This window comes from Athene noctua, chromosome 4, assembly GCF_965140245.1.
Source record: "Athene noctua chromosome 4, bAthNoc1.hap1.1, whole genome shotgun sequence".
In the NCBI taxonomy this organism is placed as follows: Eukaryota; Metazoa; Chordata; class Aves; order Strigiformes; family Strigidae; genus Athene; species Athene noctua.
The window spans coordinates 2,086,822-2,196,063 of record NC_134040.1 but is presented as its reverse complement, the minus strand read 5'-3'; the positions used below and the strand labels follow the sequence as shown (position 1 = coordinate 2,196,063).

The 109,242-nt window shown below is 54.6% G+C and overlaps 7 protein-coding genes across 9 annotated transcripts; 3 read left to right on the top strand and 4 right to left on the bottom strand.

Moving 5' to 3' along the window:
* Positions 1 to 20,500: 20,500 nt before the first annotated feature.
* Positions 20,501 to 22,306, top strand: EGR4 (early growth response 4). Its single transcript, XM_074903696.1, has 2 exons — positions 20,501 to 20,639; positions 20,979 to 22,306. Exons 1-2 carry the CDS (start codon positions 20,501 to 20,503, stop codon positions 22,304 to 22,306), a joined length of 1,467 nt encoding a protein of 488 aa, XP_074759797.1.
* A 3,753-nt stretch (positions 22,307 to 26,059) lies between these two features.
* FBXO41 (F-box protein 41) lies at positions 26,060 to 48,698 on the top strand. 3 transcript variants are annotated; one of them, XM_074904246.1, is made up of 13 exons: positions 26,060 to 26,530; positions 29,026 to 29,954; positions 33,819 to 34,047; positions 34,404 to 34,483; positions 34,601 to 34,911; positions 35,046 to 35,287; positions 35,686 to 35,801; positions 36,370 to 36,522; positions 38,880 to 38,975; positions 39,998 to 40,116; positions 40,344 to 40,502; positions 41,897 to 42,012; positions 44,370 to 48,698. In XM_074904246.1, exons 2-13 carry the CDS (start codon positions 29,233 to 29,235, stop codon positions 44,745 to 44,747), a joined length of 2,721 nt encoding a protein of 906 aa, XP_074760347.1. In that variant the 5' UTR covers positions 26,060 to 26,530; positions 29,026 to 29,232; the 3' UTR covers positions 44,748 to 48,698. The 3 variants fall into 3 exon arrangements, with proteins under 3 accessions (XP_074760347.1, XP_074760348.1, XP_074760349.1); XM_074904247.1 differs by having other exon boundaries at positions 43,651 to 44,475; XM_074904248.1 differs by lacking the exon at positions 44,370 to 48,698 and adding an exon at positions 43,703 to 43,881.
* A 917-nt stretch (positions 48,699 to 49,615) lies between these two features.
* Positions 49,616 to 63,235, bottom strand: CCT7 (chaperonin containing TCP1 subunit 7). The gene is made up of 12 exons (XM_074903694.1): positions 63,147 to 63,235; positions 61,897 to 62,050; positions 60,410 to 60,516; positions 59,870 to 59,995; positions 59,208 to 59,260; positions 58,088 to 58,259; positions 56,384 to 56,548; positions 55,170 to 55,358; positions 54,473 to 54,570; positions 53,189 to 53,321; positions 51,132 to 51,338; positions 49,616 to 50,247 (listed from the first exon to the last, which is right to left on the bottom strand). Exons 1-12 carry the CDS (start codon positions 63,150 to 63,152, stop codon positions 50,023 to 50,025), a joined length of 1,635 nt encoding a protein of 544 aa, XP_074759795.1. The 5' UTR covers positions 63,153 to 63,235; the 3' UTR covers positions 49,616 to 50,022.
* A 415-nt stretch (positions 63,236 to 63,650) lies between these two features.
* Positions 63,651 to 67,010, top strand: PRADC1 (protease associated domain containing 1). The gene is made up of 5 exons (XM_074904245.1): positions 63,651 to 63,736; positions 64,601 to 64,701; positions 65,036 to 65,145; positions 66,497 to 66,664; positions 66,872 to 67,010. The coding sequence occupies exons 1-5, from the start codon at positions 63,682 to 63,684 to the stop codon at positions 66,990 to 66,992; spliced, it is 555 nt and encodes a 184-aa protein (XP_074760346.1). The 5' UTR covers positions 63,651 to 63,681; the 3' UTR covers positions 66,993 to 67,010.
* A 2,129-nt stretch (positions 67,011 to 69,139) lies between these two features.
* SMYD5 (SMYD family member 5) lies at positions 69,140 to 77,838 on the bottom strand. Its single transcript, XM_074904244.1, has 13 exons — positions 77,649 to 77,838; positions 77,350 to 77,458; positions 76,554 to 76,693; positions 76,213 to 76,334; positions 75,431 to 75,500; positions 74,893 to 74,997; positions 74,364 to 74,426; positions 74,105 to 74,175; positions 73,286 to 73,392; positions 72,699 to 72,755; positions 71,750 to 71,844; positions 70,668 to 70,738; positions 69,140 to 69,285 (listed from the first exon to the last, which is right to left on the bottom strand). The coding sequence occupies exons 1-13, from the start codon at positions 77,748 to 77,750 to the stop codon at positions 69,147 to 69,149; spliced, it is 1,251 nt and encodes a 416-aa protein (XP_074760345.1). The 5' UTR covers positions 77,751 to 77,838; the 3' UTR covers positions 69,140 to 69,146.
* A 3,899-nt stretch (positions 77,839 to 81,737) lies between these two features.
* Positions 81,738 to 82,889, bottom strand: LOC141959544 (homeobox protein not2-like). Its single transcript, XM_074903693.1, has 2 exons — positions 82,758 to 82,889; positions 81,738 to 81,896 (listed from the first exon to the last, which is right to left on the bottom strand). The coding sequence occupies exons 1-2, from the start codon at positions 82,887 to 82,889 to the stop codon at positions 81,738 to 81,740; spliced, it is 291 nt and encodes a 96-aa protein (XP_074759794.1).
* Positions 82,890 to 97,100: 14,211 nt separating this feature from the next.
* On the bottom strand, positions 97,101 to 99,774 carry LOC141959543 (homeobox protein Nkx-6.1-like). The gene is made up of 3 exons (XM_074903692.1): positions 99,525 to 99,774; positions 97,876 to 98,060; positions 97,101 to 97,337 (listed from the first exon to the last, which is right to left on the bottom strand). Exons 1-3 carry the CDS (start codon positions 99,772 to 99,774, stop codon positions 97,101 to 97,103), a joined length of 672 nt encoding a protein of 223 aa, XP_074759793.1.
* Between the last annotated feature and the right edge of the window lie 9,468 nt (positions 99,775 to 109,242).

Sequence of the window (109,242 nt, the reverse complement as noted above, 5' to 3'; positions counted from 1 at the left end):
TGTCTGTTTCCATCTGTTATATCTTGCCTTATCCTTAGTCCGTAGCCTTTGCGAGACGGAGACTGTCCTTTTTATTTCTGTGCCTGTGCAGCGCGAGGTGCAGCGTGGCCCTTCTCTGTGAGTAGGGCTGAGACACTTGAATGATAAACGTTCGATTAAATAATAGTTTATCTTATTGAACCCACAGCAACGGGTGCCTAGCCTTTGACTCTCATGAGAAAGAAGAGAGGCCTTGAATTTGTACGAGACTTGCCCTCCTCAAATTCTCTTCAAGGGTAATAGGAGACTACCTTCGTTTTAACTGTCAGATCATCCTTAAATTACTTATGTTATAATTATGAACCTCCAAAGTAAGACTAATAACGTGCAACTGTAGTTCATTTTCAGACTTGGCTAAGAGAAGGCTGTAGCCAGACTGAGCAATTTTAATTTAAGTAAATTAAGGACTTAAATTTAGCACGGTAAGGAAAATCCTACAAATCATAAACCATCGCCCCATGTTAACTGCACGACCATCTTCTTCTCATAGTTTGATATGATAGAGCATCCTTATTTCTTGGTTTCTGACCAGTCGAAAATCATGGTTACAGTATTAGTCATGCAGTGAATGTCTGGGAACTTACAATGCTTAACATTTTGTTTCTTTCTTACTTCATGGAAGGTGGGTTTTTTTATTACTTTACTATTAAAGTACAGCACAGTACTATTTTTGGATAGAAACCTTTAAAATTAACTGGGTTTTTATACTTTGTAAAAATAAGAGACCTACATGCGAAATTGTCTATTTAAATGCTCATTCTTCAGTTTAATATTAAGTACCAGAAGCAGTAAAAGATTTTGCTCTTAATCATATTAATGAACTCAATTATTTTAGGAATACTCGCTGCCAAGCAGGTTATCTATTTTAGAACGTAATAGCATCATAAATTAAATGTAGCAATTAAAAGAAAACGTGTAGCAAATAAGACATCTATAAAAGTTTTCACAGGTGGGATGGTTGGCGGGGAGGAGAATAGTATGAAAGCAGAAGAGTCCCAAAGATGTGTTTTACAGGATCCAGTTGTCCCAGTTAGTCATTCCCAGTACAGTCACGAAAACAGGATTTCCTTGAACAGAAATGAGGATTGTGTTATTAGTAGCTGTTTTCTACGTGGGCGCCCTTTTTTTTTTTTTAAGTCTTGATGTATACCCCAGAAAATTTTCCGATTCTGGATACAGATTCACTCCAGGGAAATCTAATAATAAAAAGAAATATTTACGTCTTGTCGTTGTAAAAACCCCAGCCAGGAAAAAAAGTGCTAGGCAAGTGGAGGAAGGAGATTTTTGATATACAGAGTTGCCCACCAAAGACCGAGACAAGAAGTAATTACCAAAACTGCACCCCAGTGGGAACCGTCACCTCTCTGGGGGCTTTGGCTGTCGAAAAGTCCCGTGAAGCTTTGCTCCACCACCAACCTACTGGCAGCAGCTTCCCCTACACTTCCCATCGTGAGAACAGCTGTGCGCTCTTTCTCATCGTCCTCACAATTTCTGCCTGCAGCTCCTCTTTGCGACAGGTCACTCGTGCATTGGAGGTAACAGGTTTTCATGGAGGATGGGGCAGAGCACAAGGACTTGGAGCCTCAGCTGTGCTGCTTTCCGTTGTACATACGCCTGACTTGAAGTAGCAGGAAGGCGAGTTTATGTGATTCTGCCATTAACTTCCCAACATCTCAAGAAGATAAGAGAGGAAACCAGCCATCGCCATCACAGCAATTTGCCAGTTCTAATGAAGAACAATTACTGCTGGGGAATAGTAAATGTTTCCCATTGGCAGGTTTCCTTCTCGCAACCCACAGCTCCCCGTGAGGGTGGCAGCCACTTGCTTTGCCTAAGCTGAGAGCCAGCCTTGGTGAGGGAAATGATGATATTCAGGTCTCAGCTATCGTCGGTTCTAAATCATCTGTGCCCGTTTCAACCCACAGATGGATTCTGGTTATTTTACAACATGGTCTCTTTGCTGCCTGGGAAGAGCTCGCTTAGTCATCTCTGCCATTGAGAGCCATCCCTGATGCAACGCTGTCCGTTCAGACGGTCTCAGGACTGCCAGCCTAGAGCTGAAGGGTGCTGAAAGAAAGGTGAGATGAAATGAAATGAAAGATAATTGATAAAAGTATAATTCCACTGATAATTCCATCTGTTAGTCTAATAACTCACCCATAATGGGTTTTTTTAAATAATAATTACTTGCGCTTACATAACAGCTCCTATATGTGGCTTTTTTAAGCAGTTTGTAAGTATTATTTAAAGCCCAAAACAGCCGTGTGAGGCAGGTGGGAATTCACATCGAATATCGCTATCATCACTCCCTCATTCCACAGGCAGGGAAGTTGGCAGAGCTGGCTACAGGCTTCGCAGCGCTGCAGGCAAAATTCAGTTTGCTCGGAGCAAACTGGTTCCCCTCCACGGTACGCAGAGACACAGGTATGGAGCAAGGTCAGATGAGCAGGCAGGAGGGTTTGGGCCACCTCTTGCCAGCGCTGCTTCGTTCAGACTTCAGATCCAGCAGTCCCTGCGGGGAGCCGCTGCTGCCTTGAGCCAGCGTAAGCTGGGCAGAGCTGTGGTCGTTCAGAATCGTCTTTGTCTCGCTCAAAGCTCAGCTTCTGCTGATCTAGGTGCTGGGTAATAAATCTGTAATCAACCCAGAAAAGGAGTGGGGTGTGTTCACACACATCTCTGAGTTATAGGCAACCTTCCTCCCCGCTGCTGTCCTCCGGAGCAGACAAGAAAAATGCAGCTGGCCCTGAGGTGGGTGCTTGGACAATCAGTTCTCTGTGGCTGCCATGTGTCTGAAGCCAAGTCCTGTAAATTCTCAATTGCAGTCCCTGGACTCCCTGTGATAACTTAGAAATCATGGTATGTGGTGCTATCTGGATCAGTGTTTTGTTTTTTTTTTTTAATTATAATCATAGATATTATTTGGATCCTGGCTGTAGTCTGACAAAGAAATAGTTCCCCTTGGGCTTCAATCTGCAGGAACACAACTCCAGGTCATTCTAAGAAAACAAGCACACGAGGTGACCCCAGTTTACTTGTCTACACATGGGTGCCCGCTTGTACAACAGGCATCCAAGCTCCCACGTGGTCAGTGCAGGTCAGGCAGCGGAGCCTTGGGTGTCATTTTCAAGTCCTAAAACGGGTGCTTATACTTGCTGTGCTCTTCTTTATCCCATCTGAGCAGATCCGGTGTATGTGGGACCTCAGCCATAGAGCCTGTTTATACCAGCATAGAACTTTCTCTGCTTATTTTTAAAAAGCCCCAAAATTTGTAATTGCCCTCTGCAGATTCTGTTTGCTGAACCAAATTATCTACAGTGTGTACTTTCTTGGGGTTTAAGCTGCAATTTTTGTGTTGCAAAGGCAAAATGCAAGCCCACAATGCAGCCTTAGGAGGGGTTACACATCCACTTACGCTGCAGAGTGTCACCAGCTCCTCATTTATATCCCTGAAAACCCGGCACAGATTGAATGTATAGCTCATCCCCACCTATTGACCCTCACTTCTGTGGTGAATCACTTCGTCTATTCTACCTCAACCTTTTCATGTTCTCACCCGCTCCTTTCAATATAGAAACAAATCTAAAATGGTGATTGATTTTAAAAGTGCGTTTTGTTCCCTTTCATGCCTGTTCGGATGTTGCCAGGCTGGTATTTCACACACGCGCGCATTGTCAGAGCCTGTTACCAAGACAGCGTGATGTTGACTTTTGTCTGGCAGGTCACTCCTAGTGTGGGGGTTTATGAATCAACACTTGAGAGGTGTAAAATGTCCATCCTAATTCCTTGAGCTATCTCAGACATCTACAAGCCTGGCTTCCTTGGAAACAAGGCTTAGGTGACTAGGCATGCGTCTTTCTGTCCGTTCATCTTCCTAATTTTAAAAGAATAAAGTAATAACTGGCTGATAGCCATTGGGCAGCTTCAACCAAATGTTGTCGATGTCCCAGGCATGGAAGGATTTTTATAGAGTCTGTTAATTAGAGCCTTACAAGACAGCAGGGGACCCAATTAAGAGCTACAGCTCTGTAGGACATCAAGCTTCACTGGTTCTACTTACCGCTGCCCACCCTCTTCACTTACACGGCTCATCACACTTTGTGGGCAAAGCTCACCACGTGCGGGGGCCTCGCTTTCCCAGGATTATGCTCAAGTTGAACCTGAGTTAACTCGAATTACCTGACAGGCAAAGAAGACAGGCCGTCCTCTGTGCCCCACTGCAGCTCACTCCCCCATCTGCAGCCAGCACGTTTGTCTATGCTTAGTGTTAGGCACTGGACAAACCCCTCTCCAGAAAAAGAACAGCTCTGGGAAGGCCCGTGCCCCAGTTCATGCTCTCCAAGCAGACTATGAGGCCAAATAGCCAGCTGTCTCCTCAGCAGATAGCCCAAATGGGGCTCATCCTGAGCTGGAACAGGCATTCGGCCCAAGCTACAGCCCACAGTGAGAAGGAAGAGGTGGGAGACCTTGGCATGCCTAAGGCTAGCTTTGAGCCTGCTTCAGCAGCTGGTGCAGAGGGTTTGGTGACCTACAGTCGCCTGTCAGATCTAAGAGAGAAGTGCCAGCTCACGGATTTCGGTTCAGGACTGCTGGGCTGAGGACGCAGGGTAACCCATGCAAGGGCACTGTTGTGTTGAGCAAGACTTTGCCTTTGTGGGAGATACTCTTCCTCTGAGCTCAGACACAGGCTACCACCTTGTCCCATCCACGACCTGCCTGTACCAGCACTACTCTCATCTTCCAGAGTCTTCTTTATTTGAAAAGTTACCCTTTCCACCTCCATCTCCTTCTCAGCTTCTCTTCCATTACATTACCCTTTCCCTATTTGGTTTTCGTTTCTCCTTGACATGCCCACGATATGCCAACACTAACTTCTTGATCTTTCACAGTGACTAACGCTTCCGTTTTGCCAACCATTCTGAATCATTCTGGCTGGTTCAGCACATATCCACAGAACCGACACACATCATTATTCTTGGACGCAAAGTTATATGAAGGAATTGCGTCCCCTCAGGTTGCTTTTCTAGTTGCCATTTTTGGCTACAGGATCGCCCGGAATTTGCATGCAAAAAAAATATGGTAGCCTATGTGTTGTGGGTGTGTTACAGTTTTCAGTAATTTTATCAGCATGATTTTTGTATCTTTCCATCTGTGAAGCAAGATGCCCTTGGCTCATATATTTGTCATCCACTCTACCAAGATTTTAGAAGCTCCTTTGAAAATCTATGCAACCCAAGTTCAAGATTTTCTATTGTAAAACAAAGCCTGCCGTGGCTAACCACAGATCTCTAGAAGACCCTGGAATCTCACCTCAGAAAGAGAAGACACTTGCTTTTTGGGTTCATTCACTGCTGAAATGAAGTTCAGTCATAAAGGCCACAATATCCATGGTTTTGACCTTGGGGCAGGGCAATCATCAAGAAGCAAGAGGCCAGACTCCGCACAGTGAAGACAAGTAGTAAGCGCACTTGTGTTACAGTGTTTTGCCAAGGACAGTCTTGCCAGTACGGAAGCCAAATGTTTAAAATAAAGTTTCTTTCATGGATGCAAAGCTGAAGAAACTGTTGCCATATACAGCATATACAGTCCGTTGCTGGTTCCTCTTGCTCCAGCGACTCTGTTCATTAAAGGCAGCCCAGGTTTTCCCATTTCCAACACCTGCTTTCAGTTGCTCAGAACTTTTGCCAAACTGTAGTTGTTTGGACAAGAATTTTCTGGGACAAATGTCTCTCTCTCCAGCTGAGATTTTGTGTAAAGTTTCAGATAAAACAGTTCTGTGGTTTTCAGGAATGAGGGGAGGAGAAAAATATGTTGTTTTGCCAGATTAGAAAAAGTTTTGGAGTGTTATAAGATGGGTTATAAAATGATCAAGGAGATAGTTTTCCCAGGAAAATCCACCTGAACATGCTTAGGTAACCAGCTTTGAAAAATCTGGCTTTTTTAACTCGTGTTCAATGAGATTTATGGCAAATTTGCAGGCATGTTCTGTGACCATGGACGAGTCTATCTCAGTCCTAAATGTGAACAGCATGTGCTCTGCTGCCTCCTCCTACGGCACAGGGGACATATGTTAGGAGTAAAGGAGGTCAAGACAACTTTGGTGGCCGGTGCCAAGTATGATACGGGCAAGAGCTGACATGAATAGCAGGAGTCTGTCTGCCTCTTCCCAAGGAACCACGGAGGGGTGAGGCACATGTCTCTCATGTAGGAGGACCAAAGGGGTAGGGAGCTTGGAAGTAAGGAGAGAGAAAAGGAAGATGAGCGGGGCAGAAATGGAGTAGGTAACAGAAGAGTCTGAGGCAGGAATCGGGGGCTTAAACCTTGGCATTTGGTGTCACAACAGGGTGCCCTGCTTGAGCTCCACCTGCCATTCCAGGAGGGCACAGGTCTCCTGCAGAAGGGGGGACACCTCACATGACTCCGGATGATGACATTTGGGCAGCTCAGTCCTTCTCTAGGAGCAACCAGCTCAGGTGGGTGAGGTAGAAAGGAGGGACGCCTCACTGTAGCCTCGCCCATGACGTAGATCCTTTTGGAACCGGGCCCTTGAGACATGCTGTACCGGTTTTGACCGTAGTCTGGTGTCGTCCTGCAAAAGACCGCACAGGCAATCTTACTTCTGGCGTTCCCAGTTTGGGACAATCTGTTCTCCAAGGTCTGTGCTGTGCGTGCTGTAGGCAGATAGTGTTTGCATTGCCGGAGGACACAGCTCTGTGAATGGTGGGATAACAGGAGCGGAAGCACTTAACGTACATATATATTGCCTAATTTTCGTTCCAAATTATCCTGATATAACAAGTGCTGGGGGTAATAATGAAAAGCGAATACAGACGTTCTGGCAAAGAGCACGATAGGATTTTGAACATCGCTGGGGAGTTAAAGCCTCCAGCTTCCAGTCTTCTCTGGAAGAGTAATTCAACACCAGCCAATTTCATGAGTCAGCTCCTCGGTTAGTGTCATTTGGTTGGCTCCAGCGACTGGCTTGGCCCTGTGATTCAATGGAAATCAAAATGTAATGCCTGTTTTTCATGAACTTAAACATGACAAAAGGGAAGTGAAACCTGACAGTCAGAAACAAACATTCCAGGCTCAGTTCAGGCAAGAGCCTGACATTTGCAAAACAGTGCGGTATTTTATTTAACGCATTAGAAAAGTATCAAATATTATTAATCACCATGTTCCATGACTGCAGAGGAAGCTGGAGCAATGAGAGGTTATAATCACCAAAGAGAATGAGGAGAAAGTGCCGAACCACCATCTCTGATGTAATACGCCTTCAAAGCATTTCACCACGGGAAAGTCACAGCAGTGCCAACAAAATGTGGCCTCGTTTCATCTCCTGGAAACAACAGACATGTTTCTTCCTCTGAAACCTTTGAGCTTCCAGCACTTTGTGGGTTTTAGACCTTTTACTATAACTGTTTGAATCTGAGGTCTAAAAAGAAGGGAAAAAAAAAAAAAAAAGAAGAAAATGCCACGTGGAAGTTAAAATAGAAAATATTAGCATGTTCTGTACCAAAACTGGTTGCGTTTCAGAGCTCAGGTTAAGTACTTGTGATCATATTCAGACCCTGAGGACAGATGGATTGTGCCTAGGACAAATCAGATTACGGGTATTTCCTGAGAAATCAGCTTTATTTATTTCATTGGGAGAGGAGGAAAGGAGAATCCAGACCAAACAGTCATGAAACAAACAAAATTGTATATAGCGTCAAATGTCTCTGTGTGCGCAAAGTCCAAGGTAGGGCAAAAACCTACTGAAATGTTGGTACCCTTGAAGTCAAGAGCGGAATTCCCACCGGCAGGTTCCTACAGAAGCCAGGTCTCACTCCTCAGGTCCTTTTAGTTACAGGTGAGTGGTGGTGTGCATGACTGTGGGCAGAGGATTGTCACCTCATAGTCCCTTCTAAAACACTTCTCAGGCATTAATGAGTTAAATCATAGAACCATTGAATGGTTTGGGTTGGAAGGGACCTTAAAGCCCATCCAGTCCCACCCCCCTGCCATGAGGTCACCTTCCACCAGCCCAGGTTGCCCAAAGCCCCGTCCAACCTGGCCTTGAACCCTTCCAGGGAGGGGGCAGCCACAGCTTCTCTGGGCAGCCTGTGCCAGGGCCTCACCCCCCTCACAGGGAACAATTTCTGCCTCAGATCTGATCTAAATCTCCCCTCTGTCCGTTTAACCCCGTTCCCCCTCGTCCTATCCCTCCCCCCTGATGACGAGTCCCTCCCCCCGTTCCCGCAGCCCCTTTCAGCCCTGGGGGGCCGCTCTAAGGTCTCCCCGGAGCCTTCTCTTCTCCAGCTGAACCCCCCAACTCTCCCAGCCTGTCCTCACAGGGGGGCTCCAGCCCCCTGATCTCACAACGTTCCTCTCCATCAGGTCATTATTGTTATGATGGCAAAGCCACCCCCAGCCTTTGGGGCCACCTGGCAACCCCTTCATCCTCTCTACATTACAGCACAGTGACGTTTCCCAGCCTGGTCTCAAAGGGAGCAGCTCTGCTCCTTCCTCCTACTTGGTTTTATTAATACAGGAAACAGCAGTGAAATCAATTTTCCTGGTTCTGGCTCCTCTCTGAGTTAGCACAGGTTGGGAGCTGGGCCAGGGACTGTTCCCAAGAGGCAGCTTGCAGCAAGCCCCCCTGTTTTGAAGGGGAAAGGGTTTATTAACCAGCTGGCCCTGGTGCCCAAGGTCCCACGCATGTTTAATTCACTAGTGTGTGTCATGTGGGTTGTCTCTGGAGTCCTGAGCCTCAGGCAGTCCAACTGGGTAAACTCATGGCTGCGGAGCACCTACCTGCATTTCCTCTCTAGAGGTGACCAGAGCATGGAGGGGAGGGATGGAGAGATGATGTATAACCAGGTCTTTTCCCATCAGGGAGCTGAGGCGTGATCAAGGCACAAAATAAACCTAGTCTAATTAGCAGGGACGGAAAGGTTGCAGAGGGAGCGGGGTCCTGACCTGCTGGGAGAGGGATGCACTCCAGATAACTTTGGGTGATTAAATGTTTGACTGGGAGCTCTAATTTCACTATTCAGCTGGTAGAGGAAGCTGCTAATTCCAGGGGGCAATTCAAAGTGCCCAAATACGCAACTGAACTCACTGGATTTTTGTTTATCATGGGATCCTGATCCCCCTGAATATCTGGACTGGGTAGTCAGAGCTCACTGCAGCGCTGGTGTACCCAGGCTGAGGGGAGGATCGGGTCAGTGCATGCCCAGGATTCGCCTTGCTATGGAGCTGGGATGGACCCAGAGAGTGGGAGAAACCAGACTCGGGATTTCCAGAGGATTTCCCAGTTAAAATATAACCTCGGTTAGGTGTGTAGGTACTGTCTAACCTAGATTCTTGCAATCACAGCGGTCAGAGACAAGCGTGAGCGCTGCCTCGAGACCTGAAGGCAGAAAGCAAATTTTAAAAAAGAAGACATCAAAACCTTTTCTCTCTTTACAGATCTAGCAATCTGGGGAGTCACCTTTGTGTCCTCTGAACACTGTGGGTCCGCAGTTCTGACTGCATCCTCAAGTCTGGGTAGTTTTCCTGGCTGTAGGGAAGGGAATGTTTATTCTTCATGGGAACTCATTGATTTGGTGATTTTTCCTGGGCAGATGTTTAAAGGGCCAGCACTGAAGGAGGTGATCTACCTTTAGAAACGTCTCCATTCAGGAACGTCACTTTTTATTTTTATTTATCTATTGCATCGCAATTCCTTGAAGCCGACTCAGCTCCTTCTTCTGCTTATTTTTAGTTGTGAACTGGAGCAGTGAAGGAGAAATCAGTGCGAGCTGAGCATGCATTTGTCATCACTAGCTGTCACAACACCAGAGGCACCGTGTCCGTCCCTTGCCTTGCATCCAGCATCGTATCCACCGATTACATCCCACTTCCCTTTAAGAAAAAAAAAAAAAAAAAGAGAGCTCAAACGCGAAAGTTTACAACATCAGCAGGCCACAGCATTATTCCTGCCATCGTTAAATTAACATCAGGTTCTCTTGTCAGGAGTTTCTATGGAGACATTGCACTGTCCTGGCAGGCAGTTTATGCTTCATGCCAGTTATATTTATTTGTATTTGTCAACGAGTCAGACTGGGCCAAGCCCTGCTCCGTCCATTTGGAGTAATGTAGGATTCCCGTTGGCTCCGTCCAGCAGAGCTCTGGGCAGCAAGCAAGGAGACACACCGTTGGTTTCTACTTTCTTGGAGGGTTAATTTAATTCTTTGCAGCTCTTGGCCAAGTCTTCTGCAAAGAGAGGAGAGTCCTGGAAGAACATCTGGCTGCAAACCTGGCCCATAACGGAGTTACATTCGGTCTCGTGCTGGATGCTTTGGGGCCGTGGGACTTACGATGCCACCGAGCGTGCAGTGTTGGAGTTGTTCAGGATGGTTGGACACGTCCCATAGACTGCAAGTGGGATGTCCCAGCTCCAAGACAACCTGTGTGCTGTCTGAATGGCACACCCTGTTAGTGGCTGCCTGCAAACCACCGTGTTACATCCCAGTTTTAGAGCACTAGTAATTTCTCAACTCCTGCACTTATTTATAGCTGGGTGTAAACTACATAACTGATGCTAATGGCTGTAATCATTAACCGAAGTGGACTTCCTCACGAAAGCACTCATCAACTAGGCCCAGCTGGCATCACCAGCTTCAGGGGATGGTGGGAACAGGGCGAGCATCGGGGAAGGCTTGGGGGCCCAGAGAGAGCTGAAGGCTAAAGCAGAGAATTGAGACAAGAGGAGGTTCGTGGTCTGAACCTGCAGAGTAAGGAGTGTCCTGGGGCCACCACTCTGTTCCCAGCAGCTTTCTGACAGAGATTGCAGGAGTATTTACTGATGTAAATCTATGAGTGCACAGGACTGACAGCTACTGTCTTCTCCTGTCTGTCCATCTCCCCACCTCGCTGCTGACAAATGCAAAGCCAGGTGAGGGGAAAGAGTAAGGAATGGAGGCAGGGGTGGGTGCAAGCCGGAGTCAGGGGACATCTGTCAGGAGTACAACCAGTGGGCAAATAAAATATTCAGAGTCCAGGACGTGAGCCACCGTGCAGGAAGCTTTCCATGATGTCCTCATCCTGCAGACTCCTGCATCAAGGTGGAACACTGAGCGTAGCTCAAAGGCCTCTTCCACCAGAACCAAGGGAACAAAAAGACCCTTCTGTTAACTTCGGAGAGGAGCTGAAATCAAAGGCACGAACACCCTCGGAGGACCCCTGTGAAACCATCTTGAGATGCTTCCCATTTCAGATTCTCAGGCTACATGAGTAAATGCTCTCCCTGAAGTGTGGCATTGTGATGATTCATATGTTTCTAGGAAGGTTTCAACCCCTGTCCCGCTCTTCCCAGATCAGACGGATGCTCATATAGAGCTTCCTCACCATGTTATTTAAGGATTGGTTCCCAGCTCCAGCTGATCCTAGTAAAAAGGCAATGTGTGGCCCAGGAAACATGGGCCAGCCACTGGCATGGCGTTCTCCTCTGTGCTCTGCACCCATAAATTTCCAGGTTCCTCTAGAAGGAGCTGCTCTGGCTTGTCCCCTGTGCCCAAGGCTCTGCTCTGAGCCTGATCGAGTGGGGATGCATTGACTCTTTCCCATACTGGGCTCATGCAGAAAGGGTTGACCCAGCTGTGTGTTTGAGTGCAAATACAGCTAGATGCGAGACAGCCAGTTCATTCCCCTCAACACGCTCTGGTACACCTTGGCCACTCTAGTCCACATTGATCCCTGAAGGACAACCCTTGGATCGGAGAATTATCCTCTTCACAGGAACAAAGAGGACTCCGACACATCGCCAAGCTGGATGGTGCACCAAAGCCCAGGTGCTGCCGAGCGTGTGACCTCAGCAGGAGATGCTGGACTGTCACAAAACAACCCAGGGAAGCATCCTTCCTCCTGCACCATAGCGATGGGATGACGATGTTGGAGCAGGAACACAGGGTCAGTCACTCTAAGTCAAGCTGAAGACCAGTCTAACAGGGAATTCATCCCTTGACAGTGGTCACTGAGGGATGTCTAGAGGAAGGTACGAGGGGGCATCCATCTGTGCTCATACGCCCGTGGTGTGTCCCTCCAGGTTCTGGCAATCTGTAGCAATTGGCTGCAAAAGGCATCTTGAGACATTTTTAAGAGTAAGTAAAATGAACGTTCTCCCATGGTATTTTGGGGTAAAAAATACGCTCTGGCATATGTGTTTTAGAGGGACTATTTTCCCATTTATACCTGGGTTGGGCAGCCTGATTCCTGCAAATGAGACGGCCAATTCTGCTCCTCTCATAGCTGAACTATATAATAGATATAACTTGTACTAATTTACATACCATACTATATTTAATAGTTTTCCTAATTATATGCTGAGAGACCAGAGCACTTAATTTGAAGAGTTCCATGAATTTCCACGCACTTCCAACCTTTGACATGAAAATCATTAAGTTTTATTAACATAATTAATACTAATGGAAAAAAAAAAAAAAAGACTGCTATCACTTCACTCTTGTATTTTGGATATGAGTCGAGATCACGATACTGTAACCACAAGCAACAAATCAGAATTTGATAGATGAATTTGCCTTCGTTAGCAGCTGACGGTGACAGCCTTTAAATTTACTTGGGAGGAAGAATTGATGGCATAGAAAGCTGACTTTGGAGGCTGATGGTTTTATTTCATGGAGAGGAGAGTTAATAAATCTTCATGCTGCTCTGATTAATGATTCTGGAGAGCGTGTCTCTGGATTCTTGGAAACTTTCCTGAAAAGGCGCAGTGAGCTGGTCAAGGAAGCAAATAACACTCACAAATGAAAAGCTGTCGGATAAATTCATCTCCGAGCAGGCATCGGGCCAGGTGTGTGTGTCCCCCTCTTTGCAATCAGAGGCGTAAGTAATTGAGCATGGTTCACGGGCACGATTGGCAGTGGGTGGTTAGAAAAGTAACACAGGCTGCAGGGAGCGTGGATTTAGCTCCAATCTCTGCAACAGGCTCACTGCAACACCCTTGGCCAATTCACTTATCTTGCATTGGCACGTACAAAAACTGCCCTCTTAACTTTGAGTGCCTTAGGAAGTCCCCTGCCCATTCCCAGGGTTGATCCCTGTTCCCAGTAATCCCTGTGGGCACTGGGAAACTGGGTCTCGAAACCGGCCGGGGGCCTGAGGAGGGAGGGATGGGTGGAGGCGAAGCAACCTCGAAGCTTTCTTCCTTTCCCTGGGCAAGGAAACGCTCTCCTCCCTCTCCAGCCAGCTTAGCTTTTCTTCCCTCTCCTTCTCGAAGGGGATTTTATTCTAATGGTTTGTTAATGAACGCCTTTATCTGATCACAAGGCAGCTCTCTTTCGGGTTGACAACACCCGCTGGTAAAGAGGCCAACATTTGGTTACGTCTCGCTCAGGACAGGCGTCCCCGGCACACCTCCGCCATATCGCTTGCACAGGCGCAGCCCCGAGGCTGCCGGGTGCCGTGCGAGCCTCTGCTTGCCCTAACGAAACCTGCCCCAGCCGCAGAACACAAACAACCCGCTCGCTTTTCATCCGCGATGGGGCTCGAGAGCTCCTCCAGCCTAATGAGGATAGAGCCTAACGATGCTCAGGGCTCGTTTCGGAGCTTGAGCTCCTGTTCAAACCCTCCCAGAAACTCAAAAGTCCAAATGTTTTGCTTCAGGCTTTTTCTAAAGAAAACAGCCCAATAATTTGTTTTTAAAAATGCTTTATTTTAAAATATACACAGTTTTTTAGAGGTGGTTAAAACCATGGTGCAAGCAAGTGGAGAAAGACTTATTTGGGGCTCAATGAATCATTTCATTCAAACTGGAAGGCAAGCTTGCTTGGAAATGTTTGCAGCTTCCCAGTCAATACATCAAGGCAGACAGACTCTTAGGAAAAAAAAAAAAAACCAACGTGAATTTGGAAAGAAGTTGATAAAATTGTCCCCTCCTGCTTTATTACTTTATTAAAGCCAAATCATTTTGTTGTTGACAGCCTCGGCCTCAGCCCTGTGCTTGTTCTGAGCCCAATTAATCTTCCTGCCCCTGACCAACGCATGCAAAAGCGCATGCTAAAAATATTGTGATTAGGACGCGTGATGAGGGAGAGAATAGAAATATCACTTCTGCTCTCCGCCGGCTTCTCCGAGAGCTTACAGCGTTAGCACTTTAGTATTGGGTTTGATTTTATTATTCGGGGGGCTGGGGGGAGCAGGAGATGAGGTTATTTCTGACTATAGCCTATTTTTAGGAGGCGATGCGATCACAGGCGCTGCAGCGACCTCTCCACTTTGGCAAGCTGCTCTGCCGTCCCCGTATGCAGTCACTCCCAGGCTGTAATTCCCTTCGGCTAAACTGCAGATAGTAGCCAAATTGGAGGGATTTTACCCCAAAGCTCAGCTGCTTGTGATAAGAAAGCAAGGATGCAGGAGAAGCAATCCGTAAATTTTAAGGGCAGGAAGAGCTGTCATCGCTAGCTGAGCACCCGGAGAATATGGTGATGTGCAGCAACATAAAACCTGGAGCGAGATAGCCATCCGCCCCGACCTCCCACCGTGCCCAGGCTCTGAAATTCCAGCCAGCGATCCCTCCCTTGTGACTGGTAATTAAAAAAAAATTTTTTTAAAAATCCCCTTTTGGCAGGCATTTCGTAGAGCCTCACGTGCTGCTTAAATCCACTGAGGCTGCCTGGGGAAAGATGCTCTTCAGTAAAGATCCTCAGAGCATCCCTTTGCCGCCGCCCCAGGGCTGGTGGCCCGGCTGGAGGTGACAGTGATCCCCTTCTCAGCCTCTCCGGGTTGTCTCCTCTGTCACCCGAGCATCCTCTCTGCGGCGCCAGGAATAGGTACGCAGCGGAGACAGCACCGCTGGTCGCGTGCCAGTTGCCATGGAAATGCAGAGCGATGTATTCTAGAAGTTTTCCTGGAAGGGGAGATGGTTGGAGCGATCAAAGGGGGAGATGGAGGCACAGAGATGAGAGCCAGCGACTGGGCTGTGGCCCATCGATGTGCCATCGCCGGTGGCCATCCCAGGAGGAATCGCTGCCGAGCCGCATCGTGCCATCCGCCCCCCGGCAAAGCCCCTTGCCAGCTTCAAGATTTTGAGTTGCTGCTCCCTCCTCCATCTCAGAGGCCTGATGGAGGGAGGTTTTGGGTGGCTTATAAAAGAATCGGGGCTTTGCAGCTGGCTTGTGGTGTGGTTTTTTTGGTGGGGGTGGTTTAAAAGAGGCGCTCTGCATCCTGAAGATGGGAGCCACGGAACGTCACGCAGGGTTTTGTGTGAGCACGGGGTGGTACCGGCAGCTCCTGCGCACCCAAAGAGCAGCTCACGAGCTGTGGGTGCTGGCAGGGCAGCTGCCCCTTTGGGTGCCCACCTCTGTCCCTGCCCCTAACGCCACAAGGGGAAGCAGCAGCACTTCCCAGGGGAGATTCTTTCAAATACCCAGTTCCCTCTGCTGCTCAGCCCCATCTGCAGAGCAAACCTGAACCACAAGCGGAAAATCCAAGTGATGCTGTTGGCCTTGAGAGATGGAAATGCTGGGAAGAAAGGGGAGGCGGGGCAGTGCTGCAGGGTTGTTGTCTTTTCCCCAGCTTTCAGGGAAAAAAAACCCACTTCTGAATCACAGAAGCATCTTCTTGAATATTGAGAACCAGCGGCTCAGAGTCACTGGAGCCACTTTCTCATCTCGGAAGAGGCTGGCGTTCCCGGCAGGGAATTTCCCAGTTATACCCATCACCACAGAGAGGTTTTGATCACCAGGAGGAGGGAATTCGTCGCCCCTTGTGAGCAGCCGGCAGATTTATTGCACACACACCCTTTTTCTCCGAGGCTCTTCTGAAGCTGCAAGCGTGGAGGCGGTGGGCACTCTCCAAACAAACAGAAAGAGAGATTTCTTCACCTAAAACTTAAATCATCTCACAGCATAGGGGAAACTAAGGGTTCGTAAAGGAATCAACAGTGGAAAAATCCACTGAGGACTATTAAATATAGGGCTTTAGGTTGAATGCAGAAGGTACATGAGCCGTGAATACTTGGAGCTTGGAGAAGACACATGGAAATTATACTTTTCCCTACATATCTGTCAAGTTTGGGCACATGGGCCCAAGTTTGGCTGCCAGAGTAGTACTGCCACGAACCAATACTCAGCCCATCCTTTCGGAAGAATGAATTCCAGCCGCAGGTCAGTGCTGCCCATCTCTGCCCTTGCCAGCAGCTCCGGGGCTGCCTCCTCTTGCCCTGCCTGCATGATGCGGTGGGGAAAGTGCTCCCCAGATCTTCCCCCTGCTCCTTGCTGGCTCGTGTCAAGGCAAGACAGGAGGAAGAGGATGATTTGCCTCCTTTCCCCAGGAATTTGTCCCTTAAATAGGGCTGGGAGTCCCAAGAGCATCCAAAGCCCCTGCCAAAATCTCCCCAGACTATAAGACCCCAAACCAAGCCCCCAGAGCTAAAAACCAGGGGAGAAACAGGGGACAAAGCCAAGAATTAAGGCTTGATTTCCATGCTGTAACCCCAACTGGGAGCACAGACTGGGAAACTGGAGGGGAAGGAAGGCTGATGTGGCATTGAAAGGGGTTGCCTGTGGTGCGGTGGGGTAGTCAGCAGCAGGGTGGACCCCGACACCAAGCTGGCCCCTGGCTCGGCGGGGGAAACATCTGGGTGGATCAGCAGGAGCCAGTGAGGAGCTCGCCAAGCAAACGCTGGCCCTGGCTGGAGGAGGTGGGCAGGCACCCGGGGACGGTGGCTTGTGCCAGCCGGTTCCAGATGGCAGGTGACTGGGGGAGCCCCGGGCTGGCAGCCTGCGCGCTGCGGCACGCTCGGAGGGCTGCAGTCCTGGGCGAGCTTGGGGGCGAGCTTGGGGCTGAGCAACCTGTGCCCTGCCAGAAAGCTCAGAGATGCCTTGTGGGCTCCAACAACAGCGGAGCAAAATTGCCTCTTCCTCTGGGGTCGTTATTTGCCACCCCAAGGATGCTCCCACTGCACAGAGGGTGCACAGAGGGTGCAGGAGCCCGAAGCCCTTCTGCTTGGGTAAACCTTTGCTGTGAGATGTCCTGTGGACTCACACAGGGCTGCCACAGCGGCTTTCCAAACCGCTTCAGCTCTTAAAAACCTTAAGCAAAGCTTCCTGCAGCATCTCAAGAACCAGAGGAACAGAGAGGACCCAAAAACTGAGGCAGAGCCTGAGCTCTGGTACCTCCCCGGGGAGCCCATGTGCGGCGGGGGGGGGACCTGGCCACTGCAGGGATTTCCTCTCTGTGTTTTTATGACGACACATTTCACCCCAGGAAGGCAATCCCGCCTCCTCGCCAGCCAAGTGCCCCTTCTGGGAAGGGAAACGCTGTGCCAGCACCTGATCCCAGAGCCTGGCTTTAGTCGCAGTCACGTTTTCCCATTACCTCATGCGTGGTGTCACCTCCACGGTCGGAGCTAACACAGCCACACTCCTCCCGTGGAAACTGCCATCCAAGAGAGTTACTTGAGACTGTTTTTTTTAATATAAGTGGGTCTCTATTTATCTCACGCTTAAAAGAAAAAAAGCATTCATCAAGAGGAAGAGGGCACATTAGACAGTACCTATACAGCCACCCCTGTACAGTCAGCAGCGCTCTCCCAGGCAGTCGAGGCATATAGAAACCACGTGATAATTGTTTATTTTCTTATCTGGGGAACTGAAATGTCACCACTGTTTTAGGGTCATGTCTGAGGATGAAGAGAAGTTTATGAGAGCTGCCTCTGCCCCATGGCAGTAGCAGGGGACCTTCCCATGGCATCACATAAAAAATGTGACAGTTTATTCCATCTCCAGGAGAAAAGAAGAGCTGTTTGTCCTGGCAGCAGTTGACCCAGGGATGTGCATGGCAGCGAGAGCAAGGATCTGGACTCCAGCTTAGAGACCAGAGGCCCTACACACCCTAAAGCCCGACATCCCAGTTAAAATGTGGTACAGCCCAATAGAATAAGAGCAGCCAAGGTCCGATGGGTCCCTCTAACGCAGCCAAGGAGAGGTGAAGGAGAGAACAAGGACCCTGAGTTCCATTCCTTGGTTGTATCCCGCTGGCATCGAGCACATCCCCTAAGCAGCAGGTTGGGGTTGTGTTTAGTAGCCACAGATGGACTGTTCTGAATCTGTTTATCATCTTGGTCCCCGTGAAGTCCTGAAGCACCGAGTTCCAGTTTCATCGAGCACTCCAGGGCTAAGTCTTGCCTTTGGTTTGCCCGAAACCCTCTTTCTGGCCATTGCACTGGGCTCCCCGCAGCTCCTGTGAGATGAGAAACGGTGAATAACTGGATCCCACTCACCATTTCCACACTCTGATAGTTTTCCGGATCTCTCTCCATCCCCTCTTATATTTCCAACCTGAACCTTACAGCTCATTCCCTGACACTCCCTGAATCACCAGCCGGGCTTAATGCTTCTTTGAACCTCTTCGCCAGTGAGCTCGGTGCATGTTGCAGAGGCAACGATGAACAGCCTGTCCTCAACGTGGGGAATTGCTGCTTGACACATTTCGGAGCGATTTGCCCAAGGTAACGCAGTGAGTCACTGCTGGAGCCAGCAATAGCACTGGGGCAGGGCCCTGCTTCAGCCACTGCGCCCCGGCTCCAGCCTCACGTGGCCCCACGGACTCGGATGTGGGCACTGCTGCATGTCCCCAAAGGAGCTGGCCTTCCAGCAAGGGCGGTGAGCACACGGAGGCAGGGAAAACACACAGGTAGGGGGGCTGGGGAGAGGTCCCCTCCTCCTTTCTAGCTCCTCTGCACCCCATAGCTTTCTCCTGCAGACCCCGTGCGGAGGTAACCTCCTCATCGGCCGCCTTGTACTGTGAAACGGCGGGTTTGGACCTGTAAATACTTCTATAGGTGTGTCTTATCGTGGGGTCTGAACCCAACAGCCAGAGAAAACATTCCCCTCTCCATCCGAACCGCCTGTGCTGGATGCTGGTGGTGATGCGCTCGCCAAAGCATCGCCACGCATCCAGGATCCGCTTCCGAATGGATGTTGGAAATTTAGAAATCTCCAGACAGCGAAGCAGGGAAAGCAACAACCTCCAGCCTTGCTTCGTTGGAGGCTTCACCCCCCCGCAGCGGCTGGGGGGGTCGGGAGGATGCTCAGGGCGCTGCGGAGGGGGTGGAAGCACTTGCCAAGATCCTTCCGAATCACGGCTCGTGTTGAGTCCGCTCTTCAAACATCCCCCCGCGATGAGCCGGTGGGATTCGCAGGACGGATCTGCCCTCTCCCAGCCCAAATCCGTGCCTGTGGCACGCCGGCCTGGGTGGGAGCCATGAACTCGGATGACTGAAACGCGGCGAGGGATCTGGCCGCAGCGTTTGCCTTCTCTTTTTGGCCGCTTGCTCAATCGCAGGAGGAGCCGGGATCCACTTCACGGCTCCAAATCAAAGCAAACACGAAATGCCAGCAGAAAGTATTGCAAAATCAGGCACGGAAAGAAGGGGAGGGAAGGCGGCGGGGGGGGGGGAATAGCAAACCCAGCACCTTGCACGCTTCTAGAAAGAACAAGAGCAACAAAAGGCATTCAGAGGGGGAAAAAAAAAATAGCAGAAGGCGAATAAGAGCCTGGGGAGATGTAAATCTGGAAGAACAGCAGCCCACGTTGGGAGGGGAGCCAAAGCCCCAGTGCATTGCTGCGGCGCAAGGGCCGGATCCGGAGGGGTCCCCAGCGTCCCCCAAACCCCCCTTCAAACACCCCCCCCCCCCAGGCCAGCCGTGGGATCTGCAGGGACGAAGCTGAACCCCGCGTGTGTTTGCACACTCGTGTGTGCACGACGGGGTGTGTGTGTGTGTGTTGATGCGGAAAGTGGGATTTTGGGGGGGGGGTAGGGGGGTGGGATGGGCAGGATTGCGGGGTGGGGAGAGCATTGTGCAGACGCACACACCCAGAGAGCTGTTAAAAAAAAAAATAAATAAATATCGCGATTAATAGTTGCAAAAGAGAGAGATGGATGGAAAAATAATTTAAAAAAAAAAAAAAACAACACAGAAAAGGGGGAGGGGAAGGGAGGGGGAGGGGGAGGGAGGGGGCAGCGCGTCACGGGAGAGATTTCCTTATTGGGGCTCCCTAACCCACATCCTGAGTCCATATTCGGGCATTTACGTCACGGCGGCCTCGCTGGGGACTCCAGAAATGGCTGCGGCGGAAGGTCGGAGCAGCCCCGCTGCAGCTATAAAGGGGGCGGCGGGGAGGGAGAGCCGGCTGTCCGCACGGGCTGCCGCTGCTGCCTGCCCCCCCTCCTCCTCCTCCTCCCCACACCTCACCCCGTCTCCTCGGCATCTGCACCCCCCCCCCAAAAAAAAAAAAAAAAAAAAAAGCCCTGGGGGCACAGCATCCCCCCCCCCCCCAACCCCAGCATCCCACCGGATTGCCCCAAGCCCCCCAACAGCATCCCCCCGGCTCGCCCTGAGCATCCTCTAGCTCGCCCCCAGAACCTCCCCAGCACAGCACCCCCCCCGCCCCCCCTCCGGCCGTGCCTTCCAGGGAGATGCTCAACGTTATGGATTTCTCCTGCCCGGACCCGCTTTACTCCAAGTACGAGGAGAGCTGTGAGATGAAAACCGGGGAGCTGCAGGGCTTGGAGCAGCCTGAGCAGCAACTTCTGGCAGAGACGGATTTTCTCGGAGGTGAGGGCAGGGGGGAGCCGGCCGGGGGGGGAGGGACCCCTTTGGGAGTCACCTACAGCCGGGGATCGGGCATCTCCCCCTCCTCTGCCCCCCAGTCCCTGGCTGTGGGTTCAACACTCCCCCTCTAGCCCAGGCAGGGGGTCCTGGGGGTGCTGCCGGGGAAGTAAGGGGGGGGGGGGAATCCCAAAGCTCCCCTCATGGTCCCGGGGGCCCGGCTGGGACAGGGACCTGGCAGTGACGCAACATCGGCCTCCCGCTGCTCCCCCGTCTCCCGCTTCCCCCCCGCCCCATCCCCGCATCCCTCCGTCCCTCTAACCGTTGTCCCCTCTGCGTCCCCAGGTGAGCTGCTGGGCCCCCCGATGAGCGGCGGGGCGGTGGATTACTCCCTCCTGGGCAGCCAACCCTCCCCTTCGCTCAGCTACACCGGCAGCTTCTTCATCAAGGCGGTACCGGAGCATCCCCAGGACCAGGAATCCCTCTTCAACCTGATGTCGGGGATCCTGGGCATCTCCCCCTTCGCCTCCTCCGAGGGCCACCAAAGGCACCTGGATGCTCTTTACCCCTGTCCCGAGGTGGCTCAGAGCCAGCTGGACCTTTACGCCGCTTGCCAGCCCGAGCTGAACGGAGCCACTCAAACCCCCTTCCCGGAGCAGGGCTACGGCGGCTTCCCCGCGGCGGAGGGGGCTCAACCCCTCCAGCCCCAACCCACCTTAGGAAACACCTCGCAGTGCTTCTTCCAGCCCAAGCTCCTGGACAACAAGCAGGACATCAAGCTGCCCTCCGGTTCCCCACCCCTGGACAAGTTTAAAGCCTCCTGCGCCCAGTGGGAGCCCATCACCCAGCATCAGGCCTACTTGCCCACTGGCTACCATTCTCCCGAAGCTTTCCCGGCTGGGGAGGGTGGCCAGGGGCTGTTCCACCCGCTGGGCTCCAAGATGGAGAGCGTCTTGTCCGTCAGCTGCCAGTCAGAGCTCGGCAGCCTGGCAGAGGATGCTGCCTGCTTCGGCACCCATCTGGGCTTCGGCTGCGAGCCAGAAAACTTCCCGGCCCGCGGGGACTTTGCCGACGCCAAGATCCACAACCTCCCTCCTCCGTTGATCCCGGAGTTTGACGCCTCCTTGGCCCAGCCCGAAGTCCTGCCGGCTCTGATGAGCTCTGCCGAGCTCCTCCATCCTCACCCCTCGCCCTCCGTCCCCCCCACGGACTTTTTGGGCCACCCTTCCTCTTCCTCCATCCCTTCCCTGCTGCCCGCCAACCCTCCTGCCTTGGCCGAGCCCAAGAAGAAGACCCGCCGGACCAAGTGCTCTTCCAAATGCTTCTGCCCGAAACCCCACGAGAAGGCTTTCGCCTGCCCGGTGGAGAACTGCATCCGGAGCTTCGCCCGCTCGGATGAGCTCAACAGGCACCTCCGCATCCACACGGGCCACAAACCCTTCCAGTGCCGCATCTGCCTGAGGAACTTCAGCCGCAGCGACCACCTCACCACCCACATCCGCACCCACACCGGCGAGAAACCCTTCTCCTGCGACACCTGCGGCCGCCGCTTCGCCAGGAGCGATGAGAAGAAACGTCACAGCAAGGTCCACCTGAAGCAAAAAGCCCGGACGGAGGAGAAGCTCAAAGGTTTGGGGTTCTTCTCCGTGGGACTCTCCTTCGGGACACTGTGAAACCCCGACCTAAATGCTGGGAGACGGCGTTTCCCGAGGTTCCCCCGAGCATCTCACAGGAGAGCCGGGGTGGGAATATCCTCCTGGGGTGGCCCCGGAGAAGCTGACGACGGCAGATCGGGCCGTGCCGGGGAGGAGAAGGGCCCGCGGGAGGCAGAGGCGATGCCGCGGCGCTGGACCACTGGCCGCAGAGGTGGGATGTGGCAGCTCCGGCCACCCGGAGCCATCTCCAAACTGCAGCAGCGACTGAATCATTTTTACAGCTCCTATCATTAGGGGAAAGAAAAAAAAAAAAAAAAACACCAAACGTGTACAGAAAGAAATCGCCACCGAGACGGGTTGTTTTTTTTTTTATCTACCCAAACCCATGGACATCCTGCGTTTGTAGCGACCTGACTGTGATTTCCCCTGCCAGCACTTTACACGACGCTCCCGACTGGTTTTATTTACCGGCCGGCGCAGTCGGGGGCTGCGGCTGCACTGGTCCTTTCTCCCGAAGGAGAGAGATGCCGCCGGGCTTCGGCAACCGGTGCGTCACGCTCCCTTTGGAAAGGTGATATTGTTATTATTACTATTATTTTCTTGTTTGTAAAAAGAATCTATCAGGAATATTAGAAAATGGTGTCTATTTTTCTAATTAAAGACTTGAGCTCATCTAAGCCCTTGCTGGGGTTGCTCTCTGCTTTTCAATCCCCGATAGCAGCGACGCCAGGGGTATTTCTGTCGGGGTTTTGACCTCTAGCTGTCACGTACCGGGGGGGGGGGGAAAGGCGCTTAAATAATTAGCAGCGAGAGAAAAATCAGTGCAGTGGGGGGCCTGGTGACCCTCCTCCCGAGCATCCCCATATCCCCAGGGTGGGCGCCTCATCCTGGGAGAAGGCTCTTGTCCCAGGATCCCCCTCCCCGCCGGTGGGTCCCTCTCTGAAAAGAGGGAACGTGGCTCCAGGTTTATTCCGATGGGGCTGAGCCCTGGAGGGATCTGCCCTACTTGGATCCAGAGCTGTGGGGTGCACTGGGAGGGACCCCAAAGCCCAGCCTAGCCCCCCAACACTGGGCTCCTGGTCCCCCCTGGGGTTCAGGTGACCCGCATGTGCCCTGGAAAGCTTCACCCGCAAGAAACAAGGTAAAATACAGCCCCGCTCCCCATCTTCAGCCTGGCACATCCCCAGGGCTGGAGAAGATCCAGGCACCATCAGGCAGGCAGGATGTGGCCCCCTGTGAAGCCGGGGAGGGGGGGGCTCTTTGCTCCCTCCTTTTCGGCCTTTTAGACAGCTGAGAGATGCCGTTTCCCTTCTCGTGGGACCAGCCAGCAGCCGGATGGCTCAGGACGAGATTTTTGCAGCCTGGAAGGTGCAGCTGATCGCAGAGCCTCCCTCCTCCAGCAGCTAAAAATCAGCCAAAACCGTATATCCCCAAAATCTCATCCTTCTACCAGGAGATGCTCACTCAGGGCGGGGTGGGGGGGAGACAGTTGGTTTTAATTAATCAGGAGGAGAAGGTGCCTGGGGGAACGGAGGGAGCTGGGCAGGGGGGACGGGGACAGGGAGGCACGTTCCTGGCTCCGGGCTCGGCGGTCGTCATCGCTGCTCAGGCATTTTGGGGATGATCAGCCTTTTCTTGCAGAGGGGGAAACTGAGGCAGGGAGGGGATGTTGAACACGGCTGCAAACCTACTCCCTGGACCAGATTTTCTCCCCTTCACCAGCCCCAGACAGGGGGGATCTGCCCCCTAGCTGCGTTAAGGAGGAGGCAGGTCCCCTCCCCAGGTCCCTCATGTCCCCCCAGCCCTTTGCTGACACGCGGGCTGGAGCATCCCGGGGTTAAACCCCAGTTATAGCGTTACCCCGGCAAAATCCACTGCCCCACACCCAGCTGCCCACCGGGTGGGAGGACCCTGTGGAGATGGGGTGGGAAGCTGGGCTGGGGATGTGGGGTCCCTGAGGGCTCGTTGGGGCGATGGGAGGTGGGAAAGGAGCCGGAAGGAAACCTGGTTGAGGGAGAAATCCTAAATGTCCCCTCGGACCTGTCCCTCACACCTCTGATGGCACCCAAAGGTGCTGGTGCCCCTCAGGTGGGCACCCATCAGCCCACAGCACCGCTGGCCCCACCAGCTGAAACATCCCATGTGCGTGGGACCCTGACCCCGAGTGAGGACCACGCCGGGGGATGCAGGTGGCCCCAAGCTCCAGAAAAAAACCTTTTTCTGGAGGGACACCCCAGATATTGTTAAGGAGGACCTCAGCACCGGCGTTTCCTTTGGGAAGAGGCATCTTTTGGGCACCTCTCGGTGGGATGTCAGCTCTGGCTGGGCAGCAAACAGCCCTGCTTTCCCCCGTGCCACTGGCCGTGCGTAATGCACGAGGATTTTATTAATCCCCCGCCAAAAGTGCATCTATTATTGATGCTGAGCCTGAAAACTCTGCGAAGGCACCTGGGCTCAAGCCTTCGTCCTCTGCTCCCCCGGCTGGTGCAGCTGAGGGAGGATGGAGGGCACCCACCACGGCAGCTGCTTCTGGGGTGCAATGGGAGTGAGCACACGTGCTTCTGTTTTTAGGAGAGGAGAAGGGATTGCACCCCAAAACCGAGGGTGACTCAGGGATGGGCACAACCAGGCCAGCAGCGTCCTCGTCCCAGCGCTGCCGTCTGCCCCCGTGTTCACATCGGAGACACGAGCACACATCAGTGCTGGATGCCTTCGGTGCTGGGGGCCAGGCTGAGGTGCTCAGGACCAAATCAGAGATTAAGCCAGGGTGATGAGGGACCAGATCAGGACCAAGCCAGGGACCAAGTCAGGATGCTCAGGGGATGAGTCAGGACCAAGCTGAGGACCAAGCCAGCATGCCTGGGGACTCAATCAGGTCCAAGACAGGGGTTAAGCTAATCAGGGACCAGATCAGGACCAAACCAGGGATTAAACCAGGTTGATCGGGGATTGGGTCAAAAGCAAACCAGGGATTAAACCAAGATGATCAAGGACCAGGGACCAAGTCAGGGTGCTCAGGGACTCAGTCGGGACCAAGCAAGGGATTAAGTCAAGCTGATCAGGGACTGGATCAGGCCAGGCTGGAGACCAAACCACAGTGCTCAGGGACTGGCTCAGGACCAAACCAGGGATTAAGTCAGGCTGATCAGGGACCAAGCCAGGGTGCTCAGGGACTCAATCACGACCAAGCTGGGGGTTGAGGGTGCTTGGGGACCAATTCAGGGTGCTCAGAGACCAGGGACCAAGTCAGGGTGCTCAGGCACTGGATCAGGACCAAGCCAGGGACCAAACCAGGGTGCTCAGGGGCCAGAACAGGACCAAGCCAGGATGCTCAGGGGCTGGACCAGGACCAAGCCAAGGTCCTTGCAGCCATGGGTCCAGCCCTTAATGGGGAAGGAGAAATCCCCCCCCTCCCACTTGGCTGCTCACCACGTCAGCTGCCCCCCCCCGGGCCCCGGGGGGATGCTCGGGGTGATCCCAACCAGGGACAGGGGCTTCACTGGTGGGGGCAAGGGTGGGACTGGGGGGCAGAGGAGATGCAGGATGAGGCCGGTGGGCTGCCGCATGGCAGCAAGGCCCGGCGGAGGGCCCGCGGTGTTCGTGGGGAGACAGGCAGAGGGAGCTGTGAAGGAGGAAAGCGGCAGAGAGAAACAGTCCGGGCTCAGGCTGCAAAGGAGGAGGAGGAGGCGGCTGCTAGCGCTCGCCCTCCCTCCTTCCCTCCATCCCTCCCTCCCTCGCCCCTGCCTTCGCCATGCACAGCCCCCCCTGAGCCCCGCAGCGCCCCGGGGACCCGCCGTCCCCAGGGTGCCCGGCAGCCCTCGCCCTCCCACAGCCTCGCCAGGGCCTTCGGCCTCTTGCTCCCTTCCTCCTCCTCCTCCTCCTCCTCCTCCTTCTCCTCCTCCTCCTCCTCCTCCTCCTCCCGCAGCCACCACCCTCCCTCCTTCCCCAGGGCCTGGCTGGCATGGAGGTGTTGGCCGCAGGGAGCTGGATGCTTCCCACGGCTCCTGCCTCCTCCCCAGGCTTCATCCCTCCTGCCCGGCATCCCTCCTCCCCGACAAAGCCCTGAGCCGCTCAGCAGCCACCTCCTTTGTGCACCCGAGCGGGTGTACGCGCCTCATCCCCCCCACCCACCCGGTAGCCCCCCGGCTCGCTCCGCTCGCACGGTGGTAGCCAGCGGGCAAGCGGGAGAGATGCTGCCCTGGCCGGAGGAGCCAAGCGCGGGAGGTCGGCGGCGAGAAGCAGGTATGGGGCGAAGCGGGGTGCTGGGCTGGGAGCTGGTGGCTTGTCCCCAAGCTGCTCCTCACCCAGGGGGAGGGGGGACGACGCAGCGGGGACAAAGCCACTGCCAGGAGGTGAGGAGGGACCCGCTGCTCCCTGCTTCAGGCGCTGGGAGGTGTGGGGGGGGTGTTAGATGCACCCCGGCTATTCATGCCCATCTCCCACAAACCCCCCTCATCCCCAGACACCCTCGCCCACCGCGGTGCCCCCCACACACACACCCCGCTGCCATCGCAGCCTCGGCCGGGGAAGGACGGGGACCAGCGGGCACACGGCAGCATCCGCCACCCCTCTTCTCCATCCCCCCCTTCCCTCTTCTACCAGGCAGTGGAGCTGCCTGCTGGTAATTTTTTTTTTTTTTTTTTTCCAAGGGGGGGGTGGCGGGCAGGAAAAATGTTAAACAATGCGAAGAAAGGATCCATGATGAAACGCAGGTAGCGGCACCGAAGCAGCCCAGGGATGGGTTTTGCTCTTTGCTGCAATCCCCCGACAGCCGGGAGCGTTTCCCGGCTCCGGATGCCTGTGGGCTTTAGTAATGACTCCACTAATAATTCTCTTAAAACCTGGTTGTTATCGAAGGGGGTGCGAGGGAGGAGAGGTTTTGTGGTCAGGATAGGACCTGCCCAGGACAGGGACCAGGCGATGTGGGCGTTCAGACCCGCCTGGGCCAGATCCTGCCTTGGCTTACGGCTGGGAAACACAGAGCCAGGCTGATCGGGTACCCCGGGAGACGCGGGCAGGGATCCAGGCCCGAGATATCGGTGGCACGATGCTGTGGCCCCGTCCCTACGGTGGAAAAGCGCTTTCTCATCCCATCAGCAGCGACCAAAGTTGCCGGTGGTGCTTTGTGTTCGCCGGGTTTCGGCCGGGCTGGCACCGGTGGTCACCCAGGAGGGGTTAACGTGCAAGGGTGCGTTTTGTAGCGACCCTAAAACACAGCCAGAAATCCTCCCAGCACATCTTATTTTTAGTTTTTGCATAGATTTCTTGCCTTTACTGATTTTTCCCTAAAAAAAAAAAATGGTTTCCTGAACCTCGTGGCTCGGTTGTGCCCTCGGAGGTGGGTGCTGAGCAGCAGGGAATGCCACCCTGGGGACAAACAGGGTTTGGTGGTGGCTTAGTGCTCGCCAAGGGTGGCAGTTATGGGGTGCGGAGGGGCTCAGAGGGGTTTTAGGGTGGTGGGAAGGGCCCTTTGTCAGATATTGCAGAGTGACCAGCAAGGGATGCTCCCACCCGTGGGTGCCCTCGGTGCTTTGGGGTGAAAACACCACAAAAAATGCTCCCCGGTGGGTGCTTGTGCCTCCCAGGCTGGAGGAGACCACGGTGAGCTCCTAGGCTGGATTTTTTCTGGCTTCACAAGGGCGGGGTTTTTCCCCCCACCCTGACGTCTTGGAGAGTTTTATAATTGGGGGATGAAGCAGGTCGCCACAGGGACTCTCACTTGCCCGGGCGTGGGAAGCCACCAGGTCCTCTGTGTCACTGGGACAACATAGCACAGGGGTCCCACAGCCCCAGAGGGGGCCCGGATGAGACCCACTGAGGGGCTGGAGAAGTAACTAATCCTGCTGTGAGGCTGCACGGGCTGGTTGGGCAGGACTGGGTCACCCTCTGCTTGGAGAAGGTGGCTCCCAGCCCCAGCATCATCCACAGGGATGCTTCTGGAGCCTGGAGACCCCTGGCACTTCAGGGGCTCACTGTGTGGTGGTTGGGCAGGGAAGCACATGGGTCACCCCTCTGTGGCAAGATCAGGGAGGATGGAGAGAGATTTCCCATGGGTTGTCCACTTTCCTGATGGCTGTACTCCTCCCAAATGGTTGTGAACCTTCCCAACGGTTGCGTACCTCCACAAGGTCGTGAGGGACCTTCCCAACAGTGATGGATCTTCCCAGAGGTTGCACAACTTTACAAGGGTTGCAGATCTTCTCAAGAGTTGTGGGTCTTCCCAAGGGTTGTGCTAAGGATTGTGGGTCTTCCCAAGGGTTGTGGGTCTTCCCAAGGGTTGTGGGTCTTCTCAAGGATTGTGGATCTTCCCAAGGGTTGCAGATCTTCCCAAGGATCATGGATCTTCCCAAGGGTTGTGCCAAGGATCGTGGGTCTTCCCAAGGGTTGTGGGTCTTCCCAAGGATTGTGGATTTTCCCAAGGGTTGTGGATCTTCCCAAGGGTTGCGGATCTTCCCAAAGGTTGCGGGTCTTCCCAAGGATTGTAGATCTTCTCAAGGATTGTGGATCTTCCCAAGAGTTGCAGCTCTTCCCAAGGGTTTCAGATCTTCCCAAGGGTTGTGCACATTCCCAAGGGTTGTGCACCTTCTTGAGCATTGTGCACCCTTCCAAGGGTTGTGCATGCGTGGGAGGAACACCGAGGGGAGGATGGAGGCAGAGAGGGGACCAAGAAGAAGGGCCAAGAAGGGACTTCTGGGGACCCGCCGTCCCTGTACCACTAACCCCCCTATCTCTTCTAGCGCCTGGCACCGGCCGATGCTGACATCCCCCCCAGACTCATCGGACCCTCCACTCCCACCCCAGGGCTCCCACCCCACCATGCCCCAGCAGCGCTGCAGTCCCCCTGCCCGGGGCTCCCCAACCCATCCCACGTGCCACCGATCCATCCATCCCGCGCCATGAGCGGGGCCGTGCGGTTCCCCTGCGTTGGGGCGCGGAGCTGAGGGATGGCCTCGCTGGATCTGCCTTACCGGTGTCCGCGGTGCGGGGAGCACAAGCGCTTCCGCAGCCTCTCCTCGCTGCGGGCGCACCTGGAGTACAACCACACCTATGAGACCCTCTACGTCCTCTCCAAGACCAACAGCATCTGCGATGCCGCCGTCTTCCCCCTGGCCGCCGACGGGGCCCTGCTGACTCCAGCTGCCCGGCGGGACTACTTTGAAAGCACCTCCTTCCAAGGCAAGGACCAGCGCTTCTCCTGCGACCTCGTCCCCGCCGAGGAGCTGGAGCCGGCCCCCTCCTCCTCCCCCTCACCCCGCTATGTCCACGAGATCGAGATCCCGCTAACGGAGATCTTCACGCGGGGCAAAGCCGTGGCGCCGGCCCCCACGCCGCCGGCTGCTATGGACGCTGCCTATGAAGAAGGCTTGGCCCGCCTGAAGATCCGCGCCTTTGAGAAGCTGGAGGTGGACAAGCGGCTGGAGAAGCTGACGGAGGAGGTGGAGCAGAAGATTGCCTCGCAGGTGGGCCGGCTGCAAGTGGAGCTGGACCGCAAGAGCTCGGAGCTGGAGAAGGCCAAGCAGGAGAGCCTGCGGCTCAGCCGGGAGAAGCAGGAGCTGGAGGACCGGGCATCCGAACTGTCCCGCCAGGTGGATGTCAGCGTGGAGATGTTGGCCTCACTCAAGCAGGACCTGGTGCAGAAGGAGCAGGAGCTCACCCGCAAGCAACAGTGAGTCCTTCACCCCCTCTCCTGGCCGCAGGGTGGGGTGGGGGGGAAACTGGTTGCTGATGGCGAGCCCCAAGAGCCCAACCAAACCCTCAGACCAAGTGCTAAGACGCAATCCCCCGTGGCAACGCCCACTGGCATCATCACTCATCAGGTTTGGCATCTTCTCCCATGCTGGCTGTGTCCACGTAGACCTGAGCCTCTCCATGTCCACGACCAAGCTGGGTCACATCATGTCACACCTTGTCCCAGCTCCCCCGGTGCCCCCAGGACACGGCCAGGCTGGGGATGCCCGTGGCCATCCTGCTGTCCTGCCAGGGAACGTGGTGGTGGCCGTGTTGCTGCAGCCCATCTCTAGTACCAAAGAGTGTCCCCCCAAAACCAGGGCTGGGTCATCCCCTCTGGCTCCACAGCTGAATCATCCGGCCCTGAACAACCTGAACAATCCCATCGACCTGTCCCATGGTGATAAAAATGAGAGGAGCCACCTTGGCCACGCCTAATCCAGGGGTTTTCTCCCAGAAGGAGGGTGGGATAGCCCAAGCAGCATGACCTCCATTTGCTGTGAGGACCGTGGCACTGTCATCCTCATCTTCATCCCATGTTCCTCACTCAGCACCCCTTTCCCACCCCAGTGCTTCTCCTGAGTTTCCCTCGAGTCAAGTGTTGGGTTATTTTGCCCATCGGTGTTGCTCAAGAAAATTAAACTTTGTCCCTCAGGAGTCTCTTAGAAAAGCTGGAGGCCACCATGGGGCCCAGAAAGTCAGCGAGGAGCAAGTTAATGGGGGACAGTCACGGTTGTGCTGGGCTGGAAGCACTGGTGGGATTCCTCGAGGACTTGTCTTGATCCCCACCATCATCAGCATGTTCATTAATGACTTTTGACTCCAAAATAATGACTGCAGCTCAGATACAAGGTTCACGGGTTTAGCTGGTGGTGGGGATTGTCCCGGGGTGAGGAGTGGGGTGATGCTGGGGCTGGATAAGGGCAACACCTCCTGGTTTGGCTGCATGTGTGTGGGACAGGCCATGGGGAGGTTTGGGGGCTGCCATCAGCTGCCTCGGGGGTGTCGTCCAGGGGCATCTTAGGGTGCGTGGGGGCAGGATGAAGGTCCCCAGAGTGGACAAGTCTAAAGCAGAGCCTAAAGACGTGTAAGACAGGGTGGACAGAAGGTGACTGATGAGTTAAACGCACCTTGTTTGGTCTTTGGTGGATCCTGAGCAATGTTACCACCTAAGAACCTGGTTTTACGCCCCAAAACTGCCTCCTGGACCTCCCTTTCCTTAGAGAAACTCTCCTGCCCCTTGACTGTTCACACCGGTCCCCAAACTCCTCCAGCCGGAGCAGTAAAATCACTTGCCAGGTTGCAGAGGGAGCATGGGAAGAGCTGATAAAAACAGATGGGTTTTTTTTCCTAGATGTGGGAAAAATCATCAGAAATAATTTTCATTGGCAAAACCAGTTTCACCCTTCCTCAAGAATAAAATTTTGCCTGGGACATTTCTCAGCCCTGCCAGCTCCGAAACACCATGAGGCCGTTGTCCCCACGGGATGCTTTTTGCTCCTGGGCTCCGTTTGCTTTGCCAGGGGTGTTTTTTCCACCCGGTCCATGGGAATGAGAGAGATGCAGGTGATAACCATCAGCATCACCTTACACCGCTGCGCCAGCGCCCCATCTGCCTTCCAAATCTCCTGGGGGCCCTCAGCAGGAGCCTTGCCAAATCATTACCAGGGAGCTCCCAGGGTCACCCCGCAAATGGCAGGTTGGGGGGCAATTAATTGCTAATTAAACGGCAATTAATAACCAGCAACAGGAATTATGTCGCTAAGGGCTGCCCCCTCCTTTTCCTTCACGCTTCTGTGCAGATCGGTGCAGCCCGGTGTGCACAGTCGGGTGTGCATGGTCAGGTGTGCACAGCTGGGTGTGCACAGTCGGGTGTACATCGTTGGGTGTGGATGGTTGGGGGTGTATGGTTGGGTGTGCACGGTTGGGTGTGCATGGTTGGGTGTATATGGTCAGGTGTGCACGGTTGGGTGTGCATGGCCGGGTGTGCACAGTCGGTTGTGCATGGTTGGGTGTGCACAGTTGGGTGTACATGGTTGGGTGTGTATGGTCAAGTGCATATGGTTGGGTGTGCATGGTTCAGTGTGCAGTTGGGTGTGCATGGTGGGGTGTATATGGTCAGGTGTGCAGTCGGGTGTGCACGGTCGGGTGTGCATGGTCGGGTGTGCACAGTCGGGTGTACATCGTTGGGTGTGTATGGCTGGGTGTGGATGGTGGAGTGTGGATGGTTGGGGGTGTATGGTTGGGTGTGCAGTCAGGTGTGCACGGTTGGGTGTACATGGTTGGGTGTGTATGGTCGGGTGTACATGGTTGGGTGTGTATGGTTCAGCATGCACAGTCGGGTGTGCATGGTTGGGTGTACATGGTCAGGTGTGCACGGTTCGGTGTGCATGGCCGGGTGTGCACAGTTGGGTGTAAATGGTTGGGTGTGTATGGTCAAGCGCATATGGTTGGGTGTGTATGGTTCAGTGTGCAGTCGGGTGTGCACGGTGGGGTGTATATGGTCAGGTGTGTAGTCGGGTGTGCACGGTGGGGTGTATATGGTCAGGTGTGCAGTCGGGTGTGCACGGTGGGGTGTATATGGTCAGGTGTGCAGTTGGGTGTGCACGGTCGGGTGTGTATGGTCAGGTGTGCATGGTCAGGTGTGCAGTCAGGTGTGCACAGTCGGGTGTGCACAAGACAGACGTGCAGAGCTGTGTTTATGCATCTGCAGACCTTCATGGATGCTGGGCGAAGGTGTGAGTGTGCTCGTGCACACGTACGTGTGTGCACCATTGACAGTGCAGGTGTGATCGGTGCTGGCTGTGCGTGCGACCGACTGAACATGTGTCTGGGGGTGCGTGTGCTGTGTGTGCTCATCCTGCTGCCTCTGCGTGTGCGCCAGTTGCGTCTGGCTGTGCGTGTGTGTCAGGGTGTGCGTCTGCCTTTGTGTTGTCGTGGTGCTGGTGCACGTAAGGGTGTTTCTTCGCGTGTGTGCGTTGCGCCTGGGGGCGTGCAACGGCGGCTGTGCGTGTGCGTGCGCCCAGGTGTACACGTGCGTTTGGCAGGGGTGCAGCAGCCACGCGGGGGGTTGTGACGTGTGACGGCTGCGTGTGCCTCTGTGTGCGTGTGCCCGTGGTTTTGGGAAGCGGATGAGGCCGGCGGGGTGTCCGTGTGCCTGGGCACACGCGTGTGCGGGGCGGGATGCGGCCACCTCGTCTCGCGGAGCTGCTGTCACGCTGCTCCCCAGCGCTGGCCGTGTTCTGGGGGGGACATCCCAGAGCCTCAGCAGGGCGAACCCTGCCCATGCGAGTGCCTGCTAATTAATGTGTTAACGAGGGAGACAGGGCCCTGCGACCCCTCGGCTTAACAGGGCATGGGGCTGAGCAGAGTTTAAGGATTTCAGGCTGTCCTTAAAGTCTTTCCTTTAAATCTGTGCCAAACGAGGCCGGGTACCGCTGCCATCCTCCTCCACCATCCCGCCACCCCATCCTCCTCCTCCTCCCTCTGCCCGGTTACACCCAGGGGCCTGACTCCAGTCCTGGGAGCGATGGATACCCAGCAAAGGTGCTGGAGATGTCATCCCACCCCTCCCAAAACAGGGTGGCCACATCCACCCTGCATGCCAGGAGCATCCCTTAGTCCCTGCTCGGCCCTGAGTCGTGCCCAGGAGCCGTCTGGGCTGGCACAGCCCCAAATGAGGCCGATGCTGGAATGATCCAGGTGCACACGAGTAATCTTGACACCCCCCACCCCACCCCAACTCGCAGCCAGGGAGGGGTGGGAGAGGATTGGGGTGTCACCCGCTGCTCCCTCCACGCAGGGAGGTGCTGCAGATCGACCAGTTCCTGAAGGAGACGGCTGCCCGCGAGGCCAACGCCAAGGTCCGTCTCCAGCACTTCATCGAGGAGCTGCTGGACCGGGCGGACCGGGCCGAGAAGCAGCTTCAGATCATCAGCAGCAGCTGCGGCACCACCCCGAACGGCAGCCTGGGACGCTGCGGCACGCCGGGGGCCAAGGCTGCCGGCCGACCGGTACCTCCGCGGGCACAGGTACGGGCATCCCGGCGGCGGCGGGCACCCCAGCGGCTTCGGGCACGGACCCACGTGGCTTCTCTGGTGGTTGCAAAGGGTTCAACGGGGAGGTGTAGGGACCCCCATCTTGTTCCCGTGGGGAAATGGATAAACCTGGGTGGGGTGATCCCCAAGAGAAGGTGCTTCTCGGTGGGTCTGCGTTTCCCTGGGAGTGTGGGGCGATGCTGGAGATGCTCTTCTGCATCCCACTTGGGTATGGCCTCACCCCAAAGCGCAGCTGGCACTGGGTGGGTTATCGGGGTCATCTCCCTTGGCTGCACCACCCATATTTTGGGTTTCACCATGTTGGTTCCTCTTGTCCCATCTCCCCACAGAGAGACCGGCACCTGGGGCCGGTGCTGGCCGTGCACGGTCCTTACGGCGTGTCCAACCAGCGCTCCTCCTCCAGCACCGGGTGAGTCCCCTGTCCCTGCTGCCCGTGTGGGGTTTGAATGGGACGCTCGGGTTTTTTTGACGGGCGAGGGGCTGATAGGAAGGGGATGCGCTGAGGTTGGTTATCCCTGTCCCCCAGGGCCTCAAGCCGGGCGAAAGCCGTGTCGCAGAGCTCAGGCTGCTACGACAGCGACAGCGCCGAGCCCTGCCCCACCGACGACACCGCCGACGGGCATCCCTACCCGGCGCGGGACGGCGCCCGCGGCTCGGGGTTACGCCGGCAGGCCATCCAAAACTGGCACCGCCGGCCCTACCGCAACAGCACCGAGGGCGAGGAGGGCGACGTCTCCGACGTGGGCTCCCGCACCACCGAGTCGGAAGCCGAGGGCTGGGAGCCGGAGGCACCCGGATCCGCCGCGTCCAGACCCGCCGGCAGCTGTCGGCTGACGGGTGAGACCGCGCCGGGATCTCCTGTGGGGTGGGAGGACGGGGAGGCTGGAAGGTGGGGGACGGGGATGGCCCCGTGGCTCTTCCTCGCTGCCATCCCCAGCTGCTGGTGGCAACTAACGGTGGGTGTCCCACAGCCAGGACCGAGGGGGCTGGGGGCAAGGCGGGCCGGCTGGAGAGGGGCAGCCCGGGCCACTCCAGCGAGGTGATCAGCCCCGAGATCCTCAAGATGCGGGCGGCTCTTTTCTGCATCTTCACCTACCTGGACACCAAGACCCTGCTGCGGGCGGCCGAGGTGTGCAAGGACTGGAAGTTCGTGGCCCGACACCCGGCTGTGTGGACACGGGTGCTGCTGGAGAACGCCCGGGTGTCCTCCAAGGTACCAGGGATGGGGATGGAGCTGCCCGGGGTGAGGGTTTTCCTCCAGAAAGGTGAAACAAGCACATCGCTTGTGTTGATTGTCATGCTGTTATGGTGATGGGAACATGGGTGCACACAGCTGTGTGCTTACATGGTCACACGTGCGTGTTTGTAGGCACGAGCTCACATGTGCACATGTTTTTAATGTGCTTTTGTGGTCAAATCCATGATTTTGTTGCACGCGCTCTCGTGTGACCTCACACACGCGTTTTCACATACTGATGGCGTGTGTGTGTGTGCATGGAGAAATGCCTGTGTGTGTGTGCGCAGACCTGCCCAAAGACAGGTGCTAAGGATGGGTGGCCTGGGGCACACTGAGGGTGCCCCCCTCAGTGATGGCCACCCCTGTCCTCCCAGTTCCTGGCCATGCTGTCTCAGTGGTGCACCCAGATGCACTCCCTCACCCTCCAAAACCTCAAGCCACGCCAGCGAGGGAAGAAGGAGAGCAAGGAGGACTACATGAAGAGCACGCGGTGAGTCCCCGCATGCCGGGCCCCTTCCTCCCACAGCCGGAGCTGCTGGTCCTCAGGGATGACGATGCTCCCTGAGCCCCAACGTCTCATCTCACTGATGGATGTTCACAGAATCATAGAGGTTGGAAAAGCCCTTGAAGGTCATCTAATCCAACCATGACCCTCCCCCTGACCGTTCCCAACTCCCCCAGATCCCTCAGCGCTGGCTCAGCCCGACTCTTCAACCCCTCCAGGGATCCCGGGGACTCCCCCCTGCCCTGGGCAGCCCATTCCAACGCCCAACAGCCCCTTCTGCACAGAAATCCTTCCTCAGAGCCAGCCTGACCCTGCCCTGGGCAGCTTGAGGCCATTCCCTCGGGGCCTGGCGCTGGCGCCTTGGCTCCAGAGACTCATCCCCCCTCTCTGCCCCCTCCTGGCAGGGAGTTGCAGAGGGTAGTTCATCACATACTGGCTCCTGCTGTGGGTGTCCTAGAGCCACCGATCCCCATGGGACATGTCACCCTCCTGGGTGGCCATGGGGAGTGCGAGCACAGGCTCCTGTGCCTGACCCTGCCTCCATCCCTGGCAGGGGCTGCCTGGAAGCCGGGCTGGAGTCCCTGCTGAAGGCGACGGGCAGCAACCTGCTCATCCTGCGCATCTCGCACTGCCCCAACGTTCTGACGGACCGCTCGCTCTGGCTGGCCAGCTGCTACTGCCGGGCCCTGCAGGCCGTCACGTACCGGTAAGGATGGCCACCGGCATCGCCCTGTGCCCACAGGGATCGTGTGGTTCCCTGGCTGGGAGAAGGCTGAGAACATCCATGGGATGTGCTGGGTCTCCTCTGGTGCCCATCCCCATTCCCTGTCAGAACACAGCCCATGGGTGAAGGACCCACCTTTCCATGTCCCTAGCACTTGCAGAATGTCCCCAAGCTGTCCTTGCAACTCTCATCCTCTCCTGGCATATTCCCATGCAGATATTTCCCCTCCAACTCCATTCCCACCATCCTGTTACCGATCTTACGCCAGCTGGAGGCGTGACCGGAGCCGTGGTATGGGGACACTGCTTTATGTTAGAGAAGGGTGACGAAGAGGTGCACCAATACTGGGTCCCAGTGAGGTCCCACCTGACTGTCACCCCCTGATGAAGGCTTCTAACAGGGAGAAGGGACTTTGGGATCTCTCTGTCCTGGGAGGGAGGAACAGCTCTGCCACGGGATTGCTAAAACCCAACTTGGAGACCTCACCCAGGTCCTGGAGGAGATCACTGACTGCATCTTGGTCTTGGCCACCTTCCGAAGAGGCTCTGCCTCCTGCAGAGACAGGATTTACCTTTCCAACACACCCAAGGAGGATGATCCTTGCTCCGCTGCACCCTGCAGACAACCACTTCAGCCTTGGTAACCATCTCACATGCAGACGACGGGTGTCCTCATCCAGCCCAAGATGGAGAGTCCTTCACATGGAAAAGCACACCCAAATGGCTCCTCTTTTGGACAAAGTGAGCTCAGACACAGCTCTGATCTGGGGTTCCCACACCATGAGGCAGCCCAGTGCTGCTGGGTTTAACCCAAAGACTCCTCCATGGGTGTTAGAGCCAGCCCAAGTGCTCCTGGCACATTGCTAACCTGTGACTCTGACTCATGCTCTAATTAACCCGCCACACTCGCAAGGGGCTCTTGGCAGGCTTCTTCACTGGAGACATGTGAAATGCTCAAGATAACACCCATCTCTTATTTTTAGGCTTGCCTGAAGTTTTGAAGTAGGTCAGAGTTAGGAAGTGCAGCCTCGGTCTTTGGGAGGCAGCCTGGTGTGGTGAAACGGCCAGGGGGCTCTGTTTGGGCTGGTGGCATCAGGATGATGCTCTCTGACATCTCTCCTCCATTGTCTTGGTGCTGGGAGCCAACGGCATCAGCAAAAGCTCCTCTGAGCCAGTGGCACAAACGCTGGGTGGGCAGGCAGCGTGGCTGCGCCTGATCAGTGCCATGACTCCTGATAAACCTGCACCTCCACCATGGTCCTGCATGAACCCAGCAGCATCCCACGAGGTCTGTTTTGATACCTCCAAAACCAGAATCACAGAAACATCCAGGTTGGAAAAGACCCTGAAGCTCCTCCAGCCCCACCACGACCCTCCCCTGACCGTTCCCAACTCCCCCAGATCCCTCAGCGCTGGCTCAGCCCGACTCTTCAACCCCTCCAGGGATCCCGGGGACTCCCCCCTGCCCTGGGCAGCCCATTCCAACGCCCAACAGCCCCTTCTGCACAGAAATCCTTCCTCAGAGCCAGCCTGACCCTGCCCTGGGCAGCTTGAGGCCATTCCCTCGGGACCTGGCGCTGGCTCCTTGGCTCCAGAGACTCATCCCCCCTCTCTGCCCCCTCCTGGCAGGGAGTTGCAGAGGGCCAGGAGGTCTCCCCTCAGCCTCCTCTGCTCCAGACTGAACCCCCCCAGTTCCCCCAGCCGCTCCCCAGCAGACCTGTGCTCCTCAGAGGAGCCCACAGCAAACCTCTGCAGCAACATCTGGCCAACAGCCACCTACAGATGTGATAGCGCAACCGCAGAGCTGGTACAGAGGCCGTGGAGCAGCCACTGCCCTTGGCTGGAAGTTACCACCCATCAGCTGAAACATCCTTACCACCTCCTGGCACCTCCCCCAGGCAGGCCGGGCAGGTGAAACCACCCCAATGGGATCTGCAGGGATGTTTAGATTTGCTCTGCAAGGATACACGGGACCGGCAGTCTCAGTTTAATCACTTGCCACCTTTGCATCTGGAAGACTTCTGCCTTCATCTTCAACCATCAACCTCACCTTCAACCTTCACCTTCAGCCTTACCTCATCTTCAGTCTCCCCTTCAGCCTCACCTTCTTTCATTTTCCTCAGCATTGCACATCCGTAGACACAAGTCCAGATAGAAATGCCGTGACCCTTCCTGCATGGGCTGACGTTGGGACTGTCTGGTTCATGAGCAGATCGTGGGTTATAAATAATGACCAGATTTGTACCTCCAGGCGCAAAGAGACGTAGCAGCATGGTGGCTGCAGACACAGCCCCCATCACTGTCGGTGGGGGCCACCACACGTGCTCTGTGTTGTTCCAGGAGCTCTACGGACCCCGTGGGTCATGAAGTCATCTGGGCCCTTGGAGCAGGTTGCAGGGACATCATCTCCCTCCAGGTTGCACCTCTGCATCCGTGGTAAGAATCATGTTAGGAGGAGCCGGCGTGGAGAGGCACCACTGGGCTGGAAAGAAATTGTGTACCAGATCCAAATTTGCTGGGGGGGTGGGGGGTGTCCCTCACGGGATGAGCAGCAACCCTGGAGGCCAGTCTGGGGGACCAGGCACTCGGTCCCATCCTGCCCTGTGAAGGCTGGGAGCTGTTGGGTGTAGGCACCTCCCTGCCGAGCCAGGAACATTTCCAGGGAGGCACCAGAGAGGAAAGGGGAGCCATGATGGGTCTGGTGGGTAACGCTGAACATCAAATGCTTGTCTGAGCTCCTCACTGCTCGTGTAACAGCAGCCCTGAAGGGCCCGGGTGTTCTTAAAAGGGAGTTGAGTCGATGCTTAGGGAAAGGATTGCAGTTGCTCTGGCTTTGGAAAAAAAAAACATTTTGGGGGTGTGAGAATGCTGGTGGAGCTCCACCCTGCTCAGGAGTTGATGGCTCACAGAGCAGGTCACTTGCTCCTCACCTCCATGCCATGGGGCTGCCTCCTGGGCATTTCTTCTTGTCCTGGAAGGTTTGTTGCACTGTCATGTCCCCTGTCAGCCTGGATCGAGGTGTACGGAGGGGGATGTCTCTTAGCAGGAGAAGCTGGATGGTCCCTGAATGGCTTATTTCTTCCTTGGGGGAAACACCACACAGCTTGTAGGCTTCTCCACCTGAGCTAGAGGCCCAGGCTCCTGCGACTGCTTTCATCACTGCAAGCAGCAGAGTTCAGGGCCTGATTCAGATCTCTAAAGGTGGAGGGAATGGGGCGGAGGGACCCCACTGAGTGCATGGACCTGCCCTGTCCCGGTTGCAGCACGGCCCAAGGGGTTGCTCAGGTGGAAACATCTGCTTTGGAGACACCCCCTCCCCGTGTGGAGACCCCCGGGCGGGTGGGGTGGGAGAGGTCCCAATCCCACACCACTTGCAGAGCGCTCGTGGAGGGGCGGGGAAGGGGGGACACAAGATTTTCTACCGGCCCTCCCCAGCTCTTTCTTCTTCATCTCCCCAGCCAGCAGCCGACGCGTTTCAGCAACCGCTGCCTTCAGATGATCGGCCGGTGCTGGCCGCACCTGCGGGCGCTGGGCATTGGAGGGGCAGGCTGTGGCGTCCAGGGACTGGCATCCTTAGGTAGGCAGCTCTCCCCTGATGGGACACGGAGAAGGGGACCTCGCTGGAGGCAGGGTATTCCCCTAGGAGATGCCCCACGGGGATCTCAGTGGAGAAGCCCACCCCAAAGACCATGGGTGCACCCTGTCCCTCCTCGCTGCCACCCATCCCTCCCACCCTGCTGCTCCTGTTGGCTGTCCTCCCCCCTTCCCCACGAGGTGCTGACGGAGGGTGCTCTGTCCTTCCAGCCCGAAACTGCATGCGGCTTCAGGTCCTGGAGCTGGACCACGTGGCGGAGATCAACCAGGAGGTTGCGGCGGAGGTGTGTCGGGAGGGGCTGAAGGGGCTGGAGATGCTAGTGCTGACCTCCACGCCCGTCACCCCCAAAGCCCTGCTGCACTTCAACAGTGAGTACCAATGCCGGGGGGGAGGGCATAGCATTGCCCACTGACTAAAAGGCCACCAGATATTGAAATCTGTCAGCCAGGCCCTGCCTTTCAGCCCCACACACTGGGAGGTGCTGGGAACTCTGTGGTGGGAGGTTTCTAAGAGGGGATCCAACAGCCCCCTGCCAAGGATGGGTTAAGGGGAGCCTTGGGCCTTAGGGAGGATGGAGACACTCCCTCCATGATCCCCTCTGTGTAATCGTGGCCTCGATGTCTGTGGCACACCTGAGGTTCACCCTGGCGTATCTGAGTTTGGAGCCATGCCATTTACTGAAGGCATTTGCCAGGACGGGAGCTCCGGGGGCAGAGGTCTGCAGTGGGCAGGAAGGTCTGTCTGAGGTGCCATTCCTGGTGCTCATGGCACGTGTGACTGTGGTTGGACTTGCTGGTGGAAGAGTAAGGGCGTCCCAGGGAAGCGGTAGGACTCCTGATTTGGGATGGGACAATCGGGGACTATCTCATAGACCACCCTCCTCCCTAGAGAGGTCTTGGTCACCAAAAGCGGGTCTTCTCCATAGAATCACAGAATCATCCAGGTTGGAAAAGCCCTTGCAGCTCCTCCAGCCCAACCATGAACCGCTCCCAACTCCCCCAGATCCCTCAGCGCTGGCTCAGCCCGACTCTTCAACCCCTCCAGGGATCCCGGGGACTCCCCCCTGCCCTGGGCAGCCCATTCCAAGGCCCAACAGCCCCTTCTGCACAGAAATCCTTCCTCAGAGCCAGCCTGACCCTGCCCTGGGCAGCTTGAGGCCATTCCCTCGGGGCCTGGCGCTGGGGCCTTGGCTCCAGAGACTCATCCCCCCTCTCTGCCCCCTCCTGGCAGGGAGTTGCAGAGGGCCAGGAGGTCTCCCCTCAGCCTCCTCTGCTCCAGACTGAACCCCCCCAGTTCCCCCAGCCGCTCCCCAGCAGACCTGTGCTCCAGACCCTGCCCCAGCTCCGTTGCCCTTCTCTGGCCACGCTCGAGTCATTCAATGGCCTTTTTGGGGTGAGGGGCCCAGAACTGAACCCCCTCAGCGAGGGGCGGCCTCCCCAGTGCCGAGCCCAGGGCTCAGATCCCTTCCCTGTCCCTGCTGGCCACGCCAGTGCTGACACAAGCCAGGATGCCATTGCCCTCCTTGGCCCCTGGGCACACTCTGGCTCATATCAATCCCCCCAGGTCCCTCTCTGACTGGCAGCTCTCCAGCCACTCCTCCCCAAAGTCACTTTCCAGTCCCTCCTCCTCCATCTTCAGGGTGAGGTTCCCCAAATGCACAAGGCCTTGAGGAGCACGGGGTGGGTCTTAGGGTCCCTCCTGGCTGCAGGGAGGGTATCTGCCCCCGAGGTATGGTGAGGCCAGGCGGTATCTCTGCCCCCAGGTGTGTGCCGGAACCTGAAGTCCATCGTCGTGCAGGTGGGCATTGTGGACTACTTCAAGGAGCCCCACAGCCCTGAAGCCAAGAAGATGTTTGAAGAAATGGTGAACAAACTCCAGGTAAAAGATGCCGTTCCCAGGTCACCCATGTGTCACCAGTCTCTTCTCCCCATGGGGTCTGAGGACAAATTCTTGCCAACCACTGATGTTCCTCAGCAGAGAACATTTTACATTTTTTAGGGATAACGTGAAGGCTCCCAATCCTTCAGACACACCCATCCCAAAGCCCGAAACAAGATCTAACACGCTGCGATTCCTTCCCACTGCTTTAACCAGGACTGCTTCTCTGTGGGTCTCTTCCCCGGGGACAGAAAAGGGCTGTTGTCTCCTTCACGGGGCCACTTACTGAACACTGTGAAGCGGTTTAAAATCCACCCGTGAGAGCAGAGATAGGGTTAATTTTAGTTAAGCTGAGTTGCAGGCCTTGCTTAGCTTGTGACGTTCAGCAGGGCTTGGGCTGTCCTTGATCTCTTCGGGGTCTCCAAGGCAGACTTCTCCATCCGTGTCCAAGGGAAAAAAATAGGTTCTTCCATTTCACTTCACCCTCTGGTTGGCTTCACCCTGCAGCGGGTTGGGCTCCCGTGGGGGCGTAAGGTGAAACTCCCGGGAGATGCAAAGCAGGACTTGGGGATGGAGGCTCCCGTGGTTCCTGCTCCACCGACAAGCCCTGGTGGGTGGTGAGACAGACCCACCTCCACCCCCAGGCTGGGGGTCACCTCCAGAGAAGAGCCATTTCCAAAGGACTTTCCTTGCGTGGCCGCCCACCGCTGTGCCTCACAAACCCCACCTGCCCCAAACGACGGCCGACCTCTGGAAATGGTGTTTTTAAGCAAGCAGAAAGCAAACCCAGAGCTAGCTTCAAGGGATGGGACTGAGAGGTGTCAAACCAGTCCTGCAAGGAAGCCAAATCCCTGTGGGATGTGGTGGTGTGGGGGGGGTGGGACCAGGGTGTGCCCCTTCCCATGGTGGGGATTTGAGATGTCCTCTCTCTTGCTCAACCTGTGGGGCAGTGTTGCATTGAAGGTGATGAAATCATGTGGTAAAAATAAATCCCCTTGCATCCTAGCCGGTGCTCGGAGACGAGAGGGGCTGGGGGTGGCTGGATTTATCTCTTAATAGCTGTGCTAATTAGGGCCCTAACTACAGGCCTGACACCAGATGCACAAACAGCCTGTACGCTGTAAATCTGGTTGCATTCAAGAGAAGCCTTCAGGTTCACGATTTATTCTTATGCAACACTCACAGATTCATTAAGATTGCCTTCAATAAATGCACAAACTGCAGTTGGCTCTATAGCACTCCACACAAAAACTATGGCAATCGCACACATTTAAATTCCTGGGTAATCACTCAGCGTAGCCGAGGGCTCAAAATTTACCAAAAGGTGTCCCTTCTGGGGAGAAAAACAAACCCTCCAATTTGGTGTCGGGTTATCATCCCTCTGAGTTAGACACAAGCTCGGGGTAGTATTTATCTCGGCGTGTATGTGTGAGTAGGTGGGACTGTGGTCAAGCCATTATCTCCTGAGTGAGGACACAGCACATTCCTTGGTGCGAGGGGTGAGCTGGTTTTTGTGGGAGAAGAGGGAGAGCGAGCGAGAAGGTGGCAGAGTAGTGCAAAACCATCCTTGAGAGAAGGGGAAGAGCAGGGGATAAATCTGTCCTGGAGATAAGTGAGGGAATCTCACATTTCCAACAGGCAGCAAGACTGCCAGGTCCTGCACCGACCGCGCTCTCTGCTCCTCTTCTAGGCCCTGAGGAAGAGACCCGGCTTCTCCAAGATTTTACACATCAAAGTGGAAGGAGGCTGTTAGACCTTCAGGGAAGCACAAAGCACATTCCCTCCTCGGCCCGGCGGAGCCAGAGGCCCCGCGAAACCAAACCCACCATCCGCCACTCATCCGCTGCCGGACCTGGAGCACGGAGACGCTGGCCCATGCACAAACAAAAACAAAACAAAACAAAAAAAACCAACCCAAACTCTTGCAGGCCTTAGTGACTGGCAGCCGGTGCTCGTCCCCGGGCCAGCTCGTGGACGAGAAGGTGCTACTTAAGGAAATTTTTCGGCTGCCCAAAGAGGCAGAGCTACGCTCTTTCCCGGAATGGAAGATGGCTTTGAACCCCCCATGGCTGCTCGTTGCCAAGGATCCTTGTTTGGGGAATATCTTTTTGTTTTCTTCAAACTCTCTGGGGGGTTTTTTGGCCGTTGGATGGTGTGGGAGATAAGGATGGCTCAGCCTGTCCCTGTGGGCTCTCTGCAGAGCGCTGGGCTCGGCGTCGCCGTGTCACGGCTGGACCGTCCCCATCCTCTCCGTGGGCTGGTGGAGGTAGGGTGGGAAGAGGCTGTTCCTCCAGAAGAAACAGTGCCCAGCCCTCCTGCAGGGTTTCCGCTCGTTTTCATTTCATTTGTTTTAACAGAGGGGCACCCAAGCCTGGGTAACTACCGCCCAGAAACCAGCAGCCACAACAGCACAAGCCCGGATGGCAGAGCTGCATCTCGGGGGGGCTGTAAGAGCCAGAGGTCACCAGGAGAGACAGTCGCTCTTCCAGAGGTTTCCAGCCTCACCTCCTCTCCACCCAAAACCTTCCTGCCAAGGCAATAAAGCATCTCCAAAATCCTCGTCCACCAGGAAACACGGGTCATGCTTCTGTCCCCACCACCATCCACCACCCGCTCAGGCTTCCTCCGGAGCGAGCTGTCCCACGCCGAGAGGGACTGGCATGGGACACCCACGTTTGCCATCTCATCGCCATCCTGAGCAGCCTGAGGGAGAAACCCTGGCCAAACTGTCCTGAAATCCAAAGCCGCTGGTGAAAGCACCAACCCAACTGCCCCGGTAGATCCCTTCTCTATGGCCATGGCTGCTTTTTTAATTCTGCTTTGTTTCTTCTGGCTGTCTTCTGCCTGCAAGGACATCATCCCCCCCTGCCCCCCAAAAAAACCCAACCCAACCTTCTTTTTTCCAAAGGAAAAGGCTTTTGAAAGGCATCCAACAGGGTCAAGCGTCTCCACCCTGGGGAGAAGGTGCCAGGAGGTGCCCACGCCATGGGGGACACCCATCACAGCACTGCCAGCAGCAGGGACACACCGGCCTTAACAGCAGCCCCCTGCTACCCCCAAGCCCCACCCAGGCGTGCTTGGACCCAGCAGGCTCAGCTGAGAGGAACCGACTGGGAAAAGCAGATTCTGGGGGTCTGGCCTCTTCCCTGGACCATCACTGGAAGGTTTGGGGGGCTGCTGGCCAGCGCAGCTGCAAGGAGACAGCCCTTCCCAGGGCATCTCCCCTTCCTCCGGCCCTCCCCGGGTGATGGGCTGCCACGGAGCATCCCCCCGGGAGGGAGGAGGCTGCAGCCCCGTCCTGGTACCCCCTTCCTCACCTACGGCGCGAGAGCTGCAGACCTCGGAGCTGTGGGCTCCCCACGTGCCGACAGCCCACGGGGGGACCCCGACAGAAAAATCGATTCCAAATCACTGAAGTTGGAGGCAGCTCCTGGGTCTCCAACCCCAGAAAGCACCTCAGGAGACCATTTCATCCACCCCTCGTCCTGTCTACACTGTCTCCTCTGAAACAGGGTAGGGTTTTTTGGCCATAACCCCCGTCTGAAGCACCTCTGTTCCTCTGTTGACTGCAGCTTTCCAGGAGAAGGCTGTTCCCTGTATGCACAAAATGGGGAAGCTCAAAAAAAAAAAAAAAAACAAAAAACGCCTGCAAGAAACCACCATGTCCCACCATAACCCCCACGGGCAACGGGGCCGAGCTCCCCGCTGTGCCCGCCACGGGTTTACCTCCACCCCGGGGAGGCTGGGACACGCGTAATCCAGGGGCAAGAGGAGCAAGGGATGCCCCGACCAGCAAAAAAACCCACCCAGCAAAGGTAAACCGCCCCCCCCGGGGACCACCCAGCTACCATCTGTGGTCCCAGTGGAGATGTCACCATCCGAAACGGCGCAGAGACTTGCGAAATTCCCTTAACAAAAAGAAAAACAAAGTAAGTATTTATTTCTATAAAGAAAAGAAGGAAAAAAAAAAAGATTTTAAAGGAAAATTATATACTCAGCATGTTTATACACTCTATGCTTAAAGACTATCGTGTTGGAGAGTCATGTCCGAAGACTGAAGGTGGCTGCTCCGAGTTTGCTGCGTGCTCGTGCCCGGCCCCTCTGGGCCATGGGGAGAGCGAAAATGGGGTGCTAGAAAGTGGGGGGAGATGTTGAGGACTCTTGGAGAAACCTCCTGCACTCGCCAGCGAGGCCGGAGCGGCCGCTGGTGGCCACGACGGCCTGGAGCGTGGGTGGGTGAGCGACGTCCCCGTCCCCCCGCTGCTGCGAGGGTTTAAGTCACGGCAGGACGAGCTCACCCGAATTTGTTGCTTCGGGGTGTCACCAAGACCAAACCATCTGCCTCCCCTTGGGGCGTTCCCAAAAAAAACCCCGACTTCTGGCTTAGCAAAGCCATGTTTTTACAAAAATCCCGCCATGACACGAGACCTTGAGAAGGTTCAAGGAGTGGAAGATGGAAAGTGGTTTTTTTTCCCCCCCCCTGTTTTGCTTGATGCCTGGGTTTGGATGGGTCCCTTCTTCCTCCTCCTCAGGTGGGGATGAAGGAGGCTGGCACAGCCTTGGTGATAACAAGAGCCCTGCATCTCCCTGGCCCTAATTGCTCAGGTTGTTAATGGCAACAAGCTCATTAACGGATTCATATTCCACTGAAATGTCAGATTGATGGTTTCCCTGCTGCTCTCCCCTCCCATCCTGCCGGTGCGTGGCCCCCGTTGGCTCCCCCACAAACCCCCATCGCACAACCCCCATCCCTACGGGGTGCTCGAGCCACGTTGCCTGTTGGCTGCAGGATTCCCTGCCAGCGGTCACAGGGGTTCCAACCCCATTTCCTCTGGAAACAAGAGACGCACAGAAATACCGAATTCCCCAGGAACACCCTGAAATCATGCAGCGTATGCGGGTGCTGGTAGGGAAGGGACAGCTGCAGTGGGAGCTCAACCCCATACGAGACCCTAGAGAAGCCCAGGTTAGCTCCATCCAAGGTTTTTAAACCTCTTTATCAAGCAAGTGGCAAGAAAAAAATATCCCACCTCTCACTGTGTGTCACAGTCCCAGCTCCCACCCAAGGCACAGCCACGGCTGGGTATTGGACAGTTTGTTTGGATCCTCAAAAAGGCTCCAAATTTGGTTAAAACAGACCAAAAAAAAAACCCATGAAAAGTGCTGATAAAGGCTCTTAAAGCAGTTGAACAACATTTTTCTCTCAGCTCTTAGAGGAGCCCACCCCAGGAGCTGGCGCATGGCTTCAGGCACTTATTTTGGGTTGAAAAGCTGCAGGTTGGGGTAGAGAAAAAGCATTTGGGAATCGGTGCCAAATGACAAAATGCTTTAAAAAAAAAAAAAAAAAAAAAAGAAAAAAAAAAACAACAGGGAACGGGGAGATTTTAGCAACTGGAGATGGTTTGTTGCGACCGAAGCATCGCGGGGTGTTGTTGCAAGGTGAGCAGTGGCGATGCACGACCTTCCCCGTCGGTGGGAGGCAAAATAATCCCCACAGGGGGGTGAAATGGTCCCTCCTGCGTGCAGCAGCGACCAGAGGGAAAAGCTGCCCAAAAGCAGGAAAAATGGGATTTTCTGATCCAGCCTCGGGCTTGAGCCCCATGGAAGGGGAGCGACGAGGCGGGCTGGGGCCGGGGACAAGCGGGTGCAATGGTGAGGGAGGGCAGGATGGCTTTTAGGAAGCGAGGGGGGAACGCACACTTGCTTAGAGATAATCAGAGGAGAATTAAAAATAATATATATATGTGTATACATATATAAAAAAAAAAAATATATATATATACACATATGTATAGGAATGGCAATCGTTTCCCTAAAGCACTTGGCAGGGGCGTGCAGCCCCGGCGAGCGATTTCCGAAGGCCCCTGTACAGCGACCTCCCCCCTCCCGGAAGGTAGCGAGTTTGCCTCCCAAGTTATTTTTTTAAATCTCTATAAATTTAGGTCTATTTTAGTCTTTCGCAGCGATGTGCCAGTGTCTGGAAAAACCAAACATTCCCTTTTTCCTCCCCGGCCCTGCAGTCGCTTGATGCTAAAGCAGGTCCTTGAGGCTAAATCTGCCCGAGGATGCTGCCCTGGAGAAGGGGTGGGGGGGTGGGGATGGGGGCGCAGTGGAAATTGGGGTGCAGAGGGAGGTGGGGGGGGGTCAGGGGGAGGCTTGGGTGGTTTTGGTGGCAGCGAGGTCCAACGGGGACCGGGGATACAGGGGGATACGGCGGCTGCTGCCCGTTGGAGACCGTGTTTTTAGCACTTTGGTTGGTACTATCACCTGTAGACGCACTTTGATGTTGTTGCTTTGAAACCTTGCCGAGTGTAAACAATGTGTATTTAAAGAATTACAACAACAAAACAAAAAAAAAAGTGTGCAAAGAGCTATTTCGTGATTAATTTTGCCTAAAGACTTGTTGAGGTGAGGCGTTTTGCTCTCCCAAGGGGCCACACTTAACCCAGGCCAGTGCTGGCTGACTCCAGCACCAAACCAGTAATACCAGTTGCTGTTTGGGGCTTACTGGAAGCATCCCTCCCCTCATCCCCCTGCAGGCCCAGGGTGGCTGTTGGTGCAGCTCCATGGGGCACAGGGTCAAAGTGGGGTACAGGGGTCCAGCCCCTGGGTCTTGGCTGGACAGGAGCGTGTGGTGGGACAAGATGGTGGCGGGGGGGGGGGGGGGGGGGGGGGGGACACAGCCCAAAGCCAGGCCTAAAGACACACAACACCTGTCCCCACATCCTTTGGGAACAGAGAAACTGATCTTAGGTCGTTAGAGAGTTGACACTGGAGGGGAAACACCCTCAGCCCCAAGGATTTTCCATACACGACACACAACCCAGCAGCTGCCAGCCTGGAGGGACACAGTCCCACCCCTCCCCAGTCCCACTTTTACCCCCCCCCCGGCTGCAGCGCTGCATTTTTTTGTGGGAACGTTTGATTTTTAAATGCCAGCACTGAAGACATGCCACGGGGGGTTTTAAGAGGGAAGCGTTTGCTTTTCAGTACGACCGCTCCCACACTGCCTAACGGGCTTCAGGCAAGATGAACAGCCACGAGGGTCACACTAAGGGGGCTGGTGCTGTTGCTCTGGAAACGGGGCAAAAGTAACACATTTTGGGGCATAACGCACCATTGATTTGCCTAATTCAATGCAATCTCAAAGGGTTGGCACCAGATCGACACAAAATTTCTTCCGCTGTTCTCCATTAACGCTTTCGTGACACCACATTCAACTCTCCCCAAGAGAATTTTCCTGCTGGAGACACCCCCAGGAATCCAAATCTACCCCTGAAGCACCACCAGCCCCACACAACCCCACCCACCCACCCAGAGCCCCTCGCCAGGGCTGCAGAGGTCTGAGGAGCAGAAGGTGAGATGGAAATGAAGCAAAAGCAAGTAGGAACATCACTATGCAGTACTGGAGAGCTCCAGGAGAAAACACACACCCAGATCTACCTGGGAAGCAAAACTGGCGTGTGCTAGGAATCCTGCTCCCCAGCACAGCACCTGCTTTGAAACGGAGCAAAAACCAGGCAGAAAAGTTAAAATCTTTTAACTTTTAACCATAAGCTACCACCCCGCGGAATGAAGCAAGCAGCAGAGAATGGAAGAATGCCCTGGTTTGCCACTGAAACAAAGTCATCTTTTTATTGTGTTTGAGCCTGGGGTCAAAACCCCCAGTTGGGAGGAAAAAAAAAAAAAAAAAAAAAGTATAAATAGGACTAAACCCTCACGCTCGCTGCACTACCAGCATTGAAGAGGGCTCCACTCTCCGCGGAAGGACGAGGCGAGCCTAAGGGGATCAGTGCTGTGTAGGAAATGTTGGGGCAGGGCATCTCTCAGGAGGTTGCCACTGCCCAGGCCAAGATTTGACTCTAATTAAACAAGGCCAGTGGTTGCCTGCAAGCCCTCAAAATGACCATCTGGTAAACGACCCGTTAATTAAACTAGAAATCGATTCTTTCTCACTTTGCACGTGGGAGGAGAGCGCCAGCCCCCTGAGCAAGGTGGCGGGGAGGAATCTCAGTGGTTGTGGGGTCTACCTCGGCCCCGGCCCCGGCCGCCGGGCGCAGCGTCCACGGTGGAACGAGGGTTCTTGATGGTTTCGTCCACGGAGACGATGAGGCAGGCGGCCTCGGAGGCCGCCGTCAGCGCGTTGATGCGCACGATGGCCGGCTCCCACACGCAGGCCTCGAAGTTGTCGGCGATGTCCTCGTTGTTGACGTCCACGCCGTACCACATCCCTCCCTGGGGGGGGGAGAGAAGAGGGATGAGGGTCTCATTATTGGGCTGGTTTGGACTTCGGGACCCTGGGAAACAAAGTGCACTGGGAGACAAAGACATGAAGATGTTAAGGGAGAGGCAGAGACTGGACCTTGCCGTATGAAGGAAGAGTATTTGCGGGAAACACACACAAAAAAAGAAAACACACCCAGAAAGCCTTTGTTGGCAGCAAACCGTGCCAGCAAAGCCTCACAAAACAGGCATGCTCCATTTCAGAGAGCAGCTGTAGAAGCCTTACAGGACTGGTGTCCACCCCACCCCTGTCTTACTGCCCCGGTTTTTGCAGCCCAAGATACAGCTGCTCCTTTTGGGGCGTTCCACTTCATTTCACAATCATCAGCAGGGTGTAATGTGGTGGGAGTGACCCCACAAAGCAGCAGCTGCTTCTGAGAGGAGCCAAGGGGAAACCTCCAAATGCCTGAATTCGGATGGGGTGTGCGCACAAGGTCTGAAAGGACCATGAGCAAATCAGGATCTGCGGGCCATAGCTCCCCTGAAAAACACAGAGCTCGGCCAACTTCTATACTCTGATTACTTTAATGTTTAATATAGAAGCCTCCCTCCTGACAAATGATGCATTTTTAAAAAGCAAATCAAAACTCGCCGCTCTAGAAGTCACCCGACAGCTGTGATCAAAGGGAAAACAGATCATTTCCTTTTATAGAAACTGCACCAAGCCTACACTTGATCTGAAAAGAAAACGCTGCCTTTAATCAAAGGGGACATGAGCCTAACATGGGCTTAGCTGAATTACACCAGATCCGGCAGGCTCAAAAATAAGGAAGAAAGAAAGCAAAATGATCACGTGCCCAGCTGGTTCTCCCTAAGAGCCCTCGGTGGGCACCCACCTGCGCGTGCTTGGCTCGGAGCTTGTTCAGTATGTTGGTGGCATCAAAGCCAGCATTGTCACAGAGCTGGCGGGGAATGATCTCGAGGGCTTTAGCGTAAGCACCTATCAGCAGCTGCTGCTTGCCTGGAATGGTCCTGGAATAGTCCCGGAGGTATTTGGAAAGTTCCATCTCTATCGCACCACCGCCGGCAACAACCGAGTCGTTCTGAAAGAAAAAAGGGGAAAACGCTCACTCTTGTTCCAGGAAAGAGGAGAGCAGGAAATCCTCCCTTCCTGCAAGGGCTGCACACACCAGCTTTGCTGGGAGCTTCAGACAGGCCACAAAGTCTCCAGCAGCAGCTCCCAGCTGTGCACAAGGTAAAGGGGTGGTTTGGGGATGCTGTACCGGGCAGGGGGTGATGGCACAGCACAGGCCCCTGCGTTGGGCACATTTCTCTCACTTCCGTAAAACATTCAAAATTAAACAGTATTTGCAGTAGCACTTCGCAGCCAAGTTCTGCTATTCCCCCCCACTTTGTTTCAGTAGGGAGATCAGGATGTTCTTCCTGAAAGCAAAAGTTCTGAAAATCCTGAAATGCTTCTTCCCATCCCCTCAGGGCAGTCAGCCTCAAAGCTGTTTTTAACCAGAAAACACCACATTAACACGTTATTATGCATAACCCAGAAACACCAGCAGTTAGGCAGCATCTATCACACGGGACCAGCAACTCCACCGGCAGAACCCACGCTCACACGTGCCTCAGATTTTGTTCAACGTTCCCAGCCTGCCTGCACAGCCAGGGGAAAGTTACCCCTCGGACTGGGCACCAAGAGAGGGAACAAGTGGCTTTAACAGGCATCGAGCCTTCTACTCAAATCTACTGAAGAGCTACTCAACTCTATGGGGTCTGCAGGGCAAGGTTTTGGTGGCAGGGGGGCACAGGGGTGGCTGCTGTGAGGAGCTGCTGAAGCTTCCCCCATGTCCGACAGAGCCAACGCCGGCCGGCTCCAGGATGGACCCAGCACTGGCCAAGGCTGAGCCCGTCAGCGAGGGTGGCAGCGCCTCCGGGAGAATGTATTTAAGGAAGATAAAGGGAAAACTGGAACAGTAACAGAGAGAGGAGTGCGAATGTGTGAGAGCAGCATCTCCGCAGCCCCGGTCAGTGCAGGAGGAGGGCAGGAGGTGCTCCAGGCCCGGAGCAGAGGTTCCCCTGCAGCCCGTGGGGCAGCCCATGGGGAGGCAGCTGTGCCCAGGGAGGCCACGGGGGAGCAGAGACCCACCTGCAGCCCGGGGGGACCCCACGCTGGGGCAGGGGAGGAGTGTGAGGAGTCCTCCCCTGAGGAGGAAGGGGCGGCAGAGACAAGGGGTGATGAACTGACCGCAACCCCCATCCCCTGCCATCCGTGCTGCTTGGGGAGAAAGTGAAGAAAATCAGGAGTAAAGTTAAGCCCAGGAAGAAGGGAGGGGTGGGAGGAAGGTGTTTTAAGATTTGATTTTATTTCTCATTATCCTACTCGGATTTGATTGGTAATAAATTAAACTAATTTCCTCAAGTCAAGTCTTTTGACCGTGACAGTAATTGGTGAGTGATCTCTCCCCGTCCTTAACTCAACCCACAAGGTTTTCATTATATTTTCTCTCCTTTGTCCAGCTGAGGAGGGGAGTGACAGAGCAGCTTTGGTGGGCGCCTGACACCTATCCAGGGTCAACCCACCACCCCGACACACCCAGAAGATGGTGTTCCCTTTAGGATGGAGGTGTTTACAGAACACACCACAACCCCGCAAGCACAAATTACAGCTGTACTGAAGAGAAGGCAAAAACCAGGCGTGCCTGAAAAGCAGTTGGCCAAGACAACACTGCTCCAGCCAAGGAACAGCACTCGAGTTCGATCAATCAGATGCTGCCTGTCTGCACGCTCCACTCCACCAGCTGAGAGCTCCCCAGTCTCTCCCAAGAGACCTCAGCCAAATGCTGGTGTGTGAGAAGGTTTCTAGGAAAAGTTACAGCTGTGCCAAGTCCACCCAACAAGCCCAGTGCCAATCCAGCAGGGAGGGATGTCCCCTGGTCCTTACCTTGATTGCCCTCCTGACTATCATGATGGCATCGTGCAGGGAGCGTTCTGTCTCTTCCATGAACTGCTCCGCACCCCCTCGCAGGATTATCGTGCAAGTTTTTGCCTTCGGGCAGCCAGTGAAGAAGTTATACCTGCCAACGGCACAACGCGGGGAGGGTTACAGCATCCCATGCTGCTGCTGAACAGGCTTCACACCGATACGACAGGCTGGCAACAGAGAATTTCTCCACAAGCCAGATGCATGGCTGAAGCCATTTCACCCTACATAGTGCCCCTACATCAGATCTTGAGCTGAGGAGAGGAGCCAGGCACTACACAAGTGCAATTCAAGCTGACCCAGGAAAATCCACTCTTTTCTTGTTGCCAGGGCTTTGCGCTCAACCACTGCTCTTATTTCCACTTGGCAGAAGCAGCGCAGGGGCTAGCAGATAGCCCCAAAGAGGATCTCGCCTCCATCGATGGGAAGAACCCCCCATTATACAGCACCCAGCTTCGTCTGCACTGAGTCAAGTGGCACTGTGGGCTATCAGACAAGTGCCACAATCAACCCCAAAAGGCCTTGCTTTTCAGTTAGGAATGAAAAAATAGCACTAAGCTTACTACAAGGCACTGAAGAATAAATACGTATTTTTAAAGCATGTAAGAGGTGCCGGAGCAAGTTCAGAGGAGGGCAATGAAGCGGGTGAAGGGCCTGGAGAATCAATCCCGTGAGGAGGCAGGGAAGGAGCTGGGAGTGTTCAGTGTGAGGAGGAGGAGGCTGAGGGGAGCCCTCATCCCTCTCTGCAGCTCCTGCCAGGACATTGCAGAGAGGCTGGGGCTGGGCTCTGCTCCCAGGGGATCAGGGACAGGACAAGAGGGAACGGCTGGAAACTGCCCCAGGGGAGGCTCAGGCTGGGCAGGAGGAGAAAATGTTTCCCAGCAAGAGTGGTCCGAGAGTGGAAGAGGCTGCCCAGGGAGGGGGCAGTCCCCATCCCTGGGGGGGTTTCAGGGCCGTTGGGATGAGCTGTGGGGGATGTGGGGTAGGGGAGAACTTTGCGGAGTCGGACTGAGGGTTGGACTCGGTGATCCTGAGGGGCTTTTCCCACCTGAATGATTCTGTGATTTAGATGAAAGTTTACTCCTGCCCTCTCCCTCAGCCTCATAAAAAGCAGCAATAACACCATCTTGTTTTCACACCATCACCTAGAGAGATGCTCAAACCTGCCAACACCTAAACCCTGACTTTTCAAACAAATACCAGAGCGCTTACACAGAACTACAAGTTCAGAGCTGGTGTATTTACCTCTCTCCTCCAATCTGAGTCTCCTCAAAGAGCTCACATCGGCCCAGGACATCATCTGACAGGGCATTGACACTAGTCTGGATGGAACCGCCACAGGCCTGCACAGGAAGGAGATAAAGCAGCTTTACCAACACCGACAAACACGACAAATTTGCCCAGCACACTCCCTCTCTTCAGACAGCCCAGCCTTTTAGCTGATGCAAAATCATCCTGCAGGCCAGATTCAGGAAAAAAACGTTTTACTTCCCCTCCCATCTCATGTGTCTATGCAGGCTACCAACATCAGAAATAATCCTCAACAGCAAAATAAGATTATGGTGCTTCTAAGTGCTGACTCACAGGCTCTAGAGTCCAGCAGCTACACAAAGAAAGCTTAGGAGAAAAAAAAATTAAAAAACCTACCATGGAACCAGCAAGAGCCAGGGAAAACAAATCTCTACCAATGTAATGCACAGACCCTAATATATAACATCAGAGAAACACAAAAAAGCAGCGTAGATTGTTCATTCCATCAGGAACAGCTTTGTCAGTATATGGCAACTTTACCTAATAACTACACTGGCAAAAGTGATGCTGTTTTAAATATTTGTAAGGAACGGCATGTTCAGTAATTGATTGCTGCCCTGTTTTGGGAATGACCAGCCTGGCATTGTTAAAACTAAATCAAAAGTCTTTATTCTGGAACAAGGTAGCTCACCATCATAGTTCGCTTGAGATCTTCTTCCGGAACACGGCCGGCACAAAACATGTCTCTATCTGCAAAGTACTGCGTAGCCACATCACCGATGGGAAGTTTGGAGAGGACAACTTTGGCTCCCGACTTGTGGATTTTGTCTAGTTTGTCATACAGGATGTTCCACTCAGCATCCACAATGGCCTGGTAATCCTAGGAGGGAGGAGAGAGAAAGGGACGAGCACTCAGGTTACAAGGGATGGCAAACACCGCCTGCGGCGCCTGTGAGGGGAGAGCTCTTCTAAAATAAAGGCAGCAGCGATGCTGCTCCGCGCAGTCCCAGCAGACAGCTGCTTTCTAGGACTCACAGGTGATTTTAGGTCACTTCTATTTTATGCCGAAGAGCCATGTCTGTTAAAATGCTTCCAGCAGCAAAACCAAGTCGATGAAGGGGCTGGATGAAGTGAGAGAGGCAGAGACAGCAGAGCACAGGGAGGAAGAAGGGATTATACTGGTGGCTGAGAGGTGTTTATAGAAGAGTGGGTGGATGTCAGGGTGGAGAGACTTCCAGTATCTCTCCCAGAGGAAAACCACAGCTCCTGAGAAACTTCACACTTTACAAGCCTGTCGTACTCTAGCTGTCAGGGAAATACAGCCACAGCAGCTGGGAAAGCTTACAAAAGCACACAGCAACACCACACAGGGCAGCCAACACCAGAATGGACCATCGTGTTCACCGCGGCAGAGAGGAAACAATTTATTGATCACAGTGGGGCCTAAGAGTCCAACAGCAAAGCTCCCGGAGATCTTTCGATACCACAGACACGCAGCAACCAAATGTATTAAACACTTTCCAAGGTGTCGGAGAACAACCATGTTTCATAAAGGTATTTTAACAAGGTGGGAAGAGAATCACTGTCCAAACAGCTACCTTGTTTGCAGAGGCTGTTTCAGCATGTAAAGCACTGCTGAATACGCTTTCCCTGGAAGGCCACTTGCTAGGCATGAAGAAGTCACCACACAGCTGACGATTTGTCACAGCTGAGGCACCATGACCACGCAGAAACGTGCCCTAACCCTGCTGTAGTTCAGCATCTGCCAAACCCTTCTTCCAAACGAGGCAGCATCACCCACCAGCTATTTTCAGAGGGGGAGGGAACGTGCAGAAGGCAATCCCATTTTATCCCACATCCTGCGGGTGTGAGGAAGCAGGACAGGGTCCCCTTTTTGAGTCTTACCTCCACCGTGTTCACTCGGACTTCGGCATTGTCCTTCTCGGCTTTGAGCTCCAGCTCCACGTTCAACAGGGCGATCTTGGGGGACTGATACTTCTTGGGCTGCATTTCAAACCCGGCGTAAGAGAACGTCTTCTTAAAGGCAACTCCGGCCACCAGCTGAGAGTCCTTGAAGAGAGGGATTTGCGTTAGGCTCAGCCTCTCAAGCTTTTCTCAACAGGGTTAATAACTCCCACAGGAGACACTCTGCTTTCAGAGCCCTCATTTACAAAGCACTCACCAACAGCTGTCTCCTTTGATTAACCCACTTCTAAAGGAAATAAGCAGCAAATATTTTCTTCTCTGTTCACAAAACCAGCTTCTATCACTTCCTTTTGCCCCTCAAGACACTGCAGCGAGATGCTATAGACAACCTGAAGATCAAGGGATGGAACAATCCGGTCTCTCTCTGATGTCTTTCCCATTTCCACCCTTTGAAGATGGGCACTTACCACCAGCCCTGTGCTTGGGTTTGTGGTTTTTTTTTTTTTCCCCCGGTTTGTTTTTTCCAGCTCCATCACCACCTCCGGGATTGTTTTACAGCAGGGCTGCCCTGTCAAACACTGCCCCCCTTAAATTAATTTCTTCACTGCATGGCTGGGAGAGAAATCAGCATCTACATCTCCTACTGCAGGAGTATCTGACCATGCACTGGAGACTTGGCTCTGATCCCTGTCTCTCCTAAGCTAGGACAAGCACACTTCCTCTGCTCCAGCTGACAGGCTGAGATGACCCAGGATCTCTCACAAACCAACCCTGAAAAGCAGTGTGCTAAATTATCTGCACCATCCTCGTACAGCTCTCCAAGGAGTCCGACAGCAGAATACAAGGACAAAACAATATGGAGCAGGGAGAGCCGCTTTAATGTGGAACAGGAGACACCCCCCTCCTCAAGGGACCAATTTCTACAAGCCTCAGAACACCAGCAGGCCCAGACACCACAAAAACAGATGCCGAAATGTTCCTAATTCACTAAATTAGTTGTCTGGGCAAGATAATGGCCTAATTATAACATCTCTTCTCAATGAAAATGCTCACGCAGAGTGTTTACAGACAGTAACAGCCACAGAATAACAATTCAGAGAGGCTGTGGCGGGCTTTACTTTTCAGCAGCAGGGTTCCAAGCGATGGGCCAAAGCTCCAAGAGGTACAGGCAGGAGAGAGCATGGACACACCAGCTGTCCCACACCCCAACGACAACTCTCTGCCACGCACCCGCGTGCAGTCCCACACGAGACATATATAAACCACTCAGCTCACCGCTAGAGCAGCACCCTCACAACATTTTCTTTGCATTTTTCCCAACCTGATATTCATGCAGACAAACAGGACTGTATGGCTTCTGGTTCCAGACAAAAGACTTCCCACCAAAAACCAAAAAGTTTCACTATTTGCAGAGATGAAAACGGAATTTGAATCAGTAACATTTGCTAGAGAGGGTGGCAAGATAAGAGTGTATTTGGCTAAAAAACCCAGACTTTCTACCTACAGTGAGGAAATCCAGCCCTACTCACTAAGATTTGTCCTCACATCAACAGCTTTGTTTTGCTTTGGTAACTCTTTAACAGACACTGTCAAGCCAGGCTGCATTTCTGCTGGAGTCAACCCATCAAAGGAGCGGTGATGAGTGTCTCCTACCCTTTCACGACAGGCTCCAACAGAACTTACTTCCAAAGCACCTCCCTGCACCTTCTTGATTCCAATCATTTTGAGTTGTAACAAGTCATCCAACATCATGACAGCATCTACGACCATCTTGGAGAAAAACTCCTTGCTCTGGGAGATCAGCTTGGAGCTCAGGGCTGTGGCTGCACACTTCTCCAGCAGGCTTCTCTGCTCACTGCCAGAAAAAGAAGAAACAAGGTTTTGTTCACTCACTAATTCTTTTCACAAGCTCAGAAAACACAAGTGGACGGCACGATTAATCCACTCAGAGTTAAAGATCAGCTCCCTTCCACCGACAGGGAAAGCAAGGCAGACATGGCAAAGCCCAGACTGTCAGAAGTACAATTCTCCCTTTTAAAGCCTGAGCATCAGACTAGCACCGACCAGGCGGGTTGGCTGTTAGACACCACAGGCCTGAGCAAAACAGCAGGGCTCAGCATCCTCTCCTCCATCCAAAGGCAGTAAGAAGTTTCTGAAACAGTGGCACATTCTCTAAAATATTAACTCAGGTAACTATGTTGCCCTAAGAGAGTGGATGATACAAAGGACACCAGGGAAACAGGGATCCAACTCCCAAGTTACTGCTGACCATGAGAACCACTGGATTTCACATCACAGTAGTGCAAAAAGGATACGACTCATTTGGTTTAAGAAATAAAAGGAAGAAAATTAATCTAATATTCTCACCTCAGTCGAAGGGATCATTTCCTTACTGCTATTAGCTATCTAACTTCACGTATTCATCAGCTAAAAAGTGGTCTGATTTTCAGAGAAATTTAACACTGCCACTGATTGCAGCAAAAGCAGCAAGTCTCCACCACCGCTGGAAAACAGAAATCAGGCCGCTTATTTTAGTACCAAGCTTCCTCCACGTGCACTGGAAGACACTGGCTGACATCCTTTACTGCAGCCCAAGTGAGAGCATGGCACCTCACCCAGAGGAGCAGGAAATTCAAAAAACAAATTAAAAAAAAAAAAAAACACCCAACCAAAATCGAGAATAACCCCAGTGTGGGGCCACAGGTGTTGAGCTCAACCTCGAGACATCAGCCAGAGCCACAGCAGAAGTCAGAAACGCCCTCACACCAGCTACACAACCAGATCATCTGGAAGGGAAACTTACTCTTTATCTTCCTTCTTCACTGCAACAGCAATGTCTCTGATCTTGTTTACAGCCTGTCAAAATACAAGCCAACAGCTGGATTAATGATTCACGCTCCTAAGCTGATCACATCTCCAACTTCTTTGTATTTTATGTTATTTTTTATTCCCTACTTCAGCATCGCTGAAGTTTCAAGCGTTTAAGCTATTCCACCCCTTCCAGCACAGTAACTCTAGGAAACACACCAACATAAGTTTAAGAGGATTGGGAAGAGGCCCAGAGGTGCTCCACTGCTTTCAGCAGAGAGCTGGGGAACCAAAGGGCTACCGAGGGAGTTAACCTCCAAAAAGATTCAGCTTAATGGCACTGATGGACTTCACCAGACATAAGGTTTACTAAGGAGCAGTAGAGATCAGGAGGATGGGAAATGAATTTTCCCATTTATTCATTCTTCCTTGGAAAAAAACAAAGGAAGCGATAGCACTCCAGAGGTACTAACTGGTAATAACAGCTCACTGGCAGCTGGTGTTTGCAATAAGACATCACGAGATCACTACTGTCACTCCCCCCGCCCATTCATTACTGAATTTTGCCTAAAAGTGTGTCATTTTCCCTCTTTGGCACAGAACTCCTCTCCCCAGACGCTGTGGTGGAGCCCAGAACACCCCTCAGCTCTGCCTTACCAGCTGCGTCGCTGTGCGGAAGGCACGGATGATGATTTGAGGATGGAGGCCTTCCTCCACGTAGGGCTTCACTTGTTTCAGGAACTCAGCAGCGAGCAGAGTGACAGACGTGGTACCATCACCAACCTGCACGGAGGAGAAACACTGTGTCATCCCCATGCTGCAGAGTCACTGTGAAAGCTCCCTCAAAACCATGCAAGGGCTTCCAGAAGAAGTCAAATTTCATAAATTTTCTCTGCTCACAGGTTTTCAGTTGGATTCTTTTGTGATTGAGAAAGGCTGGGTTCAGACTACATCCCATTTGAGGGTGAAGTCTCATCTCCCAGTCACCCACATTCAGGAAATGTGAACTTTAAGATCTTTCAAATTTCCAAATCACCCACCAGATGTGGCTGAAAACAGTGTAAAAGATTTGAAAGTTATCACAGAAGAGAAAGCATCAATAAAGGAACAGGAATAAACACCAGCACTCCATGAGCAATTCCCAACACAAAGCACACAGCGTGTTACGGGGCGGGTGCAGCCAGGCTACCCCCCTACCTCTGCATCTTGAGATTTGGCAATGTCCACCAACGTCTTCGCAGCCGGATGGACGACATCGAGGAGCTTCAGGATGGTGGCACCGTCGTTGGAGATAGTGGCTTTGCCTAGGAGTGATGTAGAAAAGGAAATCGAGCTCGACTGCTGCAAAGTAAAGCCCCTTGTCCCTGTGAAAGGGCACCCACCGCGCAAGGGAGCTTTTCAGACCTCAGAAAGATGTAAATTCAATGATCATTTCAGAGCAGCCAGTCTCACTGTGCTTCCCCATTTCGCTTTTCAGGTCAAACGTGGCCCCAACCCGTTATTACACCACAGCGTTCCCCACTCAAGCCCTGCACCACTGTGAATTTTGTTATGTCTAAACAACAATAGGCTCTCGTTCTAAATTTCCACTTAGAATCATTTTTCTTCTGCAAAGTGACTGGTATTTTTCCTCCTGTGTGATTTGAAATGTGATCACCACAATGTTTTAATCCACTCCTACAGATATCCAGCTATAAATGGGCAAAAGGGGTCACCCCCACGGAGAGGGGGAGCCCAGAACAGCTGTTTCACAGCAGGTGTCTCAGCAGGTACCTCCATTCCATATTAACAGCAGCTTTTTAGTCCATTTTTGGAGCAGATTAAGTGAAGCTCATTTGATTGCAGAACAACTCTCCACATCAATTAACAGAGGCTTTACATTCATTTCTCCCTTAGTTCTCAATAGCCGCCCCAGACAGACAAAAACAGATGTTCTAATCTGACACTCACACAAAGTGAGACTAGAAATCAATCATATTAGTTTTTAGGTAAATTTAAATGCAATTACCCTTTTTAATAGAGTTATTACAGTTCCTATTTGTATTTAAATAAGACCTTCCACTCCACCCTTCGGTAACAGCAATAAAAAGCCACAAACAATAAATTAGTTTGGTGACTTCATACAAGTCTTTTCCAAGGGAGACAAGTCTCATCCCTAAATCCCATTTTAAAAAATCAACCCAATAACACCCACTGACCTCACGCTCCGCCACAAGTGCTGAGTAACCCCACACGTATTATGAGCATCATTTAAAAAAATAAGTAGAGACGGTGAAGGATGCCTGAAGGTCAGGTTCAAGACACCGTTTCTCCTTTGTGGCATGGACTTTCTCATCTCTAGTCCCACCAAGCCTGGATCTACCTAATCCCACAGCGGAGACACAGCTGCCTTAACTCAGGCTAGTAAGCAGCAAACGGGTAGTTTCCCAGGTAGGTCTGATAATTTTCTTCTCAGCAGCCGTGGAGGTGAGAATCAAGGTGTTAAACCAAACACAGAGACAGAAACTGAACTAAACTCTCTCTACTGTGAGAGTTTAGCACAGGGTGAGGAAGTTGAAGCCTGCTTAGATGCAAATGCGGGTTTTCATGGATACAAAGATAGACCGCCAGCATGCAAACCACTTGGGGGTTCTTCCCAAGTCACTTTTCCACACAACTGCGAGAGGCCACAGCCCAGCGCTTACCCCGGTCATCCACAATGAGCTTGTCCATGCCCCGAGGTCCCAGGGTAGTGCGCACAGCCTCAGCGATAACCTGGCAGGCATTGATGTTGCTGACGAGCTGGGGGATGCCCTGCGAGGTGTCCGTCCCCTCCTTCAGCAGGATAACGGGTGTTGGCTGAAGAGAGAATCCACAGCAGAGCCGTTACTCCCATCCCAACGACCTGCGAGCTAACTCCTCACACAGCCCAGCAAGCTACCATCATGCAAAAAGGCCCAGAGCAAAACTTACAGCCCCCTCAAAACTCCTCTGCCTTCACACAGTCCAACTACTTTCCACCTCCCGCAGTGTAACTGGAATTCACCCGGCTGTCTCCAGTATACTCTCTGGGACGGTACTGGTGGCAACTGCTGAAAGATGCTTTCAGAGAGGATGGGGTAGACGAGCACAATTTAAGTGATTACACCTCCCCGACAATAAACTCTGCTGGAGGCAGCGCAGAGGGTATCCGAGGCCGCAGCAAGCAAGGGCTTCTCACTGCTCTGAGAGGGCACCAGCCCTTCCGAAAAAGCAAGCCAAACATGCCCTACAGGCGAAGCTCAGACACAGCCAAAGTCTGTGAGACACCCGCTTTTAAACAGCCACCTGCGGGCACAGAGTAAAATTATACTGCGCTGAAGAGCGACAAAGATGCGGCTGAGGGTCTGTGAGAGCAGAAGAGGGGCGTGAGGATCACAGTCAGGGCTCCCTAAAATCAGGGAAGATTTGGGGCAAGAAAACATGCCGAGTTTTTCCATACCCATCAGAGCTGGGATCTCGACGGTAGAGAAACCCTTGCACCCCCGAGAAAAGAAGGGGAGAGCGAGCCAGGCCGCCGCTGTGCCCCAGCCTGCCTGCTCCTGAGTAACGGGGCTGCGAGCTGGGGAGCGCCGGGGCCGAGGGGGACGCGCAGCCGAGGTTGGGGGGGGAGTAGCTGGGCCGTGCGGCTGAGGAGACGCTGCCATGGGGCCGGAGGACGCGGGTCGGGGCTCTGGGAGCTCCAACTCGCAGAACTCACCGCTCCCGCCGCGGGAACGGCGAGGCCGGACTCGTCCCCCTCACGCCACAAGGCCTCAGCGGCAGGGCGGCCTCCACCATCCACACACACACACATCCCCGCCGCCCCTGAAAGACGCACCGGCCCCGCCACAACCCCTCCACAAGGCGGCCCCCCGGAGGGTGGCGGAGGCCGTCCCCGGGCGGCGGGGCGCGGATGGCGGCGGATGACACTCACCATCATCCCGGCGGCGCTCCTCGCTGCGGCTCCCCCTCCTCAGACAGGCCCCACCCCACAATGCACCGCGCCCGCCCAGAAGCTTCCCCGGGGCGGGCAGGGAAACGCGCGTTGCTGGGGCGACCGCTTCCGGCCGCGCTCTCTGTGGTACGGGGAGGACAGAGCGGCCCCGGCGAAGCGCCCTTCCTCCCCGAACAACCATAGAGAGGCAGCGAGCGGGGTGAACCGGCGCGGGAGTGCGGCTCAGGATTTGTCAGGGGGAAAAAAATATGGGGCACGTGAGGCGAGCAGGGCTGGCGGATGGAGCTCTGTTTGGCGGGGACGCCGAGGCCCCGCCGCCGCAGGAGGGGACACCGCGGTGACAGGGACCCAGAGCGCAGCCGCGGCCCGGGGCCGGGTAGGCCTCTGCGCTTGCCCTCCTCGTCCCTCAGGAGATTGATGGCGGATTGAGCCAATAGGAAGGCGCAGCGCGGGGGCGCCGCCAATGGGCTGGGGGCGGGGGCGGGCGGGGCGGCTGGCGGCGCCGGGCGCAGCCATGCTCCGCCGGTCGCTCTGGCTCTGCCTCTGCCTCTGCTCCTGCCCGGCCCGCGGTGAGTGCGAGCGGCCCGCCCGGCCCCGGCACCTCGGACCGGCTGCCTTTCCCCTCGGGGCACCCCGCTCCGGGTGCATTTCCCCTCCTGCACCTTAATCCGGGTGCACTTCCCCTCAGTGCACCCCGGCCCCATTGCATTTCCCCTCCTGCACCCCAGTCCGGCTGCATTTCTCCTCAGCGCACCCCAGTCCCATTGCATTTCCCCTCCTGCACCCCATTCTGGGTGCATTTCCCCTCCGTGCACTCTGATCCGGGTGCATTTCCCCTCCATGCACCCCAGCTCCATTTCATTTCCCCTCCCGCACCCCAATCCCGCTGCATTTCCCATCACTGCACCCCAGCTCCAGTGCATTTCCCCTCCTGCACCCCAGTCCGGTTGCCTTTCTCCTTGGTGCATCACGATCCAGGCGCATTTCCCTCAACGCACCCGACCTAGTTGCATTTCTCCATCCAGTTCTTCATTCTGGGTGCGTTTCCCCTCCTGCACCCCAGTCTGGGTGCATTTCCCTTCCATGCACCCCAACCCCATTACATTTCCCCTCCTGCACCCCATCCCAGCTGCATTTCTTTTCAGGCTGCCTCAGTCCAAGCGCATTTCCCCTCCGTGCACTCCGATCTCAGTGCACGTCACCCCTTTTCCCCCGTGGTCCAGCTGCATTTTCCCCTTCCCCTCATGCACCCCGGGCGCAATCCAGCATTTTAGGTCCTCAGCCCCAGGGCCTGGCCAGGGACTGGCAGTGTCAAAGGGTAACATTCCCTTCAGCATGGCACAGTGCAAGAGCGGTAGCTGGGTATTTTCCCTTTTTTCAGGAATGTTCCTTTTTCTTTTCTCTGCCTCTCGCCTCTCTCCACGCACACCCAGGTTTACGCATCCATGAATACTTGTATTTCCAAGTGCTGAGCCCTGGAGACATCCGCTACATCTTCACTGCCACTCCGGCCAAGGATTTTGGTGGCGTGTTTGTAAGTATTAACTGAATTTATCAGTTTGGGTCACCCCATCCTACTATTTCTCCATTGTAGGGCCTCGTGATTTGAAGCTTTTTATAAAAATTGAGCTAATTATTCTTTCTGTGAGCCTGCCCTTAGGAAGGTGGCACACGCTGGTCCCTGCCTTTGGCCTCCGCGGGGGTTGGAATGAGGCAACCTGCACCTCCCGAGTCCTAAATCTCCCCAAAATCACCCCCAGCACAGGGGTGAGCAGGGCATGGGACAGTGGGGATGGCTGCGGTGGGGTGGGGGGCAAGAAGCAGCCCCAAACCCCCCTCGTTCACCCCTGCCTGTCTCCTTCTCGGAGAACACAAGGTACGAGCAGATCCACCTGGTCCCGGCGGATCCCCCCGAAGCCTGCGGAGAGCTCAATAATGGCGTCTTCATCCAGGACCAGATTGCCTTGGTGGAGAGGGGGTACGTCTGGCAGCACGGGAGCTGGGGGGGGGACCCCGGGGTGGGAGGGGAGCAGAGGGTGACAGTGCCATCGCTATGTACCATCACCTCCAGCTTCTTCCCCTGACTTACCCCAGGTGGGTATACAGGGAAAACGGGAGCGTGCTCCTACCCCAGAGCGTTTCATGATGCGTCTCTTAGAAAACAGCCTGTGCTAAGGTAGCAAAAGCTGGTTTTAGTTTACTTTATCTTTGTTGGCGACATGGACAGTGGGATCGAGGGCACCCTCCGCACGTTTGCCAACACCACCAAGCTGTGTGGTGTGGTCGATGCGCTGGAGGGAAGGGATCCATCCAGACAGGAGTAGACAGGCTGGAGAGGTGGGATGTGCAAACCTCATGGAGTTCAACAAGGCCAACTGCAAGGTCCTGCACATGGGCTGGGGCAATCCCAGGCACAAATCCAGGCTGGGCGAGGAGTGGATTGAGAGCAGCCCCAAGGAGAAGAACTTGGGGGTGTTGGTAGAGGGAAAACTGACTGTGAGCCAGCAATGGGCACTCACAGCCCAGAAAGCCAACGGTGTGCTGGGCTGCACCCCGAGCAGGGTGGGCACAGGGCGAGGGGGGGGATTCTCCCCCTCTGCTCCGCTCTGGGAGACCCCCCTGCAGGGCTGGGTCCAGCTCTGGGGCACCAACAGCAGAAGGACACGGACCTGCTGGAGCGGGGCCAGAGGAGGCCACGGAGATGCTCGGGGGGCTGGAGCCCCCCTGTGAGGACAGGCTGGGAGAGTTGGGGGGTTCAGCTGGAGAAGAGAAGGCTCCGGGGAGACCTTAGAGCGGCCCCCCAGGGCTGAAAGGGGCTGCGGGAACGGGGGGAGGGACTTGTCATCAGGGGGAGGGATAGGACGAGGGGGAACGGGGTTAAACTGACAGAGGGGAGATTTAGATCAGATCTGAGGCAGAAATTGTTCCCTGTGAGGGGGGTGAGGCCCTGGCACAGGCTGCCCAGAGAAGCTGTGGCTGCCCCCTCCCTGGAAGGGTTCAAGGCCAGGTTGGACGGGGCTTTGGGCAACCTGGGCTGGTGGAAGGTGGCCCTGCCCGGGGCATGGGGGTGGGACTGGATGATCTTTAAATCCCCTTCCAACCCAAACCACTCCATAATTTTATGATTTTTTTTCTTGGGAGAAAATGGCCGAGTGTGGGCAGCTTGTGCCTAAATCACAGACTCCCAAGAGGAGCAGGGTTTGAGGGAGGCGCAGGGCCAGGGATGGTCCTTGATTTGGGCATATCTAGGCGAGTTCTGACACTTGAAGATTTTGTACCTGCTAAGGATCCACCGGTGGCCACCAAAGATTTGTCTTTCTCTGCCCCAGGGGTTGCTCATTCCTGTCGAAGACGCGTGTGATCCAGGAGCACGGCGGACGGGCGGTGATCATCGCAGACAATGCCTACGATAACGACAGCTTCTACATCGAGATGATCCAGGACAGCACCAGGCGCACAGCCGACATCCCCGCGCTCTTCCTGCTGGGCAGGGACGGGTAGGTGCCTTGCTCAGGAGACATTTCATCTTCTCAAATACAGAACATCTCATGGGCTGATCTGATGAGCCAGATTTTCAGTGGATTTAGTCATAATTAATCCGCAGAGTTTCTGTTTGAGCCAGTTTGTGGTTTACGCTCACGTCTGGGATCCACAGTCCCACCTCAGGCAGCTCACGTGTGCCTGTCACTTCTTTATCCTTCCAGATACATGATCAGACGCTCCCTGGAGCAGCACGGGCTCCCCTGGGCCGTCATCTCCATCCCTGTCAATGTCACCAGCATCCCCACCTACGAAATGATGCAGCCCCCGTGGACCTTCTGGTAGCAGCAGGAGGCTGCAGCGGATCGAGGACTTCTCGGTGGATCCCAGAAGCTTGCCCCCGGGCCCCAGGTTTGAGGAAAAGATCCCACCACACTCCAGAGATTCCACTGCCCAGCCTCGCTGAATCCAGCAACCAGGAGACCTTTGTGCTGCCACCGGAGCGTGGCTGAAGGGCAACCACCAGCCCCCGTGGTGGCAACCTTGAACCTGGCACCCAGCACCCTTTGCAGTGACTTTGTGGGAGGGAGGAGATGGCCCAGAACAGGCCTGTACTTCCCCAAGTAACATTTTAACGATATGTAAGATGCCACCAGTAATTTGTGCTGCTGATGTAGAGGGATGCAGGGTTACAGCCAGAGAGGGATGGGAGGGAGAGAGATACAGGCTTGGTCTGTACTAGCAGGGCTCGCCCAGCATCTGTATATTTTTGTCTGAGCTAATGAAGTGTGAACAAGTTTTAGAGAAAGGGAAGTTCCTCTTTTTTTTTTTTCTTTTTTAATCGGCCAGGGGATGAAGTGACAAATCTCATCCCTTGGTGTTTTTCTTAGTAAACTTCCCAAGGTACCTCCTGCAGCTAGGACAGGGCTCACACTCACTGCCAGACCCCTGTGCAGCACGGGGCTGTCACACACCGGGGCAGCAATGGCCTTGGGGATCCAGCCCCAGGGCTGAACTGGCTGTAGATCCAGAGCCCAGATCTCAGCGGGTCTCTTGTCCCTCACCCCCAGCCCTCCGTGTCCCCACTGGGACCAGCCCCTGGGTCGCAGCCCTCATCTCTGTCCCTCACCCCCTGCCTCCACTTTATGGGTACAAATGATACGGCCGTGTCACCAGTCTTGGTTTATTACGAACACTGAAGGGGCTGTGGCCCTGGGACAGCTGGGGACAAGCAGCAGAGTGCAGGGCTGGAGGTGATGGTAGTGTCACAAGTGCCCATTTACAGCGTCACCCGCAGTCCCACAGTCCAGCTGTCACAGGCTCGAAGGACGCAGCGGCAGGAAAACACCTCCCCAAAATCCAAAAAGGGGAGGAAAATACCCAGGGCGCGTCCCCAACCTGCTGCCTGTCGGTCGCTTGGAGCCATCTTCTCCCTCCAGGCGCACGGTGAGCAGAGCGGGACAGCGCAGAGAGCAGTGGCTGCCGGCGTGGGACAGGTGACAACGCTCGGCTGCGGTGACATCTCAGTGCAGGGAAGCACCCAGCACCACGCTGCGTCCCTGGGCACAACCACGGCGGCTCCCACTCGGGCACATCCTCCTCCCGAAGCAGCTGGATGGGCCCGGCGGGACGACTCGCTCTCTGCAAAACCCAAAACAAATTTTTGGGTTTTGGATGGTGACTTCGCTTAACGCCGACGCCACAGGCCATGGGGGCTCTGGGCTAGCAGCAACCTCAGCTGTTTCCCTTCCCCCAGAAAAGCCTGGCAATTGCTGCGTGGGGCTTGGCATCGTGTAAAGGAGGGGGCCGAGGCGGGAGGGAGGCGCCTGCCAGGCTCGGCTCCACTTTTTGGGCATCTGAGCTACCCGTAAGGTGTCGCGGTCCCACCTGCAAAATCTTTTTGCCCCTTGCTGCTGGCCGAGCTAAGGCATGGAATGGAGAATATATACGGACCCCAGCTCCTTAGGGTGTGGATAGTGCTAATATAGACATTAAATAGTACCCCTCGTGCACAAACACACGGACACGCACACGGGTTCCCCTCGTCCCTGCGGGGTAGGGAAGGACGTGCTCCTCCGCACCCGCGGCCGGCACAGACGGCGCGGAGCAGCCTCGGGGGTGACAACGAGGTGACCCGTCGGCACATCCCAGGGGCTGGCTGGACCCTGCTCCCCTCCAGCCTCCCCTGCAAGCCCCAGCCAGCCCCGATGGGGACGGGGACGCAGCTGGAGGGGGGTCAGCGGTGCCCAGAGAGGACGGGGACAGCCTCACACACACACACACAATGCACAACAAGGCCAGGCAGGAGCAGGGCCTGCCTCCGGCTCCCCCGCTGCCCCTCTCCGCACCCGCCGCCGGCACGTGGCCTCCCACCCGACCCCCCAACACAACCCTGTTTTTAAGATTTAAAGCTGCTGCCTCTCGGAGGATTTCCCCTCCCCCCAAACCACCCGTCCTGTGTCCTGTGTCCCTTCCCTCTCCTCTCGCCCGGGGCCAGGATCAAACGTCAGTCATCTCGTCCTCCAGCTCAGCATCGTCAGTCTCCCCTTCGCCCTCCTCCTCTTCATCCGACGTCACGTCGGCATCGTCGGCTTGCGCTAGGCACTTGGGACACGAGCAGGTAAACAAGTAGTTCTCCCTGGAAGAAAGGAAGGAAGGAAGGAGAATAGTGATGGTGTTGACACAGGGACAACCCCAACACTGCTGTTGGGCAGGGGACGGGGACGGAGCAGCCAGGAAGGGGCTGAATACGTTAAATCCGGAGGAATTTGTGGGTTCGATCATGCTGGGGTGGGGGTAGTCTGGGTGGAGAGGGGGATTTCAGCCCTGATGGGGACAGTGACCTTCAGCAGGAGCCCCTGCTCTTGAAGGGCAGAGGAAATAAAAAGGTGGGTGAGGACAGCAAGGGCTGGCAGGAGCCAACTACAGAGCAGGGCGAGCCTGCAGAGAGAGGGGGAGCCCCAAATCCTCAGTCCCCGAGGCCACGACACGTAGGAAGGGACTGCGAGGAGCTCAAAGCACCCAGAGCACTGCTCGCTGCATGCATGCCTGTGACCATCTCTTGAAACCACAGTTAATGTCTCAACCATCCGGTAAAAAAACTTTGTCAAAGGAAACTGTTTCTGTGGCAAGGTCGGGCTGTGCAGGTAACGGCAGGGGGACACGGCGAGAGGAGGGGGTTCTACAGAGGTGGGACCACGCTTTTTGGAGGCTGAACTTCCCTATCTTGAGCGACTCTGCAAAGAGCCAACAGAGAAGCTGTTTTCATGGAAGGTCAGACAACGGTCACGCCTTCAGGGAGTGGGGAGTAACTCCCCAAGGACCCCCGTGCCCACCGACTCATTTCCAGAAGAATCTGAAGGTACAAACTGCACCACGTACCAACAGCAAGAATTCTAGAAGCATGAACTGCACGTGATGCCTAATTAGCCTAACGAGTCCAAGTGCCCATCCCGAGGAGGGGCAAGGAATTATAAAAGGACAGGAGTCAAAGCCCCGGGTGGCTGCACCCCACCAGAACTGGACCCCTGGGCTGGCTGGACCAACACTGGAACCAGGACTGGTGAAATCTTCCTTTTTGTCTTTCTCTCTCTTCTCCTCTTTCCCCTTTTCTCTCCCATTCTTATTCTACATGCCTGCATATAAGGCAAGGCTTGTTGGGGCACCTTTAAGAATTAGTGGGGTATTAGATCTGCCACTAGTTGGTGTAAGTTTAATGCCTGTTGCAGAAGATGCAAAGTTTACTGACAAAGTTTCATGCCAATGATCTGTCGTGAGTGAATAAAAATTGAAGTTGTGTGAACTGAAGAATCCGTGGTGTCGTTTCAACTTCATCCTGACCTGGAAATCGATGAATCTGAGTCATTGTCCCAAGAAATTGGGACGTGACAATACCCTGCCACAAAACACCAAGAGCACCACATGCACAGGGCCCCAAGGTGGGGACACAGCCCAGAGCGACCGGCCGGGGGTGCAAAGGGGTGTCCCCCCCCTCCCCAGGTTCCTCTAAGCAGCCCCTACCTGAGTATCTTGTTGCGGCTGTGTCTGCTCCGCTCCCTCTGACAGCAGTCTAAATAACTGATGCAGATTTCCTGCAAGCAAAAAGAAACAGGTCAGGCTGAGAATCGCTTCCCATGAACCCAAAGCAGCGTGATTTTGCACCAGGACCTCTCGGAGTCAGGCAGAAACTCGGGGTCTGGCAGCCCCAATGTGGGATGAGGTGTGAATTCCTCTGCCAGGACAACGCAAGAGACAGGAGGTATGGGGCAGGGGTCTGGGGGGGATGTGGGGGACACAGGGACCCTCTGCTGAAGGAAAGTTGCTACAAGTGTACTCGAAATTACAAGATCTCCTTACATTCCTAATGTACAGGGACCTGTAAAATAGAACATCTAGTTTTAAAGTTAACCATCACTTGTGTTTTCCTAGCTTTTATTTTTCCCGTATTTTACTGCAATGTATATAATTTCATTTATACTCTTTTCCTAACTCTCCTCTGTAGTCATTACCCACTTGTAAGATGTTTTGAAACCTGTAACTCCTCGCCTAGTGGAGATAAGACAGGCCTTAGACAGTCTGAAAAACTCCCTGAGTACATCCCTAATAGCAGGAACCTAAAAAACAAGTGTCTAAGAAAATGCCAGTGTCAAGATAAGCGCCTGGAAGCTGATCTAAACTAACCCCCTTGGAACAAACAGGAGCTGAAGGATGGATGAGGTAACGCTATGACCAGATGTGGACACAAGAAACCTAAAGTTCAACTAGCTGACAGTGTGAGGAAGACTATGTGGACCACTAAGGAGGGGAGTAGACCCTCACTCTATTTTTACTATGCATGCTCAGACTATGTAAATGAATCCTGAGAACCCATTAGCATAAGACGGCCTTTTCCAGGAAATCTGATGAATATGTATGGTTTTTCTGTGCATTAGTCAGAGTGTTTTGTTAGTAAGTGCAGCACTCGTGGTGGAGCGATCCCCAGCACTGCTAATAAAAAATACCTGCTTGACAGTTATACTCAATTCTGACCGCTGAGTGAACCTCCTGGTTTCACTGCCAAGGTGTGATGTCACCCCGGGATCGTGCGGGCCCCGCTGTCTCACCTCTCCTGCTTCGATGTCCTCCAGAGCCGTCAGGTGCAGGAGGAAGTTGTTTTCCGGGAAGGATGTCTCGGCGTTGGGGATGCAGCTGTGGTTACCTATGGGGAAGAGAGGACGCAGCCATGAGGGTGTCTCTGGAGGAGGGGGAACGCAGAGGCAGGGTCGAACACCCTACACACCCCGTGAGGGCTTGTGCCTGCCCATCTGCGCAGCCCAGGCACGTGGGGAACCAGTGTCACCAACTGGGAGGGCCACGGCCTGGCCAAAGATAAGGCAGCACAATGCTGTGGCCACCCCATCCACCTCAGGGCCACCAGCATGCCACTCTCGGCTCACACCGGGGATTAGGGGGTTCAGCAGAGCAGAGGGGCAGAGTCAGGGCTCTCTGCCAGACCCACAAAACCCACTTGGAGCGAGCGAGCTGCCCTGATCAACCCCAGGGGTGCACAGCACCATCCCTGCCTCCCAGTGCTGAAGGAAGGATGCGCAGGGCTGCACTTCTCCCTCGCTTCCCAGCCCTCCCAGCAGCCCAGCCCCAGGCCCTGCTCGAAAGGCGTGAAAGAAAACAGCTCTGGGTGCTGGGACATCCTCTCCTACATCCCCATGGTCCCGCCAAGGAAAGATCTGTCCTTCAAAGGTTTGTTCAGCTCCGTTTTGCTCAGACGAGGTTGGAGATGGGCTCTTGGCTAAACCACACAGGTGGCTCCCAGAGACTACATCACATCCAACCATTCAGGCCAGGACTGGCCACTTCATAGCAAGGCAAGATGCCAGGAGACCCCCGAGAGAGCAGCCAGGCCCCAGAGCAGCACCCACCCCACCCCATCCCCATCCTACAGATGGGAGGCACTAACCCCTTTCTCCAGAGGCTTTTAGGAAGAGGTGAGTCAGTCTAGCCCAGGACATCCCCCTCCTCACTACTAGTTTTCCTCCCAGTCTTTATGTTACTCACAGCAGCTCTGGAGCACGTAGAGACCCGATCCCTCGCAGTTAAGGAACTCTCCTGACTCTGCAGCAGAGAGAGGGGGTTAGAGCTTTGCATGAGCCATTCTGGCTCTCCCACATGAGCACAAAGGGCCAGCAATGCTGAACGCACCCAGCCAGCGCTGCTTTCTGGTGTTTCCAAAGCACCCTTCCCTCCCCACTGGGAGGGGATGGAGGACATGAAGATTTGCACCCCCAAAGCTCCCTGGTCTGTCCCTGTACTCACACAGCTGCATCAACGAAAAAAAGGCATTAACAGGTCTTTGAATGTTTAGTGTAAATGGGATTTTTCTGCACAGGATCCCTCCAGATCAGTTCTCCAGCCACCCTGACCTGCCACAGGTCGTGCTGCCCACAAATTTAGACTTGCCCTGGCCACGCAGTGAGCCAAGATCAGCAGGTGTGGCTCGTACGGCCCAGGGGAACATTTCCCAGTCCCCAGCGGGAACTTCTCCCAGTCCCTGAGTCCTGGGGAGAATCTGAAGCAGCAGAAACTCCACCAGGTCCTGCCTACAGCACTGCCTGAGGCTGCCCACGGCCACATCAGAGCCTCACCCTTCTCGATGTCCTTGTAGAGCTGGTCGATGAAGGCATCCAGCTCCTCCCGCTGCAGCATGGGGAGATCCAGCGCGTCGCAAGCGTGTACCCACTGGCTCAGAGAGCTGCCGGGAAGCAAAAGAAAAGTGTCACAGTCCCACAGGGCTGTCGGCACACAGTGGACCTCGTGAGGGGGGATCTAAAGGTTAAACTTGGGAGTTCTGAGTGGCCAAGCTCTGGCAGAGGGATGAGAAAGTGTTGGACGAGGCCAGGATGAAGGACTGCTTTTGAGTTTGCCTCTCCATTCCCCTCTTTTACAGAATCACACAGAATCATCAAGGTTGGAAAAGCCCTTGAATAATCTTGGTTGGAAAAGCCCTTGCAGCTCCTCCAGCCCAACCATGACCCTCCCCCTGACCGTTCCCAACTCCCCCAGATCCCTCAGCGCTGGCTCAGCCCGACTCTTCAACCCCTCCAGGGATCCCGGGGACTCCCCCCTGCCCTGGGCAGCCCATTCCAACGCCCAACAGCCCCTTCTGCACAGAAATCCTTCCTCAGAGCCAGCCTGACCCTGCCCTGGGCAGCTTGAGGCCATTCCCTCGGGGCCTGGCGCTGGCTCCTTGGCTCCAGAGACTCATCCCCCCTCTCTGTCCCCTCCTGGCAGGGAGTTGCAGAGGGCCAGGAGGTCTCCCCTCAGCCTCCTCTGCTCCAGACTGAACCCCCCCAGTTCCCTCACGTCTGAACCCAGCCACTACCCAGGCCAGCATGGATTTATGGACGGTATATCCCCTCTGTGCCACATCTCCACTGCCCAGAGCACCCAGAAAGCCCCATTACCTCGTTCCTATGCCTTGGCCATTGGTCCCAACGAGGGCAAAGAGGGATCGAAAGCCTTCTGGAGTGAACCACTGCAGAAGGGAGATGAGAAAGCAGCTGAGCCCAGGTCAGCCTGCGGCAGCACCCCACTCTGCCAGCACCTCAAATCCCACAGGGAGTTCTGGGGGGAGCAAGGAACAGACAGAGTCCCAGGGGAAGCCCTGGCCAAGTGAAGGGTCCTGCCACGCTCCTGAGCTATTTGGGAGGCAGCACAACTCACCCTGCTGAGATGTTCATCGTAAAGGGCTTCGGTGAAGAGCAACCGCAGCAGCTCCAGCTGGCCCTGGCAGGACATGGCAACACCGTCAGAGTGGGGAGATGCCACTGGGCATCAGACCCAGGCTGATGGGCCAGCACAGGCCAGAAGGCTCAGGAGTCAGGCTCCTTGCCCTTCCCTGCAAGGCTGGAGGCTGCTGCCCTCAGAGCAGCAACAGCCACTCATTTTAGCAGCAAAAACTACCCGCTCAGCATCTAAATATCACCCTGTCCTAAGCCACAGCAGAAGCATCTCCACCACAGGAATGTACAGCATGTCCCACTGAAGCACAAGCCCAAAGCCCTCTAAGCAACCAACTTCTTCTCTGACAGGTCAGCCAGCCCCTAATGGGGGGCTCTGGGCCCCCACTTTGAGCCTGGGATTTCCAGTGTCTCCCATCCCAGCTATAACAGGGCCTCTGCACCCACGGGCTCACAGACACAGAGGGACAGGCTCAGGGACTCCACACATCCAAGCGTTGCCAGGCTCTTACCTTAAATTTGTCCCCCAGCAGCTTGTGCACAACCTCCTCCTCTTCATTTGCTGTCTTACTGCAGAACTGGGAGAAGGCCTTGATCCACCACTCCTTGTCTTTAGCCTGACAAAGGAATCAAGCAAAGGCATTGCACCAACCCTGCTTTCCTCCTCAGCCAGGAGAGAGGGAGGAGAGGACAAGCCCTGATGAGCTCAGAGGTATCCAGCCCACTACCAAGAACCACCTGAAGCAGTTGCACGGTGGTAATTCATTGTCAGAATAAACACTGAGGAAGCCAGGCCAAAGAAAGAAAGCCAAAGGAAAAGTTCAGTTCTGAATAATTATTTTGGCATGGAAAGAAAGACCTGCTTGGCTCAGGACACAGGACCCTCCTTTGCTGCCTGCTGTCTCCATAACCAGGCACCACCAGAAGTTGAAATGTATTCAAGCAGGACCCTGCCAGTCACTGGAGAAGAGATCAGTCCTCAGGAATAACAGCCACAACGCGATGAGGAAAGCACACACTGGCAGCTGTGGCTCTGAACTGCAGACATACCTGTTTGACGGTGGCGACCATCCGGGCCATCAACATGATGCTGGAAGTCTCCGGTGGATAATGCATGTTTCTGGGGGATAAGAATGAAGAAAAAAAGATGAGCAGATCAGTGCTGGTATGGAAATATAAAGCTGAAGGGAAGCAGAGGCAGCTGCCATCTCTGTGGTTAGGCCTGTGCTCATCTGTCACACCAAAGCCACCAGTGCAGCATCGCTGCATGGGGATCCAGGGCGAGGAGAAGCCTGCACCCACCTGCCTGCTCTGAGCACACAAATAATCCCCTGCCATCCTGTTAAACTAGAGCCTGGGCCCCATACAAAACCCTGGACTGCAGCGAGAGCTGGGGTTTGTGAGAAGCTTTGGGTTAGGGATGCCACTTCTCGCCTCTGCACCCATTTTGTCATCTGCAAGCCGGGATGGCAATTTATGTCCCTGCAGGGGTGCTACGAGGAGGATCTCCCAAAGGCTGGAGATCTGCAGGAGCACTATAAAATTGCAAGAGTGAGGATTGCACAGCTCAGTGCCTTGTAGCTCTTTACTGGAGAAAAATAAGAACTGCTCAGCCGTGTGTCCAAACCTTTGTGCTGCCAACACCAAGTAACCAGCTGCCCAATGAGCAGGTACAGCTGGGCAGTGTCCCACAGCCACCACCACCCTCCAGCCACCCCATGCAGGGATGCAAAGCAAGGCCAGTCCTCAGCCCTGGTCCCAGCAGCATCACCCACCAGCCCAGGAGAGCCACCTCCTCTGCCCATGGAGCAACAGGCAGGTCGGTCGCCTACCTCCATGCCTCCTGCAGCTTGTTGAGGGGGTGCGTGGGGTCGTCACGGGACGGGCCAAGGCAGAGGACCTGGTGGTACTGCTCCAAAGCGGCCTGCCTGCATTCAGCGCTGCAGTACGTCACCTAGAGCGAGGGGCACAGCGCCCGGCATTGGCTATGGCAGCAGGAAAAGGGGGTCCTAGGCCCAGCTGTGCCCCCTCCCTGACCATCTGAGCTCTTTAGCCATCGCGATGCAAAAGGGAAAGGCAGGAGCCCATCTCGGGGCGATGCAAGTGCCTGGGCTAGATGCTGTAAAGGAGTCGGTGACCCCAAAATACTACGGTTCCTCCTAGCACCCCGTACCTGGCACCGGGGACACTGCTGGTGCAGGTCTTTCCGGATGCTGCACTGCTCCGGGTGAGGCAGCACCAGGGAGCTCTTCCCCAGCAGCCGCTGGGCGTTTTCCTCCGCCGTCTCCAAAGCCCGCAGACAATGATCACAGGCTGCGGGGAGACAAGACAGACGGACACCACAGTGAGAAAAGGGGCCGGGGCTCACAGCGAGACAGCGTGACTGGTACCAACACCATCTCCAAGCTGGAGGCACCAGCCTCTTACCGCTCCCTCCATAGAAAAGACCATTTCTGCTGCAATTTACCCCCCCTCAGCCCTCTGCTGCCCTGTAAGGCTGAGAAGTGTTTTAAGAGCCACACGATGACAAGCGTCCCCGTGTCACTGACCCGCAACAGAGCTCAGCAGACAGCAGGGTCTAGATAGGTCAAGAAAGTTGAAAAACCTGCTCTTTACAACCCTCGTTTTTTGTTCTGGCACCTTTGTGGGCTGTACTCTGCAGTTGTGTGACCGGGATTAGCACCCACACCACTAAAAAAATCGGGGTTCCCACGCAGATGGTGCCCGATGGCGGCACGTGGTGCTTTCCTCGGGCTGATGGAAGCCGCCATCCCTCAAACGACCCCAACGTTTTCAACCTGTCAACACTTCTTCTAGCGCAGAGGCAGAAATGGCAGCAGGGCCACCTTCCTGGCAGCGCTGAGGCAAACCCCAACCCTTTCGTTGAGAACCAGGCATCTCCTCGGGGACCCCGCGGTCCCCTCGCCGGGGCAGGTGACAGGGACGTGCCACCACCGCCGGCCACTCACCTCGGTAGTTGTACAGGGCGTTCCAGAGGAACTGGGATGACACCACCGGCCTCTCCACGAAGACGGTTTCCCCTTTGCGGATGTTCTTGGTGGCGAACAAGCCTTTCCCCTGCCGAGGGAGAAGCGTGGGTCAGGGGACGCCCCCGAAGCCGAAACCCACCCGTGGGCTGAGGGCACCCCCCTCCCTGCGCAGCCTGAGGGGAGCCTGCCGGGTTTGTACCCCCTTTTCTCCCCCCAAAACTGCCGCAGAGTGAAGGAAGGGAGGGACCCCCCGCGGGGGAGGGAACCGCCGGGCTCACCTTGGCGCTGCTGATGAACCGCGCCTCCGCCGCAGCCCCGACCCCGGCCCCGGCGCGGCCCCCCGCTACGGCGCCGCACACGTCCCCCGCCGCGGCGGCCATCTTCGGGCGGCGACTTCCCCGCTCTGACCCGCCGGGGGCGGGCAGCGCCTCTGCCTCTTCCTCTTCCTCTTCCTCCTCCTCCTCCTCCTCCTCCGCCCCTCTCACCCACCGCCCCGCACGAAGATGGCTGCCGGCCCTCCCCGCCCTCGGGGGTCCGCGCCCGCCATCACCCCCCTCAGCACGGGGCGGGCGGGGGCCGGCGGCCATCTTAGCCCTCCCCTCAGCCCACCGCCACCCCGCTCCAAAAACACCGCCGAAAAGCTCCGAAACGGGGCTGGGGCGCTTCCACAGCCACGCAAAAAACAGACAGGAGTGTTGCTGCCTTTCCCCTATTAATTATTATTTTTTAACCGTGCAGCCAGGCGGGGAATAGCCTTCATATCCCTGTCAAGCGAGAACGCAAGGTACCCCCTCACAGGGCGAGGAGACATCGCCAGCTGCCCCTGTGCACCCAAAACTCTCCCAGCTTTCCCAAAAAAACCCATTCAAAACACGCTAAAGTGGCCCCTGCGCCCTCGCTACCTCCTGCTAGGCTGCCTGCAAGCACCTAAAATCCACGATCACGCGTGTTTAGTTGTATTTACAAATTCACACTGGCGCTGCCAGCGCCTGTTCAGACTCAGCCCCGCTCTTCTTCAAGCAGGTGGTTGCGGTGGGTTTGGGAATATGGAGAGGATTTAATATTCGGGGCGTTTTGGGGTGTTTTGGAGTCACTAGATGTCACTGTCGGCTCGTGGCGGGGACACGACGCCTGGTGGAACCATGCGGCCAGCTGGATCCTGCCACCTCCATGCCCAGGCCAGTGGCCCATGCGGGAGCCTGGCCACAGAGCAGGACACCTCCCCAGCCACCCAGCCGGAGACAAGGGACAGACAAACTGCCAGGGACACTTTCCCCAGCCGTATTTTGGGGTCTGGCCTCGGTGAGCCCAGCAGCAGGTTGTGCGGGACACTGCTCCACCACGCAATGCCCAGCCCCGGGGACTACCAGGAGCTAGACACAGGTGGAGCAATGCTACCCTTGACGGTTAAACTTTTAGAACAGTGTAGCAATACTATGCTTGGGTCAAGAAAGATGTTCTTTGGATATGTTAAAGCCAAAGGCATCCATAATCAGAAGAACAAGTAGTAGCCACCTTTGAGCAAGGACATGCAAGAGCCATTAGGCTTTGAAGAGGGTACATTGCCAACTTGGCATGCAAACTCAAGGTCCATGTATCCTTTGCTGAGCTACCCTCATTATAATACTCAAAATCCCACCTATGGGTCAAGAAGACCCTTGCCCAGGTGAAGACTCTTCCCCTGAGCATGGGTAGTAGAAGTATTGCATCAGCAGTATTATAATTGCATGTAAATTACTAACCAATCGTCATAGAGAGGACGGACTTGTACTAACTCTGCATGTTTTGTGTATAAATATAGCGTGAAAAGTCGCGTGGGTTGGTGTGCTTGGTTTGTGGGAAACCACTGAGCCCCTAGGCTTGTGCAACTCTAAAATAAATAAGCAATGTCTCTCCCGAGTGTGTGATTATTGACTTATTGCACACTGGGTGACAAATCTCCTTTTCAGGCAGCACTACCATGACTCCAATTACATCCTACTAATAGTAGGAAAACTAGACATTATTGTAATAACAGCATTACGTGTCCTGTTTTTCTAAGGTTTTGGTGCTACGTGGTGGGACACTTCACCCATCCAGCACCAGCTTTGAGTTTGTGGCCCAGCCAGCAACACTTCAAAGTGTCTTTCACGTCTCTGAACAAGCCCTGGGGCCCACAATGTTAATTTGAAGTATTTGTCAAGCTGGGCCGGGATTGCTTCTGTGTTTGCAGAGCACAGGGACAGCCCAGCAAAGCAGGAGCTGCACAGGCTTGGCCACATCCACCTGCAGATGGAGAGGTCCTTGTTCTCCAGGAGCAGCCGCTCAAACCTGAGCACCCCATCGTAAACAGATGTTACATTTCTTATATGTAATATTTATATATTTCTATATATAAATATAGTTCTAACTTCACAGGAACTGGCCCAGAGATAGTAAGTCATTACCTACTCTCACCCATGATATAGAATCAACAATTTCAAAAAAACCAAATTTTTAGCATTCATTTTGTTCAAAACACCTTATTAAGAAAAAAAAAAAAAACCAAACTCAAACTTTTGGGAAAGATGAAAATACATTGCATTTCTTTTTGTTAATAATTTCAGTTGAAAATTAAAAAGATAGTAGTTGGAAATGTCTTTTCCTTCTGTTTTTTTGACACTTACAGGTTTTCAGTTGATCTGTTTAAAAGCTGTTCTTGCTCCATTCCAAATCTTCAAGCTTGAGACGAGTGCACAGGTTTACCAGCAAAACACAGAAGCGTGGGGAAAAAAAAAAACCTGCTTTCGTATTTGTATTGGCATGTCAGGAATGAAAACACGCAAGAAGAAATCACCCTTTCAAGACTTCTGCTGTTAGAAAGCAGTTTTTACTTTTTGACAACAGGGATCTTTTTAGGAGGAGAAGGTGAGTTTCTTCTGGTTTTTATTTTTTTTTTACTCCATTTCCTTAAAAACACAAGAGAAAACTGAATGCAGAAAAAAGGATGGGTAACCTATCCCTGGCAGCTGTGGGGTAAGAAGTCACTGAGACATCGCTGCCTGCTCAGAAACCAAGGAGCTGCCCAACCCTGCCTCCCCACAACCAGTCCCATCTCTGTTTTTAAAATACACTGATTTTCTATTAAGAAGCAAATAAATAAGTGACACTTATTAAGGAAAAAAAAAAAAAGTTATTTCTATAAATAACAATATAAGAGTAAAGTGATATACAGTGTTCAGGGTCAGAAAGAAACACAATAAATTACCCTGAGCTGTTGGGACGTGGTGCCTGGTACCCCGGGCAGACTTAGGAAGGCAAGGTGACAGCCTGAGCGCTGACAGCCTGGCCTAAGAGCACTTAGCTGCTAGCACACAGACGGGGAAGGTCGAGTGCTTGGTCCTGACCCCTCAAAGCCCTTCCACCCCCCAGAAATACAACTGCTAACTGCATCGGGTGGTTACAGATGTGCTCGCCCAACACTCCAGGTGCTGTTTCCCATGGCACCTGGGTGTATAATGAGGAGAGAACAGAGCAGCTGCCGTCTGGGCCAGAATCGGCACATCTGGATGAGGGGCAGGGGGTCGTCTGAAGCACCAGAGGTGTTGGAAAGCTGCTTTTTTATAACAGCTCCAGTCCCCGCACCTCGGCCAGCCTGAGCGCTTCATTCCCGGCTGCGGCAGCATATGCACACCTTGGCGAAGTTAAGGCAATGCTAGAAGACAGAGAGACCCACCGGGTTCTGCCCTCTGGGTTTGGGAAGCCACAACGAAGGCACAAATACACCAAGGCACAGAACAAGAGGAAGCACTTTTGTTCCAGGGGCAGGATCAGACCCTGTTCATCTTATTGCAGGAGTCACAATAGTCTGCGGGTGGGAGCAAAGGGCTTTCCAATTTCCTTTTTTTTGTTGTGATCTAAGCATCAAACGTGGGAGTCAAGTTGACCAGGAAAATCAATCAGGGTTGATTTTACTCCCAGCACAGGTCTCCCTCCTAGGAACACACAGCCACACACAACGCCCTTCGAATGCCCTTATGCTCACAGCCGTCAGAGACACCGTCCGATTGTCAGCCCAGCCTCTCTGCTGGAAACTCTTTGTGTGTCCTGGTGCTTCAAGAGCAAGCAGGAGATGACATGTCTTGCCACAGCTATGGCACCATCACCACCATCACCTGGCCTGGTGATGAAGCCCCAAGAATTACAGCACGTGGCTACCAAACAGCAGCCAAATATTTAGGGGGTTCCTCCCAGCCAGCTGCAGTTCAGTCCTGTAGCTCCGACTCTCGGATCGAGAGCGTAATGTCTCACTTGGACCAAAGGAGCACAGACGTGCCCGCATCCTCAGTGTCTCCATCAAGCAGACACGGCTGAAAAAACAACAGTGGCAGCTGATTCTCATCAGCTCTTCAAAGCTCAACGTCCACCATGTCCTCCTCATGGTCCTTGATGTCCGTCGAGTCCGCAGTGGTGGGCTGTATCACCCCAAACTGTGACAGCTTTGCTGCCTTCTGCTCCATACTCTGCTTCCTCCATTTGATCCTCCGGTTCTGGAACCAGACTTTCACCTAGCAGGAAAATGGCACAACAGCTTAATCCAAGGTCTCCAGGAGCCCCTTGCCACGTGCTTCTGGGGCAGATGATCCCCAAAAAGCAGAGTTCCTTAAAGAGGGGGACATGCCTCTTCTCTGCTGGGGGCACAGTGCTTGTGAGCAGGAGGAGGGGACACTGGAGGGCAGAGTGGTGCTGGAGGAAAGGACCAGGGGAAAGGAGGACACAATTGCAGGAGGCTCTGGCCAGGGGAGTGAAGGAAGCAGCTCTCTGAGCTCCCTGGGGCCACTGAACCCATCCCCAGGGCTACAGCTGGCAGAGGGCACGATGAGACACCCACCTACCCCCTGTCCCTGCTCCCCCTGACATTCTCACCCTCCCCATCCCCCCAAGAACCGCCCTTGCTTTGCTGTCCCTTTCCTCAGCTGAATTTGGATCCCACCACGGAGCATCACATGGCCCATCCTTTCCACAATAAATAAGCAGCTTTGCAGCAGGAAGGGCAGAAACTTACTGGGAAGAGCAGAAGAAAACTTAGAACCAGTGTCATAAAAGGACACTTAAAGCATAAACTGTCTTCAGAAGACCATAACAATTAGTCCAACCCAGCCTGAACTCTAAAGCAAACAGGTTTGTGCTCCTAAATACTTTTTGTTCCACCTGATGGATTAAAAAAAGGATGTTCTTATTCATAAACGACCTAACCCCACCTCGCATCCCTCCAGGCACGTGGCTTCAATGTCCTTTTGCAGCAGGGAGTCCCACGGGTCACTCTGCGTCGTGTCCTCCTCCCACTGCACTTCACGGCAGGGCAATCACCAACGGACCAAACCCAGCCCCAGATCTAAGCCGCCAGCTCCAGCTCCCCCATTTCTCACCTGAGTCTCTGTGAGATGCAGAGTTGCAGCCAGGTCTACGCGCTCCGTGCCCACCATGTACTGCTGCTTGAGGAACTCTTGCTCCAGCCGCTCCAGCTGCTCTGGTTTGAAGACGGTGCGGACCCTCTTCATCTTGCAGGGCCCCCCAGACCTCCAAGGCACAGCGGGGCCCAGCGAGTTGGCCCCTACACAGTGAGACAACTCCAGACCTGCAAGCAAGAAGCAGCGACTGAAGGGGTCTGCGTGTTTGAGGCCATTCCTCCAGCCCCACTGATGGGCCAAACCCAGCTTCCTTCATCTGTAGCCGAAATCCAGATGCAGCTGCTCTACGCACTAAAGGGAGAGAGCAGCATCAAAAAGAAAAGCAGGGTTGTCCCTACCCTGTCCCTACCTAGCTCATCTCATCTAGGCTCCCTTTCCCACAAAACCTTGGACCAGATGATCTTTTGAGGTCACTTCCAAGCTATTCTGTGACTCTACACATAGGTACAACCTAGGAGAGTCCTGGATGTGCAGCCAGACCCAAAAAAGTCAGCACCCAGTGAGGTGAACAGTGTTTGACGTCCATCTGTAGAGGATCTTTGTAACGGAATAATAAAGTCCATCAAGAGCTGCTGAATGTATACATCCCACCTCTGTCTCAAGAAGTCCCAAATGTTGGGAGAGTTTAGCCCGTGCATTTACCCTCCCCTGGCACCCACAGTCAGCCAGTGTCCAGGAGAAGATGCTGAAGTTGGCAGACTGGCTTGATGAAGACCCAAGAGCCCTTGTGCAGATCCTCATCCTGGACCTCAGTCGTCTGCTCTCAGTAGGTTCAAATGACCCATAAAGTTCCTCGTGTGCAGAGGCATTAGCAGGACTAACAAGTGGATCTGGTCTCAGTCTCCTATCTAGTTGTGGCCCGATGATAACCATAATTACGTAATTAACATACAATGCGCCAGCGCTGTCACAGGACCAGCCGGCACCGGTCTAAGAGCGGGGCTGTCTGGTTTCCAAAGCCCTCACCCTGCCAGCACAGACTTTGATTCACGCACATCTCAGTGTTCAAAAGGAGCTTGTGACGGCTTCCCTGAACCCCCCCCAGGAGCCCCAGGGCTCGTCCCGGCCAGCTCTGCTCTCCTGAAGGACCTTCACAAGAGCCAGATCTCACTGCCAGGACCATGGGGTGGAGAGATCACAGTCAAGGGTTGAGGGAAGGGACCTGCAGCCATCAAGGTTAAAAAAACCCTCTGCATCCATGATGCTGGTTCTGGAGTTACAACATGTATTTGCAAGTAGCCAGGGTTAATAGTTGTGCTCGTAACTACAGTTACCGAACATATGGGGACAGTTACGAGGTTTCTGAAGCTTGGTCGAGTGAGACTTTGAATCATGGTCAAGATGACCTTGATTAGCGATAAGAATTCCATAAAGGATAAACTTTGATCTCTAGAAAATAAGCAGAACACCCTGGGCCATGAAGAGAGTGTCTGAGTGTTGAGGAAGACAACCTGGCAAAGGGACTAATCAATTAATTAACCTGGCAATGAAACTAACTTTTGAGTGTCCTGAAAGTGAATTACTTTCATTATAATACTAAAAAATGCACAGACAGGTCAAGAAGACCCCTGCCCAGGTTAAGACTTTTCCTCTGAGCATACATAGGAGTAGAAGCATTATTATAAATAGAAGCTGTATCATAATTGTATGTTAACCACTAACCAATCGGTATCTAATAGGCATGTTTGGAAAAGAACTAACCTCTGATTTTTGTGTATAAAACAAGCAGAAAAATGTGCCGTTGCGGTGCTTGATTTGTGGAAAAGCCCACCAAGCACCCAGGCCTGAAAAATACAGTATCTCGTCTGAGTGTGTTAAGATTGGGTTATTGCATGCCAGGCACGAAGCCGCTGTTTGGGTAACATGCACAGAAACACGAGGGTAGACTTCACACATCCGACGTGAAGCGTTGGCGGGACAGTTGAGCCCATCTTGTCCATGGGGCAAGTTCTGGACTGGGGACTTGGCTCCTCTTTGGAGCCTCAGGAAGATGCCAGACACCTCCAGATGAGACTGGAGTGTGCCCCAGGAACCCCTCCAGGTACCAAAGTGCAGCCGTGGAGGTATCTGGAACCAGATGAGCCCAGCACTAAGCTCTGTCTGATGGTACCACAGCTTCTGTCCTGCCAACACCCAGCCACATGCTTAACTTTTAAGAAAGAGAACCCACTAGTAGAGCCAACGGGACTTTTCTGGGTGGGAAGCAAAGCATGCGGTATGTGTCTGCAGGATCAGGCCACGACTGCTCCCCAGCATTGCTGTTCTGAAATCCCAGCAGATCCGGCTTGGAGATCAGCTCTGCTTTGAGCAGAGGTCAGGTTCAGAGGTCCCCCGCAGCCGGAGCCATCGCACCCTGTCACCAGGGTACAGCAACAGCAGCCACGAGGGACGCAGGACTGGTGCGAAACATCTATATCGTGGCAAGCCACGTTTCTTTAACTTTTATAAAGATACTGTACGTAATGATGCCAGTTCACACCCGCTACTTATCTCTCCTTCAGAGACATGTTCTCCAGGCACAAATGGGCACCTTGACCTACTTCGTTTCATTAATTGGGCGTAAATTCTGCGCGTGTTTAAGGATTTGTGGGATGAAGCCCTGACAGCTTAACAGCTGTAATTGCACTTAAAACTATTTTCATCATTAAAATAATTTCACCTGTCACTTTTTTTTTTTTTTCCCTATTTTAATACTGGGATCATCTCAAGCGTAATTTCAAACATTAAATACTTTGTGGAGATAGCTTTGCAAATTGTTTAACTATATTTTCATACCTGTATGTTTGATATAACCCATGGATTAACACACAACTATGCAGATGCTGTCTCACAGAAGAAATGACAGATTAAATAGTTATGCTAAGCAGTTTTTTTAAAAAAAAAAAAAAGAACAAGAGTGGCAAATACTTCTGGTATCTGGATATTGTAGCTATCGAGATCAAATCAAGTAAAATATGTGCTCGGGTGCAGGTTTTGCCTGGGCAACAACGAGATCAGGCTCTAGATGCTAAAAAGATACTAGAATTTCAAGGAAAGTAAGGTGAGTGGAGGCGCTTTGTTAAAACAAATGAGTAATTTTGTCTATCGAAAGTTACAATGCTCCTCGGTGAAAATCCAGAGAGCCTGATGGATTAGCCAGCATCATCCAACACCTCGGTGTAAATTTTACCTACAGATCAACAACAAAAACCCGTCTCCTTGGGTGCAGTAAAAACCACGAAGTTTTGGAGGCCGGGTGCTGTGAAATCCTCAGCATTGACATTTCTGCGAGCCGTCCCAGGGAGAGCAAAATTACAGACAGACAGAAGGGGGGGCAACCCCACACAACAGCAGAGGGGAGCTGGCATGGTGGAAAAATTTTACTTGCAGGGCTGAGGCTTTGGGAAATCACGGCAGTTTTTCGGAGGCACGATGAAAACAGAGGCATTGCGGTGCAACGGAAAGAGAAATAAATGCCAGGGTGTGTGCAGAGCCACCCTCAAAATGCAGGTGGGGGCACACATAGACACGGGGGGGAACGATCTCTGACGTGAAACCTTTGGGTTTAAGTCAAGCCTGAAGGATGTAAATCGTGTCCTCTGGGTCTCGCTTCACCCATTTCGTGTTGGGGGTAAATAGCTAATATTAATTATCGATCACTGCAGGAGGGGAAAAAAAAATATTAGGGAACTCTTCCCTCTCCCTCCTTCATTTCCCACGGCTCTAAGCCAACTGTTCACCTTGGGGCTGGTCGAGAGGCCGCAGGAAAGGAAACTACAGCCGTAGGGAAACGGGGGGGGGGAAAAAAAAAAAAAAAAAAAAAAAAAGGAAATTTTTGGTGATTCAAACCCCGTTATTCCGCAGTGCGGGTGATGCCAGCGAAGCGCCCGGCTGGAAGGTCCCCCCACACACCCCCCCTTGTCCCCAACACCCCCGTGCTCACGCTCCACCTCACCCAGCCCCCCCAAAGCCCCCCAGCTCACCTGCACCGCCCCAGCCCCAGCCCCAGCCCCAGCCGCCCGGCAGCGGCCGCAGCCCCGGTGCCGGTGCCGGTGCCGCCGCGGGGCAGCGCGGGGGCTGCGGGGCGGGGGGGCCGCGGCGCGGCGGATCCCGGGCGAGGAGAGCTTCGATGTGGAAGGGGGTCTTGGGGGGAGCCGGCGGCGGGCCGGGCCGCGGAGAGCTGCGCAGCATGGCCGGGGTGTTGTGGGCGCCGCCGGCCCCGCCGGCTTATATGGAGGGAGCAGGGAGGGGGGGGGCTGGGATGAGCCGCGCTCCCTATGCAAAGCGGCGGCGGGGAGGGAGGGGGGGGTCCTGCAGCGGCATCCCCACGGACACCCCTTCTTCCCCACCAACCCACCCCCCGGCATCTCCACTGACACCCACCCCGGCACCCGAATCTTCCCCCACAGGCACCTGCGCTCCATCCCCACCGGCCCCCACGCTGACACCCGCTTCTTCCTCACAGACACCCGAACCAACACCCACACTCCTTCCCCACGGACCCCCACACCCACCCCTGCTCCTTCCTTAGAGACACCCGAACCAACACCCACACTCCTTCCCCGCGAACCCCTGCACCCACACCTGTTTCTTCCCCACAGACACCCACGCTGACACCAGTTCCTTCCCCACAGCCCCCCCAACCAACACCCTCTCCTTCCCTGGGGACACCCACACCAACACCCCCATGGACACTTGCTCCTTCCTCCACAGACACCTCCTCCCTTCCTCATGGCCAACTACACCTTCTCCCCGCCCCAACCTTGCTGGCACCCTCACCTTCCACCACAGACACCCCCATGGACACCTACAGCTCCCCACCCTGACCCCGCTCACCCCCATACGGACACCCAACCCCTCCCCAACACCCCCATCTCCCCCCCAGGCCTCACAAGCGCACTCATCCTGCTGCCGTGCCAAAGGACTGTGTCTGAGTGTACCTGCCCGCCTGTGTCAGGGGGTGTACGTATAGCTGGGAAATGGGAAAAACACATCAGAAATCCTGGAGTCTCCAGGTTAATAAACACGGAGCAAAACCCCCCCGCGGGTTTGATAACCCAGCATTAAACATCTCCGTGTGCGTGGGCTAGCTGTCCCCATCCAGTAAATCCCGCCAGAAATCAGGGGATTTGTGCCGTTGAAAGTTTCTTTTCCCTGCCCAATCTGTAGAAATAAACCTTATTCTAAATGAGCATCGCTATATTTTTGAGCGTTTCAAAGCAAATGGAAATTATGGGAACGCATGAGCAGGATTATGGAAGCACCCTGGAGATGGCTACGGGGACCTCAGGGAAGAGGATGCCGGAAGGAAACAAAAGAGTCCCTCAAGTTTGCTTTTAAAACACTTTTTTTTTTTTTTTTTTTTTTTTCCCCTGCCGTTTAGCATCCTGTCTTCCACAGCGGCTTCAAAATAAGTGAATAAATACAGCTGGTGCTTTATTGCCCCTTATCCAAACAGCCAGCCCCAATCCTGCCGCCGTGTAACTATGTGCTTAATTGAAATCACACGTTCAAAGTTGGGCAAGTGTCGAAGTCAAACCCCCCCCACACCAAAAAAAAAAATTTTAAAATATTTTAAAAAGCCGCCACCGAGAAAAAAAAAAAAAAATCCGCAGAGATTCACAGCTTCTGGCTTTGCCTGCACAGAGGTTGTGCGGATTGAAGGACGGGTGTCATTACGCAAGTTGTTGATTTGTGTTATGAAAAGCCTGTTAAATCTCTTCATTATTTTTCCTCTTTATAATAAATCGTGACAGGCACTGTCGTCCCTGTGGCAAGAGGGGTTGGCGATGCTCCCGGTGTTGAAGGAGCGGTTTTACGTTGCGGTTGCTGGGATGGGCGAGCGTCGGTGGAGCAGGGGGTGGGTTACGGTGGGATGCTGCTGGCGGGACAGACGGACGGACAGACGGACAACCAGGAAAAGCACCGCGTTGACTTTTCCCTTCGGCTTCTCCCGCTTGGCCGAATCCGCTGCCTAATGACGCGTCCTGTTTCCCATTAGTACTGTGTGCTCAGCTAATGCATTTCGGTTCGAAAGCTGGAAATTTTCACTCGCTGGTAATGACTTGGGAAATATAGCACCCAGCAGCCAGGAGGAGCGGGGGGCTCGGGGACCCCCCCGCCTCCCCCTGCCCACATGAGGTTGAGCCTCCGGCTCCATCCCCACCCTATTGCTCCCAGAAACGGGACTATTGCAGGAGCTGGGCAGGGGAGATGAAAGGATGGAGCCTGATCCTCTTTTTTTTTTTTTTTTTTAATTCGGTGGTTTGTTTTTTTCTTTTTTTTAAAAAAAATTTATTCCAGTTTTGTTTTTCAAGAGCGTAGAAAATAAAAGAGGAGGGGGAGTTTCGGGGGGGTTGGGGGGGTAAAAAAAAAAAAAATCCCAACAACAAAACAACAAAAAAAGCCCCCAGCCCTTTGTAAACATCCCCCCTGAGCAAAGGGAAGGAGGTGAAAAGCATTTCCTGATAACTCCATTAAAGAATGAGGCTGCATTAACATTCCAAGTACCTCGACAAGAGATGAAAGTGGGGAACTTGAGTTCAGCCTCTCCTTGCTCCAGATGTTATTATGGGCTCCCTGAAAGGTTTTTTTATTTCTTTTTTTGCAAAGAGACAAAGATGTTGCCTACTTCAAACGGGGCTAATTGATGCTAATGACTATCAGATAGAGTGGGGGCCCTTATTCCCCCCTGCAAAGGGGAAAGAGAGAGTGCATTTTACAATCCCCTCATAGAAAACGCCCCACTCTTCAAACCAGGTTGCTGCTTTGGGGATTTTTGTTTCTCTCTGGCCGCTGCTTTCTCTCCTCCTCCGCTCCCCCCCTTCTTCTTTTCTGTCCCCCTTCTTCTGGGCACCCCGCAGCTCTCACTTGTTTGCCCATGAGAAATTTCACACCTCGCCTCCATCGGTGGGGAGAGCCCGGCTCCGTTTCCATCCCTCTCCCAGCCGCAAAACCATCCCAGCGGGCGAAAGAAGCGGCGGAAATTTCCCCAAACCCACAGCAAGCACACGCGAAAACGTGACGGGGGGATTTTGTGCATCTGTAATCCGGGGTGTGAGTCCTTCTGCAAGTGGGAAAACCTCTTCTCAAGCGAGAACATCCTTTCGGTCGCATCCCATTAGAGAGAAGATGGATCGCAGGGCTCCTGTCGCTGATTAGACAGGCGTGTGCTTGTGCTCATTAGGATAACTAACCCAGCGTCGCCAACCTAAGGAGTTTGAAATCGTGAGCTCGAGCTTTTTACTCCTTAAAAAAGCACAACTGGTTTAAAAAAATGGGGTGCTGAGCACTACCTCTAGTGTTTGGCCTTGTGTCAGACTTCTGCAGCCATTTCTCCTGTGATAATCTATACTATTCATAAATAATAATCCATAAATCAATAATAAAAAGGCAACGAGGAACATCCTCAAATCACGTGGCTCCTGGAGCTGGTGATTTGCCCCTTCTCGAGCTGGATCCCACAGAATCCCATGGAGAGAGGGGAACAGGGATTCGTCTGCACTGCAAAAAGAGGAGCATGGGGTTTCTCCCCAGAGGATAACGGGTGCGTGTTCGTTCATCATAAAGTCTAGGAAGGAGAAACGACTCAGGCTAACGATAGTTACTGTCCGTGCTCCCTGCTCCGGGAGTGCCCAGCCGTGCTGGGGTGACACCCTGCCTTGGCTTTGCCACCTCCAAGGAGGTGCTGGGGACCCGCAGAACGAGGTGCGGGTCTCGATTGCTCTGGCAACCCCCCTCTTTCCTCTTTGCAGCGGGATCCGGCCACAGGTGGCTTTGCCTTGGGGATCCTCGGCACCCTGCAAGCTCCCAGTGACACACCCAAACTGGGGTGAGGACGGGAGCGATGGCACTGTCTGCACTTTGAGGGTGTTACACAGCAACGGGAGCCCCGGTTGTGGGTGGCGAGAGCACAGCCGACCCCCTACATCCCCCTGCAAGAGCCCGGCACAGGAACGGCCACCAGCCCTGGGGAAAAGGCTTCTCCTGAGATCACAGTTACCTTCCAGCTGAGCGCTCCCCAGTTTGCTCCCCTTGCCCAAGCACTGGTGCAAGCAGCAGCATGGGATGGACACGAGGACTTGGGGAACGGACGACTTTCCTCCGAGAACATTACCCCAGCCGCGGGCCTGCAGAGGAGGCCGCCCCCATCCTCCCCATCCCTACCGCTTTATTCCACCTCCTGCTTGTCAAACCTCTCGGGGAGCCCGTACCGCACGTTTGTGCGATGGAAAACGAACCCTGGAAAACGCAGGGCCCTTGCTGAGGGGCAGCGGGGGAAGGCAGAGAGCAGCATCCTTCTCTCCCCCCAGCCCCAGACAGCCAATACACACCCCAGCCGCCCTTCAGACACCGGCCCCCGCCTGCATTGTCAGGTTAATTTGGGCTAATGGCCCGCAAAGCACCTCAATCCCATCCAGGTCTCATTAGCACTTGATAATATCAAGCATCCTGAGGAATTACGGCTCTTCCCCCTCCTCCCCAGGGCAGGGAGCCCTGTACCCAGCCGGGCAGGGTGGCCCTGGGGATGGGGACGGGACCTGCTCCTCCACTGCCAAGTTGATGGGGCAAAGCACCTCTTCCCCCACAGCCTCGGGACCTTCCTCTGATTTATCACCCAGGGTGGTATTTCTAGGCAAGGTCAGAATTAAACCCGTGCTGCAGCGAGGCTCAGCAGGGCCCGATTCTGCCCCAGCCCTTCGGTGAGATGTTGTCCCCGATCCAAGCGGGGCTGTTCCTCGGTGTCACACCCCTCGGAGCGGTGTCACACCCCTCGGTGTGGTGTCACACCCCTCGGTGTGGTGTCACATCTGGCCTCAGATCTCAGCCAGATGTGAAATGAGGGAGCGAGACCTGCTGCATCCCACCACCCTCACCCTTCCCGGGTGCTGGGGGCCCGGCCGCCTGCCTGGGGTCCCCACAAATACACCGTGAGTTGACTCCACGAGTGGAACCCACGATGGGGCTACACCCAGCTGACAGCAAAGCCTGGGCGACCCCCAAAAAATCAATTAATACCCTCCCGCAAGGCCTCGGAGGATGCTCCCTGGTCCTCCCGCCGAACACAGACCTGAACACCTTCACAGGGGTTGCAACTGTGAGTATTAAGAGCATCTCAAAACCATACATTCAAAATTAATTGGGAATTATAAATTAAGCATTGAGACAGCCCTGGTACAGGCCTGAGCGCAAGATCAACCCGCTGCTCCCTTCAATTATCTTTTTTCTCCCACATTGTTCTCTCCTAATGAGGAGACTAATGACCAAAGGATGGTTCATAAGTGGTTCCCAGACTCTCCTTGCCCAGGGCAAACACCGGCCACAATAGGATCACAAATTGTAGGGAGAAGCCCCGGCTGATCACATCAGAAACGGTGCAGGGATTTATCTCTCTGCCTTAACAATAACAGTATGTTCTTAATCGCCACTCCAAAGGGACAGCTAGCAGGGGATCTGCCCGGCCTCATCATTAAAAGCTGGCAGCATCTTTGCTAGCGCTGCCCCTTTGTTCATCTTTCATTATTCCAATGCTCCGGCCCCGTTAATTCCTCTCCATCTTATTAAATCAATAGAGATGGAGTGGGGGAAGGATGGAGAAGAGCAAGGGTCGGATCCGGCTCGGTTCTCGGCAGGGGTGCTGAGCAGGAGCTGTTACCCTGCGTGCCCAAGGCTGTATTTCCCCCTCCTGCAGCTGGGGAAACTGAGGCACGAGAGCATCACAGCCTCCGGCCCAGGAGAAGGTTTTAGCAGAGCTGGGAAGCATTTTACCTGACTGCCAGTCCCACACGTCCTGTAGAGATCCCCTTATTCATCCTACACCGTCAGGGCTTTCTTATTTAATGATCTAATCAACTTTTTAAAATAAAATCACACCTCTGCAGAGGGTCTCTGGTGCCAGGGTCCCTTGTACATCCCCAGCCCAACGATGCTGGGGTGCCAGTGCCAAAAAGCGGAGGGATTTTGTGCCACAAACCATTTGCAAAGGGGGAGTTGGTGCAATTTTCATCATTTTTTCTCTTTTTCCTAACATTTCATCTCACCAAAACGAAGCGAAGTGGTTTCTGGCAGGCCCTGCCGTGTGCGTGGCTGGGAGCAGAGCTGGCGAGGGATTTTCCCCCCACCCTAAGTCTTCCCACTTTTGAGGCTGGGACGGGAGGTGAGGACGGAGCCGGGGAGCCGGTGGGATGGCACCAGCAGCCGTTTCAGAGCCGCTGTGCCCCGTGGCAAACCCAGACCCCGATGGGCTGATGCTGTTCCCTTACCAGACCCCCAACCTCCCCGCGCAGCCCTGCGCAGGATTTGGGCACAGGGCTGCTGAGTCTCACTCCGACAGTGCTCAGCCTGTAGTCCCGCTCCACGGCCCTGTGTTTCTTGTTGCAGGATAAATAACCTTTTAAACCCAGAGATTTTTAAACCCAGAGATTTTGGCCACTCCAACGCTCACCCCATAACGAGGGGTCTCAGTTGCCTGGTTTCCTCCCTGCATTTCCACCCAGGTCCTCCCGTTTCACCCTTATTTTCATGCATCCAGGAGCTACCTCCAGCTGAGAGTTTAATGCAAAGAATCGGTGCTTTTGCTCTTTGGCTGAGCAAGGCAGCTTGGGGTAAATTCATCCCAGAAAGACTTACAAAAGATGGGATGTTGTAGCTTTTCCTCCCATTGCTCGTGATGTTTTGGTTTTGGTTGGGGTTTTTTTTTATTTATTTCCACTGAAACCAGGCGGCGTGGAGCCATCGGAGCTGCCTGGCAGCCTCGGAAAATTTATTTGATGTTTCAATCGGGAATTAAAGGGGAGGGAGAAGCAGGGGGAAATGCTCCCTGACCATTTAACAAGATTACATGATGAGACGGAGCCTGGAAACATGCACAGCCGACCCCGGCGCCCCACGTCCCACCTCGGGTCGGGCTTTGCCTTGAACCTCTGCCATCGGCGGGCTGCCCTCCCCAGCACCCCAGCCCGTCCTCGACACATGGTAATCCCATTTAGCACCCCCCCTGAAAAAAAAGAGAGTGTGAGGGGGCAATCAGCCGAGGAGAAAGGGGCTCCCAGCTTGGGGAAGGGATGCAGAAGGCTCCTGGGAAAGCAGCTGGGCCAGAGGGACTGGGGGGGCAGAGGGGTCCTGCCGCTCCCGCATCCCAACGCCTCATCCTGCAGGTTTCTGCTGTCCTGAGTAAACGCGACTCGTGCAAACAAACCGTGTCCGTCGCCATGGGCTCAGCAGGAATAATCCTGGCAGGAAGGAGAGCAGGGAGGGGGACACGGAGGAGCTGTATGCTACAGCTTCACCCGGTTATCCCTTCTCCTATCTCTCCATCCATCTCCAATCCCATCCCATTTACCTCGCCACCCATTTGCACCTATTCCCCAGTGCCCGGGTTCACCCCCAGCATCCACCCATCCGTTTTATCCCTTGCAGCCAGGCTGTTCCTCTGGGCAAACCGTCCACCCTAAAACATCCACCCACCCGTCTCACAACCCACCTGTATCACAAGCCACCGACTTATCTACAGAGCGGGAGATTTACTGGGGAAGGCTCAGCACTGCATCTTTAGCCGATAACCTTTATCCTCTTAATAACGCTGCTTAATTCTCACTTCCTTATAATTATCTGTCACTGAAAGCCAAGTCGGTTTTTTTTGCAGGCAGGTGAAAAAAAACCAGCGTCTTTAAGAGAACAATGTGATACACAGGATTGGGAAGGGACTAGAGGGGTTTTGGGGTTTGAGTAAGGAGACGCAGCTCTTATTCTGCACAGGCTTTCCTGGGGGATGAGAGGAGCCAAGGCTCTGTCCCAGGTGGGGTGATCCAGCCCAGGACCTTGCCAAAGCTCTCAGAGCATCTCTCCCTCTTATTTTCCACGGTGCCCAATCCCTGCGCCTGGGTTTGACCCCAAGCCACGTGCTCCAGTTGCTCTGCCAGGAGTTGGGCTGAGCTGCACCACCTCCTCCCCGGACTGGCAAGGGAGATGTCTCTGATGGGAGAAGGAAGCTGCATTTCTGCCCCCTTTCCAGGATGCCAGGGCTGGCAGGGGCTTGGCAGGGCATAAAATGACCCAACTGAATCCTGCTTTTCCACAAACCAGCAACTGCATCCCATTATCAGGGTCAGACCCGGGCCTTTGGCTCTTCTCATCCCCACTGGGGCATTAATCAGCTGCTTTGTCCTGCGGATATGCTCCCTTCCCCACCCTAAGGGACCTGCAAACAGGTTATTCACTGGGTGGAAGACAGGGGATGGCCTTTCCCAGCACCCCCCTCTCCCCTGGCAGGTAGGAAAGGGGACACAGGCGTCCAGAGTCCTGTGCACCCCCAGGGAGCAGCCACCCCCCCCAGGATTATAACCCACCATGAGAAAAGCCTCCTGGTCAAAGCCCAAGGTGCCAGAGAGATGGACATGGTTAAATTCATCTTATAGAAATCACTTTTTTAAAAACTCGGATGGATGTGGTTAAATTCATCTTGTATAAGTCACTTTTTGAAAAACTGAGGGACTTAGTTAAATTCATCTTATAAGTCATTTAAAAAAAAAAAACTCAGATGGATGTGGTTTGGTTCATGTTACATAAAAGTCACTTTTTAAAAAAACTCAGATGGTTTAATTCATTTTACATATAAGTCACTTTTTGAAAAACTCAATCAAGCCCAGCAGGTTTAATTAAAGTCGTTTCCCTGGTCGGACACTGCCTGCAGAGGGGTCTGAGGAGCATCCCAGCCCGGCATGATGGAAAAGGCCCAATCCTGCCCGAGGCTGAGCACTGCCAGCTCCCAGGGGATTAAAGGTGTCCTGAGAACAACTTAACTCTCGCAATCAGCTCGGCCCCCGGCCGGGCGATATTAAAACATCCCCCGTAAGCCCCGTTGTCTCGGGGCTGATTGCAATAAACCCACTGGCATGCGAGATTAGCGGGTTAAACCCACCGGCGCAGCCTGGGCTCAGCAGACCTGGGGAGACATTAGCACAGTTTGGGCTCTTTGAGACGGGCTGGCTAATCCCGGCTCTGAAAACAGACGGAACAAAGGGCAGCTTCCGTCACATCGACCCCTTCTCCTGGCACTGTCCCTTTTTTGCCTCGTCCCCCTCTTGTATCGTCCCCTTCTTATATTGTCCCCTTCTCCTGACATTATTCCCCCTCTGTATGCCCCGTCCCCTTCTCCTGGTGTCGCCTCCTCTCTTGGCATCATCTTCTCTTTGCACTGTCTCCTCTCCTTGCATTATCCCCTTCTTGCATCACCCCCTTTCTCCTTGTGTCCTCCTCCTTGCCCCATCCTTTTCTTAATTGTCCCCCCTCTTCTTCCATCATTCCCCCCTGTCCTTCCACTATCCCCTTCTCTCTGCCTTCATCCCCTTCTCTCTGCCTTCATCCCCTTCTCCTTGCATCCCCCTTTCCTTGCATCATCCTCCTTGTCCTTCCACTATCCCCTTCCCTCTGCCTCATCCCCTCTCCTTGCATCAACCCCTTTCTCCTTGCACAGTTCCCTTCTCTTTGCATCATTCCTTTCTTAATTGTCCCCCCTTCTTTACCTCATCCCCTGCTCTCTACCTCATCCCCTTCTCCTTACCTCATCCCCTTGCCTTGCATCAGGTTTCACCCCTGCTCAGATAAACCTGGTTCTTTTCTTCCTCCAGCCCCAAACCCAGCGCAGACACAGAGAAAACAAGGTGTCAGGAGCTGGTGGTGCCCAGACATCCCTGGCGTGGAGCTCCCCATGGAGCCCACCCTTGGCTCACCCCCAGGCCAGCATCTAACCCAAACCTGCTGGATTTTAAACCTCTACATCCACCTAAGCAGGGCCAAGCAATTAAAATGAAAACCTGGCTAATCTTTGTCTGGCTGAGATAGCACCCCAGGTGCCCAGCTCACAAAGCCACCCGCAGCTCTGCCCTCCAGCGGGGGGTTTCCCCACTTTCCCGGCTCCAAAATGCCCAGAGAGCAAGATGCCATCATGGGTTTGGGACAAGATGGAGTCGCTCTACAAGGACCTGGGCTGTGTCCCCCTCGAGCTATTTTAGAGCACAAGGAGGTATCAGCACCCACTGGCTACGGGGCTAATTTGGGGGGGGGCTGTGCAGGTGGCTCCCCGCTCCCCCAAACCTCCAGGGCTTGCTCTTATGAACAAGCCCCCACTGAACGCTTGCTGCCCCTGCAGGCATGTGGTGTTCTTCCTTCTCCTTCTCCTCGGGAAAGATGAGCCCAAGAGTTGCATAAATAATTTATTTTCGCACTGCAAAAATAATTGGTGCCCTGTATATATTAGATACGCTCGTTGCCAGCTATGATACACTCATATAATACACACGAAAAGGGGCTTGAAGGGGCGATTCAGCAGCTTTTTGCCACAGTCTGTTCAGGTGCTGCCCCCGAGCCGGGGGAGGAGGCTGTGTCCTCCTGGCTGTCCTCCGACTCCGCTGGGAAGTCCTTGTCCTCCTCGCCGTTGGGGCTCTGCGAGTCGGGGCTCCTCTGCGGGGTGGACAAACCCATTTTGGCCAGTTTGGCTTGTTGCTGTTCCAGGCTTTGTTTCCTCCACTTGATCCTCCGGTTTTGGAACCAGACTTTCACCTTAGGAGGAGGTAAAGCTTGGCTTTCAAACCTGACTTCTCCATGGACCGTGATCTGGCCAAACCCCCGTGGCTCAGGCGGTACCCAGACACTCCACAAACCCTTCGGTGCCCACAGCCTCAGATATTCCCCGCTGGCCAGGACAGATCACAGAATCCCTGAATCGTTGAGGTTGGAAAAGACCGTGAAGATCATCTAGTCCAAGCATTATCCTCACACTGACCGTCCTCAGCGAGATGAAAAACCATCCCCTGCAACCCAGGAGCTGAGCTAGGACCTGCCAGTGGTGGAGAAAATCCAGCTTTAAGCCGGACACGAGTTCAACCCCTCCACGTGGCCTTAGAACCGCCACTTCGTGACTCAGTTTCTCCATCTGCGATCCTCCACCCTTTTAACTATTTGCCGTTACCACCCCAACACAGCTCCTGCCCTGGGGTTAAGGGACATGACCGAGGTCCCACCCATTGACACCAAGACTTTAGGGCCTCCCTGGCCCTGTTGGTGGGGGCAGGTGGGGATGGAGTGTGGTGGCTCTTACCTGCTCTTCAGTGAGGTGCAGGGAGGAGGCGAGCAGGCACCGCTCCATGCCCACCATGTACTGCTGCCGTGCAAACTCCTTCTCCAGCCGGGCCAGCTGGTCGCTGGTGAAGATAGTCCGGACTCGCTTGGTTTTGCCAATCTTGGCTTTGAAGGCGGGGAAGCGGCCCTTGGAGGTCAGGAAGCCTGGAAGTGAGAGAGAGAGGTCAGCGTGGAGAGGAGCCCTTGGAGGGGTCCCCTGCAGAGTGAGGATTCCCCCTCGGAAGGTCCTTTCCTGGAGAGGCAGGAGGGATCTTCCCATTCGGAGGTGTCCCCTTTAAAGAGGTAAAAGGGGTCTCTTTGGAGGGGATCCCCCACTTGAAGAGATGGGAGAGGGCTCCCCATTTGCAGAGGATCTTCTTGGAGAGGTGGATATAGGTCCCTTTTGGGAGAGAACCTTTTTGGAGGGGGTCCCCCTGAAGAGGTGGAAGGAGCTCCCCCATTTGCAATGTCCCCCTGAGAGAGGCCAGAGGGTCCCATCTGGAGGGGCAGAAGAGGGTCCTCGTTGGAGAGATCCCCTTGGGAGGAGGAGGAGGTGCCCCATTTGGAGACACCTCCCAAGGAGAGGTAGATGGGGATCCCCCATCAGAGAGGTCCCCCATTTGGAGAGGTGGCCAAGGGCCCCCCCTTGCAGAGATGAAAGGAGGTCCCCCATTTAGGGGGGAAGGGGGTCTCAAGAGAGGTGGGCATGGGTGCCCCTGGAAGAGGCCCCTTTGGAGGGGGTCCCCTTGAGGAGGTGGAAGGAGATCACCGCTGGGAGATGTCCCCCCATGGAGTGGGGGATTCAGGTCCCCATTTGGAGACATCGCCATGGGAGGAGTGGGCAGGGCCCTCCCTGGAAGAGGTCCCCTTGAGAGGGGTCCCCCAGGAGAGGTAGCCAAGGATGTCCCCCCCCCTCCCATCGAAGAGATGGAAAGAGGTCCCATTTGGGGGTGTCCCCATGGGAAAAGTACAAGGGTGACTCTGGGAGAGGTCCCTTTGAGAGGGGTCCCCTGATTTGGAGGGGAGGCAAAAGGTGCCCCTTGGGAAGCCAGAAGGAGGTTCCCATTTGGGGGGGTCCCCATGGGCGAGGTGAACTGGGGTCCCCCTAGAAAAGCTCCCCCTTGAGTGGGGTCCCCCCTTGGGGAGCCAGAAGGAGGTCCCCATTTTGGGGGTGTCCCCTGGGAGAGGCAGACAGGGGTCCTCGTAGAAGAGACCCCCTTTGGAGAGGCCCCCCTTGGGGAGCTGGAAGAAGGTCTCCATTTTGGGGGGGTCCCCATGGGCGAGGTGAACTGGGGTCCCCCTAGAAAAGCTCCCCCTTGAGTGGGGTCCCCCCATGGGGAGCTGAAAGAAGGTCTCCATTTTGGGGGGGTCCCCATGGGCGAGGTGAACTGGGGTCCCCCTAGAAAAGCTCCCCCTTGAGTGGGGTCCCCCCTTGGGGAGCTGGAAGAAGGTCTCCATTTTGGGGGGGTCCCCATGGGAGAGGTGAACTGGGGTCCCCCGAGCAGAGACCCCCTTTGGAGGGGCCCCCCTTGGGGAGCTGGAAGGAGGTCCCCATTTGGGGGTGTCCCCTCGGGAGAGGCGGCGGGGGGGTCCCGGCGCGGGGTGTCCGGGGAGGAGGGACGGCGGTACCTGTTGCCCCCAGCCTGGCGGCCCAGCCGGGGGGGGCCCCGCAGCAGCCGGGGCAGAACGGCCGGGGGGCGGCGGGCGGCGGCGGCAGGACCCGGGCGGCGGCGGCTGCAGGAGCCGGGGGGGGTCCCCATGGGGGGGGTCCCCAGAGCGGCGGCGGATGATGGAGGGGGGGAGAAGCGCGTCCCAGCAGCGCCGCGATGGTGAAGGTCTGGCGGGGCCGGGCGGGGGGCGGCGGGGCCGGGGCCGGCATGGCGGGGGCTTGCTCGGGAGCTCGTCGCCCGGTTTTATACGACCGCCCCGACCGCCCCCCCCACCCCGCCCCGACCGGCCCCTCCGCGGGGACTCTGGGCCCTCCCGAGGAGACCGCGGGGGGGCGGCATGGGCCGGGCGGGACCGATGGCATCGCCCTGTGACCTGCCCGGGGGGTCCCGTGTCCCCTCCGTGTCCTCCCGCCCCCCCCTCCATGTCCCCTTGTACTCGACAGGGGGGTGTCCCCCCCATGTGTCCCTGCCCCCGGAGTGCAGGCCCCCGTGTGTCCTCCCCCAGGGTGGAGACACCCCCCCCCCCCCCCCCCCCCCTCAGGGTGACTTTGGCGCTGAAATACCCAGGCAGAGGATCCAGGTGTCCAGAGACAGACAGTGTCATCCCAAGGCCACCAAAGCCCCCCGGGGGGGCTCGAGGCCCCCCTTGAGACTTTGAATTCCTTCATGCACCCCCCTGAACAGCTGCTTTTTTTTTCAGGGGGGGGGGGGCATAATATACCCCGAGGCAGTGAGGCGAAGGGACAGGACTGGGGATGCTTGGAGAGGCAGTGGCAGAGGCAGGGGGAGGTGGGGCTGTCTGTGCACCCCCCACCCCCCCCAGCTCACCCCTCTCGGCTGATGGGATTCAGATGGTCATTAGGGTCTGAGATCCTTAAAATCGCCCAGCTTTTCCTAATGAGCTGGGAAAAGTCACACCTCGGCCTGCGCGGCGGGGGAGCGAGCCCCGGTCAAAGGACTCCACCGGGGCTCGGGGGGTTTATTGGGGAGGAAATGGGGGCGCGGGGGAGCTGGGGGGTCGGAGCCCACATCTGCACTGCAGCAGCCCCCCTCGCTCAGCTTCCACGTGGTACCCCAGGACCCAACACACGCGTGTGCAGCCCCCAAACTGGGAAAAATAAACCCTGAGGATTGCGTCGGCGCTGAAAAAGTCATTACGGGGCTCTGCCCCGGTGAGGAGCATCCTCCGCTCTGCAGCTGCGTGGCCACCTCAGGGACAGGACTGGGGACGGACCCCCCCCTCCCTGCACATCCCAGCCAGGTACCAGTAGGTGAAGGCCCCCCCGAGGGGTGATTTTTCAAGAAAAAACGTAAAAAGCCAACCCTGGGCACCGTGCCGGCGGCGATGCTGCGCTCCCCAGCTCATCACGGGGGGTATCACCCCGCAGCCACTGTGGTGGGGGCAAATAAAGGCCCCCTTTTTTTTGGGGTGGGGGGCAGAGATGAAAGGGCAGCAGATTTGGCGTTATTAGTTCTTAATTACAATCTTGAAAAGACCGAGATAAAAAGGCAGGAGGCCCCCACCGGGGCTCGGGTGTGTTTGGTTAGGAGGGGCTTTCCCTTTTTTTATTCCCTTTTTCCTCTCTCTCTGTTTGATGGAGCTCAGCAAACACACACACACACATACCCGGCACCCTCACGCAGAATGGGGGGTGCCCAGCACCCCTGGGGCTGGATGGGGGGCTAAGAGCATCCACAGGGCTGGGGTCTGGGTGATACGGGGTCAAAATGGGGATACTGGTGGTGCTTCGGGAGAGCCAGGTGGGGAAATCCTGTCCTGGGGAGACGGAGGGGGGTGTGTAATAATTTTTGGGGGGTGATGCTATGCAAGCGAGGATCACAGGGGGGCTGGAATTGGGGGGTCGCTGCCCTCAAAGCGGGCGTCTCCTCTCACCAGGTCCGGCTCCAGAACAGGGACCTGAACCCGGCGGTGGCTCCTGCCTAATTTTGAGGCAGAATTGCCCCGGGGTTCCGGCTCCTGAGCTAATTAATAACAATGCTGCTCATTAACCCGCGGCCCGGCTGTCTGGGCAGGGTGTGGATTGTCCGTCTGCAGAGGAGCGGGGTCTCCAGGGTCACCCCCCCTGGCCCTGGACAGCCTCCGGGGTGACCCCAGGGCCCCCCCTTGGTCTTGTGTCCATCCCTTGTCCTGCAGCATCCCTCTGTCTGGCCCTTGTCCGTCTGTCCATCCCGGCTTTCGGAGCCCTTCACACACAAAATCCCTTTGCATCTTGTCCATACGCCGTGCCAGTCCTGCGCTGGGGTCTGGGGGGGCTACGGACACCCTCAATTTGCAGGGAAAAGAGGTATTTTCTACCAATTCAGCTGAAATTACTGAGAAAAAAAACAAAGTGTTTAGACACCGGCTGCCATCAAGCGGCTGAGGAGGATCCAGGCCTGACCCTCGGGCCTGCAGATCATTTTATCTGAATTGTAGACACCACCCCCCCCCCCCGATTAAATCCACTCTTCCTTTCTTGTTATCAAAGGTCTCGCCACCCGGATTGGGGACGCAACGTGCAGCCCTCCCTTAAGCATCCTAAGATATGCGGCTCCGCTTCTTCTCTCAGTAGACTTGACCCAGCTCTAGGGAGGATTTCTCAAGCAGGATTCACACCTGCACAGGTCACTGCCACTGCTGGGAGTGCAAAGGCAGAAAAAAAATAAAGAAAAATATCTTTTTTTTAAAAACCCTGTGAGTGGTTGACCCGGGGAACTCCTTGCCCAGGAGCTCTTGGGGGTTGAGAGCTTCAGCAGAGGAGTTTTTACAAATAATGACATCTGTAGCTGTATGATACGGGCTAAAATACGCCATGCTCTGAACTGGGGGGGGTCCTGCAGCAGAATGGAGCGGCTTGGCGCTGGGATGGGCCCCCTTGGACTGGGATGGGTCCCCCCGGACTGGGATGGAGCCCACCCAGGGCTGGGCTGGGTCCTCGCCCAGCAGATGCATGAATTATAGAAATCAAGAATGGAAGCAGGAGGGATAATGCCTTCCTTAAAGGTTTTGTACCTTTCCATGCTCTTGAAGGTAAACTGGTGTTTTGTTTTTGTTTATTTATTTATATTTTTTTTCCCCATAATCTTCCTTATTTCTGTTTCATGGCTTTTTAAAGCTGTGGCTCATGGGTTGGTGACTAAGGACAAATCCTGCCCTGCCCCGCTCCGTACCAGAGCTCTTTTGGATGCTGGTGGTGACAAAACAGCCACTTCCAGAAAAAAAAAAAAAAAAAAAAAAAAATCTGCTGCTTGGAGTATTTGGGACTGATTCCTAAAGGCACCCAAAGTGCCGAGCTTCTCTGACCCACACAGACCTGGGAGCATCCCAGTTAGCTGGGATCCCAGTTAGCAAGTGCCACTGATAGTGAGTACACCAGTTAACAGGCATCCCAGCTGGTGGGCTCCCAGTTACTGGGCTTTCCAGTTAGTGAGTATTCCAGTTAGTAGGATCCCTATGAGTGAATTTCCCAGTTGGTGAGCATCCCAGTTAGTGAGCATTCCCAGTAGCAGGCATCCCAGTTACTGGGTTTTCTACTTAATGAGTATCCCAATTAGTAGGATCCCAGTGAGTGAGGTTCCCAGTTGGTAAGCATCCCAGTTAGCAAGTATCCCAGTTAGCTGGGATCCCAGTCAGCAGGGTCCCAGTTAGCCAGTGTGTTAGTGGGGAGTCCCAGTTGGCAAGTATCCCATTTAGCAGGGATCCCAGCTAACAGGCATCCCAGTTAGCACAATTCCAGTCAGCAGGCTGTGAGTTAAAGAGGATGCCTCATTACCAAACATCCCAATTAGCAGGCTGCTAATTAGTGGGGATGCCAGTGAGTGTAGATCCTATTGAGCATATCACCAGAGATCCCAGATCGGGGATCCCAGTTAGCAAGCATCCCAGTTAGAAGGCTCCCAGTTAACGAGGATCCCAGATGGGAGGTACCCCGGGGGGTCCAAGTGGGATCTCAGGGGGGTCCTGGGAGGGTCCCAGTGGGGTCCCAGGAGCATCCCAGAGGGGTCTCAGTGTGGTCCTGGGGGTGTCCTGGGAGGGTCCCGAGAGGGTCCCAGCAGGGTCTCAGGGGGGTCCCGGGAGAGTCCAGTGGGGTCCCGCGGTGTCTCGGGGAGATCCAGGGTGTTCTAGGGGGGTCCCTCGGGGTCTCGGGGGGGTCCCGGGAGAGTCCGGTGGGGTCCCGCGGGGTCTCGGGGAGATCCAGGGTGTTCTAGGGGGGTCCCTCGGGGTCTCGGGGGGGTCCCGGGAGAGTCCGGTGGGGTCCCGCGGTGTCTCGGGGAGATCCAGGGTGTTCTAGGGGGGTCCCTCGGGGTCTCGGGGGGGTCCGGGGGGGTCCCGGGGGGTCCTGGCGAGCGGGTCCCGGCGGGGCCGTTCCCGCGCTGACCACCAGAGGCCACTGCCCGACCGCGCTGCGCCCGGCGGCTGCGGCACCCGCTGGGAGCGCGGGGGGGGACACGGCAGGGGGACACACAGCGGGGTGCGGGACACCGGGATGGGGGAACAGCGGGGTGGGGGACACACCAGGGTGGGGGACACCAGACTGGGGGACACTGGGGTGGGACACACTGGGATGGGACAGTGGGAAGAGGGACACCAGTCTGGGGGACACTGGGCTGGGGGACACTGAACTGGGACACCGGGGGACAGCAGAGTGAGGGACAGTGGGATGAGGGATGGTGTGTTGGGACACACTGGGGTGGGACACACTGGGATGGGACATACTGGGATGAGACACGCTGGGATGGGATATACTGAGATGGGACATATTGGCATGGGACATACTGGGATGGGACATGCTGGAATGGGACATACTGGGATGAGACACACTGGGATGGGACATATTGAGATGGGACATACTGAGATGGAACATGCTGGGATGGGACATGCTGGGATGGGACATACTGGGATGAGACACACTGGGATGGGACATGCTGGGATGGGACATACTGGGATGGGATATGCTGGGATGGGATGTACTGGCATGGGACATGCTGGGATGGGACACCCTGGGATGGGACACCCCAGGGCTGGGGTGTTTCTCCCAAGACACCACGTGGATAAAGGGGATCCCGGTGGAGGGTGACAACCTGTCTCCTCTCCACTCACGCTGTCACCACCGGCCACACAAGCTCTGGCTGAGCTTTTGGGCGATGACGAGGGTCACCTCCAGGAGGAAGGCCAGCACGGTCCCACCACGCCTGCGAGCGAGCCGAGGGCAGGCCAAGGACGATGGCACCACCCTGGTTGGCCCCGCAGCAGTGGTGCTTCGAGGGGCTGAAATCTGCCCCAGCGCTCGAGCTGGGCCGTGTGGGCTCCATCCGGGATGGCTCCGTCCGCAGCACCTCTCCCGCGGGCCGATCCCAGGGCGAAGCTGCCCCAGTCACTGCCCAGGAGGACACAGGTGGGCTCCAACCAGCCCCCAGAGCCCCGCTAATCAACCCTAAAAGGGCACATCCCCGGGCAGCGCCGTAAGGCCCTGCCTGTCCCCGCCAGACCAAGGGGCAGCACCGACCGGGGGCGATGGGGAGGTTGGGGTTTGTCCAGCTCCACACACTGGTTATGGGGCAGCGGGGCCAAACGTGCCCCACGACAGCTCCATCCTCCAATTTCCCCAAATTCCAGATGAGCCTCATCCTCTGATTTCCCCAAATTCCAAACATACCCCATCCTCTGTTTTCCTCAATCTCCAGTCGTGTCCCATCCTCCAATTTCCAAACGTGCCCCATCCTCTGATTTCCTCAATTTCCAGATGTGCTCCATCCTCCAATTTCCCCAATTTCCAAACATGCCCCATCCTCCAATTTCCCCAAATTCCAAATGTGTTCCACCTCCAATTTTCCCAATTTCCAAACATGCCCCATCCTCTGATTTCCCCATTTCCCAGATGTGTCCCATACTCCCGTTTCCAAATGAGGCCCACCTCTAATTTCCCCAGTTTCCAAGCATGTTCCATCCTCTTAATTTTCCCAATTTCCAGACATGCCCCATCCTTTGATTTCCCCAATTTCCAGATGTGTCCCATCCTCCAGTTTCCAAATGAGCCCCACCTCTGATTTCCCATATTTCCAATCATGTTCCATCCTCCCACTTCCCCAAATTCCAAACGTGCCCCATTCTCCAATTTCCCCCTGGCTGAACCCACAGTGGGGGGTTTGCAGCATCCCCAGGGCCACCAGCATCTCTCCAAACTCCCCTTTTTTTGTTCAACCATCTGCCCCCAAAACCTGGGAGCAAGTCAAACCCTCCCCATCATCCATCTGCCCGGTCGGGAAAGTCAAAAGCAGTGTCATTGCCAAATCCGGAGGCACCCGCAGAATTGATGGCGACGGATTTCCACCCTTATTTGTCAACAAGGTTTGCTGGCCTCCTCCCCAGCCCCGCAAAGCCCCGTTAATCTCCCATACAATTGCAGTTTGCTGTGCAAACAGCTTTGGGGGGGGCCAGCGTGGGGTTTGCATGAGAAATGTGTCATTTGGGGACGGCCGGCAGCCTTGTGGGTAAGCCAACGAGTGAATCGCGGCATCCGTAACGCCGGATTGAAACGATTTCGAAGCGATTGCCCTTCAATAAACCTAATCCTCGGCCCTGAATGGGGGTTTTTAACTCCTGGCCGTTATTCCCACCTTATTATCTATTGATTGACTTTTAGAAAAGGTAATAATGTAAATAGATTGATGCTCTGAATCCCGCCCGGAGATCAAATGGAGACGATGGTTGATTTTCCATGTGGGATCCGTGTGGATAAAGCCCAGAGCTTGGATTTTACCCCCCGAAGTGGAAATGGGGGTGAAAGAGGGATGGGGGGCAAGGAGATGGGGGAAACACCCGTGGGGAGCAGCAGCCTCCGTCCCTCCCCGCTCTGCCAAACAATCAGAATAAAAGCAAATTATTTCTCCTATTTTCCTTCCAGAGATGAATGATAAACTGTCCATCCCCGAAAAGAAACTGATAACGCCTCTAATTTTACTGGAAGGCCTAAAAATGCCATTTCTACGCAAAACAGGGCGCCGCTCTCCTTCCCGACCAGCTTTTGATAAATGTTGGGGGTTTTTTTTCTTCTTTTTTGCCTTTTTTTTTTTTTTTTTTTCTATTTCCCTTTTGGTTCGCGAGGGGAAATGCCCCTGGAGCTACAAACAACGCACAATAAAGCAAAATAATATTTTAGTCAAAATAGGCAGACGGCGCTCGCAGCCAACTTTCAAATTAGCATTTTGAGGGCAAATATGCAGACAATTTGAGATAATGAGGCCTGATTATTCAATCCAATGAATGTTAAATAGGCAGCGAGGGCGCCCGCGTCTTATCTCCCCCGCTTTCGATTTATTTTAGTTTAGTTTAGTTTTAATCGTTTCCCATTTGAACTCTTTATTTGTCTTGGCTCCAGCCCCCCCCATCCTCCCCCCTCTCCTCCCTCCCTCCATTCCCAGGCATCCCTGTGCTGCCAGCTGGAATTTTGCACTTGGAAATCACCGGCACGGACCCGCCATCCCCTTTGCAACCCATTTTCAGGGGATATTTTCCAGCTTGTCCCCCCAAAAAAATTGGAGCCTGGGCTGTCAGTCCCAGTCCATGTGTGTGCCCCTCAATTCAGGGGATATTTGGGGGGTGTTTTGATGGTGGTGTGAATATTTGCAGGGGTGTGCAGCGTTGGCGTGGAGATTTGGGGTGCTTCAACCCCAACTCTGGCTTATCCTTCAATCCTTTGCTTTGTTCTGGTGGAAATTCAGTGTCTTTGTAACCCAACGAGGTGCATTTCCCACCCTTGAGGAGGGGAGGGTCAGCTTCAGGTTGGTAGCTCCTGGGGGTGAGCAGCACCAGGTGCTGCTGGGGGCCACCACGCTGTAGAACGGAATTTTGCATCAAAAATGGGGAAAAAATGCAAAATCATGTCATTGGCATCGATTGCCAGCTCCTCGCCAGCAAGGCAGCTGGGTTAGGCGAGACCCTCGTCATTGAAATGAGATTTAGGAGAGGGCTGGCAGAGCTGCACGGCTGCCGCGGAGCAGGAGGAAGAAAAATTAAAGTTGGGCAAAAATGAAACTTAAAGCAAAAATGAAAATCGAAGGAAAAATTAAGGTTAAAGCAAAAATTAAAGTCAAAGTAAAAAATTAAAGCAAAAATTGAAGCAAAAATTGAAGTTAAAGCAAAAAATTAAGGCAAAAATTGAAGCAAAAATTAAAGTTAAAGCAAAGATTAAGGTTGCAGCAAACATTAAAGTGGAGCAGAAATTAAAGTTGAAGCAAAAATTAAAGCAAGAATTAAAGTTAAAGCAAAAGTTAAAGCAAAATTTAACCCAGGCCAGGCTTGCCGAGGACGTCTGCAGTGCTGTGGCTAACCCCTGTTTTCCCTGCGATTCCAGAGAAGAATAAAAAAAATATCATTGATTTCACGGGTAATTAAAAAAAACCTCTTTATGCCTCAAATGCAAAGGTGGTAAAAATCAAAGAGATGAATAAATAAAAGGAGAGGAGCTGAGCAGGGCAGGGAAGGTGAAGGGAGACAGGAAAAAAAAAAAAACAATTATGGGGTAAAGGATGGAAAGAGGTGGAGAGGAGGAGATGCAGTGAGAGGAGAGATAATCAGAAAGAAAAAAAAAAAAAAGGGGGAAAAACAATCAAAAGAAGGCAAAATAAAAAGCAGATGCTGAGGAGGGATAAGAGGCGGCCGGCGGAGCGGGGCCGGGCACCGGACTGGAGGGATAATTGGATTTCGGTTCGTCCCGGGGGCGATAAGAAATTCCCCGTGTAGTTTTTTATTCCTCTAAAGCATATTTTAATGTGAGATTTGAATATGGCCGGCGCAGCGCATCCCACCCCCAAAAATACGGGTTGCTGAGGTTTGTTTTTTTTTGCCCCATTTCCCCCAGTTTATGGGCTCGCTTGGAGGCTTTTTGGGGCAGAACGTGGCTATTTCCTGCACTCAGAGGCTTCGGTCGCCTTAGCAGCAGTTTGGGGGGGGCAGGAGCAGCGCAGAGCCCCGAAATTAAGGAGAGGGGACACAGCAACCCCAGAGGGGACACAGCAAATCCCAAGGGTGTCATAGTGACCCCAGAGGGGATGTTGCACCCCCAAAGGGGACACAGAAATCCCAAAGGGGACACGGATCCCAGTGGGGACATAGTGACACCAAAGGGGACATAGTTACCCCAAAAGGGACAGAGAAACCCCAGAGAAGACACAGTGACCCCAAAGGGGATATAGTTACCCCAAAGGGGATGTTGCACCCCCAAAGGACAAGGACACAGGGATCCCAGAAGGGACACAGAAATCCCAAAGGGGACACAGTGACCCCAAAGGGGACCCCAAAGGGGATGTAGTTACCCCAAAGGGGATGTTGCACCCCCAAAGGGGACGCAGGAATCCCAGAGAGGACACAGTGACCCCAAAAAGGACACTGCACCCCCAAAGGGGACACAGCAAATCCCAGAGGGGACATAGGGGCCCTAAAGGGGACATTGCACCCCCAAAGGGGACACAGCAAGCCCAGAGGGGACACAGGAATCCCAGAGAGGACACAGTGACCCCAAAGGGAACACAGCAAATCCCAGAGGGGACACGGTGACCCCAAAGGGGACATTGCACCCCTAAAGGAGACGTAACAACCCCAGAGAGGATGCAGCAACCCCAAAGGGGACACAGTGACCCCAAAGGGGATGTTGCACCCCCAAAGGAGACACAGCAAC

Excerpts from the sequence above, each read along its gene's own strand:
- EGR4 (XM_074903696.1), top strand. The coding sequence starts at position 20,501 with ATGCTCAACGTTATGGATTTCTCCTGCCCGGACCCGCTTTACTCCAAG. Across the intron at positions 20,640-20,978 it reads AGAGACGGATTTTCTCGGAG|GTGAGCTGCTGGGCCCCCCG; the intron begins GTGAGGGCAGGG and ends CTGCGTCCCCAG.
- FBXO41 (XM_074904246.1), top strand. The coding sequence starts at position 29,233 with ATGGCCTCGCTGGATCTGCCTTACCGGTGTCCGCGGTGCGGGGAGCAC. Across the intron at positions 34,048-34,403 it reads CGGTACCTCCGCGGGCACAG|AGAGACCGGCACCTGGGGCC; the intron begins GTACGGGCATCC and ends ATCTCCCCACAG. Across the intron at positions 35,288-35,685 it reads ACGCCCGGGTGTCCTCCAAG|TTCCTGGCCATGCTGTCTCA; the intron begins GTACCAGGGATG and ends CTGTCCTCCCAG.
- CCT7 (XM_074903694.1), bottom strand. Across the intron at positions 56,549-58,087 it reads TGCAGGGAGGTGCTTTGGAA|GACTCTCAGCTGGTGGCCGG; the intron begins GTAAGTTCTGTT and ends CCTCTCTTCAAG. Across the intron at positions 53,322-54,472 it reads ACTCAGATTGGAGGAGAGAG|GTATAACTTCTTCACTGGCT; the intron begins GTAAATACACCA and ends TGCCGTTGGCAG.
- PRADC1 (XM_074904245.1), top strand. The coding sequence starts at position 63,682 with ATGCTCCGCCGGTCGCTCTGGCTCTGCCTCTGCCTCTGCTCCTGCCCG. Across the intron at positions 64,702-65,035 it reads AGGATTTTGGTGGCGTGTTT|AACACAAGGTACGAGCAGAT; the intron begins GTAAGTATTAAC and ends TCCTTCTCGGAG. Across the intron at positions 66,665-66,871 it reads TTCCTGCTGGGCAGGGACGG|ATACATGATCAGACGCTCCC; the intron begins GTAGGTGCCTTG and ends TTATCCTTCCAG.
- SMYD5 (XM_074904244.1), bottom strand. The coding sequence starts at position 77,750 with ATGGCCGCCGCGGCGGGGGACGTGTGCGGCGCCGTAGCGGGGGGCCGC. Across the intron at positions 77,459-77,648 it reads GGTTCATCAGCAGCGCCAAG|GGGAAAGGCTTGTTCGCCAC; the intron begins GTGAGCCCGGCG and ends CTCCCTCGGCAG. Across the intron at positions 75,501-76,212 it reads AAGCTGCAGGAGGCATGGAG|AAACATGCATTATCCACCGG; the intron begins GTAGGCGACCGA and ends CTTATCCCCCAG.
- LOC141959544 (XM_074903693.1), bottom strand. The coding sequence starts at position 82,889 with ATGAAGAGGGTCCGCACCGTCTTCAAACCAGAGCAGCTGGAGCGGCTG. Across the intron at positions 81,897-82,757 it reads TGCATCTCACAGAGACTCAG|GTGAAAGTCTGGTTCCAGAA; the intron begins GTGAGAAATGGG and ends TTTTCCTGCTAG.
- LOC141959543 (XM_074903692.1), bottom strand. The coding sequence starts at position 99,774 with ATGCCGGCCCCGGCCCCGCCGCCCCCCGCCCGGCCCCGCCAGACCTTC. Across the intron at positions 98,061-99,524 it reads CGCCAGGCTGGGGGCAACAG|GCTTCCTGACCTCCAAGGGC; the intron begins GTACCGCCGTCC and ends TCTCACTTCCAG. Across the intron at positions 97,338-97,875 it reads TGCACCTCACTGAAGAGCAG|GTGAAAGTCTGGTTCCAAAA; the intron begins GTAAGAGCCACC and ends CCTCCTCCTAAG.